Source organism: Nothobranchius furzeri, chromosome 11 (assembly GCF_043380555.1).
Source record: "Nothobranchius furzeri strain GRZ-AD chromosome 11, NfurGRZ-RIMD1, whole genome shotgun sequence".
Taxonomy (NCBI): domain Eukaryota; kingdom Metazoa; phylum Chordata; class Actinopteri; order Cyprinodontiformes; family Nothobranchiidae; genus Nothobranchius; species Nothobranchius furzeri.
This window is the reverse complement of record NC_091751.1, coordinates 58714567-58845865: the sequence shown is the minus strand read 5'-3', so window position 1 is coordinate 58845865 and position 131299 is coordinate 58714567. Positions and strand designations below refer to the sequence as shown.

Below are 131299 nucleotides of genomic sequence, written 5' to 3'. Positions count from 1 at the left end.
ACCAGGAGCTCAGGAGGAGGTCAGCCTCTCTGATGGGAGGTGTGAGAGTGTCGTAAAACCTTCCACAATGCCTTGGTGAAAATGTTAATGTGTGGTCAATAAACTACGGAAGGATCCCGTCATCTCAGAGCAGATGAGTTGAATAGTCTCATTTATATTGCCCATCGTTTTAAAAACACACAGTTTGGGTTTCAGTGTTTTTCCACTGAGCTTCAGGCTGATCTGCATTATTCTGCACAGCCAGTCTTAAATGTAAAATGACAAAATGTTGTATTTTTCTTTATTAGTGAAACTAAACAAGATCTAATGAAGACATGTGATGCAAATAAATATGACATTTTTTTAATTGCTTAAGTAATTAAAAATATATTGAGATTAACTTAACGCATACTGACCAAAGATGAGGCCAATTTAACACAAAAACAAGAGTCAAGTTTGTCTGAAAACACTCAGATGGATCAGAAATGATTATTTCTGTCTAACGAACCTGTGTCTCAACAGGTGAGTCAGGTAAATGAACAGTCACCAAGCTGCAGCATGGCTCCTGGCCGTTCCCTCAGCTGAAGGCCACCTGCAGAGCAGAACAGAAGCTGCACCTGGATTAAAGCTCCGTCCACCATCTGCACCAGCAGCAGTTGTGTGATAACCTCAGCCTGAATGCTGAAAGCCGATCATTCTTTATTATCCTCTAATAATGTGTATGTGTGTGTGTGTTTGTGTGTGTGTTTGGTCTGGTTCCGCTGACAAACAGAGGTTGTAAATGGCCTGTATTTGATATAGCGCCTTCTAGAGTCAAGGAACCCCCCAAGGCGCTTTACAACACAGTCATTCACCCATTCACACACACATTCACACACTGGTGGTGATGAGCTACGATGTAGCCACAGCTGCCCTGGGGCGCACTGACAGAGGCGAGGCTGCCGAGCACTGGCACCACCGGTCCCTCAGACCACCACCACCAGCAGGCAACGTGGGTTAAGTGTCTTGCCCAAGGACACAATGACAGCGGGGCTCGAACCTGCAACCTTCCGATCACGAGGTGAGTACTTAACTCCTGTGCCACCATCACCCACATTTAACTCTTATTCACAAGTTTTAGCTTCCTTTGAGACCGTTCAGCAGCTCATTGATATTTTGTTCTACTTTTATGTTCTGTACCCATATTTTCCCCTTTAGCCCCAGAATTTTACTTATAAACAGCTAGTTAACTGAACCTGGTTTACACTGATCTCTACTGGATACCCAGGGTACTGCATCAAATGCTTTTAGTGCGCGTGCTTTCTGAGGAGCCAAAGAAATTATGTCAAGGTTAAAAAAAACTCTTATATTAAAACTTTAAATCTAAAACTAGCAAACCATGTTTGATGATTTTGTTGAGAAAATCTGCTGTCTCATACCGATAATTAGGTCTGACTTTATTTCTCCGACAATTATATTTCTGCAAAAGGCTTTTTGTAACATGCACAAAGGTGGTATTTAAAATGGCATTGGTGAGTTTTAACAAGCTTTTGACAACATGAATGTGTCAGCTATGATGCAATGGCCATATTAAATAATTTATTTTTATCTTAAAGGTGTGGTTTACTCATTTATTATATTTGCAGTGTTCTACAGTGTAAATCAATGCCTTATGAGTAATTTTAAAAAGCCATGATGCTCCTGTTCTGAGATGCAGACGTTCGCTGGTGCAGAGATGGACTGAAAACAGCAGGATTTCTCATCATTAATGATATGCACACACCTGAACAATGTAGCAGTCACTTTCACCATCACACTCTTCGCTGCAATATAAAAAAAAGCCTTCCTCTGGACAGGTGCGAGCCAAGAATTAAAATTCAGGGACATTACAGTGTGAGGATTTTCAAATTGTAGCATTTTACCATCTATTTTCTATCCGAAGCTAATGCAGGATAGGTGTAGGAGACCATTTTCTTGTTCGGTCTGCATGAAAAACCCAGAGTGACTGATTATAATCAGAAATCATTAAATTAAATGTTTTTTTAGTCAACCACACCTTTAATGTGTCTGCAAAGATCAGGCCTTCATGGAGATCATGAATGTCAACAAGGTAAAAAAAAAACCCGCTGTCATTCAAGTGAGAACACACTTTGATGACTCAGAAAGAGAAGCAGAACAGTAGAAAAAGTGGAGAAAAAGAAGTGAAAGCAGAGCGACAGAAAGAAGTTTATTACAGGTAAGATACAAGAGACCAAACTATCCGTACACAAAACCACACTTTTACTTGAACTGGTTGGTAGAAAAAGACAAGTTTAATTTGTGCTAGTCTGAAATGTTTTCACAAAAGAAACAGAAACCAAGTTTTACAACAAACTTAACAGAAAATCAAAGAGCAAAGAAAAATGTTCCTACCTTAAAGAAAATAAAACCACTTTGAAGAGCTCGGATGAACGGTGACCCAGCTTTGCTGTGTGCATCTCTGCTTGAAGAACACGATCACACAGACAGAGGACTGGGAATAACGTCAGCTTAGACCACAAACCAATAAAATGATCCGTTTAGACAATCAGATCAGAGAATAAAGGCACATGTGGTCCCAACAGGCCAGACCAGAATCACATGTTTATTATTCGTTTAAAAGGACAGCGTTAGCACGCGTCCAGTGTTTTTGGCTGCTTTTCTAACAAAACTGGGATTTTAATGTAAAAACTGTCACCTTTAACGATGCATGTGGTGAACTCGGTGCATGATTCAGCATTGTTGACTCCAAATTTAAACAAAGAAAGGATGTGAAACAGAAATGGTCCTCCTGTGAAATAAGAACAAGCTTCAAACTGAATTTTTTTTCCACACACACCCAGCTCCTGGTCGTTCGGAGGATTTAAATACCCGAAAACATGATGAACTTGGCAGACTTTTTTACCTGTGGTTAAAAGTTACTGAAGTTAGTGAAGTGAGATACGCAATTCTAAGATGCGTAGATCTGATCTGTCAACATTTTAAACAACTTTGTTTGATCGTTACATAAAAAAAAAAGACGTGAAACGTTCAAACACACAAACAGATCCGAGTTCTGATTCAAGCCCCTGACTTTAGCTGGTAGTGTGTCACAACACGAGCCATCAGCTCACCACACCCGATGGTGGAGGAAACCGCAGTTTGCTTAGGAGCACAAGATGATGTCTCAGCAGTTTATGAAGAACGAACCTCAAACGTCCAATAAAAGTCTAAAAGCTGAAACTGCCCCGCTGAGGGGTCATCTCTGGATACCAAAGCTGAAATCTGACACAAATTATAATTCCATGTCTTAATCCCAGATGAGGCTTTTTCACCTGTAAACACTCTGATGTTGCGACGGACCTTCACTTCACTTGACTGAACGAAAACCACAGGGAGCTGGTGCTTAGCAGCTTTTAACGATAAGACGCTTTTAGAAACTTGCCGAGCTAAACGCTGCTGCTGCTTTAATGGAATTAGCTTTTCTTTAAAATACTTCAACGGAAAACTATTCACAGAAAAAGTTCAAAAGAGGACAAATGCCGTGACTTCTAGTCAGAGAACTCGTTGTTTCAGAGCTGGTGTGCAGGTTAGATGGTGGACTTGGAAAAGGAGACTTTAAGGTGGTGGTTTCCTCCCATGTCGTAGTTGTGGAGGTCAATCAGAGTCTGGATGGCTTCCTCCACCGACGACATCTGGATCAGAGCCATCTTACGGTCCCTGGATAACAGAAAGCAAACAAATAAAAGTGCCTCTTTGGAATAAAACAGCAAAACAAATGTGTTTCTTACTGGAAAAACTTGAAGGCCTTGACCGTTCCTCCACTGTTAGAAAACAGAAGACGGAGATCATCCTCTCCAACTCCATCCCTGGAAAAAATAAACATAAAAACAATCCATGAAGCAAAAGTCGCCTCATTTTACTGCCAAATACAACCGATGTGCTTCGGTGTGGACCCACCTGATGTTGGAGAGGTGAAGTGTTGCAGAGGGAGGAAAGATGTTCTGAAAGTTTTTGGATCCGGGTTTTTTGAAGCGGTGGAGTGGAGAACCAGAAAAATCTGACAAACGAAAGCAAAACTTTAGGAAAAAGCCGATAACTGCATAAAAACTAGAAAATAAAATATCATTGTTGTAAATAAAATGTAAAGATGCAGGCATCTCCCTACCTTTGGTTAGTAGCTGGTCATCCAGCCCTTCTCTGGGCAAAGCGACGGTTTGATGCTTGGACAGCGTCACTCTCATCACTTTACCAAACACCTTCTGACCATTCAGGTGACTCATGGCTGAAAGAAAGACACACGAGACGCGTAAACGCACACAAGGATAAACTAGAAGCGGCCGGCTGGATAACAACGTCACGAGCTGACTCACCCAGCTGAGCCTGGTTCCCGTCAGACAGCTGGATCAGAGCGCTGTCCTTTTTGTTGTAGAGGATCTTCACCCTCTGAACATCACCGTAGACCCCTGGACGGAGAAAGAGACAGACAGAAAAACAGACAGCGAGAGAGAGAGAGCGTGGAGGAATAGATGAGGACAGAAGAGAGAGCAGGAGAGATGGAGCCGACGAAGATAAAAAGAAGAGGTGTGAAGGATGAAAGGAATAAAGTTAGTGCTAGAAAGACAAATGAAAAGAAAAGATGGACTCTTCCCATTTGACTTCTATCTCAAACTCAACCAAACGCTTCCTTTAATGTGAAACCTCAGCTGAAACTGCTCAAACTGACTGGCAGGTTAATGCTGGACAGGAGTGCAGGATTCAGTCTGATTAGGTGGATAAAATGTCAAACAGTGCAGGAAAATTAAGTAAAGACACTTTTACTGAACCAGATGCACTAACCTGACAAAACATGCTGCTGCACATAGACACGAGTCACCGAGAAGACCTGAACGACTGCTGAGATCGTTCTTTTAGGATTATACTGGTTTAATTTAGACGACTGGGAGGCTGGTAATCCAAACCGCGATGTTTTATTAAAGAGTAACAAAGATGGACTACGACTAAAACAACTTGGTACAAAATCTAGAGAAAAAAGGCAAAAAGACAATAAGGAAGGACGAGCTAGAGCGAGTCTGAGGGAGCGAGAGAGTCTGCAGGATTGTTATGATCTACTTCATCATTAATGTGGTGAGAAGACCTGGCTATGTGTTTAAGCTTCTACAGCCAGCGTTCACACGATGCTGCTTCCATACAAAACCCTCTTCTCCATTCAGCCATAACATTACGAACACCCAAGTCAGGGACATGGAGTTTTAACAAGTTATTCTCTTGTTGGTCCTCCTGCTTACTCTAAAATCTCATCACTCCATGTCGTCAGATTAAAAATCTCTGGAACAGGAAGTCCAGACGGACTCATTGATGTCTCAGACTGTGAACACGACCCATCAGTGGTCATAATGTAATGGCTGATCTGTGTAGGTCGTGCAGACCTAAACAGGAAGCTTCAGTTAAAGAGGTGGAAAACAAATCTAACAATTTTTAACTAGATTAGAACTTTAATATGACAACATCGGAGGGATTACGGCGTCTTCGTTGTCTCCATTAAGTCACAAGTTAACCAAACAATCCTTCAGACTCGCAGCTCGTTCGATATAAAGACAAAAGTAAAATCTGATATCTGCAATCAACAGTACAATAGAGAAGAGCTTGGAAACAACAGGCAGATAGAGAAGAGCAGAGTGCCCACGACATCACTGAGGAACGTGAACAAAACTGGATTAACAGAGAGAGATAAACAGATAGAATAGTAGAGGTTGAACATACCGAAGAGGGTAAAGAGACTTTGAGGCGTGACCATCTTTAGAGAGAGAGACCGCAGAGCAGAGGACAGGAAGAGGAGGAGCAGAGGAGGAGGAAGAGGAGAGACGAAGGTAGAGATCAGACCGCCCCGCGTTGGACGAGGGGGGAGATGGTTGTTTCCATGATGATGAAGGAGTGGAGCAAAGATGGAGGGGGAGGTGTGGGAAGGCAGGGTTTAAATTAGCAAAGTCATAAACAGATTATTATCAGATTAAGGAAAAGAAGGCAGGAGAAATAAAAATAAATGATGGTATTATTAATTAATTAGTGGGGGGGGGGTACATGGGGAGGTTCAGGAGGAGTGCGTAGCGTCAGAAAGGTCAAATAGAAAAAAAATGTTTAATGGAAGGAGAATGGGAGGGGAGAAAGGAGGCGGGGGAGGGGAGAAAGGAGAAGAGGACAAAAATCAAAGCAGAGGTCAGTAAACAGAGCATCAGTGGAACATCAACGGAGTCTGAATGATTGCTGGTCGAGTCTAAAAAAAACACACACGCAAAATAAAAACCACCAGGTCACACACACTTATTCCACACACACACACACTCACCGCTGGATGCAATTAGTGAGGAAAAAGGAAGGATGGGGAGAAAATAATTCACAAAAAACAACAAAATCTTTGAAATAAACAAGGGAGTACCATGAAGCAGATGGCTGGAGGAATCAGGAATCAGACGAACTAAAGTCCAAGTTTAGACTGACGAGGGACCAGCTCACTCACACCTTCAACACCATTAATAAACACAAACAACTGAAGGAGATGTTCAACATGTTCTGTCTCAGTCTGGAGGAAGGGGAGGTGCCTGTGAGGTTTCTTGGGCTAGAACAGGAATGAGCTGATCACGAACATATCCCACACATCTTAGCTTCTTGACTCAATCAGCAGATAAAGCACCAGTTGATGTTCGTGAAATAAACTGGTGTTAATGTTCTGTCTACAGGGACGGCATCCAAACAGAAATTCAACAAACATTTAATGACTTTAGGTCACTGTTTATGCATTTGTCCTCCACCCAGACCAGCTGATGTTAGCCAAAAGAACCTCTGTTTTATTCTGGAAACAGGACGCGCGCGCGTGCGTGCGTGTGTGTGTGACATAAAAAGCATCATGACGGATGTAAACAAACTTGTCATGGAGGAATGAAAACAAGGGTTGTTTACATATTCATTATGGTAATGCATTAATTCACACCATTACAGTAAGTTCCTGCCATCATGTACAGGCAGACATTTTTATTATTTAGTAAAAGCGTGTGAGATTTCTGCTGGAATCTAAATAATTCATTTTAAATCTGCAGAAACTCTGGCGGCTAGAACAAGAACAACGTTCTTTAGTCTACATCGAAGTTCTTCTCCTCGGCGTGCTCATGCACGACACGGTTGGTGAGGATTTCTTGATCTCAATCTGACTGACAACAAAAACAAAAACAAAGTGAGGTGGTTGAAAGCAGCCAGAACGCAACCGTGACCTCATCTTCTCATCAGGGATGGACAGATAGAAAGAGAGAGAGAGAGAAGAGATGAAGACACAAGAAGAGGCAACAGATGCTGTAGACATATAAACCATAGAGTTGTCACACATTTAGAGTAAGAAAATAAAACACAAGTAAAGTCAAAAACAAACAAACATCTGCTGTCAGCACACAGAAAACACAGAGATTCACAGAACCACTTATAGAAGACAGCATGGGCCGTCATTTTAGCTTAAAAAGACACCAGACTGGACATGAGACAGTTTAGAGACAAAAACCAAACAGGGAAGTCCCTGTAACACACACTCATACTCTAGCTTTATGTGTGAGAACCCCAGCTAAAAGCTCTGAAACACTTGTTAGAAACTAGAAAAGTGTTTGTCGGGTTCTGCTTTAAACGAGACAACGAGGATGTGGAAGGCCTTCGACAAACCTAGTCCAGGGTTTCCCTTACATAGGCGTAGGCGTGGCGGCCCGCCACGGCTGAAATCCCACCGCCACGCCTACAAGATCCCAAGTTTTTTTGTTTTTGTTGGCGCTGTTTCCCGAAGAAGCAGCGGGAACTACTATGTTGTCACTTGTGATCACAGCCGGCGGGCAGCAAGAAGCAGGCAGGGCAAGGTGAAGTTACAGCATAAGTTACTGAGTTTAAAATTAGAAAGGTAGCAGTGGATATAATGCTTTTTGGTTTACATGTTTCAGCAGCATTAAGATAAACGAGTGTTGACGATCTTGACAGGGTTTCCTCCAGTGCTTACTAGGCCAGGTTTTCCTCCCCCCACCAGGCTAAGCATCACTTATTCATGTAAAATTTATTTATTTTTTCATGTCTGATTTTAACCGCATCTAATACTGTATTACGGTGTGAGCGCAACAGCGACAACTTAAGATCGACGCGTGAGCAGCGTGAGAGGTCGGGTGTTTTCATCTGAACCCTTAAAACCTCCAGCAGGCTACGCTGCACTATTGACGTGTTAGCGCGCGGCGCTAACAACTTAGCGACGTGACATGTCTCGGAGAAAGCGTAAAAACACGTTGGACGCTTCTTCTGAAGCGGGAAAATAACACCTCTTCTTAAGCAGAGCACGACGTCGCCTCGGCTCGTTCACGGCCGAGCCGGACTGAGCTCGATAACATTGACCCAGCACAGCCACTGGGTCGTTGGAGCTGCCCCGTGACTGCCTGATGGAAAACCAGCGGGTTTCATCAGACTCGTAAAGTTTCTTGTTTTTGCTGGGGACCCCCTGTATTTTACCGCTCCCTCCTGCAGTCTTCCCCTATTAACATTTAAAATGATTCTGTAAACTCTGTGTATCAATAGAAACAATCTCTGCCTCTGCCAGCTGCAGTAAATGTAGTCTCCAAATAATAAATAAGAGGTGCATTCATCTGTGTATCTCCTTTGACCCGCATTAGTGATATTCTCAGCACCAGAACAGTGAAGCAAAGAAACACATTCCTGAGTTTGTTAGTAATTTTATTTATTATGTGCATCTAACCTGTTCTATTTTTCTCTGAAATGAGATCAAATCAGTGCTTCTATGGGTTGTCTCCTCTCTGCACTGGAAAATTTTACTTTATTTAGAGACGTGTCATAATTTCGTCCCCCCCCGGCCGGCCCCACCGCCACAGCTGGAAAAATTCCTAGGGGAAACCCTGCTAGTTCGTATTTAAAAATGAGCTTTTGAACACAACAGGGCTGAAAAGGTGGCGCACACCGCCGAGAAACCCCATAAATAATCTGTTAGTCACCGACGTGTTACAGAAAACTAGATAAAAGGATTCTTATTAAATCTAGGTACAGAAATTTTAAAAAGGCTGTAAAATAAAACATTTTTCATGCACACACTCACACACCAACTCACACTGATGTTAATTCAAAGGATTTATTCAAAACAGACATTCAACATGAAAGATTTAAGGTGGAACTAAAGAAAGGAGCGTGTTTAGTGTTTGTTCTGTTTAGTTAGTGTACCTCTTCATTTAGGTTGGATGCCAACAGGACCCCCGACACTCCAGACCCGGACAGAGCAACACGGCCCGCAGCTGCCGCCGCCGCCGCTGCAGCGCTCAGAGGGCTGATGGCTCCTAACAAACAATAAAAATAATTTAAAACAGGTCAGGATCAAACCAGCAATAAATTATTTATTATTTCAACAGATCATTGAAGATATGAGAAGCCTGCTTTCCTTCCTCTGAGCTTTCACACGACCCAAGCTGGATATGATCCATAACAGGATAGAAAACAAACATAAACAGATGAAAAACAGGATTTAATTAGTAAAACGTGTAGATACCTCCACCCTGTGAGAGTGAGAGAGAAGAAGAGAATCCTCCGCCACTAGAGTAGGAGGCTAGAGCTCCAGATGGGGTACCTAGGAGACAAAAACAACTAGATTTATTCCGCAGGACACTCTAACCTCACACCAGGAGCACAGAAGTTATGTTTTAAACAATAAATGTGGTTTTCCATTAGCTAAATACCAAAAGTGATAAAACGGTGCTGATGTAAATATCCCGCTTTAACCCACGTGGCAAAAGACTGACCATGTGATGATGTGTGTCAGAAAAGGACTGGATTTTTCTAGAAGGAAGTATGACTGAATGCTGTCCAGACAGATGGAGAGACACGTGTACTTACCCAGTAAGGAGTGATCCTTGTTGGTTGACTCTCCGTCTCCAGTAGGGAGGTCTGGTCTGGTGTAATCACGACTCTTATCATTGTTGTATTTAACATTGAGGTTGACCAGTTTACTGAAGTCTATCCGTAGAGTGCAGCATGAATTATAGATGTTCTGTCCATCCAGCGACTGGAGGACACAGGAAAAACGTGTTAAAGGGACTTTACGGAGTTTTGAATTTTTATGCTCACGATTAACCCCTCAGGCCAAAAGCGTAATGGCAGCTTCAATAGTAGGCTCGTGCACGAGGCGCGCATGCTGTACGTGCACACTCCTTAACGAAAATAACAGCTGAGACAGTCAGACAGCTCCGTGTGTGTGTGTGTGGCCCGGAGGACAGAGGACAGGAGAACGCACAGCTAATTAATTAAATAATTTGGTTCTGTACCTTTTTCTTCAGCACAGCTGAGCCGACAAAGGGTTATGATTGGTCAGTCCTCCTGCATGCTCAGACCATTCCTTTCCCTTGCTTGAAAAATTGTTCCAAAATGAAAGTTGAACCCACTTTTTTTTTTTCATCTGTGAATTCAATGCCGTTAGGCGAGTCTCAAATAAAAATTTGGGCATCTTACTGTAAAAAAAAAAATCCCATTAATGTAAAAAAGAAACTCTAAATAAACTATGTTCACATCCAGAATCGAACCCGGGTCTTCTGCACGAGTCTGCCGTCTTACTAGGTGAGCTATAGCACCAGTGGCGTCTTTTCTATCTGTATCATTTATATCCCTGATGATAGCTGAAACAAAATTCAAAGAACGGTTCGGAGTGAAAAAGGCTATTTTGTAGCTAATTTGCAGGAAATATCTAGAAGAAAGTAGCTAAGGGTCCTCAGAAACGTAGCTAGGTTCATCACTAGGCGTTAGGAACAGCGACAAAGTGGCTGAGTTGGCACTACCTCACTCTCTGCTGCTAAAGCTACGGATAGCAAATGCTACGGGCGATGCCTGAGCGTGAACGCACATGAAGCAGTCTGCTCAACCCGAGCAGCTCTCTTTTTCTGTGATTTTACAGAAAAAGAGGCAATCACAGTAAAAATGCCAGGGCTCATTCTACAGGACCAGGGCATTGCAGGAGAATGTATGAAGAAGAAATTTATTATTTCTATACATGTTTTGGCTGTCAAACTTCCATAATGCCCCTTTAATTACATGTGATTTTTTTAAAATAAAACAACTGGAAAATGACTAAATCTTGATGGCAGAAGAGAAGAAGGCAGCAAGATTTTTTTTAAATTAAGTTCAACTTTCACCGCTAACAAAAAACCCGTTTAAAGGGACATCACTAGCTAGTTTTTATTTCTGATGCTAATAAAACAAGATCAATATCTTTTTTTACTCAGATTAAATCTAAAACAAAACTCTTACAAAGCATTAAACATCAACTTTACTCATATTTTGGTCTCAAGAAGGAATGAATGAGTATGTCATTCTCTGGGGAAAACGAGCTCTGGTGCGCCTGTTGATGACGAATAATTCAGCCGAAGGAGAAAGTAGCTTCAGACAACAGGATTTGGAGTTTTGTTTTGGATAACAGCAACGTGACTTCCACTGACTGTTCGCTTTGCAACGTTGATGTTTTATCTCCACAAATAACACAAGCCTGAAGGAGTTCTGCTGTGTGGTGGAGTTGCTAATGCCAACGATTAGCTTCTACTAGACGAGATGCTCTCTGCTGTTTCCTGGACACTAAACCAACAACAGCCTTCCCTATCATGAGTAAAGATGGACAGTGTGACATAGATATGTCGGGCTTTTCTGAACAGAGCATTTTTCTATTTTCTATCAAAAGCTAATGCAGGAGATAAGTGTAGGAGACTATTTTCATGTTAACCTGATTAGAATCAGAAAAAAGTAAAAGTTAATCTAGCCTTTAAAAGAATTGTAGGCGTGAAAAATAAAACTGAGTTGATTTTTTTTTAACTTCTAGTCTTTATTTTGCAGAGATGGTGTGTGATCTCACCAGTTTAGCTTGCTGTGCGTTGACTGGGTCACTGAACTGCAGAAGAGCTTGGAACTGGTTGTTCTTAGTAAAGGTTATGATCTTCATCACAGTTCCAAATTTACTGAAGATCTAAAAGCAAAAATAAACATGTGACATCACCAATGAGAGTTTTTAACATTTCTGGTTAAAGCAACACATCCACAGAGTTTTAATTTAACACCGTGAGCTCATGAAAGGCTGTAAGGAAAATCTTAAGACTCAATCTGCCAAAAATGCTGTAGAAAATAGTGTTACCTGTTGTAGAACATCCAGTGTTACAGGGTAAAACATGTTGTCAATAATGATTCGGAGTACAGGACTGGGAGGTGGAGCGAGCTCCAACACTCCTTGGTCAGAAGCAGGAGAGCTTCCATCCTGAACAGCTGACACTGCTTGCAGCACCGCCTGAGCTCTCTGAAGTGAGAATAGACAATTAACACAAGACTGAGTAATAATCAAGTCCAACAAAGGTCTACACGTGTCTAGGGCAGGGACAAGAACTGTTTACCTGATTCAGAGCAGAGTCTGTTTTCAGTTCTTTATGGTTGGAGTACTGGATGAAGACTGGAGAGTTTCTGACCTAACAGAGGACAAAACAGTCACTAGTGATGTCTGACAGGGAAAACAGAACCAGTAAGAGTTGAATTTCAGACCTGTGGTGTGACGGCTGAGTAGTAGTTCACCATAGTGATTGCTGCTTCCTCTGTACTCAACTCTAAAAATGCCTGGAAATGCAGTGATGCACATTTGAGATGAACAAATGATTTCCAGAGATGTTTTTCATAAATGATAGTTGGGGCTGCCACGCCATTCCTGTTCCATGATTAGCTCATCGTCATGCGTTTACCTGGTTTTTCCCCTTCAGCATCAATATATTAGTGACCTTTCCGAAGGGCAGCCCCAGAGCAATGACTTCAGTTTCTGTCACTTCGTTGGGAAGTTTTCTGATGTGCAGGACTCTGGAGGGGGGCGACTCGTCCAGGCGCTGTTTCTTACTGTCACTACCGTTAGCTGAACACGGAGACAAGTATAAATATTAAAGGTTAATGTAATATAATCAAAAATGGGTTCTATGGGTTTTCATCCAAGGTGATAATTATTGACACTGCAAAGTATTTTGTTACAAATAACAGGATCATCTGAAATGATCTGAGAGCAGATCAAGGACTAATGTTCCTGCAACAGGAGTCTCACTAAAAATACAGCTGAATGACTTTGAGCTGATACAATCTGGCCAGACAGCATGTAGGGAAAAACAATTCTGGACTGGCTGGGGTGGTGAGTAAATGTCATCAGATGTCACGCTCATAACTAACATACATAAACCAACAGTAAGTAAGATAAAATGGGTATGCAGGCTCACAGAATATTAAAGCATCATATGCTTTTGTTTTGAAGGACAAAGACAGAGAGATCATGAAAATAAATGCAAAAAAGCAACAAGATTCAAAACAACACAGCCACAGCCACTTGCAAATCTAAAGTTTAAATGATGCACTCTTCGTTTTTCTTTCCTTACCGGCCATGGAGCTGGGGCTGCTGCTGTACATGCTGAGCTCATCTGAGCCTCTCTGGAATCACATAAACAATTAAAACTGCTCAAACTTTTATTCCAAACTGGATAAAATGTGACACATAAGTCAGAAGTTAGCTGATAAAAGGACAAAAGGATAAAGTAGTTTACCTTCACACCAACTGCAACATCACTGCAGAGGAAACGTAATATGAAGATAATTAAAGATTTCTAACAGCAATCAGTGCAATTTACTTTATCACTACGATAATATATGAATAAAATCAACGTTGGTGGTTTTAGTGCCAACGATAACGATAAACAGAAACTATTTTAAAAATATAAATAAATAAATAGAGAGAGAACAGGAACTACAGCAACATTTTAGAGAAACATTAAAAGTAAATCAAAGGAACCTGATTAGAACATTAATTTTACTCAAAATTCATAAACTAAATTTACTTTTAAACGATTCAAAAGGCTTATTTTAATTAGGTACTTTTGAGGTGTGGTTTTGCTGTCATTGCCTTATCTTTCGGTATTTGAATCCTTCTTTTACATTCTTTAATGGCTCATCCTTTTTAAATACCACAATAATCCAACAGCATTACAGTACTGTAGTGAGACCTTAGAGAAAATGTTGTAAATCGTGGTTTTTAAATTACGTTTGTGCAGCAGATTTGCTTCAGACAAAGGACCATTATTTTAGGATTAAGCTAGCGGCGGCAGACAGGTGTATGAACGACGTCAACATCATATTTCATAAGCAATGACGTTTAACTCTATAATTCAATCTTTATTAAAGATATGAATAAATTATTAAACCATTTATTTCGTTATTCGCTCTATCGAGAACACGACATTGTTAGCTTAGTTACGCACGACATAACGAACATCGTGACCGCTCAGCTACAACGTTGGTTTAGCTTAGGAGTTTTGAATTAAATATGTTGTTAAACCTAAGTTTACCATAAATATCCGTCTATTTGGTTGCTAAATGACATTTACAAGGCAAACAGTTAGGACTGGGTATGGCATGCTAAAGTCACGCTTTTCTGACCAGAGGAACGTCAAAGTGTATAAAGGAGCTAACGTTTAGCAAGTCCGTAAGACAGGCGCGTTAAGGTAATGTAGCGTGGGTAGCTCTGCGAAACGAAACCGGTACCCTTAGCAGAAATTAAGAAACGTTTACCCGTCCATTGCGTTTCTTTGTCTTATTCTGTCTGTTGATCTGTCAGCACACCGACCGATGCAGGCGCTGCAAGCAAAATGGGCGTTCTACTTCTAAAACTCGGTTTGGACAAACAAGTAATAGGTGCGATACTGCCGCTACCTGGTACGGAGTTTAAACTACACCAAATTTTCCTGAAAAATTGTGTATTCAAACCAAACTCACACATTTTATTTATAGAGTTCATCTTAAAACAAGTCCTGTCGCCAAAAGTGCTAAACAGAAAACAGAACTCAAAGATAAAATTACTATCCAGGTATACAAAACAGTCACATAGCTTAAGGAGGCTGAGGAAATAACTATAAAACTATAAAAGCATGAATACATTAATAATCATTCAACATATAAAACAAATCAACCAAAACACTTTCTTGGGTCGAATTAAAAGCTAGTGGAAACAAATGACAAATATTAAAAAAGTCAAAAGACTGAGTGGATCTCACATTCACGGGCAGTTACGTGTAAATGAAGACACAAGGAAAGTATTAAACACATGATGATAAAGTGAAAAATGGCGTACAAAGTTAGGAAATCACCTGAAATCACCCCGCCCCTATGGTACTAATTGGTAGCAGTTGATTTGGTCCTAATTGAGGGGAGGGAGGAGACTTAGGCTCCTTATAAAGTCTTCTCATTACGCAGGAGGCACACAGGAAAGACTTCATGATGAATAAAAGCAAAGAACTCTCCCAAGATCTTCGTAATCTTATCATTGAAAAGCATTCTGATAGTTATATATGCATTTCTAGAATGCTTAATGTTCCTGTGAGCACTGTGGGGGCCATTATTCGGAAATGGACAGAGCCTCAGTTCACCATAAACGATCAGTTAGACAGGGTTAGACGTCTGTTTAATGCCTGATGAGAAATCGTTTGATCAAGTGGAAGGGGACTATCTCTTTGAGACTTCAACAAAGTTTAAACTTGGACCCAAATCTATATCCTGGATAAAATTGCTATATTCCTCTTCATTGGCAGCTGTCCTCAGCAATAATATTATTTTGAGATTACTTTGGTTTGAGCCATGGAACTAGGCAGGGATCCCCACTGTTGAAATTGCTATTGAGCCTTTGGCCACACGACAGAACCCAGGTATCAGTGGCTTCTCGTGTCTGTAGGGCCAGATTAACACTTTGTTGTACCCTGGTCAACAATATTAAAGGGCCCCATCATCACGACCCAAGGATCACCATAATATGGTCACATACATAATATTTTACTGTAATATGCAATAAATATACTCAATACTTGAATGCCTGACATCACGTAACCCGCTCAGAGAAACCTTTGACCCACCTCGTGTGGACTGACCAATGAGGAGAGGGTCTTAACTTGAGGCCCTCTCTTCATAGGTCAGTCTGCATGAGACTGACTCTCAACTGACGTTCAGTCGTAGGCAGCGAAGCGTCTCTGTGCAGCACAAAAGCCTGGGTGGACAGTTTGTTTAATATAGGGCGACCATATTTCCATTTCCAAAAAAGAGGACAGGGGATCTGTGCCTATGACGTCACACTATGGTAACGTCACACAAACCACGCTGGGACCCATTTCTTTGTAAGAACTACATTAATATAAGATTCTACAAATAAAAGGGCTCTAAAACAATTCATATGTAAATATTTTGCATATTTATTGCAAAATCTAATTTTTCTACTTTACTGCTGCAACAAGGTTGTATTAATAAGAAATAATTATACCTTTTGTTTTACTACAGCATCGGTAAGCTTCCTGTGCACAGATTATTAAGGATGCTTGTTTCAGCTGTGAGATTAGACGATAGGATCAATGAAAAAAGAAGTTGTCACATACTCCATGGAAACTTTCAGAGAATCCACAAATAGTGGCTTTCAAATGGTTTTGTTACTTTTTGCAAGTTTAGAAAAGAAGCAGATGAGACGACATGTCTGATAATGTCTGAGGGGTTTTTATAAACACAGCATAACTAATACTCCTGGACAGGGTATGAATTACACAGAGGCTTCTGGGGAGCCCAGTTATGGGGGGGGGGGGGGGTTCATTTTGCCTTGGCCCCCAAAATGCCTTGAAACGGCCCTGGGTGTGTGACTGAGTTTTGAAGGTGATCTGTACTGTATCAGATATATAAATATTACATGTGTGTAACTTATTGTTTTATACAGGTAAAAACGTGTAGTAGAGATAAGTCTACCTACATTTTACTTTTCAACACTTTGTTTTCCTGTCCTGTCTGTCTCTCATCTTCCTGCATCGCCTCTAAACTCTCCAGAAAAACTGCTGCCTGAATTCTTACTTTTTCACCTCATCAGTTACTTTTGAGCAGATCAAAGGGATCTCCTGACCGCAAAGCGGAGTGCGCATTTTGATGCTGCATCAGTGAGGTGAAATCACCGCAGCACAGGTGATGAGCTCCACAGTAGCAGAGCGCTTCAGGCACAAATAAGACAGAAAGTAGAGAACATGTGCAGACATGAACGATCATATGTTAATTATAGTTTTTTTGGTAGCACCACTTTGAGAATGGACCGTGCGCTGGACGCAGCAGTCTAGAGAGCTGCACACCAACGATCATCGCTCTGCCACTCTTTGTGCTCTCTGCTCAAAAGAGTCCATGAATGATGTAATATAGGTAGAAAACATTTTTTTCTGGCTCCCCTCGATGTGTAGGATATCCAGCTCCTCCATAATTCGATCCCTGCTCCTGGATGAAAGACCGGACATTTTCATCAATACAAGACACCCCCCCCGGACGTCTTGGTCAGATAGTGAAAAGCGGACATGTCTGGGGAAAAGAGGACGTATGGTCACCCTAGTTTAATATAAGGCGGGAGATTACAGATACAGTATTTTGCTCGAACCCTTGCTGCCCTGGGCCCTTTAGAGTTCGTGGGCCCTGGGCAATTGCCCAGTTACCCATATGGTTAATCCGGCCTTGCGTGTCTGGGATCTACAAATAAAGTCTTTCTTTATGCCGACGACATGCTTTTGTTTATTTCAGATCCTCTTGCTGGTATCATTTGGTTGGATCATTGGCTATATTCAGAAAAGTGAAATGATGCCTGTGATTCTTGGACTGTGGCTAGAGCTCACTTATACAGTTTATCATTAAAAAATATCTATTTGGGTGTGACGTGTTTATTAAAAATGCAGTTCCTTCCTTTCCTCCTTAGTAATAATTTTCTGATGAAGACAAAAACCAAAATTAGGATTTTTATTGGTAGAGGGGATTTTTTTTGGGGAGTGGAATCACTGGATTAAATAATTAGGATTTTTGGATTATTGAGATGAAAGGTCAACATTTCTGGTCAAGAAAAGAAAAACACTGGTGAGTGACCCTTCATTTGATGTAATAAAATGTTGTGCTGCACTTAATTTATCATGCCAGAGATGCCACTGGTAATGACAAGACAAATTCAAATCTAAATTAGCATGCATACAATTTAACAGTTACATTGTTTCAAGGGAACAAATCAACACAACTGTATTTTTCATTTATAATTTTATTTAGTCCAAAATATTTGGTGTAACCCAAGAAAAAAAAGATAGAAATATTGCATGTTTTAGTTTTAACATTTTTAAACTCTTAAATGTTGAGGTACAATTATGAATAGTAATTATTCGAAGCAGATCTTAATCTTTATTAAAGGGCAAGTCACCCCAAAATCATCTGTTTTGCTGATAAACTATATAAATGAGTGTAGTCAATAATTTAGCACATTAGTGCATCTTTGTTAAAATTTAAATATTCTGCCTGAAACTGTCACTGTTGCACCCTCTTTGGGTAAAAACTCTGCACTGCATTTTAATTTAAATCTGCCATCGCTATTGGCTAAGAGGTACCCTATGACATTAGCTGGTACCATATGATGTCACAATGCCATTGCGAGCCAGTGTGTGCGTGTATTTGTTAGCGGGTCCGCCCTCTCAGTCTGCCAGGCAACAGCATATGTTGCACTTTTCAAACAGAAAGTGGGAGTGGAGTAACATCCTGCAATGGGATGACTTGCTCTTTAAGCATTTGTTTGTTCCTTTAGCAGACAGGATTAACGGGTACCCCCCTTTTGGGGACATGAGGTGTTTTCCTGGTAACCATTTTAATGCAGTCAACAATTGGACAGACACTGAGACACAGAGTGCAGCCTGTACAGCTGTCAGTCACAAAGGGAAGGTGGGTCTCTGGGTCAAACTGTATGGCCTGAAAAGATAAAAAGAAATTCATGTTTCAGGATTGAATGCATAAACTGCTCAAAACATTTTTAAAGATACAGAAAAGGTAGGTGTTTAAGGTAAAAGCAGCTGAAAGACACACCTGGTATCCAGAGTCATTGCAGGTCATGTAACATTTACCACAGTTGATGCACATATCTTCGTCTATCAGAGCCTCAACCTAAAAAACAAACAAAGAAAGGTTTTAAATATTTAAAAGGATTGATCATTTTTGTCTACATAGAAATTTTCCAAATATTTAGTGAATTGTGTGGAAGACTTTTAATGTAGTTTTTCCAGTAGGTATCTTTTTATTAGTCTAAACTCAGATTTATGTGTTTAACAGTGAACATGCTGTTGTGCTGTGTACCTGCTCCATGTTGTCAAGGTCCTGGTACGCTCCAATGTAGCGCAGCGCTCTTGCTATCACATCCTAAGAAACAATATAAACTTTGCTTAACAAAAAAAGTGTATTCACTCCGGTTGAGTCATATTTGTAATTGTGTCCCACACCTTTACTGCAGGCACGGGTTTATTGGGCTTGTTGACCCGGTCTACGTTGGTTTTTGGCACATCGTTTTCACCTGCATCTCTGAGCTGTTTCTTGTACTTTATGATGGCTTCAGTCCTCCGATGGAGGTATGGACCAAAACTAGGAAGACTCTATACAAACCCAAATGAATGAGAACGTTAGTGGGAATAAATATTAAAACATCACAGCACTTGAATAAAATCAGGATGGATCATTAGCAAGGACTGCAACAATAATGTCCATATTTTATACATGTACCTTTCCAACCAGGTCTTCCAGTTTGGAAACTGGTTTTCCTCTCTGGTGTTTTTCCGTTGGAGGGGTCTGACCGTCCCAGTCTTTCAGCTCCAGGCTCTTCAGGTACAACAAGGCTTTTAGTCCTAAACACAAAGTTACATTAACCATCATTCAGTTAGGAAATCTTGTACTGATGCAAAAATAAAAAAGTTACCTACCAACACAGTAATCCTCAATCACAGTGAAGTCCTGGTTCTGAACTGCGCTGCACACCTGACAAAATCAGAAAATCTCAAGACTTATTTAACAACACAGAACACTTTTAATGGGAGGTGAATGACAGGCTCTGCAGCAGTACAGAATTTACTTTATCTTTTGTGGGTCAGTCCATAAAAATCTAGATAAATAAACATATAAATTAATAACTGTCTTTTGCGAGAATAAATCCAGCATAAGCACAAATGAATAATGTTGATTTTTGCTCTCACCTGCAGCACCGATGCCCCGGCATGGAGAAACTGCAGCCCCGTCTCTGCTGAGTCGATGCCGCCGGTGGCCAAGATAGGGAAACTTGGGATGGCCTTGGCAATGGCTGATACAGCTTTGAGGGCAATGGGTCTGATGGCATTACCTACAAATTGAGCATGCTTCACTCAATTTCAGCTTTTCATTGTAAAAATACATTTTTATAAGAACTGGAAAAAGTCTGCTTCAAATGCAAATGTATTTCTGATCCACCCTCTTGTAATTAAGCTTAAACTAAACTCATGAAACATGGATTCATAAGGAGACAATATTGACCCTGTTATGAAGCAGGCTATGCATTGTTAAACACCTGAGGACCAAACATACCAGACACTCCTCCATACGTAGTGCGCTGGCTCGCTCCAACCTTTGGCCAAGGCGAGCCGTCGGCCTTCAGACCCATCAGACCCGACACCGTGTTGGTGGCGGTGACTCCATCTGCTCCACCTGTAACACACAACAAACACCGGCTAGGTGTCAAACATGTTCTGCTCATCATTTGTACCTACAATGTAAAGCTGATTAAAAAAAAAAAAAAAACAACAAATAAAAAATGGAAAATGATGTAATGTCACCTTCATGTGCAGCTTTGGCAATGTCAACAATGTTGGTGACATTTGGTGTCAGTTTGGCAAAGAAAGGAATGGAAATGGCGGCACGCACCCATCGACAGATGTTACGCACCAACACTGGATCCTAAATGTACAACAAACACACTCAAAATTATAAATTTGAAGCTGTATTATTCAGACATAGTAACTCTATAGAAGACAGATACCTGTCCACAGGCTAGTCCCATCCCTCTTTCTCCCATCCCATGAGGACAAGACAGATTTAGCTCCAATGCATCTGCTCCAGACTCCTAAACACACACAGATAAAACTGGAGTTAGGCTACATTTCAGTTTAATTATACTTGTCATATTCAGTAAATAAATACATATTTGATCTGTGAGACGTGGCCTGTCTCACCTCAGCCATCTTGGCCAGAACTGTCCAGTCCTCCTTATTGTAACTGCACATGATGCTGGAGATCACCACCTGAGAAATATTCAGTTTTAAACAGCTTTAACACAAATAGATGTGATTAGAAGAAGGAGGAGATGTGATAGATCTTTTACGTTGTTGGGAAAGTCCCTCTTCAGCTCAGTGACTGACCGACACCAATAAGCTGCTGTCTTCTCACTGATGAGCTCGATGTTCAGGAAGGAGCCTTGACCAGGTCCAAACACATGACCTGAGGTGGTACCTCGCACAATACGAGGAGACACATTGGTCACCAGGTCCTGCAGAAACACGTTAATATCTCTGAGTTAGGGGGTTACTCAGTACTGATGTGCTGTTCGTCTTTTTCTAAAGATGTCCTGATTCTCTGTGCCTTCTTAACACAGACGCAGCTGTAAAACACACGCGTTAGGGAAGACATTGTGGAGTACGCTGTCTCATACCTTGTCCAGGCCAAAAGTTTTGGTCAGAGCAAAGCCCCATCCTTGTTCAAAAGCTCTCCTGATCATGGCGGTGCTGGTGGTAGGAGGTGCAGAGGCTAGGCCGAATGGGTTGGGAAACTTTATACCACACACCTCAACGCTGATATCCACCTGATCAATGGCACTGTAGAACAAAGGCAGCTTTGGGACTGTGTCCACTGTGTGCCCATGTAGAGACTAGAAAAATGAATCAAACACAAAAACATGACTGAACTTGCTTTACTTTTAACAACTAGAGAATCTGTTCAAGTGTACCTGTATGTATCTGTGAATGTGCCACGAAGCTTGTTTCCCATCATTCACTGACTCCACAGTGGTGTTTGCCAAACCAGCAACGTCTCCTCCTGCAAACACCCAGGGCTCACTGGTCTGCATGGTTTCTGTGTTGATCTCAGGAGTTCCCCAACGAGTCAGTTTGATAGGAACCATGGCTTCAGTCACTACCAAAACACACACACACGCACGCACGCACGCACGCACACACACACACACACAATCTGTTTGTGAACGTGACTAATGCTGAGTGATTCTTGATTTATATCCATGATTAAATCAAACAACAAAGCAGCTATTATGCTGTTTCCTTACACTGAGGTTCATTCAGCATGGATCCAAAAGCACTGATGATGTAATCCGCCTTCAACTTAACAATCTGATCCTCGTCTTCCAGCCAGTCACCTTCCTCAGTCTGCTCAGTGCGACAGAACTGTAGCCCGGCGATCCGCCCGTTCTTCATGATGACCTCACGAGGAGAGAGGAAGGGCAGAAACTCACACTGCTCCTCCCTAGCCAGCTCCATCTGACAGAAAACAGTCCAGACATGAATCCATCAATGTATCTGTTTACGAACTTCACCTTTTCATCTACCTCCCCATACCTCCTCAGGAACAGCTCTAATGTTGGTGAAACCTTTCCTGAAGCAGATGTAAACTCTCTTGGCTCCGCAGCGGAGAGCTGAGGTGGCACAGTCGAACGCGGTGTCCCCGGCCCCCAAAACTATCACCACTCCCCTCATCTCTGGGAGGGAGGACCGGCACTGGCACATGCCTACAGAACCAGATACAACAATAACAACAACAACAACAATAAAGATGTAAACGTTTCTCCTATATCTTGATCTTGTCAGCATTACCTTTCTTGCTGGCAGAGGCCACCATTGGCAGGAAGTCTTTAGAGGTGAAAAAGCCTTGATCTGCAGTCAAACCCTGGAAAATTGCTGCTCTGTTGGCCTGAGGGAGACCTAATACACCCATATACAAACATACACTTTATAAAGACTTCACACACACATAAAAGACACAGGCAGTGATTAAACCTACCAATCCCAATGAAGACAGCCTGAAACCCCTCCTTCTTCAGGGAGGACAGAGTCATTCCATTAACACCTAAACCTTTCTCACAAACCACCTGCACAAATGTTTAATCACAGCTTTAGGGACAAGATGGTTCTCGAAACATATATTTAAGTGTTTAACTTTACAAACATTACTAGTAACGTTTAAAAAGATGCAGCAGGGTTTTACCTTGACTCCCAGGTCCTTCATCAACTCAATTTCAAACTGGACGACCCCATATGGAAGTCTAAACTGAGGGATTTCTGAAGTGCTGCATGAAAGAAAAATATCTTCAGTTAGTTTTCATTAGTTTTAACTGGGAACCCCAAAATATTTCAGATTTAAACGGCATAAAATCTCACTTAAAAATATTCTGATATTCTATGGATGATTTTAAAATGATACCTCAGTCCTCCTGTGTACTTCTGCCTCTCGAATACGGTGATGTTATCATACCCAAGCCTGGCCAGAAAAGAAGCACAGCTGATGGATGCTGGGCCACAGCCAATCAGAGCAATGGGGGTGTGGTAAGATGCTGGCATCTCATTGGCTGGTGGGAGATCAGGATTCCTGGTTTGAGGGATGCCCATTTTGCTAAACACCTATAAAGAAATGGACATTGCACAAATGAACTTAATCAAGACTAAAAATAAAGTTGAGTTTACTTGAATAACCAACTCACATCATGTGCAGGCTTGTAAATAAAAAACAGACTCACAGCTGATGTATCTCAGAGGTTGAAGGTTGAATTGTTTTTAAAAATGATGATAAAATTGTACCTCGGTAGCAAACTGCTGCAGCCCTCCAATGTTGATGGGTCCTTCTTCAGAGGCGTACAGGTTACATCCCCCGACACACAGCTCTGATGTGGGGCAAACCATCCCACAGGTCAGGCCCAGAGGGTTGTCAGACAGGATGGCCCGAGCTGCTCCATAGTAGTTCTGTTACACAACCACAGGTGTGAGAAAAGACCTCTGATGTCCACTGATCGTTGCCGTCTCATTTTTCCCCTTTACCTTGTTGCAGATGCTTGTAATAAATGACTTGATGTCCAGATTTGTCGGGCAGCTCTTCTGACAAGGAGCATCTGCACATTTTAAGCACCTGGACACACATTTGTCGTATTTGCAGTCTGAAATCTGCTCTACTGTGTTATGTTTTTACAGATTATTTTTGCGACAGTAAACATTTAGTTACCTCAGTGCTTCTCGCAGAGCTCCTCGTTCACTCAGCGTTGTGTGTTTGATGTCGTCAAAGTTGTTCTCCAGCTTCACACACGACTAAATGAAAGAGTGAGGAAAGAAGGAAAAAAAATGAAAACACATTTATAAGTAACAAAATAAAAGTAGAGAAAAACGCCTATTTACGTCTTACATCACAGTTCCTCTCAGGGTTTCTCTTCCAGTGTTTCTTTTCTTTCTTCTTACTTGCTGTCGACATGATCTGAGCGTGAGTTTTCACCCTGGGATTGAGAGCCAGAATGCTCTATGAAAGAAAGAGGAAGTGCTTCAGTTCAATAAAGCATTAGACTGAGATCGTTTATTTTTTTTTATGAGCATGCATTTATTTCCTGGAGAAATAGGTTTAAGTTACTTCTGGACACTAGAATAATCGCAGTTGCATCTTCATAAAGTTTTACAAAGGTAGTACGAGAAAACAATGTGCTTCTCTTTGTGATTTTATTTTCCATAATATTATTATTTTTTTTATTATTATTATTATTATTATTTAATAATGGTACAATACAATTATTGAACTTGATAAAAGGATTTTATTGTGAAAAAATGAAAGAGAATAAAAACATCACATTTATTATCATTTTCTTATTAAATAATACACCTTTTCAGTAAAGACAAGCAAAATTTGTAATTCAGTTTTTTTCTTCCAGTTTTGACATGATGTAAACTCTTTTGAATAAGTAATATTTGCCATCAATTGTGAATTGATAAATGCATGAACGATAATTTAAAAAAAATACCAACTTTTCTTTTGCATTTATTAACTAAATGTTTAGAATTATGGATCACAAAGTACATGATGTTATCTGTCTAACAGCACACACACACACAGATCCACAGCTAAAACACAGGAACAGGAACATTCTAGGAAATCTGGACGTTAGCACAACATGATTAGATAATGATGAGCGGCCAGGTCGGTGTGCTGCAGGGAAGTGACCTGTTGCTGCATTCATAACAGAGGAAATTCAAAACTCAGATATTTCAGTCCAGTAAAAGAAAAAAAATGTGTAGCAGAAGACGATCTCCTTATGTTGTAGCAGTTTTAATTTGTCTTTTCAGCCTAAATCTTGTGGAAATGCATATTTTAGAGGAATTCCTTGAACCTGCTGCTTGACTTGAGCACGTGCACACTCAGATCTGAACTCCACCAGCCACGTGCAGCTGATCAACACTATGTACCTAAACACATGGATGTTTGCGTAATAGGGCAAACTCATTTTGGTGTGCTGATTGACCTTTTGTTCATTCAGCTACAGCCTGCAATGATGACAGAGCAGCACATACAGTATAAGACTGATGATTGACAAGCCTAACCACTGCTTTTGTGCACTGGTTAAAAAAATCACAGTGGAGGAGCCCTGCAGCAGCTAACCTGTTCAGTTATTGTGCCATCAGTATTGATTCCACTCTCAACACTCATTTAATTAAATGTCCAGTTTTTAGCTTAAAATTTATATTGGAACAATTTTACTCTTCAACTTTTTTATTCTCAGATTAGTTATTTGACATTTCTAAAATCAATTCAAGACTCACCTTTTCAGAAAATTTTTATTTGTATTTTTGGATCTATGATTAATATTCATCAAATTATTAATAACTTTTAGACATTAAATTAATAAAAAGAAAAATTTTACTGTTGAGTAATTCTTTAGTCAATAGTTTCATATGAATATATCACTATTATTCATTCTGTGCTTTAGAGGACACTTGTCTCATAATGTTTGGCTTTTGTTTGATAATTCAAGTTTATTTTCTGTATTTTCTGAGTTCTGCTCTACTTCCTGTGTCATCGCTGCTTTTCCACTGCCCTCCCTGTTGTTCAATCTTGACGGACCTGTTTTCTTCACATAATCAGCCCAGAAGCCCTCACTCAGTAATCACTTTCCCAACAGTTTAATAGTACTTTTTAAAGAGTTTTTATTATAAAAATTATCTCTAGTAAAACGATATTCTACAAGGGGTTTGGGAACATATTGCAAAGGTGTTTTAGTGCGTCAGAAGGGTTTAGAGTTTATAGATTAGTCCTTCTGATCTGCGCTCGAATCTCTGGTAGTGATGCGAATAAAAGCCGTTAGCCAAATGCCAAAAAATGAAGAGAAATATTTTGTGTTGTTGTCAGAACCACCAAGCCTAGAAACCTAGACAGACTCATCGGTCGGTCTAGCTGTGCTCCATAGGAGCCTCAGCAGGCCAATCACAGTGCTTTATCGCTTCGGTGGGCCAATCATGGTGCTCTATCGCTTTGGTGAGCCAATCATAGCGGTCTATCGCTTCGGAAATAGCAGCAGGGCTTTGACGAAGCGAAACAACAAAGGTGAAACGACTTTGGCGTCAACTTTGGACTATTTAGACTTGGGCGTTTCTTTGAGTCAAGAGCAGATAGAGGAACTTAATTCCTTTATTTCGAAAATATATGTTTGTGTCTTCTTTCACGGTTTATGGCAGACTGCCCTGTTGACTGACATCCGTAGTTGTGCTTATATCATGTTGTATTTTTGGAGAGAAAGCTTGAAAAACAACCGTAGATCCCACCCCATGACTGAGGCCTTTCTATGGGTAGTGGCCAGACTATATATTCACATATTTAGGATAACCTGCCAGGCTAAGAGCCACCCGTTTCTCATCATCAATGACCTCCACGGTTTCCATCTTTTGTATTGTATTTAGCTTTGTCATTAAATTCCTGCAACACATTTGTTGCTAACACCTCACATGGCGTCTGATTTCTTTATGCATTTCCATGAAATGAGACAAAAACTAAGCAAGCAAAAGTAAACGTTTAACAACTATTATTTAAGACTTTCTTTCATATGGTTTGTTCCTCAGAAAGCTCCAGCACAATATACAACCATCACTCAGGGTGATGAAAAACTGTTGAAAATAGAAATTCTCCACAAATCCAAACTTTTGTTTTTCAATCTTTGAACTTCTAATTCCAAATCTACAGCTGATTTAATACTGAATTTCAAACCAGATGGGACAATGGTCACTAACTGCTGTTTAAGCGACATAATTGGGAATCTGAGGTTGGAGGTCTGTAATAAATTGACCAATCCTCAAATCCTCATTTGCAGATTTACAAAGTTCTTTTAAAATGAGCATACAGCACAGATCTACCTTCAGATTTTGTTCCTAGCACAAAGTAAATATGATAAAATCCTACTCAGGGAATTAAAACAGTACCTATGAATTTAACAGTGTACTGTGAAATTCAAATGCATCTGCAAAAACACATTTTACCCAACCAACTGGGTTCTTACGGAGTCTCAGGTGAAATTCTATCGTCTAAAGTTTATTTACATGTTTTGTTTCATCATCATTTTAATCTTGAATGTCACTAAAATGCTACTGAGGTCAACAAGAATCAGACAAGCATGCAGTTTTTCTTTACCTCAATGTCAGGAAGATCTTTGCTCAGCATCATGTTTCTGCCTTAATTTAGAAATGAAGGTTTGCTTTCTGAAGATCTTGAGAAGATCCCTGCTGGCTTACTTCTGAAGCTCTGTCCAGGACCGCCCTGCTCTCAAGTGAAAATCTCTAAGGATCGTACTTTTCACCCCTCCTCTTCCAGATCAGAAAACAAACTGATGCCTCTCAGATCCCGAAGCCGCATCTCTTCCATAACAGCCTGTTGGTAAGGTGAATTAGTAGCTGGAGCTGTTATCTAAGGGTCAGAGTTCAGCACATATGAGCAGAAAAGATACTTTTGGGTGCATTGCACCTGAGTTTTATAAGTTAAACAGTAACAAACAGGATGCCAGGCTGAGACTCCACCTCTAAAGGGGAGCAAAGTTATTTTTCCTTCCTACTGTACTTAACCCCCTCCTCCGTTTTGAGCTACCTTCCCTTTATTCTTTTTTCCATCTTTGAGAAAAAGAACTGATTCCATCTAAAGAAAAAGTTGTAAAAAGAACAAATGGACAATTAACAGAACATGTGCTTAACCAGTTATTCCAGCTTTCAGCTCGAGCCTCATGAAGTTAATCATTGCCATTATTATCAAATACCATTAAAAAACACAAAATGAACATTTTTGGAGTCAATTTGGAATTTTATCTTTATATACAAAAACAAAATTTTGAACTTCACTTATAAAACCTCAATGTTTATTTAGATTACATCAGATCAGTCACACTACTGGTCCTTTTTTTCATTTTCTGCTAGAATAAGTAATGTGAAATCGACAGAAATCAAGGTTTAAAAACTTTTGTGTGAATTGCTTAAGCTTAATTTGGAACGTTTCAAGATTGCAAAACTCTTTGTGACTGGATAAACTGTGTAAATCCCATTAGAACTAACCAGTCTAACCTAAAGCTGTTCTGTTATCTACGACAGGTAAGATATTAACCGTTTTATGACTTTTGCACAGGACGTGTGCTGGAGGGCCTTTCTTACAACCCAACTAAAAAAAGATCTGAATTATGCCTTTTAAACATTAAGATGGTTTTTTAGAAAAGCCATTTAAAATCATTTGTTTATCCAATAAATGTTATGGCAACCAGGTTTTAAGAAACTTGGATTATACAATTTCACATAATCCTAACTACATAAACACAATAATGTAAGAAAACTTGGATTTCTGGGAAATGTTTAGTTTTGTAAAAAATAAACATGCAAATTTCACTGATGCAAAAACCTTAACCTACAGTGTAAAAATGTTGAAATGAACATGTTTTGATGCGTTTAGTTCCTCCTCCATTGGGACGTGATTTATTAAAGATTTATCGTTAGTCTCAGTCAGGGAGGTTAGTTTGTTTAAAAGCCTACGGACATTATTCAAAATGTCACAGATTATCATGAAGTTTTACCAAAAGTTTGGGCAAGTCTCAACCTTCTTATGTCATCTGTACACGCAATTTAATTTCTATTTCCTTTCTAGATTAGTTTTGGAGGCTCTGGCCGATCCTTTTCTGATTTAACCCTTCTACTGTCTTTATGGGTGACCCCGTGAGGAAAGTAGACCATTGAGCAGGATTGATGGTTTACCCCTCGAGGTCCACGTGGCAGGGGTGAGGTGGTGCTCACTCCTCATCCCTGCCACATTGACCCAAGGGATAAACCATCAATCCTGCTCAATGGTCAACTTTCCTCACAGGGTCACCCATAAAGACAGTAGGAGGGTCAACAAATAGACACTTTGCTGAAATGTTCAAAGCAAAATATTCTTTATTTTCTTTTCTGATTAATCATTTAAGCATCACTGAAATACAGCGCTGATGCAGCTGTGGCCAGCAGGGCAACAGCTATCCCCACGGCAACACCTAAATGAAAACACAAAGAAAGAACCAACATGTTAAATCCAAGTAAGGAGGCTGAGAAAAGTTAGGTCTCTAGATCAGACACATTTGCAGAATAAAAGACTCTGAAGGACTTGTGCTTGAGAATGGACATACATTTGATCAAGGAAAACCTAATGCTTAATTTGTCATCCAGCGTGTCTAACAAGCTACTAGTTCCAACACACGACCAACTAAAGTCAGATCAGGACCAAAGAACACCGAGTTGTTGTTTTTACCTGCTCAGATCACAGAGATGTTATGAGAAGGTCAACAAAACGGTTCTAAAACCCTCCAGAAACAATTTTCACCAGTCTGTGGCTTTTGATTTATGGATGTTTACATCTTTGGTAATTTTCTATAAATATTGACTGCTGAATCCATTTTTAAAACCATATACAAGAGGTGAGTTTTCCCCATTCTGTAGGTTTATTTAAAGTTTAAAGTTAAGAATAAATGTTTATCCATCCTTACCGATGTAGATGTCCCTTCTGGGCTCTGAGGCTTCTACAGTTTCTGCAGTTGCTTCTTTAAAACACACAAACACAACTTTATTCATAACCACTTTTATTAATGTAAGGGATAGAAATTCATGGCATTACCTGCAATAAAAAATAAAATAGTAAAAATTATTTTAGAGATTAAATAATCTCAATCAAAGATCGGTGGGACTGATTTATAACTCACGTTTGTTTCTCTGTCAACAGTTAAATTACTTTATTCCTCATCGATTAACTATCGGCTCTGAATAAACTCAAATTGCAGCTCGGTGATTGTCTACGTTTGGTGTTTAAGGTGGACTGTTACGCTGCAGAACTCTGGTTGTGTTCAAGTGATATCTATCCTTAAAGGACAGTGTGTATTTTTCCTGGTGACAGTGGGCAGTAGATACCTAAATCGTTGCAAGCAAGCAGTATTTTTGTGTTGGAGGAAGACCATTAGGGTCAAAAAGCCCAGGGAAGTGCAAACTTAAGCAAAATAACAAGCACATCAGACTCCCTTTCATCACTGGCAACAAGAAGAGGTAAATGTGTAAAACTATATTTAAAAATGACAAAAGTTTTGTAACCATTTGTTACAAATCGGTAAATGCATTTTGTCCTCATGGGTCCTGTAGAGGGAAACATGGCTTCTAATATGGCGTCGCCCAGAGACTCCCATGTATTTTAGACCAGATTTTATGCTTATATGTTACAAAGCGGCCAGTATTTTTCAACAATGCACCATTTTGATGGATATTTCCAGAACTTAATGGTAAAAACTACACATTGTCTCTTTAACGAGCTTCTTCTTCATTTCTTGTAATAACAGGTGCGTGTCATAAAATTAGAATATCATGACAAAGCTCATTTATCTCAATAATTCCATTCAAAAAGTGAAACTTGTATATTAGATTCATTCATTACACACAGACTGATATATTTCAAATGTTTCTTTTAATTTAATCAACTAAATATTGAGTGTACATGTTCATGCTTTTCGGTTGGGTAACATTTCTAAAAATCCTTGTTTTTTTTCATCGTCTTAATTGATATTCTGAGATACTGAATTTTGGATTGTCATTAATTGTCAGTTATAACCATTGGAAAAAAAATAAACATTTGAAATATATCAGTCTGTGTGTAATGGATGAATCTAATATACAAGTTTCCCCTTTTTGAATGGAATTACTGAAATAAATCAACTTTGACATGATATTCTAATTTTATGAGCAGCACCTGTAGATCAGCTAACTACCCTAACCAGCAATAAAACGCTACTCCTATACGGCTGAACTCTATCTAGGAACTTGGTTGAGGTAATAAAACACTTGTTGATACATTTAAAGCCTCCACTACAGCGCTGTACACTGCTAACCTTCAGTGGCTTCACTCTGAATGAGTTCAGCACTCATTTCCTGCGTGGTGTCTAAGTCATCCTCAGCTGCATCGGTGTCCAGCATCTCTTTGAGCCGGTCAGTTATCTCAGTCAGACCCTCGTCGCTAAACTGATAATCACACACACACAGCGGCCCGGTCACTTTTACTGGACAGAAGACACGACGAGGGAGGCACAACTGCTCTGAAACACAAAGACACAGACAAAAAGTCAAGAAATGCACTTTTATTTTTGATATTTTAAATAAAATATTTGGTTTGAGTCTAATATTGATTCAGGAAGTTATTAGCTTCCCCTCAAAGGAGAAATCCCCCACACCCACTGGTCACCTCCTCCCCTCCACTGTGACTGGGTGATCCTGCAATTGTTTACAACCAGAAGCATGAGATTGTGTTGCTACCTGTCTGTTTTACATCTCTGCTGCTTTCTTCAGACGTCAGCGTCTCCTCCAGCAGCATCTGGACCCGTGTGGCCACTGTAGAAACTACATCCATCTTCAACAGCTGAACATCACAACATAAGTTTAAATGACAGTAAGATGAAATAATGCTCATCAACTAGATCAAATCTTACCCTCTCAGCAAGCTTTGCTTTTGGTTTGTTGCTGTGTAAGAAGGCTCGACTGTGGATTACTCCTCTGACTGACAGGCTGCCTCCACACCGCTGGACCACATCTGAAGACTTCTGCATATCCTAACATACACACAGCACATCATGCACAACTTCATACAGCCTGCTCTAAAAGATTCACTTTAAAAACATTTTATCCTGACCAGAAACTTTAACAGAACACAGCCATGAAACAGATTTCTTACCGGTGAAACAAGCAGCTGAGCTGTGTACGTCTGCCTCGTGCTCTTTTTCTACAGAGAAACATATTGTATTAGAAATGGTAAATGGCCTGTATTTGTATAGCGCCTTCTTAGGGTTCTACAGCCCTCCAAGGCGCTTCACAGCACAATCATTCATTCATCCATTCACACACAAATTCACACTCTAGTGGGGATGAGCTACGATGTAGCCACCGCTGCCCTGGGGCGCACTGACAGAGGTGAGGCTGTCGAACACTGGCGCCACCGGCCCCTCCGACCACCAGCAGGCAAAGCAGGTCAAGTGTCTTGCCCAAGGACACAACAGCAGCATTCTCTGGTCGGCGCCGGGATTAAACCAGAAACCTTCCGGGTACTGGACAACCTGCTCTACCTCCTGAGCTATAATTACTAGAATACACTTCATGAAGACCAACTCTAGTGATAGAAGATTTAGTTTATTAAGTCTGCACATCTATTCAAAAAGTTCCTGACTAAAGCTCTAGAATGTAGTTTTTTTGTTGTTGTTTAGTCTAATTTACAAGTTTATTTCATGCTCTGATTTTAAAGCAATTAGTTTTATTCAACCTGTCCTCCTTTAAGCTCCGAATCCTCTGGCAGCTTCTTCCCATCAATCAGAAAAACTCCACTCTCAATCTGGTGCGTCCATGATTTCAGCCCCTCCTGAAACAAAGAATAATAACCAGAGAACATTTTCAATAAATGTTACAAAAGCACACGTAGAAAGGATTGATGCTTCGCTGTATGTGTGTGCTAACCATAAGACATTTTTCCACAGTTTTTGTACTGGTTATCTTCTCTGGTATTGGTACCAACAGGTCTACATCCAGCCAACACAAAACCGTGGCCCAGTTGGAACACACGCGTGACTGGTACTTCCAATCTGCAGGCTTGGCCACAGTCTGAAACAGCCAGAACACACACAAACACACTGATGGCATTAACAACAGCAGACAACATCTAAACATGACTTCAAGACACAAACTAACCTTTGGGTCTGTGACATCAAAGGTTCTGCAGACAGTTCTGATGTGTGGTTAGAGAACGTGTGTGCACAAGCACGAGGAAACAAATGGATGCAAAAACACGACGATGAGCAAAAGGATACTTTCTTGTTTTAGGGTTGACATGAAGAGTGACGCGGTCTGTGACATCATCATCTGCCGGGCTCCACAGCTGCTCGGAGGAGATTAAATTCTCCACAGCAAACACCAGCTGCACACAGACACACACAGTAACTACATAGATGCAATAAGCTGATGTGTTTATGTCTTTGGAGGGTTTGGATCAGTTAAATACAACATTGTGACGTGCTGAGTTTCCTTAACAACATGAGATTTGTCCCAATTAAGTGGATTTAGATTTACTTCACCACACAGAAGAAGCTCCTCCAGGCTTCTTTGAGGAGATAATACATCCACGGTGCAAGACAGTGGTAGAGTCGCATTGCTGTTATCAATCCGGGGCCAGATGTCCAAATATCAGGAAATAAGACTCCAAAACCTGCCGTCTGAAGCTCAGCTGTGATGTAGATCACTGCTAGTTCCTGGAAATGGTGCACGGGTATATTTTTCCCTCCTTGAATGACTTATAAGGCATTTATTCCTACTAGAGACCACTGCAAATGTATTGATTAAAGGAGTGAACCACACCTTTAAACATATTTTCCCTTATTTTTTCACCTGTCTTGTTTGGACTGATCAAGCAGACGATGCATCTGAATGCCTTGCTGAGGCACAGCAGAGTTACTCTGACATGAGGGGTTTCACCATCACAAACCCGACCATGCGAGTGCCAGGGCCACCAAACGTCTAGAGACCCGGCAGCTTCAAGCAGGCAGACAGACAGCAATCAGCAAGCCTACCCGGACCCCTCCCAACATCCAGATGGGGGCCAGAAAGGCCGAGTCAAACCTAGCGACAAGGATGAGCTCAAGCCTGATGCCAAAACTTATTTATGAGTTAACCTTTGTACTAACATGGCTCTTACCTGTCTGAGTGTGGTTAGTGAGTCCTTGGCATCACTATCGGATATTATGAAGACTCCCAGCACAGACAGGCCTCCGGGCAGCATTCTGGATACCTGGAAACCAGTGACCAATACTGTAAGGCTTAAAGCCCAAAAACTCTGGATTTACTTTTAGGCAGCAATATTAACACTCACTAAATGTAGTAGATATTTTGAAACTCTCAAACTGTAAATTTTAAAACATGTTCGAAGCTGAGGTAGTGCCTTGGCTATGTTGCCTACCTGTCGAGCATGCTCAGACAACCACTCTTTGTCCACCAGCTGTCCATCATCTGCAGACTCTTCCTTCTGGGGTGTCCTAGCTGCCATGACAATAAAGTCCCTTTGGATTGAACACTGAAAAATTCAGTAAGTACTGTGAGTTACTGTCACTTCACATACACCACACTCTCAAATTACTAAAGCATTTCAATTAAAACATATTGTTGTACCAATCAAGCCTTACCTGTCCAATAAACAGGCCCGTGACAGTACCTGATTGAGTTGAACATAGTTTACACAAATATTCCTCCACGTCATCTTCTACTATGTAGCTACGGCCCATACTGCCTAAGAAAGAGAAGCGGAGTTGTCCAACATTAGGTGCCTTAATCAGAGTGCATCACACAAGACTCACACCTTTAACTTGTTTCTCAGGCAGCACAAACAAATCTCACTCACACAACTGCTCCAATAATTTTAATGAACTCCGTTAAAAGTCTAGGACATAGACCTGGTCAGATAAGCAGCAGAAGTTGTTGTAATCATTAGTTTTGCTCTTGACTAGGGTCACTGTCACGACTAGTAAGTAGAGTGAGGTGACAGTTGGGCCCTACAGGGGTTGCACAGGCAGTCTACCTCTACCGGGAAGGCACACCAGTGCGTGCCATTTCCAGGTTGCCAGTGTCTCTCAGCAGTCTCGAGAATATGGAGGAGGTTTCAGGAGACCGGCAGTATACTGCACCTTGAGTAGACCACTGGCGTGAACCAGTATCTCCCCACTGTGCTCACTATTGGGCACCGTAGAGCTTGACTGGCATTTGCCAATAAACACCAAATTTGGTAGGCCTGGCACTAGTAACCTGTGCTTTTCACAGATGAGAGCAGGCTCACTCTGAGCATATATTATCTGGAGGAGCCTGGAACATTGTTCAGCATGACTGTCTGGTGGTGGGTCTGGGCAGGCATATCCATTGACGGATGCAGACCTGTATAGGACAGATGATGACTGCTATTAGGAATCAAGATGAAATCTTTAGACCCATTGTTACACCCTTTTCTGGTGCATTGGATCCTGGATTCCTCCTGTATCATGACAATGACAGGCTTCACGTGGCAAGAGTATAAAGAATTTTGACACCAAGAAATCAACCCCTAATTAAGCCCCACAACCAGATGACTCAAGTCTAGGGCTTAATTGTTATACAGAGGCAAGCCTTACTTAAAACACGTTGATTGTTTGGCTTGTCTGTAAATTTAGCGTTTCGAAATGTGCTTGCTTCAGTTGAATGAAATAGACGATAAAACATTTTTAGCTTTCGTTCCATACCTGAAAGAAGAAAAACAGTGGTAAAATGTAAACCACAAAGTTGGAAGACTGCTTTTAATCTAGGCAACTGCTTGTGGTTCGTCAGCAGAGAAGAAAAACAACAAAAACTACAATTGTTAAGTGACGAACTTCCGTCGAATGTCTTTTTCGTAATCAGTCACATTAAAGCCGTCAGACAAATGTTTCTGCTTTAACCTTCAAAATAAAGCTATCAGTCCCAATTAACAACAGTATTGTTTGGGGTTTTGTCAGAAAAAATATAAACTAACATTATTAATAAGATTTTAAAATGTTCAATCTAAACTATTTGTGGTAATTTGCGGCATACATTCTGGTTTTGTAAAAACTGCTTTAGTTTGACTGGAAATAAGTGACTTTATTTTGAAAGTCAAAATGCATTTCCTTCTTCTGCGTGAGCTAGACTTAACGTTTCCTACCCTCGTTCGTTTTCTTCAGGTCAGCGAATGGAGTGCATTTCACGATTGTAGAAGAGTTTTGCGTCAATTTAGAGTTTTTAATTACGGATGGTTAGGTGGAGATGGCGGTCGTTTTACTGCAAGCACTTGAGCGGACGGAGTTGAACAAATTACCGAAAGGCATTCAAAACAAGCTAGAGAAGTTTATAACAGATTTGCAGAATGCTAACGAGGCGCTCAAGACGCAGCATGAGCGGCTGAAAGCAGACAGTGGTGGGTAACTTCATCCAGATCAATACAAGTTTTCTGATACCCGTGTCAGTAACAACTGCAGTAGGCTAGAAAAACGTGTTCTGAGTCGACTAACAAGCTAACAGAAATTAAAACTCCCTTCGGCAGAAACTTATTGCTAACATTAGCTACGATGTTACGCTAAAGCTAGCTTTAATGGTCGAAAATGATGCCATTAAGTTTCAGTTACGGTTTTGTAGTAACATGGATACAATTTATTTTAATACAACTAGCCCGAAATGAAAAATAGTTGTCTAACATACCAAATACGTCTTGTAAACGTCAGAATTAAATTAATTTATATACACGACTCTACATTTCCTCGCTACTGATAGCTATAGTGAAATTTCTGCAACCTTTCCATAATATTTATTTACACTGACATATTTATGATTTAAATGCACAGTAGAGTTTATTTACCTTGTGCTTCTGTGTTATTTTGCCTCAAAACTAAATCGGACAGTTTCTGTGAAGCTGACGGCTACTTCATGGGTACTGAGCCATAAGAAGGGCTACCAGGTTGATACAGTAGTGACCTTTGAACTAGAATAAATCAGAGTTAAACTGAACGTCTTCGCGTATAATAAACTTATTTGAGTTTTTACAGCTATATTAATATTTTGATTTATATTGGCAGGAGAACATTTTTAATTTAATCTTAGACTTATGCTATTTGGAGAAAAGAATTGGGCAACTTATATGATTTCGGGGCACACCAAGTTGGTGACCCCTATTTTACAGAAAACTTACATAAAAATAAAGTCTCAACTTCACTTGCCCATAAATCTGCAGTTTGTCAGGTTTTCTCAGCTATTACTGAAAGAAACAAAAGCATATATATGAAGTTAATATCAATATTGGGAGTATTTATTTAGTTTCTTTATCCTTGATGTTTTATCTTTACAGAACAGCAGTATTTTGACATTGAGAAGAGACTGACAGAGAGTCAGGAACAAGTTCTTTCTGCCACAAAAGACCTCAAGGTCCTGAAAGAAGAAAATAAGAAACTTGGTGAGTTAATTTCATTTCCATTTGATATGAATGTCCTCAATCAATAGGATTCTGGGCTAGACCGAGGTGCTGAAACAGTGGATATGCGGCTACATGGTTGTGTCTGGGATCATTTTTAATATTTTTAAACTATTGATGATTTTTGGGATAAAACACAAGCACACGTAACACATGTGGTGCACACTGACTCAATGCTGACTATCTGCTGCAAGCTGCACACTCACCCCCCACATGCAAACATTGTTTACTCCCTCTTGGCCTCCACCTTTTATAAATTTGTCTAAATGCACAAAGACTTGAAAGTGGTAAATAAATATGTTTGCAATACCATAATTTGGGGGAACGTTTTTGCCAGAGGTGTGACCAAGTCACTGCTTTGCAAGTCACAAGTAAGTTGCAAGTCTTTCCAGTCAAGTGTCGAGTCAAGTCCCAAGTCAAAGACAACCAAGTCCAAGTCGAGTCAAAAGTCAATGATGTGGAAGTCCAAGTCAAGTCCAAGTTCTTAACTTTGAATTTTCAAGTCATATTCAAGTCATCTGTCCAGCTTCAATTTAATGATGATGATGATAATAATTAAATTCCAGAAATAAAGTTTCTTAAAGCTTCATTTATTTGCTCAAACAAGCAGAACGTGCAACTGAAACTGATTATAAACAAAGTGCTGCTGCATTTAGCAGAACAAGGTCAAACCCCGAACGAAGAATGATTTATGATTTTTGTCCATGTCGTGCCACTTTTGTGCACAAGTCATCATCAAGTCAACAGATGCAAGTCGATTGAAGTTGCAAGTCATTGGCGTTCAAGTCTGTGTCAAGTCTTAAGTCTTTAGATTTTATCAAGTCACATCAGAAGTCATTAAAATAATGACTCGAGTCCAAGTCATTTGACTCGAGTCCACACCGCTGGTTTTTGCATTTCCAATAAATTGTTTATGTAGAAGAAAAATCGCATCTTACATCAAAATTGCCTCGAAACTCCAAAAAAAAAAAAAAAAAAAACCTGGATCAGAACATTTCAGCTTAGGTTAGGCAGTATGTTTTTACTCTGAAGCTAAATATTAATGTTTTTCTTTTTGCAGAGCTGAACTCCCTGAAGGGGACAGACGGTGAAACCAACGGAGATAAGCTACCACAACAGGTAAATACGTACATCTTAAAACACTTAACTTTTATTATCTTATTTTTATTATTGTAATGCAATTTAAAAGTAGCTTTGTATGCCAGTTTCCAGCAAATCTGTGAAGAAATGTAAATGTTTTGAATAGGTGCTTAAAGAGTCAAATATAATTTGATCCTGAAGTATTTTTATACCTGATTTTTGTTATTTTTTGAGTCCAGTATCCTAATTTTCTGTTTTTGCAGCAATCCAAGGCAAAGTATGAGCTTGAAGCAGAGAGGAGAGAGTTGGCGAGGCTGCTGGAGAAGAAAACGCAGGAGGTGGAGAACCTGACAGGTAACATTTAACTTATTAAAATAGGGTAACAAATTTTTCATGAACATGTACATTTATCTTTTTGTTTATAGTTGCAAAAAGTTTGTCTTCTTGAGTTGTTTTTTTACATAATTTTTATCATCACAGAGGACGTGAAGCGTCTGAATGAGAAACTGACAGACACTAGCAAAATAAAGATGGAGCTCCAGTTGAAACTGGACGATATACAGTCGTCTGCGGCCGCTGCGCAGGTACTATTCAGATGTCATGGAGACCAAAACGGGTTGGGGTGGAAGCACCCAACGAAGCAGTTTCTCGCCTTAGAAAAGTTATTTATGAGAATGTCACTACTTTTGTGTGTTGCAGCATAAAGAGAAACGCATGGAGCAGGAGAAGGAGCTGTTGGAGAAGAAACTCAAGTGGTTGACTGCAGAGCTGCAAACTAAAACTGATGAACTACTAAACACCAACAGGGAGAAAGGCAAAGAAATACTGGATCTACAGGGCAATCTGAAAAGCAGCAGTGAGCAGGTAACACACAATAACGTGATTTTTTCACTGATATTGTTGTTGCTTTTGGGAGAAGTCTCTGTTTAGTCCAAAACCCTCGTGTCTTTTCCTAAAACAGGTGGCCAGGCTGGAAAGTCAGCTCAGTTCCCTGAGGGAAGTCAATGAAAGTCAAAACAAAAGAGCTGAAGACCTCAACAACAAACTGAAACTGGTAAAGTAGAGGAATTAATTTAGTCTTAGTTAGGGCTGGGCGATATGGCCTAAAACCAATATCACGATATATTGAGGATTTCACCTCGATAACAATAAATGGATGATAACTACAGGTATGCACAGAAACAAGAGTTGTCCACTAGATGGAGCTGTCACGTGTATTACATTGAGTCACATTTTTACGTGACTCAAGGTGGTGCAGCTTCTTAAAGGGACATGAACGTTGTCAACCTACACACATCTTTTCATTTCTTTATTATCAAATTTATTCACAATAAGAGTCAGAAATTTCGATAACGATACATTTTCTATTTATTGTCCGTCCTAGGCTTGGTTCTGTTCTTATATAAAGAAAAGTTTACATGTATGCTGATTAATAAAAGGCCTCAACTTATTAAAATAATTCCCAGAATATTATCAGGAATTTCAACACTATGAGGGGATTTTGTTTTTTCTCTTAAACTTGACATTCTTAAAACTGCTGCTTTATTTCTGTCCAAACTGTTCTCAACATTTAATGCTTTGAGTTTTCCACCTGGAATGGTTTTCAGTTAACAGAGAAGACTTGTTAAAAAAAATAAATTTATTTGGTTTGTTTTCAAATTAGAATGTTTATTTCGAACATATAAAAAGAAAATAATAGAATAAAAACCAACATGATAATCAAAATATGCAAATAGAAAAAAATACTTTGAATAAAATTTAAATATCCAACTGACTAAAATAAATACTGAAGATGATCAGTTAGCCAATTTGGAAATACTTTTTTAATTTTAAACACTGCTTTAAAACTTTTGAGGTTCGCATTTCAAAAGCATCATACACTGACATTGGTATAATTTCTGAAATAGAAATTCTGTAGAAGTTGTCTGATTTTGAGACAGTCTAATGTCACTGAAAGTAAATGTGTGAATAAAAAGTCTGATTCTCTTTGTCTCTATAGGCAAAAGAGGAGCAGATTGCGATGGAGGAGAAATTTCGCATTGAACTCAATGCTCACATCAAACTATCTTCACTCTATAAGGTTATGGTCTGCTTGACTTATATCTGTTTTTTTTCCGATTTTTTTCACAAGAACTATTTCGTTTGGATGCTTGTCTCCTGACTTTGATACCGCTTACCTTCCTATAGGGGGCAGCGACGGACACGGAGACCAAGAACCAAGAATTGAACAGAGCAGTGGAAGAGCTCAGTAAGCTGGTTAAAGAAACTGGAGAAGGTAGGACTTCAGTAACAAGTCGTCTTTTAGAAAAGCTGTAAATGTGCAGACCAGCATGTTGTTAATTAATGCTGCTGTTTTAACCTTCACCAGTGTTTGCCATTAAAATTAAATGTATTATTAATGAGTTACGTGTGCGTGACTGCAGCCTTCCGTGTGATGATTTGTGTTTTTGTTTTTGCAGCCAATAAGTCTTTAGAGAAGAAGGTTTCAGAGGCAGAGGAGCTAAAAACACGACTTGAAGCAGATCTAAGAGAGAAGATAAAGAAAATGGAGAAGGAGCTGGAAAATGCTACAACAAAGGCTGCAGGCAAAGGCTGCTGTAAGAAAAAACACTTTTTTTTAATGATTGTCTTGTTTAAATAAGTCTCATCTGTTGTTCTCTGCTGCAGGTGTTCCTTCTCTTTCTGAGGAGCAGTTGGACTCCATGTGTCCGTCAGCAGCAGCCATCGCTGCGATTGTTAAGCCTGGCATGAAGTTCTTTGATGTGAGTTCAGTTGGGATTACCATCGTTTCTGATTTTGTTCATAAACTTTAAAGGCCTACTTTGCAACTTTTTCATATTTTTTTAAATCATTTTCTTGAGCCATTATATGCTAAAAGGACTCTTTACAGACATGCCGGCCCTGGAGTCTGCTCCCAGCACGTGATTCCTGCATGTTTTAGATCATGAACACAGCTGATTTGTTTGATTTAGTGATGAAGGCTGGGGAGACATTTCAGCAGGTGGATTAGTTGATGGATGCTAAAGTGAAATCACAGCGAGGGGGTGCTAAAAGCTAGCCAAACTGCATAGTTTCCCTTTAATGCTAGTTTGACATTTGGACACTTACTGGGAATGGAAATTCATATTAGTTGTAAACAATTGGTCCATAAAATAAATTTTGGATTTCTGCAATGTTGTTGTTTTCAGTGTTTTTCCCTCTTTCTCTGTGTTTAGCTATATAATGCATATGCTGAGTGTCAGACGCAGCTGCACCTTGAGAAGCAGGAGACCAGGAGAGTGAGCAGGGTCCTGGATGAGATTGTCCAGGAGGTGGAGTCTAAAGCTCCTGTCCTCAGGCACCAGCGAGAGGAGTATGAGAGCATGCAGAGGTCGATGGCCTCTCTGTGCAACAAACTGGAACAAGCTCGAACTGTCAGTTAATAGTTTTATCCACATGTTGACCTTGGGTCATGATGAGTGACCTGTAAAGGTTTAATGCTGATTAAATTTTGGTCCTCAGGAGATCTACGGTTTGCAGAAAGAGAAGGAAGAGGCCAAGCAGAGCCGTGATGCCTTGGAGAGGGACAAACTGAGGACTGAGAGACTGCTAGAGGACACGTCGACTCAGGTTTATGAAATAATTCTAATAACGGAGAAAAATGCAGAGCTGTGGTTCAGAAGTTCTTACTCGTGCATTTTTGTTTGATTCAGCTGTGTACACTTCTGGTTGAGCTGGAGGAAGCCAGAGGTAACCAGGTGAGAAAAGATGATGGCAGCTCTGCCGACATCTCCAGCACTTCTGAGGTCATCAGTTCGAGCCAGCTGTCGTTCCGCAGTGTGGCGGAGCTCCAGAGCCAGAATCAAACTTTGTTAGGGAGACTAAGGGAGCTGGAGGAGGAGAAGGACCGAGAGCAGAGCAGAGTGACATCCGCACGGTAAAAAATGACTTCACTGAGTTTTATTTCTTACATTTAGAAATGTGTGAAATGACAGTTGATGTGTTCTAAGAGCAAAGAGGATCCAGAGAGTGGCCTGGCCTCAACGTGGTGTTTGAAAATCCTCACATGCAGCACTCACTGCTGCTGCTGTTTCAGTAAATGAGATGGGGGAAGGGGAAAGATTGGGCAGGAGCTTTGACACGCAGTACAACACAGCCATGTCACATACGTGTGAGACAAAAACAGCATTTCAGTCTCAGACATTTTTATTCAGAATGTTGGCACAGCTTATTTGGATTTTTTTCACAACATTGTCATAAAACTTTCCTTACAGTAAGCTTTAATATTAAAGAAGTTGTAAAGATAAAATTTCTGTTTGTGAATTTTTCCAGCATAACAGAGCTGGAGTCCCTTGTGGATAAGCTCCAGAAGGAGGCAGAGCATCTGAGAGAGCAGAGGAACCAGCAGAAACAGCTGGCTGACTCCAACGCCAGGCAAAGAGACATGTTTAAGACTCTGCTGACTCAGAGCACAGGCTTCAGCCTGCCACCTCAAGGTGATGCTTTTAAAAGCTCTACCTTAATGCTGACATTTGATAAACCAGATAGGATCACGTTTTTGTTTTTGTTTTTTAGGCCAAGACTCTTCCCATCCCACACCTGATCGTCCCTCAGCTCCAGCCACTCGCTCTACTCCTCAGAGAGCTGCTGCTGCAGAGTCGGCTCAAACTAAAGCTGCTCTAAAACAGGTAAAACAAGCATTCAGCTCTGCAAATGCCTGGTGAAAATATCGATTCTTTATTTGGAAATGAATTTGTGCTTTTTCAGCTGAACGACGCCTTCACCCTGTATAAGAAAGAGAAGGCAGAGAACGACCGAATGCTGAATGAAACGAACGACCGGCTGCAGAGGCAGCTGACTGAAATGCGCTCCAGCCACGCCAAGCTGACCTCTCAGCTGGAGTTCAGTAACAAGAGGTAAAGATTCACTTTAGTTACAGTTTCCACAACTAGTTAGTCTTCCTGTAAATGGTTCTGATTTCTTCTGCTCTTTGATTTCAGATATGAGATTCTGCAAGAGACCGTGTCAGCATACCGTAGAGAGATCTCCGCCCTGCAGGACAGGAACCAAAAAATGGCTGCAACAGCTCAACAACACGAGCACATCATCCACACCATGAGCCAGGACCTGAGGCAGGCAACCGAGAAACTGTCACTAGAAGAGGTGAGATGGAAGAATAATAGTGAAGAACTATTAACTCACTCACTGCCAGCCATTTCCTGATCACTAACGGCCTTCGCTGCCAGCGTTTCTCACTGTTTTTACTGTTTTTTTAAGAGTCACAAAACATTGAGCGCTAGCATGATGTCGATGCCAAAACAAAGAGGAGACTCACCTCTCACATCAGGAAGAAGCCGCGTGTTTCGAGCGTTATCCGTTCTTTCATAATCCGTTGTCGAATTGTGTTCGGCAGACGCTTTTCCGGTTCGCGCCTCACTTTTTTTATAGGAACTGCCCAAAACGATCTCCTAACACATGGATGTGTTGCTTCCTCATCATGTGATCTGTGACGTATGCGGATGAAGATCGGCTTCAGGGCTGAGATGTTTGTTCTCTCAGCGCGGGGGCTCGTTCCGATGCTCAAACAGTAAAAAAATGCAAATGACGACTTTAGTCGTCATTGGCAATGAATGAGTTAAAAAAAAAAACAAGAACATTACAGAACCTAACTTTCATCATGCAGTAACCTTCTTCACACAGGCTCTAATGTTTTGGAATAAAGATGTTCCTGCTATTTTGGTTCTACAAATAAATATAATGAGTAGTGGTTAACGGACTTAATTTACTTAAAACCAGCTCAGTCTGAACTAAAGCTTCACAAACTCAAATCGTTTTTGGACAACGCGATCACATGATCGTCATAGCTTAGTTTTTTTTTTGTAGCACTCCTGAAGGACCCAGGATCTGTTAACTATTTTAGACATCCATTTCCTGTGTTAAACCAGCTGCAGACGGCGCTGGAAGAGGGAGGAGGGACATCGGTACTGGAACTGAGTCCAGCTGACAGAGCAGCACATTATTTTCCCATTTTTTTCCCCTTACTACTCCTGCTACCACAGCTAAATCTTGTCTCTCAGCACCGTGGGTGAGTGACAGAGGGAGAGAGAGGCTGATTCTCCAGCAGCAGAACTGGGTTTATGATAATAACACTAAGTGGACTTAAAAGCACAACGTCTCTTGCAGGTCTGTTGGACATTACCAACGTGACGAAAAACACATGTCCTGTGTGTTTCTCACTGTGTTTGCCCCTCTCGTAGTTGAAATGCGTTTCCCAAACTGCTCCCATTCGCTCAAGCGGCATAAACGCGCACGCTCATTACAACCTCGCTCCCGTTCTGCTCACACAACAGAACTGCAGCCTCAGTGAGATAGAAAATCTTGTTTGTGCAAATCAGCACTTGATACTGGAGCAATCCAGCTGTTGGTTATGTGTACCAACCCTGCTTATGGATCAAGTCAGGTTGCTTGTTGATGTGATTATTTATTTATTTGAATCAAGAAGAAGAGATTAAATTATTACAAAAGGAAAGGAAAGACGTACCAGACGAGGCTGAAGTTAGTTCCTTTTTTGAGTTCCAGAGTCAGAAAGGGCAATTCCAACAAATATTTCCACTTCCCGAGCATCTTTACTCTGCTCTAATTATAAATTTACAAGACTGAGACTCTTCTAACCTGGACTAAGTTATTCTGCACTAATGGCACCATAATGACTTTAGTTCAAAAGAACATAGAAAACATTAAACAAGGGAGAGATTTTATTATTTTTAATGTTTTTATGGTGTGATTTAAATGACTATAGTGTGAATAATGTGTTGAACCCTGATTTGAAGAAAATCATGAATCAAACTGAAGTGCCAGTTTACCCTAGAAAAAAACATCACTATTGAATCTTTTCCTAAAATTGTTCAGCCCTATTTTGGACACTCCAAAGCTGATAAATCAGCATTGTGATAAGTCTGCAAAGGTGGTTTCCAATAGGAAATAATTTGTCACCCGGGTTTGGATTACGGGGGATTCTTCTGAGTGGAGAGGACACAGAGGGCTGATCGTTGATGCGCTCCAGCTGCACCCTGCGCACAGCCACACTAACATTCTCAAAGGGACGCCACCCAAAAAATATATAATTAACACGCAATCGTTTATGCCTGATTCAGCAGAGCGGAGCTCATCACCTCATTGGTGTGGCCGCTCGGCGCATACTCCACTATTTTTGCGTCATTAGTTCCCTTTGATCTGCTTAATTCAAAGGTAACTCATGGGGTGAAAATATAGGAAGCCTTTTCTGTAGAATTCAGAAGAGATGCAGGAAGATCAGAGACAGGACAGGAAAATAGTCAAATAAAAAAGAAAACTAAACAAATGGTTTGAAAATGAAAATGTAGGTAGATTTATCCCACTACACTTTATTAACTGTATACAACAATAATTTATAAGCATGTAATATTTATATATTTGATACAAATCAGATCACCTTAAAACTCAGACCCACACCCAGAGCTGTATCAAGGCACTTTGGGGGCCAAGGTGAGATACACCCCCACCCCACCCCTAAATCACGGGCTCCCCTGGAAGCCTCTGTGTGATTCGTACCCTGTTTGTCGTTATTCTCCCCCTCATTTGAATAAAAGATTTGACTTGCTTTGTATTCATTCTTGTTCATTTCATAATTTGATCTTTTTTTTCTGTAGGTGCGTGTAGAGAATCTGACTAAAGAGAGAGACATGCTAAAGCAGGCCGAGTCTCGACTCAGTCAGGAGAGAGAAGCCATGCTGGCTGAGCAACGGAACCAGAACCTGCTTCTTTCTAACCTGAAGACCATACAGGTACTTTATCTACTGTTTAATCTTAAACAGATTTCATATCTAGAATGTATTTTCTCATCTTTTCATTATTTTCCTTCTTAATTTTGTCATAAATGTCCAGTTGACTATGGAGCATACAGAAACCGAGTCTCGCCAGAGACTTGACAACAAAATAAAACAACTGGAGGCAGAACTGACTTCAATGAAAACCAAGCTGGAACAGGAAGTTACTCAGAGACATGCTCTTGGGCGCATAATGGATGTAAGTACAAAACCTTTTTATTTATATACTTCAATATTCGTTGGAACAGCGTGGATTCAGTCTACAGATACTGTCTTCTAGTCACACTATAATCTCTCTGTTGCTTCCTTCTTTTCTGTAGTCACAGTTGTTGGAAGCAAAGAAGAAGCTGGAGACCCAGAACACCTTGCTGCAGAAGACCAAAGAGCTGCTGCGTGGCTCTGAACAGCAGGTGGCGACACTGAAAACCCAGCTGACTTCTGCTTCCTCCTCTGATGCTGCCGTGTCCTCCAGCAACACGACCACCCCAGCCACCAGATCCGCTGCCCTCCGAGCACCACTGAGAGGTAAACAGCACAACAGTCTGTGTGTATTTGTAGAGGAACCCTTAGAAAATCTGTAAAAATGTGAACGTTTTTAAAGTTAATCACCATCTTTTCTCCAACAGTGCGCTCTCCAGTTCCAGCAGCTTCTCAGCAGCCCAGCCAGTCAGATCAGGAGCTCTCTGAGATCAAAGGTCTCCTGAAAAGTGCTGAGGAACAAAACACTGAGCTAGCAGAGCAGCTGAAGAATGCTAATGCCACAGTTGAACAGTACCGAGCTGTGGTACTGACTCTAGAAGACAGTCTGAAGAAAGAGAAGGAGGTATTACTCTGTAAATGAATGAAATGCTCATTTTGGTTTTTAGCCTTACATAACTGATCATAAACACTTTCACTCACTGTTTTCTGTCTTTTAGTCGCGTTCTCCTTTGGAGGTCCGACTGAAGGAGTCAGAGGAGGTGCAGAAACAGCTGGAGAAGAGAATTTTAGAGTTGGAAAAGAAGAAGCAGGAGGAGAAAGAGGAGAACAGGAAGGCTGTGGAGGCTGTGGAGAAACAAGTAAGACACAAACAAAGACTGTTTGATGTTTCAGTGGTTTGTTTATAATATATTAATATTTAAATCTGCAAAACAAGCCAGCTTTCAAACACGGTCACAGACATCTCAACCCTACCATTGGCTATCAACCCTAGGCCACGCCCCCTGATATTGGAATGCCTATTGTCACAGTTAACGAGAGAGCACCAACCATCCATATCCACAAACTTGTAGCTTTTCGGCGAAAATCGCCGTTTTTGAAGCCAAATGTGGCATTCATATGAATCGTGTAGATCCAGTGAGTTTTTTTTTTTTTTGGGGGGGGGGGGGGGGGGGTGTCTTCTATCCGATTTCAGCGATGAGCTTCAGTCACTCTCATGAGAATCAGTTAGAGTAAGGAGGGAGGACTCCTCTTGTTCAAAAACAATCTTTGTTCTAGTGTGTTAGTCACATATCATCTTTGACCAATCACAGAGACAGCACGCTGCAGACGACGAGGCAGCAGCGGCGTTCACAGTCAGTATGAGTGCTGTCGCTTTAACTCCTCGCAGTGGTTTTGAGCTTAGAGTTTGCCAAATCGAGCAAAATCACCACTAAATAACAGTTTTCTGTCAAGGACTTTAGCAGATTTACCTGTATATAATTTTCCAGAGGTTCGTCATGTTTTTTCTTTTTTGTTTTGGAATTGAGCTTGGAGTAAACATTGCCAGTATCTAATTCCAACAGATTATTGTAGCAACAAGAAGTATATAAATGTCAGAGCAGGTTACTACAATCCCCACAGGTGCAAATCTGCAGCATGACAGATTGGGGTGGTGTCACTTTTTTCACACCCTCCGAGTTTGCAGGTATGAAACACCAGTCGCCATTTTTTTAAAAGTCCAAACGTATTTTGTTGTCCGTGACGTCCAATGGTGTTTTTCTTTTTTGGGACTCTGGTGGTTTGTCCTAAAGATGAAGTGGTAGCAGCAGACTGTTTCTGCTTCTCTGATATTATTGAATGGTAAACCTCTCACACCAGTGGTGTTCTGTTGTGAAATGCGCAAGTACGTAATGAATGGAGACTCCAGGTACAAGGGGAAGTGCGGCAGTTTGGTGAGGCGGACAACCGGATGGTCTAATAGTTGCTTTCATTCCAAGTCGTGCTATTGGCTGAAGCTTTTAGACAAATGCGACAGAACCACTTCGTTTTTTTAAATCTCAACAATATATTTATAGCTTTACTATATTAGAACGTTAAGAGGCATGAAAAAAAGTTTTAAGCTAGCTTTTTTTGCAGATTTGTAGCTTTAACATATTTCTGTGATAGGATTATAAATCTTACCGTGATTAAATTGATCACCTAATACATGATATAGATGCTTGCATGATGTTTGATGCTGGTGCATTTGTCAAGGTCTGTGAGCTGCAGAGGAGTCTGAAGGCCAGCCAGGCAGATCAGCAGGAGGCGCTGGAGAGGGCTGCTGCTGCCGTCACTAAGGAGCAGAAAGCCACACAGGACAGCCTGTTGCAGGTTCTCACTCACTCCTCACGTTATCTCTTAAACCCTGTTTTCCACATCTTTGCCACAATGAGACCTCTTTGTTTTCCCGCCAGACTAAGCTAGCTGGAGAGGCACAGGGCAAGTATGAGCGAGAGTTGATGCTACATGCTGCTGACGTGGAAGCTTTGCAGCAGTTGAAGAAAACATCCCAGCAAGGAGCTGCGCACAAGAGGGAGTTGGAAGAAGAACTGAAGAAGACAACAGCTCTCCTGCAAGAGAAAACCGCAGCCTGGACCACAACAGAGAGACAACTGAAGGTAGCACTGCATTTTAAAAGCCACTACTGTGATAGTTAAACTGATTTCACATGAACTGATATAACAAACTTTGCTTTGATTGTTTCCAGGAGGAGGTTTCCAATCTGAGTCGCCGCTGTGATGAGCTGGGAAAGCAGAACGCTCTCCTGCACCAGCAGATGGATGAAATGGCTTTGAGGAGTCGCCAGCTGCAGCAGCAGCAACAACAACAGCTGCAGAATCTGGACCTGTCATTTAGTGAGGAGGGGAAAACCACTGAACAGATTATGGAGATACTCAGGTAGAACATATACCAATGCAAAAGCATATGTTCAAATGTTCATTCAGCTGTTTGGTTTTGACAATTTAACCACAGGTAAGACACAAAGCTTTTTTTTTTGTTTTGTTGTAGATTTGTTCGGCGGGAGAAGGAGATTGCTGTGGCTCAGTATGAGGCATCTGAAGGAGAAGCCCAACGTCACAAACAGCGAGTCGAACACCAAGACCGACAGCTGAAGGAGCTACAGGAAGCTCTGAATGCTGAGAGGGCGAAGATGCAAGTATGTGACAGAAGAATGAAGAACTAGAAATAATAATAATATTTACGTTCATATTTCTAAATTAATCACTGAAATTCACATTTTTAATTCCAGTAGACTTGAATCTTTATCTTTTAATTTAAAAATCATATTTCTGCTTATTTTAATCTGTATGGCCTCACTGTATTCCTCAGGAAACAACAAAGATGCTAGCCGAGCAACAGGAGCAGCTGAAGAAGCTGGAAACCATCGGTGCTATGCAAGAAACTAACCGTATGCTGAATGTGGAAAGAGATAAACTACAACAGGAGCTTCAGCAGGCTCAGGCAAAAGTATTGCTCATGTCTGCATGAAACCATAAAGAGCCTCACGTTAACTTTTGTTTCCAGTGTGTTAACCAAAGTTTGCTGCCCCTCTTTCTGCCTCTGTAAGGTGACAAAGCTCCAGACAGACATCGGACCGCTGCATAAGTCCATGTCTAAACTGTCAGAGATAAATGGCTCCCTGCAGGCTGATAAGAGGCTGCTAGAAGATGATGTCAAACGATGGAAAGCCAAAGTGCAAGTATGTAGAAGACAACAGTTTGAACTGGAGGATCTTAGAGATTTATGTTTTCTTTGGACATTTTGATGATTATTTTCTTACCTGAAAAGTCCCAAATGCCTGGAAAGTCTGCAGATTCACATCTGATTAATGTGTGAACAAAGAAATTGCGCTATAATACTTAAACTTTTTTTTTTTTTTTTTTCCTGTGTCCTGTCTGGCTGTGAAGCAAACAGAATTGATGTCTGAATGCTGGTGACAATCCTTACAGATTTACTCTCAGGTGGAGCATCAAAGCGTCTGCTTTTAATGTCACGCCTGATACTTAAAACTTTATTGTTATTGTTTTTGAATGCTTTGTAATTCCGACCAGACACGGAGACAGAGGTGAAAGAGAAAGGATGAGACAAAAGAAAGGGGGTGTTCCACAAAAATAAATAATCAATGATGAACAAGAGTCTACTTCTAGACCTGCAGACAGAGAAAACCAAACAAATGAAAAAAGGGACACACAGCAATACAACAAGAGCAAACTATCACTGTGTCAACCTGATGAGGAAATAAAAAATCAACATTGTTTTACTGAACAATCACGATAATAAATCACAGTGCATTAAGTACCGACCACAGCCTTAAGACGTGTTGAAAATGCCCTAGTCCATACTTATGAGAGCACCATGTGAGCACCTGTGTGTGTACACGCGATGTGTAGGAGAAGGAAGGAGCTCCAAGTCCCAGAGATCAGCCGGCAGAGTCCCGGGAGATAACAGCGGCAAGCCCACAGGCCCGCCTGCAGCCTCCCATCCCCAAGCCGGCTGGGCCCGGGACCCGGCGCCCCGGGACCCAGGGGCAACCAGCCCCGCCGGGGGCCCAACAGAGCCCAGGGACTCGGATCCCACCAGTCAGCCACCGGGATCAACCAGACAGATGCCAAAAATCTTAAACCCCCCGAACTGCAGAGCCGCGAACCCTCAGGCAAACCAAGGCACCACACTCGGCAGCAAATGTGGCAGGGGGAGGGGAGGCGAAGATGTGTAGCAGCACAGGAAGACCCGGGAGAGGGGAGGAGTCCAAGACCCCACCTGACATACACAGTCATACACAAACACAGTCACACACTCCTTCCCTCATGCTCACACATATACATACAACTGGAGACTTACAAAAGTTAATGCTAGACACCCACTCACGCTCCCCATACACACCCTATTCACTCTGGTCCTGGTACTGCTGCACAAAGGGTACAACCATCACCGGTTCCCAGAGTTGGCCCCTTTCTGCTGGGGTGATGATGGGCAGGCCAACGCTGAGCAAAGCAACCCACCCCTTCAGACTCCAACCAGGTGGCCATAATATTTTCATTTTGCATAAAAAATAAAAAAGACCTATTCTTTTAATTATATGACAGTACAGAGTAAGACCATCACTTTTACAGATTTCTAAAAAAAAGTCATACATTTTTCCTGATAGGAGGAAAACTCCAGATTGTAGGTTTAATATTAAAGATCAGGGAGTTTCACCCTTTAACCAGATTTTCTGATTGCTTTAACAGCAGCTGGTTAACCAGCAGAAAGATGGCGATGTTGAGGAAAAACAGAAACTTGCAGCTGAAAAAGAGGCTAATCTAAAACGCATCGCACAGCTAGCTGAAGAAACTGCCAAGCTGAAGACTGAGCTGGCCAGGTAAAATTTATGCTAACACACACACACACACTCAAAGTTTAATGAGGTCTTTTCTTGTTCCTTTTCTTAAGTTTGTACCTTAATGTTATGATTTAAGACCTAGAAATGCAAGTTCTAGATGTTTTAACAGCATCATATGTTCTCTGTGAATCAGGTCCAATGCCAGCAGCAATTCAGCTCAGTCCCAGCTACAAGGTCTAAGAGACTCTGTGACCTGCTTAACATCAGAAAGAGACACGCTAAAGAAAGACATAGAAGCTAAAAATAACGACATTCTGGAGAAGAACAGGACCATCACTCAGGTGAAGAAGATCGGACGTCGCTACAAGACTCAGTACGATGAGCTCAAAGTCCAGCATGACAAGGTGTGACTGCAGTTCTGCAAACAGTTTGGTGAGAAAAAATTAAGAACAAAAGAAGTAAAGTTTTGTTTGTGTGTGTGTTCCAGCTGGTCAGCGAAACGGCTGCTAAAACAGGAAGTGAGGCAGCACCGAGCCAGGAGTCACAGCAGGAGCTGAACAAAGTGCAGGAGGAGCTCAAAAAAACCCAAGAGGAGCTGAACACCTTGAAAGAGGAGGTGCAGAAAAAACAGGAGGAGGTGAGTTTGGAAACTGTTGTAGCTAAACTGTTTAGCTCAACAAACCTAAAAAATAAAGCTAAAATAGTGAATTGATTATAAATCCAATGAAAATCTGGTTAAAATGTTGCCTGTTAAGTGTTTAAGTCGTAGAACTTTCTTACACGAGCTACAAAAGATTTGAGAACACCAGTGGAAAACTATTGGTGTGCTGATTTGTTTCATCAGGCCCAGAAGTCCCTTCAGGAGCTAGAAGTGGCTCGGAAAGAAAACCAGCAGGCAAAGGAAAAGCTCCAAGACGTCCAGAACCAGCTGACACAGGTACGTCAGGCAGGATAAGTCGGGGGAGCTCCAGTTTTTAGTGCTGCAGTAGCTTGTCCTTTATCGGTAAGGTAATATATTACAACAGTGATGTTGAGAAAAAGCATATTAACATTATGCATTTTTACCTGTTTTCTCTCAGGTTCAGTCTCAGTTATCGCAGACCCAAACTCAACTGCAGCAAAGCCAGAACCAGCTGACCCAGAGTCAAAAAGAGCTTCAGCAGGCCAAGAACCACACGCTGCAGGTATAACTTACATTAACTGTACGTTTTATTTATGGGGATTATTTTCCTAATCCCTTTTTTTGCAATGGACTTGACCGACTGCAAACTGAAGCAACATGAACTTCTTTTCAATTTATAGTTGCAAAACCAGTTCAAATCGTCCCAGTCTCAGATCCTGGCTCGTCAGCGGGAGCTTCAGCAGGCTAAAGAAGCTCTCCAACAGAACCTTGCTAAACAGAAGGAGCTCCAGCAAACCAACCAGACCAGCCAACAGAGCCTGAACCAGGAAGTGAATGATCTGAAGGCTGCTCTGAGCCAAGCCGAAAACAAAGTGAGAAACATTTCTTTTTACATGTATTTTATCTGCAGATACTTTATTGATTATTTGTGTGACAAAAATATTTTAAAGCTTCAGGTAATGTTTGTCGTCTCTAACAGGTGACTGAGCTGCAAGGCCAGCTGGACAACGTGCAGAAGGTTAGGAGAAAAATCTGAACAGATCTGTGTAAAATCGTGCTTCTTTACTTCATAACGCGATTCTTTCTTTGCAATTATCTGTTAATGATTTCTCAGACTGTTGTTGAGCGCGAAGCAGACATCGATCGCCTCCAGGAGCAGCTAACTGAAGCTAAACAGGCTCTTGAGGCTAACCAAGCTGCACAGGCCAACCAGAACCAGAGTTCCCAGTCAGCCCAGGCCAGTGATGCTAATCAGGCACTACAAGATGAGCTGACAAAACTCAGACAGGAGGTACAGAGTCTAAATCCAGTGTGAATTTTATTCAGCTCTGTTTTCCTCCTGCAGTTGGTAAAAGTCACACAGAAACGTTTTCTTTCCCCCCAGCTGTCTGAAAGCAGAAGCAGAGAGGAGCAGCTCAGACAGCAGATGGCTGAAAAAGAGGAGAAGACCAAGAAAGCCATCATGGGAGCCAAAGTTAAAATCGGCCAAGTAAACAGTGAGTCAATACTCACAACAGAAGACATTCTGCCTCCAGCTGAGGGGCAGATGGATCAGTTACGGATTTGGTTTTGAACCTGTACCTGGGTTTTTACCTGTAGGTGCTAAGGAGAAGCTCAGTCAGGAGGTGGAAGAACTGAAACAGAGTAAGGAGGAGCTGGAGGTGAGAATGAATGCCCTCAAGTCTCAGTATGAAGGAAGACTTGTACGATTGGACCGAGAGCTGAGAGAGCTGAAGGAGACGCACGTCCACGCCGACCAGAGAGAAGAAGCTCAGGACCAGAGTGGAGCCAGGGTACGGGACTCACTAACATAGACCTAACCGGGTATAAAAACATGACGCCAAGGACTTAGGAGCATAAAAACTGCTGAGTTTAAAATCAAAACAATCTAAAGAGAAAATATTTCCTCTTTTTATATTTGAATTTAAATAAATCTTTTCTACAACAAATAGAATCAGGTTTTAAGTGTTTGAAAGAATCAGATAACCACCTTGTTTGTGGCTTTTGTTGAAGTAAATATTCTGTATTCTGTGTTTTTTAAAAAACACATTTTTGTTTACTTTCTGCTATTTCTTCCTGGTAGAATGATTTTATTCATAACAGTTTTAATACATTTTATTTTCCCGGACGACAACTTAATGTTGAAATTCCGTCACTTGAGTCTCCTGGATTATCTCCTGATATGATACCGTTTTCTCTGACGTTTCCTGTCATTCTCTCTTGTTAGACGGGCGACCAGGCCAGAGCTTCAGACCAGAGGCAGATTTCTTTGATCAGTCCTGCACAAGAAAGGGGAAGGTAACAACAGCACCACAGACCTTTATGAATGGTAGCAAGTTTTTTTTAGAGAAGCTGAGAATGTAAACAACAGTACTAAAATAGTATTTATGAGTTTTCACTCATTCTTCATCAGCTCCAGCATCTCTGAGCCTCCCACTGCAAACATTCGACCCACCCAAAGTACTCCATCACCTAGCAACAAGCCAAGCCCCTCTACTGGTAGCAAAGCGACTCCCCGCGCCAGCATTAGACCTATGGTTACCCCGGCAACCATCCCCATGCCAACACCTACAGCCACAGTTATGCCAACTACACAGACGGAGAGCCAGGAGGGTAAGAATGACAAGATGTCAGTGTCACGGTGTGTGATGTTATCAGAAGGAAACGTTTTTATCTTTGTAGCTCTGATGAGTACAGGAGCATCAGTACACTCCACCAGCTCGACTCTTGGAGGCGCTCCTGCCTCCATAGCTCAACCAACCAGCACTCAGACCACAGCTTTTGTTCAGCCCACTCAGCAACAGACAGCCAATCAGGACGTAGGCTCCAGCATGGAGGCGGAGCGTCCAACAACCTCCTGCTCTTTGATTGGTTCAGGTGAGGAGGACTTTACACTATTCCTATCAAATATGTCGCCACATTATTGTTTGTTCTAGATTCCTGTCTGTGTTAACCGTTGGGGGTGTGTTTGGTGTGACTGAGACAGGTTCAAAGAGGAATCGAGTTAATGAGGAGGAGGAGGAGGAAGGTAGACCGGAGAGTTCCAACACACCTCCAGCCACTAAAAAACTGCGACTAAGGCCCAAAATAACTATCCAGGTAAAAACAAACACAATCATGTACAGAAATACTAAATTCCTTATATTAGAAACAAGAATAATAGGACAGCATGTAGATCAGTGAACCTCAACAGGCAGCCTGTGGGCCACATCCGGCCCCCAACCCTTTGGGCCCTAATGTCCCCCAATTGGGGGACTTTGAAATTTAGCAGCAAAATGGTTGTCCCGAATATCAATAAGTATTGTCAAGCTGCACCTCACCTACAATCAAAAGACAGATCAGAAATCCTGCTTCATGTGATTGTTTTGGCCACATTTCGGTCTGTAACGCTGCTAAAAATCTGATTGTACACACACTATCCACCCATTATGATGCTAAAACCCTGCTGATTAAAAAAAAAAAACTCTACACTTTGTACAGCTAATGTCAAGATGAAAAATCAATCAAAATGATACGAAGGTAATCCAAAAAACACCTTGTGGGTACAGAAATAAGCTCATTTAAGTGTGTGAATGTCATTTTTGAGCTGTGGGCCAATCAGGAATAGAGAAAATGCATTTTCTACTTTGTTTCTAAGTCAAATGAAACAGAGAAGCTGCCTTTAATCAGAATGACTACAAAGTCATAGCTCTGATTTATCTTATTTTACCTGCAGCAGTTTATAAGATGTCTATTTTTGCGCTGTCCACTATATTACTGCGTAATTGCTATGTTTTGACAAAACGCTATTAGCATAGGAAGAAAGCAACACATGTACAAGTACAATATTTAACCGGTTGCAGATCTACCAACCTGTATGCATTTTGCGTAGCCAGTATGCAATTTGGCATCTATTTACGCTGGTACGACTCACCCCTACGCAAAAAGCTGCGGATACGTGAGTTGAGTTCTGTGGCAGATACAGTGGGGCAAAAAAGTATTTAGTCAGCCACCGATTGTGCAAGTTCTCCCACTTAAAATGATGACATAGGTAAGTAATTTACATCATAGGTACACTTCAACTGTGAGAAACAGAATGTGAAAAAAAAATCCATGAATTCACATGGCAAGATGTTTAAAGAATTTATTTGTAAATCAGGGTGGAAAATAAGTATTTGGTCACTTCAAACAAGGAAAATCTCTGGCTCTCACAGACCTGTAACGTCTTTAAGAAGCTTTTCTGTCCTCCACTCGTTACCTGTATTAATGGCACCTGTTTGAAGTCATTATCTGTATAAAAGACACCTGTCCACAGCCTCAAACAGTCAGACTCCAAACTCCACTATGGCCAAGACCAAAGAGCTTTCGAAGGACACCAGGAAAATAATTGTAGACCTGCACCAGACTGGGAAGAGTGAATCTACAATAGGCAAGCAGCTTGGTGTGAAAAAATCAACTGTGGGAGCAATTATCAGAAAATGGAAGACATACAAGACCACTGATAATCTCCCTCGATCTGGGGCTCCACGCAAGATCTCATCCTGTGGGATCAAAATGATCATGAGAACGGTGAGCAAGAATCCCAGAACCACATGGGGGGACCTGGTGAATGACCTGCAGAGAGCTGGGACCACAGTAACAAAGGTCACCATCAGTAACACACTACAACAGCAGGGAATCAAATCCTGCAGTGCCAGACGTGTTCCGCTGCTGAAGCCAGTGCATGTCCAGGCCCGTCTGAAGTTTGCCAGAGAGCACATGGATGATACAGCAGAGGATTGGGAGAATGTCATGAGGTCAGATGAAACCAAAGTAGAACTTTTTGGTATAAACTCAACTCGTCGTGTTTGGAGGAAGAAGAATACTGAGTTGCATCCCAAGAACACCATACCTACTGTGAAGCATGGGGGTGGGAACATCATGCTTTGGGGCTGTTTTTCTGCTAAGGGGACAGGATGACTGACCTGTGTTAAGGACAGAATGAATGGGGCCATGTATCGTGAGATTCTGAGCCAAAACCTCCTTCCATCAGTGAGAGCTTTGAAGATGAAACGTGGCTGGGTCTTCCAACACGACAATGATCCCAAACACACTGCCCGGGCAACAAAGGAGTGGCTCCGTAAGAAGCATTTGAAAGTCCTGGAGTGGCCTAGGCAGTCTCTAGACCTCAACCCCATAGAAAATCTGTGGAGGGAGTTGAAAGTCCGTGTTGCTCGGCGACAGCCCCAAAACATCACTGCTCTCAGAAGATCTGCATGGAGGAATGGGCCAAAATACCAGCTACTGTGTGTGCAAACCTGGTAAAGACCTATAGTAATCGTTTGACCTCTGTTATTGCCAACAAAGGTTATGTTACAAAGTATTGAGTTGAATTTTTGTTATTGACCAAATACTTATTTTTCACCCTGATTTACAAATAAATTCTTTAAAAATCCTGTCATGTGAATTCATGGATTTTTTTTTCACATTCTGTTTCTCACAGTTGAAGTGTACCTATAATGTAAATTACTGACCTCTGTCATCATTTTAAGTGGGAGAACTTGCACAATCGGTGGCTGACTAAATACTTTTTTGTCCCACTGTATATACTGTATATATATATATATATATATATATATATATATATATATATATATATATATATATATATATATATATATATATATATATATATATATATATATGCATATTTGACTTCTGATAGACTAATAATTTAACTTTATTTTAGAAGACCATCTGGCTGTCATGATGTCTGCTGGAAAACGCTGGCCCTTGAACAAATTTAGTTGAGGTCCCCTGATGTAAAGTGTAAAACACTTTAAATTAAAACTGACTGCTAAGTCAGGAATTCCAAACGATCAGAGGTTTTCAGTTTTTGCCAGTTTCTTCAAATTTGGGAGAGGTGGTTTGGAGGATTTGTCCTGATATAAAAACACAGAAGAAGACTGTAGCTTTTAAAAATGTATTTCTGACTCTAGAAGCTTGCTTTTGGTAAATCATCACTATTTAATAGAAATTCCATCTTTTGGTATCTCCTTTTGTTTTTACAGATGGCGGGTGATGAGGATTTAGAGGGAGAGCTGAGGGATGTTGAGGAACAACCAAATGTACCTGATGACAGTCGGGTCAGTTCCTAGTGAATGAGGAGTAAATGGTTGAAGGATCTGTTTGTGATTTTAGTGACATTACTGTTCAGGTGTTTGGGACAGGTCTCTAATGAGGCTCCACACTAGATGGTACTGTTTTTCTGATTGATTTGTGTTGTGTCATGTTTTTCTTTTGGCAGGAGCTTCCTGAAGAGGATTTTCCGGTCTTAGCAGCAGACCTAGATGAGGAGGAGGAGGAGGAGGGGGGTGTTTCTCAGTCCGTCCCTTCTGATCAAGGCTCTCAGGCCTCTGCTGTAACTCGGGATCTCATTGTGATTGACACGGACTGTGAGAGCCCTGACAGTAAAGAGGAGGTCCAAAAGCAGGAAGATGAAGAGGAGGAGGAAGAAGAGGAAGAGGAGGAAGAAGAAGAGCAGGTCTTTCTCCTTCATGAAGACATTTTCTTTTCTTTAAATTTTATTTTCAGCTGTTAAATAAGTGTTTTCTGCCTCCTTCAGTTGAGGGAGGAAGAGGATGACGATGATGATGATGCAGACAGTGGGATGAAAGGAGGAGATGAGAGTAATGAGAGTAGGGAAGCTGAAGAGGGACAAGAGGAACCTTCAGAAGGCACAAACACAGAGGAGAATGTAAGCGGAGCGTCCTCTGGGTCTCAGCGCCTCTCTGAGCCGACGCACAGCGGTGAGTCCCAACTCAACTGTGAGTTCACACTCTTAAAACAGCTAAATGACTCCATCAACTCTTTCAGGAGAAAGCAGCACTGGTGTTTTGGAGTGCGACCCCCCCAGAGACTCCATTCAACTCCCCCTTATGTCCTCCTCTGCACACTCTCCATCCTCTTCCTCCCTCGCACCGCGCCTGCCACACACACGCAGACCGCCTCATGCTCTCCCGCCTCGGCTCTACATCCAAGCTCCTGCTCCTGAACTGGGACCCCCCCACACACAGGTAAAACCAGTTCATTCTCAGAGTTACTCACAGCCAGAGTTCCACTCAGGTGTGTTAACTTTTCAACAGATACTTTTACTAAAACTATCTGAACACATTTAGATCAGTAACTAAAAGTATGTAAATGCATCTTTGGCTTCTGGATCAATGAAAAATGTTTATAATTAGAACATTCCTCCAATAATAATGATGTTTGTCAATCAGAGACAGTCGTCTCAGCTGCGTAGACCATCATCAGGACGTGGACCCCAACTTACTCCTGGATTAGCCCCCATGGTAAGAACTACTTTCATGTTTTAAACTTATATCTGCTGAAACTGATAACATGCTAGGGCTGGGCGATATGGCCTAAAGTCAATATCACCATATAATGAGGATTTCACCTGGATAACGATAAATGGACGATACGATAACAAGGTTATCTTTCATTCAGCCATAGCATTTTGACCTCATACCCAGCGTGTTGAGGAAATCTGTGAGTGTTCTGGTGTTTCTGGTTCCAGGATTATAAATATTTATAAATAAAATATCCTCTGTATCCTGTGGATGGTTGGGTTGAGAATCTGTGGATTGGAGTTAGTTCCTGTATCAGGTCCCATCACAGAAGGATCCGTGGATTCAAAAAACCAATATTGGTTTTTCTCAGTTAGCAGATTTTCCCAGTAGACAATGTTATCAACTCTTATTTACCTGTACTTAGTCATAATTTGTGTGTGTGTGTTGTTTGCAGCCTTTTTTTGATGATGATGACAGAATGGTTCCCAGTACTCCCACTCTGGTTGTTCCACACCGCACTGACGGCTTTGCTGAAGCAATAAAGTAAGACACACACACACACACACTACAGTTCATGCTGGCCGATTTTGAATTGGTGTGTTGTCATGCTGTTGCTAGACAAAATCATGTTATTATGGACTGTGAAGAACCTCCAAGACGGTGTCTGAGGGTTTCAGTCTACTTGTGACTCTTGACTTTGTGTGTTTGGTCTCATCAGCTCTCCCCAGGTAGCTGGTCTGTCCACCAGGTTCAGGTTTGGACCTCCAGAAGATTTACTGCAGCAAGCATCAGCTTCACACTCTGACCTGGGGCAACTGGCCTCTCAAGGAGGTGCAACCACTGGCACAAACACCCATAATGGCTTCTCTAACCGTTTTTCTAATCTGTAGTTTTAAGTCTTGATTTTTTTTATTCATTTGTGTGTAGGTCTGGGAATGTATGAGTCTCCTCTTTTCCTGGCTGCTCACGATGAGGATGGTGGAGGAAGGAGTGTTCCTACCACACCCTTGCAGGTGGCTGCACCAGGTAAGACACATTACCTTTCTGTAGAAACCCTGGAGGACAACGGGAGTGATGACAAAGAAAAATAACTACCAGCTCTGTCCTTTAGTGACGGTCTTCACAGAGTCTGTGCCTTCAGACAGCTGTGACAATATGGCTTCACAGTCAGTTCCCATGGTAACTGCTTCCACTGGAGTTCCTGCTTCAGGAGATGATGGAGATGAGGTCTTTATGGAGCCAGAAGGAGATGGGTGAGTATGTCCATCAGGGTTAGATATTCTGTTTATTTATTTTTTGTTTTATTTCTTTTTCTTTTCATTAAGACATTTTTATGTGATAAACACAGCTGTCTGACCATCCTGGAGCTACCTCCTATCTTTATGTGTGTGTGCGTCTGTATATGTCTGCAGCGCGGATGTAGAATCCTCTTTGGATGGTCAGGCGGAGTTGGAGTCAAGAGGACAGCAAAGTGATGATGCAGTACTTCCTTCCACCAGCCAAGATCCTGGTAATGAACTTTTACTGATAGGTTTTAGAACCTGGATTAGCATATTTTAAATTCCTCTAGACATCAGTTATTATGCCGTTTTGTGTCTTTCCCGAGAAAAGGCTCTTCTACATTCTGTCCCTTTTGCAGAAATAGAGCGATTTAAACTCATGTCTGTTTTGAAAAAGTTTGATCTGATCATGACAAGGGTTGGACATTGGAACCAGGACTAACTGTCAGTTTTTCCCCAGAATCGTAAAAAGTTTTTTATTTCAAATCCTAGTTTTGATTACAAGTCCGCCACCTGGAAGAAGGATCTGCGACCGATCGTGAAAAAAAAAAACACGTTATCTGCAAATTCAGATTAACGCCTTTCAGAGCTGATCATACCAGCTGTCTCCGTGAGAGAAATGAGGTGATGTAAACTTAACCATCCTGCAGCGCTGAGGAAGCTCATTAAAATGAGTTTGGCGCACTGCAGAAATAAAAACGCATACGGAGCTTCAACAGTTAAACAGCCGCTCACCAACACTCGTCTGTGTGAACGTGACCATCAGAAGGCTGAGCAGATAACCTGTAAACTAATGAAAGTCAGCATGTTAGATTAGCCTTTCTCTGTGGTGGACCAGACCGGGTGCTGCCCACCAGGAGCCGATATGGATAATAATATTAATAAAGTTAAGTTTTGCTTTTATGAACTATTTAGTCTGAGTTTTAACTATTTAAATCTGTTAGATTGTTACTGACAGCAGCTACATTTAGGTTTCAGTTTCCCTTCTGACTGAATCGCTGCTGCAGCATGTAGGTGTAGACTCTCAGTCATCCTGGACATGATCATCCAGAGAGTTTTAGAAGAAAGCAGCTGGACTTTTCTGGTTACCTTGAAGACATTTTGCACCTCATCCTAGAGGCCTCTTCAGTTCCCATTCTTTGGTTGTGAGTTGTGGTCAGAAACAAACACATTGATTGTGCTTTTTCTTCCTTTCTTAAAATGTTTTTGTCTAAATTAATGTGATGTTCATTGAATTAAAATTCATGCTGAAGTTCAGATTATTATATATATCAAGTAAGGCTAATTTAAAACATGTAATGTTTTTGGATTCTGCCTCTTGAAAGAATCGGAACTGGAATCAATCAAATTCAAGTGATGCCCAACCCTAAATTTGTGGCTAAACTTTGTAACTGAAATGAAAGTTACATCTGTACATTCTTCTTATGGTTATTATTTGTAGACACCAGCAGTGTTGTTCTGCGCCGCACAGTGACCAGTCAGCCTCTGATAAGTAGCCTGTCAGGCAGAGGAGCCAGAGGAGGGAGGTTATTCAGCCGCAGAGGTGAGGAACAAATCTGGACTTTTCCTCTCCTAGAGAACAGAATCCTGTCACTCGCAGGGGAATCATGAAGTAGTTTATTGTAGGACAGCAAGCAGCTTATAACATAAACAAAAAGTCCATTTAACATTAACAACCAGTCATCATCGGTGATCTCTTTCTCTTTGCATTTTAGGACCTTTTTCCAGAGGTGGAAGAGGAGGCGGCCTGGGTAGAGGAGGCAATGCTCAATGATGATGTCATCAATAAAGTATCGTTTAATCATTAAGACAACAACACACTGTCCAGAGTCCAGAGTTCATTTTGTATGGATTAGGTTTAAGGTTTTACATAATGCTCCTTAAAGTCTAGTTTTTGTATTCTAGTTTTGTTCTGTTTGTTCTGGTGTTTCTGTTGTTTTTAGGAATAAAGTGAAACAACAAAAAGCAGCGCTGTTGTGATATCATTAACAGTGTAAGGCTTCAAAAACATTTTTGTGATTTACGTTATAAAAAATAGATGAGTAATGATGAATTAAATGAAATACAGCTTTAGTTATTTTTTTTCAATAAAATCTCATAAAAAATAAAAGATGTGTGAATTACAACTTCAGCCAATTTGTGGACTTTAACAGACGTTTGGCAGATTAAAATCACGAGAGGTTTGATAACTTTACTGCTTCAATAAGCTTTGTTCTCCAGATCGATATGTTTATCCTCTAAGTTCAGGAATAATTAACTCATATTTAAGATTCAAGGACAAACGGGTTGCTGGTTTCCTATTCAGCAAAAGCATTTACAAAGTAGATAATTTTGCAGAAAACACCACAGCTGGTCTTTAATGTCTCCTGTTTAGGGACAGCGCAGCCACAGTCTGATGGAGTTTTGAGGGTGAGGCGGTCTAGGATTGAGTCCTGCCGCGTTTGAGTTGCTCATCAAAACAGCAGGACGCAGGACGGGTAGGGGTAGGAGGGCGTCTGGGGGCTCAGGCGTGACCAGCGCTGGCAGGTTGCCCAAAATCTGGACTCTGAAGAAAATGGCTACAGAGAGAATAAAGTTTATGAATAAAGTGTTACAAATGACAGAAATCTGCATGTAATTCCAAATTAGAGAGGACATCTTTTTGAGAATAATCTGAACTCACGTCCAGTGAAGACAAAGTGTTGGTGTCTGCTGACGTTCTGAGAGCCGGGCATGGACAGAGCAGAGGTGATGGGGGTTGGGAAGCCCATTAGAGAAACTTTGATGTTGATCTCTCCACTCAAAAGAAACTCTAACATAAGAAATGGAGACATCAGAATACATAATTTGACCACTGGGTTGCATAATGATCTTATGGATGAGGTTTTGTCCACTAACCAGTCTGAGGAGTAAACCGTCTGTCTGGGAAGCTCCTTGGATTCTCGATGCACGACTGAGTGCTTCCTGGTGGGAATATAAACCTCTGCAACAAGTCTCCTAAAGGTCATACAGGAGGAGCTCCGTTATTAGTGAACACTCGGCACCCCATCCATGCCTCAGGTGTATTTCATGTTCTAATCTGTAAAATTCAATCTTTGAAAATATTCAGTAAGCTTTAGGATACAAAGAGCCTCCTTTGCTCACCTTCTTTAAAGAAGAACACGGTCTCTGGCCCGGTGCTGGAGGCTGGCACTGCCAGCACAGCGCTGATGGTTCCAGTCAGACCTGGAAACTCGGAGGACAGAGGTTTGGGGTAGCCGGGCTCCATCACCATGTTCCCATCCAGACGCCAGTACTGGTCCCCCTAGAGAGGAGAAAAATTATATTTGTTGTTAAATGTGTGGATCTGTAATCCCAGAGTAAAGCTTCTGAAGTGATCATATTGTACTTCTCTTAGGCAAAAATTGAAAATGACTTCTAACGCAACACTTTGGACACTGCTGAGGACAAGTTTCATCAATCTTTTAAAGTTTCCATATTAAATCTGGCAAATTGACATGTTTTAAAACTACATCTTGTCTCATTCACACAAATAAATTCAGCAGTCGTTCAACATCAATCAAAGGAGGCAAAAAATCTGACACTTAAGGAAAACAGAATGTAGGATCTATGTTTATATTGACACTTTCAATAATAAAAATCAGAGATTAAATGAGCTGATTATTTGTTGGGGGAAATGTAAATTTGTTCATATTTACATTCTTATAAGCTCCATTTTCAGGTTTTAATAACGTAAGCTAGGGAAATAAGACAAGCTGAAAATGATGACATCATAGCAGCGAATGACTGAGTTTGGGCACCAGCAGACAAACGAAGATGAACAAAAGCTACTACGGGGCATGATCTCATAGTTATAGGTTTACCTTAATAATGTAGGTGTTCCCATTACAGTTGTGGCGAGTAAAGACGGTGCCAATGGGAGAGGAGATGCCCAGGGTCTCTGTGATGTTCTGTGGACGACCAACGGAGCGCCTGATGGGGTCGACTGACCAAAAAAACTCACCTGCAGAACCAGGATGTGTTAAAAACTGATCTAACAATAAACCATGGGAAAATCTGTGTGGTATTCAGAATCTCTGCAACAAAAAAATAAGTCATAAAGAAAGCTATAAAATCAACCTTTAAATATCAGGATGGTTCCATTACTGAGGGCTGTCAGTCCGTTGATGGGAGAATCACTGCACAGGTTCACGTCCTGCAGGACCCCTGCATTAAAACAAAAGAAACACCTAAATTAGTGGAAAATCATCAAACAGATCACTCTTCACACCAACCAGTACCTGATCCATCTAATCCTCCATCTCCAAGAGTGAGACCCAAAGGCTGGGGCAGGGTGCTGGATCCAGAAGCCGCTGGACCACCAAAACCTGTACATTAAAATTGATGTAGTCGTATTTACGCTCATGAGTTTAGTCTTAAGCTAAACCAGGAATCAGACTGAAAATCAAAAACACAAAAGCATCTCTGCAGATTTTACTTTCACTTGGTCCAAATGGGTTGATTCCCCCAGGGAACACCACCAGGTGGATGTCCTGTTTACCCCCGTCATCTCCAGGGGTGGACGGTCTCACAGAGCTGCCCAGAGCTGGAGCACTGTTACTGGGCAGATGCTGGTAATGATGAGTCCCATGAGGAGAGAAGGGCAGTGGCTGGAGGCCAGTAAGGACTTTACTCCCACCTACAAGAAAAAATAAATAAAGAGCTTTCAGGTCAGGAACTTAGTAGAGTTTATGATAAATGAAGAACTCCTGGCAGGAAGTGAACGTGAACCGTGTTGATGATTTGTTCCAGCTGGAGGAGCAGGACCAGAAGACGGGTGAGAGAGGACCAGTCTATTGTGACACCGAGCTCCTGGAAGCTGTGAGCAGCGGCTCCTTGCTACGTGTAAAAATACATCAGAATGACAAAAGGAAGGCACCGACAGACCGTTACCATGGTGTTTCATGTTTTACCTGGGTGCCATTCCTCACTTTCACTGTTGGATCTTCTACGGTTCCTGTCTGGTTTCCAGACTCCTGACAAAGATCAGCAAATATACTTTTAAAAAAAGATAAATACAAGCAACCATGGAATAAATTATTATTAGAGTGAGACCATGAACAAAAATGTATATCTGTGCAAACTATCACCAAAGCAGACATTTTCACCCATTTTATTCAGAATCATAACGCTAATGCATCTGCAGATATTATGATTTATAAAAAAAAAAAAAAAAAAAAGATTATTCTGTAAGACCCGGCATTACAAATATTTGTCTGATTGTTGTTCTACGCTCCTATATGTCATTTTTAAAGGAGCATTTGTATCAGTAGATTTGTCTGATGAACCTATAAATGCCTGCTATGAAAGAAAAAATTAACTAGCTTTTAGTTTTTAGTGAAAACTGCAGAAAAGCTACAATCAAAGAGAAGGTGTATGCTAACTTGAGACTGTTGTCCGTCGAGACTGGAGGCTCCCAGGTTGTGAGACGGGCACAGTGGCATCTGTGGAGAGAAACGATGATGATGTCAGAGTGGCACAGTCACAAAGAAAGGTAGACTGCAGTTAGGATTTCTGGGACATTGGACTAAAAGCTGTGGACGTTTACCACAGTGGAGCCTGTAGTCTTGACAGCAGGTGTTGAACTGGATGCAGAGTGGATCACACTCACACAGCAGACCCCTCCTGAAGGTCTCACCACAGCGACCGCGACAAGACTGAGCTGATATCAAACACAACATCCAAAATCACGAAGGCCATTCTCAGATCTCTACACTGAAGAAACAAGGTCGGTCATAAGTCCTCCAGGGCCACCTTTTTTTAACCAGTAGCATCAACGACACTGATGATGATAGCTGCAAAGTGTTAAAAAGACTTTGAAAAATGTCTTTAGGTACAGTTTAAGACTAAAGGTTGAAACATCTGTTACATATCATCAGATATTATTGCTTTTTAGCTGGAAAAGGGAACATAAAAAACTAGTCGCACATCTTAATAAAACAAATGTAACCTAGTCGTTTATTTGTGGAGTGAATTTTTCTAGAATTTTTTTTTTGTCTAAAAATAACAAAAAATGAAAATATGGGTTTGATCATACAAATGCCTTGTAGAAATCTATGGAAGAGGATTGGGGCCACTAGAAAAAATAAAATAAAAAGAAGAAAAGAAAGAGAATTCTAACTTTTTTCTCAGAATTCTGACTTTGATGATTCAGATCAAAGTTTCAGAGAAAAATTTAAAAATTCTGAGATTAAAGTCAAATTTCTCTTTCTTTTAATTTTTTTCAATTCATTGACCCCAATCCTCTTCCGTAAAAACTAAATGGTGTTAAACTACTGAATACATTTATAACTACAGTCCTCAAAAATTAAAAACAAGTTTAAAATAATTTCATTTTATTAAAACAATTAATAAGCATTTTTAGAGAACAAAAAGTAACATACAAACGCTAGTTTTTTTTGTGTTCTACAACTCGTGGTTGTATTTTTTTAAATTTAATAAAAATCTTGTTTTAATGAATAAGCTGCACTTTTAGGGCATAATAGATCTGTATCTTTGTGTAAAACTGACTGTATTTGATCTGATTTACCAGTGATACAAGTAGCCTGGTAGTCTGGGCAGCACTCATTGTGCCGTATGCAGTTAGAGTCACAGGTACACTGCTGACCTCTGGTAAACACCTCACCACAACGACCAACACAGCTGCCTGAGGACAGAAGTTAAATTTTAAAGTAATTTTTGCTCATTTAACCGCAAAAAGTAAAACCCTTCCTGTTGTTTATCAGTATAATGTACATCAACTATTTAAGCAACATAAATGTAACCTTTTAATACTAATTCTAATTCATTATGTAGTAAAATGCATCAGAAAGGGGACGGATTTGAATGAAATCCCGTGTGTTAGAACTTACCTGGCCCAGCAACAGCTGCAGCAAAAGCTGCAAACGTACCGATCAGGAGAAAACCCAGGTTCTTCATCCTTTTCTTCATCTGACACTATTAACAGCATGTCTGTTGGTCTTTTATAGCAAATGAAAACATGACGTTTGGTAAAAAAGAGGCACTCAGACAGGACACTTTAAATTAGCATCACAAGCACACACCCACTGACCAATTAAACATTGAACAGATGCTTTAAAACTTCAGTAAACAGCTTCCTACTCATGGTGACTTATTTATGAGGACTAACACCCAAGAAGATTCATTATTTTTACATCTGACAGAGGTCAATCTTTCCAGAAAATGTAATAAATCTGATTGATGTCTTTTGAAAATGAACACTCTGCTCGTGATTCGGTGACTCCACTCTGACCTGCTGCCCTTTGGTCACAATTTCATTTCCAGCAGCTCAAAGAATAGGGTGCTTGAGCCAAAACTGATGTCATGTGGTTTTGACCGTTTTTGTGGTTTTAATTGTTCAGTTAAGTCATAAAAAGTGTCTCCGTGTGGGTGATTTTCACAGGGAGGAGATAAACAACCCCAGAGAGAGGGGAAATAAATTCACGGGGTCAACATCAGGAGACTTTACCTTATTAAAGTGGACACACACAGCTAAGGGGTGACTTCAGGACTACTCTATGAATTTCCTTGAGTGGTACAGACATGAATCTGATTGATCATCTCAGGAGAGATTTAAAATGCCAGCATTAACGTTTCTGATGGAGATGCTACCAAGCTCGTGGTATCAGTGCTGACAAAGGTGCATCAACAAAGCATGTTACTCACGCACATGTGATTCCTCAGTTTTTTATTTTTAATAAGTTTGATAAAATCTCAGACTTTCCCCGTGTTGTGGTTATGGGATGTTGTGTGTGGATTTTTGAAAAAGCCATGAGAAAATGTGGGGAAAATGTTCTCTATAAACACTTTCTGGATGCACCGTATTGATCCAACGACCAAAACTTAGAAAATAGAAGTTTTTAATTAAAAGAAGAAGACGCCGGGGCGTGGTTTCATTTTTAAAGATTTTAGATTGACTCTCAGTAATAAGTACCTCAGAATACCCACTAAGGTAAATCACCAACATTTATATTTTGAGTATCCTGTGTATTTTGTAATTTATTTGTTTATTTCCTTTTTTGATCTAATGACTTCTACGGATGGAAGAAAATTTTACTTGAAAAATATTTAACCTTTGACAGCTGCGGCCAGCAGATCTGCTACTGGTGTGTACACTTTGAGTAAAATCCATACTGTGGTACTCAGCAGGTCACTGAGCTGTTTGAGTGGTAAACAAATGTCGTAATGTAACCACAACCCAACAGACAGCATCCCAGTTACATAAACCCGTCGTCTAACAGCCTGAAAATGGTTTGCTGAAAGTCTTACAGACCATCTGGTAGAACAACTGAACAAACACACACCAACACACCCAGTTATGTCCCCATTCACCTGCTGGAACTCTGTGTTGTTTATATTTGCCTATTTTCTAACAGTCAATTATGTTTGTTCAGCAGCCCTCTAATGAGAGGGGAGTAGTCCCAGCAGGGTGTTGTACTGGTCAGATGGTTAGATTAAAGAAACTCATAAAGCTTTATTAGAACCCCACACAGTGACCAGACAGTGGGCCGAAACACTGGCGGGCCATTCAGAACGCCACACACACACACACACACACACACACACACACACACACACACACACACACACACACACACACACACACACACACACACACACACACACACACACACACACACACACACACACACACACACCAGACAGACATGATGTGTTTAAAGAGAGTCTGGAAACTACAAACATGACAGAAAGACGAACAGAGATTCTTTCAACTGTTGCTTTAATTGTTGCTCTTTTAATGCAGCCGACAAAGTCAGACTGTTCATGAGAGAAAACAAGATCATCATTTACTTTATTCAGCTTTACTGTGTGTGGTCAGTGTGGACTACAGACTCACATTACCTCACGTCTTTGGTATTTTACTCTATTTCCTCTCTTGTTTTCTTTATTTCATTATTATAACTTTATAGAGACTTTCATGGTTTTATATTTCTAATGTGGTGAGAATGACTTCTTTTTGTTTATATTGAATATTTTTGGTTAAATGTAACCTTCAGCATAATTGAATAAGCATATTGTGGCATCTGTAACTTGTTCCTGTTTTTAAGATTTTACGTTTTAGCATGATGGAATCTTCCAATCAGGTTTCAATCACTTATTTTATTAACATGTTTAAAACAACTTTCATTGATCAAAGCCCTGTACAATTTTTAAAATGTGAACAATACCTCATAAAGCAATCAAATGCCACGTGAAAGGATACAAACAGATAGAAATAAAATCAAAAGCATCGTGAAATCAAGCAGTCTTAAAAATTTGTTAGTTTAATATGTTGCTGTGTGAAATTAATTTTTTTTCTGATTTCCTGATTGGCAGATATATAAAATCCTATTTACTCGTTTTTTTAGTCATTTCATCTTCTCAACTAGTAATCATCATAAGGCATCATATTTCTTATAAATATTTAATACTGAGATAAAGAAAAAATGTTATGCAACTAGCTGGGTTCAAGAATCTAAACGAGTTCAATTATTTATGGATTGAAATCTTTAAATATTTTCAGAAATGAAAAGTTTTTAAACGTAACTAAAGGAGATTTTTTGTTATGTTTTTCAAGGCTGGAACAGAAGAATCTAACCATGTTTCCGTACGACACCATTTTAAAGACGAACCAAAAACCACAGGACCGCAGTTGTACGTCGATCTTGTATTTTTTTTAGTATTTTACTGCGCTGAACAGTAATTGTTGATGCTTTTTTTTATTATTAAGAACTGTAAACAGCTGAAGCTGGAAGAACGAGGTTAGCTAACTGGCCGCGTGACTGCGTGACTTCGTGGGTTCTTGACACATTGTGAAAACTGGGTGAGTTCAGTCAGTTTTTTCTTTTTTTTTTTGAATTATTAAAGATTAATTAAGTTTTTAAAACAATCTAGCAAACCCTAATAATAAATTAAAGGTACACTTGTAATTATAAGTGTTTCAGCAATATTTCAAATGAAGGTCGACATTTTGGCAAGTTGTCATGACTGAATGAATGTTAGTTAGATTAATAAGGTTATGATGAAGCACCCAGCCTGCAAATTTTATTTTTTTGCCCTGAAATAATTTGAGTGGTTTTAGGAAGTGAAATGTATACTTTTGTGTTTTTCAATAATGTTTTTCTTGAATAAATGTTTATGTGTGCTCATAGCGTATCTACACAAATGTTAAAACCCTTAACAAACGCTCTTATTTTTTTGGCCAACAGTAGTGAAAAATAACTGATACTGTGCTATATGTAACCAAGGTTTAGGAGAATTCTGTTTTTATATAAAATATCATTCCATTAAAATGTGCTTAAATAATTATATCTGACATAAATTAATTGAGGAAAAACCATCAAGTACGTCATTTATTGATAAACTGTCAAATAAATAAGACTTCATTGATTAAAAACTGCTATTTAATAGAATTTCTGTCGAAATATGGTGTTACTACGTTTCCCATGATCCCTCGAGAGAACCCGACCAATTGGAAAAATACCTTGCTTAATTCAAATGTGGTGATTAAACTTCCTGAGTTGAAAATTGGCAAATTTAAATTAGGTGAACAAAAATGTAATAACAAAGTACTTGGAAGTGCCGTAAATCCTCTAATACAGGCCTGTATTCAATGAACGGCCGGGTCTCATATTTTGGCCGGTGTCGAAGTCGGCGGAGGTGAATAATGGCCGGTCTCTTATTGTGGCCGGGTGGAATGTGGTAACAAGCAAGTACGGGGGGCGGTTGTGTCATCGTCTCACTTTTGATTTGCCAGTGATAGACCGCGAGGGTAACTTTAACCGTGCAGAGATGACGAGGAGGCGAAAATTTGATATTGTAGCGACCCCGAGCGTCTCAGCGGCAGGTTTATAGTCCCCAGATCAACCAGCAGGAGGAAGCAGAGGTTCACACAGACCTTTATTGGGATTTTTCTTCAACAGTTTGTAACGCTACAGACACCAATCCTCTTATCACGCTCCTACCACACAAGAGTCACGGTGTCAGTTAACCATGCTAATTCAACCCGCTCCACAGAACACACATCACCTTCCCTGTGGCTTACATTAGCATAACACTCACACAACACGCAAATCAACACATAGGAACTAGCAGAATGATAGGAAACACATATAACACAATACCCAGAATGCACCTGGCTTACAACCCCAGCCAGGTCATTACAATATCAAGTTCAAAGAGAACGTGCGCTGCAGAACACTGGGGAGCAATAGTCAACTTCACTATAGTGACTTTTTATGCCTGTCATCGACTAGTCGCTGTCACGTGATAATGACCGGCAAGATGCAGCCCTTGGAAAAGACAGCAGCCTGCTGTCAGCAGGTGACAAGCTCCTGCGCTCAGGGGGGGGGGGGGGGGGGGCAACGCGCTGTGCCAGAGCGTCGGTACTGACACGCGACACTGACATGTCTTTTATTTGCGCCTGATACGCTTCGCTGTGGAGCGGGGCGCATCACCTTGTCATCCGGTGACGCACCGATCACTGATGCGGCCACCAAGCAGCGAGCACTCCGCTGTTTTTGCGGTTGGTAGATCTGCGTCCTGAGCACGGCCACAGTAACATTATCAAATCAGGTGTCGCCACCTCAAAAACTAATTTGACACGCGATCGTTCATGTTGGTTCATTTCCTTTAATGTTTTCTGTCTTTTATTTGTGTCTGATGTGTTTCACTGTGGAGCGGGGCGCATTACCTTGTCATCCGGTGATGCACCGATCACTGATGCGGCCACCAAGCAGCGAGCACTCCGCTGTTTTTGCGGTCGGTAGATCTTTTAGACTTGCAGTTCAAAGGTAACTCATAGGGTGAATATATATGAACCCAGGTAGCAGTTTTTCTTTAGGATTGAGAGGAGATGCAGGAAGATAATAAACAGACAGGACAGAAAAGTGGTCAAATAAAAACAAGTTAATTTTTGTACCTGGTGGTTGCAACAAACAGACACCATTGAAGGTAATCAGAAGTGAGGAACAGAAAATGAAATAATTATTTTAATGTTTAGAGCAGCAGGAACTCCAAGAGGCTGCAGGCGCATCAGTGAGTTTGCGGCCGCTGCGCAAGGGGAGGGGGGGGATGGCTGAAGCAGAAACTACCGTTGTTAAAAGAAATGTGTTTAACTTTGAAAATGTGGGCGCAATTTTAACTGTCAAAAACTCCAGCGAACCATTAGTTCATTTTGCTCAAGTAGAAATAGAGGCCTGCCTCTAATTCTGGCCCTCCTTCCAATAAAGGCCTGGAGCTTGATGAGCTTGAGTCAAATACAGGCCCGGGCCTGTATTAGAGGATTTACGGTATGTTAAAAATAGTTATTCTATGATATTGACAAATCAAAGAAAATAAAAATCACAGGAAAGGAAACTACATTAATAAAGCCATATTGCAGCTATCTTGAATGGCCAATTGCACCCAAGTTGAAAGAAATTCAGTTCAAAATAATACATAATATCAATCCTGCTGCCGAAACATTAAGAAAAAGATTTAATTTTGAAGTGAACCAGTGTGTCTTTTGTACGACAGAATGTGAAACTATTGAGCACCTTTTCTTCTCGTGTTCAGTAACAACTGATTTTTGGGAGGATGTTTATCGATTATTAAATATTGAGAGAAATGATGTATGGCTTAACAAATCTAAAGTGTTGATCTACATGGATGCTCTGCCAAAAAAGATGTCCAAAATGGTGAACATTATTTTCATCATGGGAAAATACCATACACATAAAACTAAATGGAAAAACAGCAAGCCTAACATTAACCATTTTGAAAATGAAATAAAACAATTTATAACATCTCTAAAAGTATTATCAGAAAATAACCAATCTATAACTGAGTTGTACGAAACAATGTCTGAGTTTCTTGTTCTTTAAATTACAGTCCAATGAATCAAACATGTTTGAAATATAATGCTGAAATATCAACCTCTGAACATTTTTTGTTTGTTGATGATATTTTATTTTTATTTTATTATTATTTTGCATCACAATTTATTTTATGGTGTAGTGTCATATGGTAATTGTTGCAAGTTCTAAATGTAATTTTTATTTTCCTCAACTGAGGTCATTTGTGTTCGCTTATTCTTCAGTACGTTGAATATAGGTTACATTGTAAACTGAATGTATGTGAAAACCAGATTGAAATAAAGTTTAAAATGTACTGCAATGCCCATTTTAAGCCGGCAGATGGCGTTATCTGCCCCGATTGCAATGACAATATAGAGAAATCTAACAGTTTATCTCTTTTTATTCTACAATCCACATTGGTAGCAGTTGTCATAAATTATTTCAGAGATTCAGAACTGCTCTGGCGCTCCCCATCTGCCTCTGGTGCTCCCCTGCTTCCTGACTCCGTACCGGAGGCCGGTGACAGGTCTTCAACCCGGAAGTGTCCGTGGATCTTCCACTAAAGCTGTCACGGATTCGTCTGGGGGAGCAATAAAAATTATGGAAAAAATAAATAACGCTTCTGATTGCATTACATTACGTTTCAAATATTTTCGGTGACAGCCTTGTGTTTTTTTTTTAATAAAGTAAAAAAAAAAACGTTGGCATAATGAGGCCTGTGATGCAATAAGTGCTGCAATTACTGTCACTACAGCCAGTGGCAGCCGCAGGTACCGTGGCAGCCTTTGCCAACTTTGGCAGGTACCGTGGCAGCAGTGGCAGGTACCACTGAAAGCCGTGGCACCACCCGGAAGTGTCAGAGCTGCCACTGCTACAAATCGCCCCTGCTGTCTTTCACTTGACGGTGAGTGAGATGTAATAAATTTAGGTTATGGGACGTTAATATATATATATATGTATATAACGACCTTAGAGTGAAAGAAATAAGGTGTAAAAGCTGACGTGATGGGGAAAATTGGTGAAAAGAGTGGTTAGCACCTGGCTAGGGTGCTAAGTTAGCCTAGTTTTTCCATTAGCTGGAAAATGGAACTTAAGTGTGTTGTAAAACTTTTTTTAAGGTGTATTCAGTTCAGCTGAAGAGAGAAACAGACTATTTTGATTGTGACTGTCAGAATGTGACTGATGTAAAATGTTAGTATAATGGAGATGTGTTAGGATGTTTTTCCTTGTCATGGATGAGTTGAAATCAATTTTTGGTGCGCTCCTGTTTTGATACCGGTACAGACAGGCAGCCGATAGCACATGAATGACTGTAATATCTGTAAATTGGTTGAATGTGTGATTACTGTGAGGTATCTCTGATCTTTGATGTGTGTTATATTAATTTATATAGAAACCATCACTGGTTCTATGATGATCCCTAGTGCTAAATTAGCATCAAGCTGATGTAATAAGATTTGGTGAATGTTGCACTTTAGTGTGTAATTGTAATTCTACATTATACATATCAGAATTCACTTGTAGTGAAATTGAATTGGGAGGGTATAAATTGGAATATTTAATATCAGATGGATAAGATAATTATTGGATGGAATATATGAGAAAAATGATGTGATCGTAATAAACTGTAATGTAAGCTTCAGTAGGCGCATGGGCAGAATATCTTGCCCTCCAGTCAGAACCCGAAAACACCACCAGTAGGCAACGACTTATAAAACGATACACTTTATTACACACTCAACAATAAGACACAATAATAAAACACTATGGCCCTCATCATAAAACCAGCTGTCCAGCATGAGTAACACAAGCAGCGGTACTTAGCTGTCTCAGATGCTGTGACCCCCCTCCCCGGGGTCTGAGCTTCCAACGCCCTGGGGTGCAGCTTGCGAGGACAGCGGGTAAGTCCACAGCATAAGTCCAACTACCAGAGTCCGTGGCGGCAGATATCGGCGTGGTCTTGGCATCCACTATGCCCAGCCCTCGCTGCCTAAAGAAGGCGACAAGCCTTCCCTCCTAACATTGGAATGCTGTACACCTGCTTAACTGTCTTCATCGCCGGCAGCCCTAACCGGCTGCGAACGACCCCACCCCCCAAAGTCAGATGCCACAATGACAGGTCGACCACGCACACATCTCGGTAGACCTGTCACCCTTTTATCCTCCCTGGCCTCGTTATCCGTAACGAGGACCAGCCGGTGTCCAATCACCACACCCTCAGAGCCCGGCAGCTTCCGTCTTCTGTCTATCACACTCTCCCCCTCTTTGTCCTGAAGGACTCACCCTCGAGTCCTAGACCTCCACATGATAATCCTTATAGCAAGCAGGGGGCCTCCTCTGACGAACCACGAGTTGCTCCACAGCTCCAGGTTCCTCGACCGTCCCAGGGATACGTCCTCCTGATCCTCTTCCAACCGCACCCCCTCGAGCAGCCACTCCATATAATGGGGCAGGGTTGCTTGAATCACTGGAGCCCCTCATCTCTGACAACCGTTGAGCACTCCAGCTGGTGTCCTCCCAGGTGGCATCCGGTTGCCGGTTGGTGGCATCCGGCTGATGAACCACCCGCTGTTCCGCAGCTCCACGTCCGTCAACCTCCCCAGGAAGACGTCCTTCCGGTCCTCCCACAGCAGCACCCCCTCGAGCAGCCTCTCCACGTGATGGGGCCGGGTCACTTGCGTCGCCAGAACTGCTTGTCTCTGCAGACCGTCGATGAACCCTGCTGGTATCTTCCCAGGCGGCATCCCGTTGACGCAGCCTCTGTCCTGCTCTCTCTCGAGACCCCACAGCCAGCGGTGCTGCAACTGTTGAAAGAGAAGTGCATGGCTTAAGTCGGTTGAAGTGAATCACACTCTCAGGACCCCCCTCAATGGGTACCAGCCTCTATAGCACATCTGTCACCCGCTCGAGAACCCTAAATGGTCCTCTATGCCGTCTCTGAAGCCTGGGACCCCCCCCCCCCCCCGCCTCCTCAGCTTATTTCGGACCCACACCAATTCACCTTCCGCGTAGAACCGGTGGGAGGCCCTAAAGTCATATGCCCTCTTTTGTTGCGCCGAGACTCTGCCCTGATGGCGTTTCACCGCATCCACCATCGTAGTGAATGTTTCCTTCAGCCTCGTCACATACTTGTCTACCGAGGCAAAGGCTTCACCTATCCTGGCCTTCCAAGTACCCAGCATTTCCTCCTACAGGGGTCTCAACAACAGAGAGGGGGGCGGGCATTTGACCCACTGTACGTGCCCCCTCTAGTTTCCCTGAACATAAGGACAGTCCCGACGTATATGCCGGTTACAACCACACTCCCAGCAGCCTCCCAACCTCCCATTTCCTTTTTTCCGGGAATATTCTTGACTAGGCTGCAAGTTTGTGTTCTGAGCGTCATGGTGGGGACTAGATGCAGCAGGTACAGACAGTGTGTGCACCACATTCTGGAGGGATTTCATCTCCTGTCTCAAGCTCTCAACCACCCCCATTAGCGAAGTAATGCTTTCATCATCAGCATCTTTCTCAGCTATTCCTCTCACTCTTGCGTCAGATACTGAGCTGGTCTCCAAACCCTTAATGAGCTCAAGCTCCGCCGCCGTGTTGATGGCTGCTTCAAGTGACGCAGGCTTGGCACTGCGTAAACTCACTCTCATGTCCCCATTCCCCACATGAGCTATAAACTGATCTTTAGCCAACATGTATTGTGTGTTGGGATACGCTGTTGGACAAGCTTTAACAGCAGATCGTCGTAATGCCATCCCAAATTCACGGATACTCTCATTATGCCATCTACGTCGAGCGGAGAAAACAGCTTTATTCCAATCAACGCTGTCACACGGATTCAAACACCTCCCCATTTGCTCTTTCAACATGGCATAATTAGCTTTAACACTTCCCGACAATCCATTATAAACCTCTCGAGCCTTGTCAGACAACAGAAGACACATAAACTTCAACTTTAGGGGCTCATCCCAATTATTTACATCGGCTGCCATTTCAAATTATTCAGCCCAGTCTGCCCATTCACGGCCAACACCAGAAAAGCTCTCCGGCATAAAAATCGGCCGAGCCGCTGCGCTCGGGCTGATTTTCAGCTGATCTCAACGGAGAAGGTGTGTTATTTTCAGGTTCTGACATTCTGGATTGCTAGATCCCACTCCTGACACCAGTGTAATGTAAGCTTCAGTGGGCGCACGGGCAGAATATCTTTCCCTCCAGTCAGAACCCGAAAACACCACCAGTAGGCAACGACTTATAAAACGATACACTTTATTACACACTCAACAATAAGACACAATAATAAAACACTATGGCCCAAGCCCTCATCATAAAACCAGCTGTCCAGCATGAGTGACACAAGCAACGGTACTTAGCTATCTCAGATGCTGTGACCCCCCTCCCCGGGGTCTGAGCTTCCAACGCCGTCCAACGCCCCGGGGTGCAGCTTGCGAGGACGGCGGGTAAGTCCACAGCATAAGTCCAACTACCAGAGTCCGTGGCGGCAGATATCGGCGTGGTCTTGGCATCCACTATGCCCAGCCCTCGCTGCCTAAAGAAGGCGACAAGCCTTCCCTTCTAACACTGGAACGCTGTACACCTGCTTAACTGTCTTCGTCGCCGGCAGCCCTAACCGACTGCGAACGACCCCACCCCCCAAAGTCAGATGCCACAATGGCAGGTCGACCACGCACACATCTCGGTAGACCTGTCACCCTTTTATCCTCCCTGGCCTCGTTATCCGTAACGAGGACCAGCCGGTGTCCAATCACCACACCCTCAGAGCCTGGCAGCTTCCGTCTTCTGTCCATCATAAAACCTTTGGGTTTTTCTGGCCGATCTGCAGGTCAGGTTTTTTTAGTATTGGACAGATCCGGATAAAGAGCCTTGAACTTGCTCGGTTGAAGCATCCCTGTGAAGTCGCATCAGATCCTGGAACCTGAATCCTTAGAAGACTCTCAGCGGACGCTGGGTGGCGAGCCAGTGGAACCTCAGGACGGAAGAGGGTGTGGCACCCTTTCTTTTCCTCTGCCTGTGTGGTAGGACAATTGAACTGTTGCATTGGACACAAACCAGTGACAAGGGAAAAGAGAGAGAAAAAAAAGGGCCCCAATGATTGAAGGGTATTAAATTGGGTTTAATACTTTATTTTTACTTGTTAATGTACGTTTTGCCGGCCAATTGTAATTTATTTTTGTTCATTGTTCGGATGATCGGGTTGCACTACTGTGTTCAGATTGTCAACTGTGTTTTGTTATAATTGTTGACGACACATAAAGAAAAGAACTTACCTTGTGGCATTCATTCATATTTAAGTTCACCTTGGCTCTCCTTACGAATTTATATCTTCTGAGACTGGTCCAGAATCGTCTTTTATTATTAAATATATGTTACTCGGTTATTACATAGTTAGTAAAGGGTTACATATACTTTGGACATTTCCCTCTTATTCATTTTCATTTATTTTCCAGTTTACAAAGCACTGTAAATATCATCACTTAATTTAAAGAAAATAGGAAATTGATACAGAATTTTTCTCCTAAAAATAAATCTTTGACATATTTTATAAATAATTGATGTGTTTTATGTCTGTATGTGTCTACAGTCATGCTGCAGGTGGACTCAGGTGTGTACATCGGCTCGGTAGACGACCTGAATGACAGACAGATGTTGGCAGATGCGTCTGTGTCTCATATCCTGTCTCTGGACTCAGTGGACCCTGGTCCAATGCTTCCTGCTGATGGAAGCTTTGTTACAAAGTGGATAGATGTTTTAGATGACCCAACATCTGACCTCTTAAGTCACATGGACGCTTGCTTTATGTTCATTGATGAGGCTGTGAAAGGAGGTGGGGCTGCACTTGTTCATTGGTAAGGGTCAGAGGTGAACAATTATTTTTTTTCCATCACATTTCAACAACTTATTTTACATGATATTTATTTAAAAAAAAACTTAAAGTCATACCAAAAGTTCCATTATTCATCTTAATCTAACTTTATAGTCTATTTGTGTGTGATTTGTTGTTTTTCTGTACAGCCAGGTGGGGCGGAGTCGCAGTGCCACCATCGTGACCGCATATCTAATGAAGAGACACCAGCTGGGCTTCACTGAGGCTTACGATAGACTAAAAAGTGTCAAACGAGACGTTCAGTGAGTGTGTGTCTCTTTCTGGTCTGTCTGCTCTGCAAGTAAAATGAATTTTCCTTCGAAGGAGGGAGGGAGGGAGGGAGGGAGGGAGGGAGGGAGGGAGGGGGGGGGGAGGGAGGGAGGGAGGGAGGGGGAGAGAGAGAGAGAGAGAGAGAGGAGAGAGAGAGAGAGAGTCAGTCAAACAGACTGACATACCGGTGAGTATGATGTTTTTCAGGGTTAATAGTGGCTTTGAAGACCAGTTACGTCTATATGAAGCTATGAAGTGTGAAGTGGACACATCCAATCCTTCATACAAACAATACAGACTTCTCAAGATCAAGATCAAGAAATTCTCAGGTACACACACATACCAACACATGTGCACCCACTCAAATAAAAAGAAAATAACTGCCCAGGTCATATTTTAAATAGACTGTGTGACATTTACGTAAGTACTCACATTTCCTGTGTGTGTATGTGTGTGTTTGTGTGGGCATGCATTTGCGCATGTGTGTGTAGAGTTGAAGCGGGGTGCAGCAGAGTTGCCTAAGGAGATTTTTGCACTTGACCCTGACCTCTCCAGCTCTTCTGAAGTCTCCTATAGATGCAGGAAGTGCAGGTAAGTTGTGAAAAATTCCCACAACTGTTTAAAGTTTAGTTTATTTACTGTGTTGTTTAAAAGTTGCACATTTGAATGTGAAGCACAAGGTGTCGCTTGTATCAGAGGTCTCAGTTGCAGCTGCAGCTTTTAGAGATGAGATTAAACTTGATAATATATATAACAGGGTTCACAGATGAACATTCTCCCTCTTCTCTTCAGACGAACTCTGTTTCGTGGCTCTAGTATTCTCAGTCATCCTGTAGGGGAAGGAGCATCAGCCTTCAGTCACAAAAAGTTCAGTAACCTCACTGGTAAGAACACGTGAAAAGTAGAGTTTTAGTCATAATTTGGATTCTTTAATCAAATAATTCTAAAAAATGTTCTGGTTTTGATGGCTAATCTATTTATTTGTGAATAAATCCTGCATCATTAATCACACAGATTGACCTTGAAGCTTTGTAGATTGATCAGTTATAAAAGCCGTTGTTCTTTAGGAAACGCTCAGTGTACGTCATACTTTATTGAGCCGGTGCAGTGGATGAAACCATCCCTTCTTCGAGTCATGCATGGACAGGTAATACACACCTATAGTTACACACACACACACTGCGCTGTGCTTTTGGAAATGTTTACGATGAAACAAACTTTATTTGAAATCTTTCATACTAATATGCATGCATCGGTTATTTTATCCCCTTTTGACTCATGTCTGGCTATGTGTGTGTGTGTGTGTGTGTGTGCGCGCGTGTGTGTGTATGTGTATAGCTGCTCTGCCCAAAGTGCAGCTCCAAGCTGGGCTCATTCAGCTGGTGCGGATATCAGTGTTCATGCGGCCGCTGGGTCACACCTGCCTTCCAGCTTCATCATAACAGAGTTGATGAGATCCGACAAATCAAGATGCAGAAATAACACACACACACACACACACACACACACACACACACACACACACACACACACACACACACACACACACACACACACACACACACACACACACAGTCTCGGTTTATGGTGCAAAATGATTTCATTACAATAATGCATTTTGTACATTTTTATTATGTAAGGTGCCTGAATGTTACCTATGTCTGTAAATAAAAATATATCAGTAAAAACTGTAGTTAAATGTATTATTTTATCAGGGCACACGAGTCTGCTTCTCACCAAAATACCTAGTTAACAGATTTTTATTCGTTTGTTCATTGAAGTCTGGCAGTTTAATCAGACATTTGTCCAAATAGAAAGAAAATATTATTGGTACATTTTAAATAACAAATGTGGATGAATTCAGAGGTAGGAGTTCCACACCAGCCTCGGAGGGAATTTTGAAGGATTTATATTTAATTTTTTTTATTAGCGTTTGAATCTGAAAGACAGAAAACACACATCATTTCTTTGTGTGTGTGTGTGTTCCTATTCAGGGTAAAAGGAAGCTGGACTCTGGATGCACCTCTAGTCCATCACAGGGACACTTGGAGTCAAGCAACTATCCACAACAACACCTAATAATTTAAAGTTACTGAATAATCCAAAGCGAATGTTTGTGTTTTTAACCAATGACCAGCTGTTATTTGTTGCAATGATCATTTTTGTGCTACTTGCAGTAGCAGATAATGGCCACTAGACATCAGAGAAGCTCCATGCTCAGCTGCTGCTTCCTATTTCTGAAGCAAAAGTGAATTATTTTATCTGCAGCATCTCATGTTTTCACATATATATATATATATATATATATATATATATATATATATATATATATATATATATTACTTTAATTCAGTTTATGATGCAAAAGAAATGTCCACTTGTTGCTTAAAGAAAATGTTTGGGTCTTTCTTCTGAAGTCAAAGTTTGACTTGGTGTGTGACCTCATACGAAAGACTCGCTGGCCTTCTCATTGTAGTCCAGCTAGTCCACTCCTGAAAGACTCAAAATGAGGGTTTGCATAAAGAAAGAAGCAATATGGCTGCCCTTCTCCGATGACAGGAGGAGAGGAGTCACTAAATAATGAGGCATTTAAATGGAGATCCACGTGTATCTCGATGAGAAGAGGACAGATGGAACACAGAGGGTTAAACTATGTTGCTGATGAAAGTGTAGGATTTAATTGGGTCACTGCTGCAGGATCTACTGGTTTACAGAGGGAGAAATAATAACACTGAGAGAATACAAAAGGACAGGTTTACATGGAAGGTGCAGAAAACATTGAGCTAAATAAAGGATTTTCTGCACAATGATTCGGCTTCATTTATTTTTCTATTTCTCTATAATGATCTCCTAATGACCTATAAATGTAGTTAGTAACAGTTTTATACATGTAATCATCCTATTTGGTTTTATTGTTGGATTTCTCTAGCAGGTCGGTACCAAATGCTGTAAATGTGCATTTTGTATTTATCCAAGAACATTTGTGATTTTACAAACTTTCCACTTACATGTAAAAGTTACAGAAACATTTTCTCTATATGTTATTAGAAAACAAGACCTAAACACATGTTTCTACAAAGACAATCATCTATAATATTGTTTATTTTTAAAAGTTGTTCGTATTCTTACACATTTAAAAAGTACACCAGTCTTTAGCTAGTAGAGCAAATACATTCAGAAGATCTGGTTATTCAGAGTTGTTTGTGCATCCTGCATTTTATAAACAGTTTTAAAAGTTATTGTGGATAAAAAGTTTAAGATTAATGGAGCAGATACACCTGTGCAGCTTACAATCAGAATGACCAAAATGAGTAAGCAGCAGCTTCCTGAAACTCGACCCAATAAACGGAGCTCGTCAGGCAGCAGGAGGAAGGCGACATGATGGAGGATGTGGGTAACGTTCAGACCCCGACCTCCGTGGTCCCTGCAGGACCTGGCCCCATGAGAGCCACTTTCAGCAGAAATGTGTTGCTCTTATTGGGGCAAACAGGAAAATGTGATTATCACAAGCTGTGGTTTTTGGCATTATGCAGAAGAATGTGTTTGGCTGTAAGAAGTGGGAGTTTGTTAAAATGCAGACTCGTCTAGGAGCTCTTTTCCAGGTTTTCCTGCTTCCTTTTGCACATTCTAACTTCAAACTAAGGACACAAACTGAAACAGGTTCTTTCCCCTGGATGTGACTGAAGGTGATTTCATTAGAATGCTCATATTTAATAATTTCACAGGTGCATTGTAGAAACTGAGCCAGCAGCATGATTTCTGTCAGCGCCCCGGCCGGATTTTCTCTGTCTGACATGCTCGGAGTAAGAAAACAGATGTTGAAGTCTAATGTCTGGTTTACACATTAACTCCATCTCCATTCATCTCTCGTCCGCTGGTTCCTCTTTCCTCCATTAGTTTTCATTCCGGTCCTCAGTGTCTGCTCTTTTCTCATCGTTTGCTTCTTTTCTACAGTATTTCCTCTCAAAAAGCTCCAAAAGATTCCCTTTGGAAAAAAAGAACATGTGATGCAGCTGCAGGGTGATTCTGTTATATAACAAGGTGAGCTCACTGGATTGAATTAGCCCTAAACCCGTCACACACCCGATTTACAAACCATATCAGAATTCTGTCTTTAGATGGAGAAAAAAACGCTAATGTTTTGTTTTACAGTCCCCTAATTACTAAGTACTTGCATGGTAATTACTTAGTAAGTTAAAGTGTATCATTGTAATGAAGTGTAATTATTGTGTAAAGCAGAATTTACTGGGAATGATTAATAAAATAAAACTAGAACTGAACCTGAGTTACATGTTAATAAGTGTTTAAAATCTCAAACAATAATACACTTTCATTTACTATGTACTTACCATGTAAGTATTTCATAATTAGGAGACTGTAAACGAAAGCGTTAAAAAAAAAGTTTCAGCTGCATGAATGGCCAGTTTGAGGTCAAAGGTCAGACATTCTCCTTTAGAATTTTCTGGTACCGATCAGAATTACAGAGCCTAATGGAATTCATTAACACTGCCTTGCTTAACCCTCCCACTGTCCTAATGGGCGACCCTGTGAGGAAAGTTGACCATTGAGCAGGATTGATGGTTTATCCTTTGAGGTCCATGTGGCAGGGGTGAGGAGTGAGCACCACCTCACCTCTGCCACATGGACCTCAAAGGATAAACCATCAATCCTGCTCAATGGTCAACTTCCCTCACAGGGTCGCCCATTAGGACAGTGGGAGGGTTAAGATGTTTGGCTTCTTCCATCCATCCATTTTCCTCCGCTTATCGGGAGTCGGGTTGCGGGGGCAGTAGCCTAAGTCGAGAGGCCCAGGAGGAATCCTGACCAGATGCCCAAGCCACCTAAGCTGGCTTCTCTCGATGTGGAGGGGCAGCGAATCTACTCTGAGCCCCTCCCAGATGACCGAGCTCCTCACACTATCTCTAAGGGAGATTTGAGTTTTTGTGTCTGAATTTGCATGATGTGTTGCTTTTTGAGATCTTTTATCAGCCAAGTTCTCCCAATCCTACAAGTATGGCAGTAATCAGTTCTAGTTAGGATAGTTCAACTGAGTTCAGTGTTTCTATTTAAATGTCCAGGCTGATTTTTTTTGTTTATGTTTAATTTCATGCCATCATTTTAATATGCTCCAGAATCTGAACTACTAAAAATAAACATAAAAAGCACTGTTAATGACAAAACCAAATGATGCTAGAAAACAAAAGAAATCAGCCACTCTCTAAAGCGATTAAAGCGTCATTCTATTCAGATTATAAAAGACAGCATTACACATTATTGTGTGGCAAGCAGCATCTCCAAGTCCACATGTGGGAAAAGGCAGCCAAGGGCCTGCAGGCAGAGGCCCACACCTGGTTCTGGTAATGTCTGTGGAACAAATCTGTAAGAGCGTTTAGTGATCATGGTCCAAGTCCTCTGTGAAGTTTGGTCTGCTGATATTTATCTGTAACATTCAAACCACAGAACTAAATAAATAAATAATTAAAACAAATGAACTTTTCAGAGTTCCTGTTGTTATTAAAGGTGATGTTTGGAGGAAAAACTAAACATGAATGAACAAGACTTATAGTTATTATACCATCCTGAATTATCAAGGAAGTTTGGCCAGCTATTGCAAATGTGGTTAATAATGTAATTAACTCTAGTTTGCATTCTGGTGAAGTTCCAAAGAACTTGAAACGAGCTGTAATCAAACCACCTTTTAAGACACATGTTCTTGATGTTTCTGTGTTATAGAATTTTTGACCTATTCCCACACTTCCATTTCTTTTTAAGGTCCTTGAGATAGTTGTTTTTAAACAATTGTTAGACTATCTAGATGCTAACCAAATTTAGAAGTCTTTCAATCTGGTTTTTGATCAAAGCGTAGTACTGAGACTGCGCTTGTGAGAGTGTTTAATGATATTTACACTTACACTGCAGGCGACTCAGTCTTTTTATTGCTCCTTGATTTGACTGCGGCCTTTGATACTCTTGATCATGCTAATCTTCTTGATCGTCTTGAGAAGTGTGTTGGTATCACTGGCTCAGCTTTTCATTGGATGAGTTCCTATCTGTCAGATAGGTGTGTGACAGTTAGGATTGGAAGTTTTAGCTTGAGTGATGCCCTTCTTAAATATGGGGTCCCACAGGGCTCTGTGCTTGGCTTTGCTTTTTAATCTATACATGCTCCCACTTGGTGCTATTTTTAAGAAATATGGCCTTGACTTTAATTTTAATTCAGATGACTGTCAGGTCTATGCCCTCACTGAAGTTAAGGTAATAGTTCTATTGTGCCTTCGTGAGGTTAAGGACTGGATGAGCTGTAATTTCTTGCAGATTAATGAATCTAAGACTGAGCTAATTATACTGGCACAGACTGGCTCTGAGTGTATTTCCTCAGACTTTGGTGAATGGCCTTTCATATCGTTCAAAGGTTCTCGGCTTAATTTTGATTTAAAAGTCAATAATGTTGTTCGATTATACTTTTTTCAGCAGAGAAACCTTGACAAGGTGAAGTATTTTTTGCTTAAGAATGCTTTGGAGAAGCTTGTACATGCATTTATAACTTCTCGTTAAGACTTTTGCAAGAGTCTTTACCACGGCATTAATCAAAGGTGCATGTTTAGGTTGCAGCTCCCCGCTCCCCATGGGGATGGGTCAAATGCAGAGATGAATTTTAGTGTGTGATGATGACTATAGTACTTTAAAGTGCTATACAAATAAACTTTTGATTGATTTATTGATTGATTGATTGATTTTGCACACACACACACACACACACACACACACACACACACACACACACACACACACACACACACACACACACACACACACACACACACACACACACACACACACACACACACACACACACACACACACACACACACAGAAAAGAGATGAATAGGTTAACTTTATGTTTTATTTTCCATGCAGCTGTTTACCTTTAGGACACATTTTTATGCAGAAATGAAGAAGTTATTTAGCCAAAAGATTTAAAATTTTTATCATCTCTGCAGAAAACAACCTTTTGGCTGGTTTTTCATATATATATAAGTATGTTTTTCATTATCTTCATAAGTAGTTTGATTTCTTTCTCACTTCACTCACCCTTTATTTCTGTGCAGTTAAATATAAATGTCTGAGTGCGGCAGATATTATGATCCCTGTGATCTCTTTCCATTTGTCTCTAACTTCCTTTCTGCTTTGTTCAGATTTAGCTCAGTGGCAGTCAGGAATGTGTGTTTACAAACGATGCCTATCTTTAAACCACACTGTGTGTGTGTGTGTGTTTGAAACAGATGTCCAGCTTCTGTGAAGATGGACAAATGGCAAAGTTAGCATGGATTTTGTTCCCTAATGTGTGTGTGTGCGTGTATGTGTGTGTGTGGTCCTAAGACTTTCAAATTTTTAAGTTAGTCATTTATAAACTGACACAGGGCACACACACAACCTCTCTACTGTTTGCTGTGAATCTGAACGGGTGTCCTTCTTCTGCATCCTGCTAGGTGGTCGCCCCTCACCACACACACACACACACACACACACACACACACACACACACACACACACACACACACACACACACACACACACACACACACACACACACACACACACACACACACACACACACACACACACACACAAGCATGAGGGTTATATAAGTTTTTTATGTCATCTTCAGAGGTTCAAAGAGCTTCAGTGGAACATTTTTCCAGGACCTCATGTGTTTGTAGTTTGTACGTCGTTAGGTCATTTTTAAGCTCTATTATTTGAAACCTTCTCTTTGCTAAATTTAAATTTCAGCAGAGACGTTTTCCTGTGACTAACATCCAAATGTGCTGATCCTGTTATGAGAAATCTACTGCAGAAGGAAATGTGAATGTGGAAGTTCATCATGGGAATAAAGAGGTAATCGTTATTCCCCACATTTTCCTGGAAAGTTGATGTGTGTGTGGGATTTCTCCAGAGTCCATTAAACCATGAGTGAAAAGCTGCAGCATGGGTGCAAAGGGTCCATCAGGCAGACTACTAAGCAGATATGAACTCCCAGAATGCTCTTGTGCTTTGAACATCTATTACTGTAGTAAATCATTTGCACCGTTTTTGGTCGTCAGAAGAGATTTAACGCGGTGACTATTTGACTTACAAACAGCAATCCGTCACCCTGTTTAAATCTACATGAGGCTTTCTAACATGAGTGAGTCCTGAGCTCTCCCAGTTCAGCAGCATCTGGCTCTGGTCTTAGTTTCCACTCTGGGATCCTTCCAGTGGCTCTGCTGTTTCCAGGAAAACTAAATCAGACCCCAGGAATGATGTCCACGACCGTCTGGACAGTCACAAAGAGAAGGGCAAAGCGTGACAGAGAAAAGGGGTAAAACTTGATAAAAAAAAAAGAACATTACAATCTTTTCAAACATTTTTATTATAAATTAAAACAAAAACTTTCATCAATGCAGTCATTATCAACCTTGTCTTGGGATTTGGCAAGTAAACAGTATGTGAAGTGTGCTGGGTGGAAAAATGTTTTGCACGAATGAACCTTCCTTCTGCATGGAGTTTGTGACAGAAACAGTAAGAAAGCGTACAGTAAATGACAAATACAGTACGAACTTTGACCTTATCATAAAACGTGTCCCGAGCTTCCTTATGTCATCAAATAAAAGCTTAATGCTCTTGTTGGATAAAAACACAAAGATCAGTCTGGAATCAGCCGACTGACCTCCAGGCTTTAAAAGACAAAGTACGAATTACACAGAAATGGTTTAAAACTGAGACATCTTAACTTTCACAAGAGCCTCGATCCTTTATGGGCTATTACTTAAAAGTGCCCTTTAAACTCTTAAACAGAGATTATTCTGTTTTTATTAGAACGCTAAAAGCTGTTTCAGAACAGAAAGTCTTTAAAAATAAAGCTTCACCAGGTGACCTGTCACCAGCACCAGTAAACAACACAAAACAACCTTAAACAGCCATGAAATCAGATCTTTTCATTTGATCAGTCTCATTTCATGATGTGACTTTTGAGGTGCCAGACGGTGCAGCTGTGTGAGATCACTCCACGTTTTGTTTTAGAAAAAGAGAACATTTTATCCATGCTAATGATTTTTTTAAACTTTGTGCATCATTGTCTATTAAAACGGCATTAAAACATAAAATCTAGAAGTGTACTGTGCGCTAATCCATTCCACAGGATGGAGATCACCAGGCAATCACTAAGTGACCAAAACTTGTCCCAAATTCAGATTTCTTGAGGGTCTTTCAGTAAATGTTAGTTACATGTTCTGCAAGCTTTGAAGCAGGTAAAAACAGCATGAACTGTCCCCTTTAGGTACTGGAGGGTGACAGGCAGCATGAGTCAGACTGCCTCTTCAGTTGGCTTTAGTGATTCCAGAGCCAACTCTTTAGAAAACCCTCACTGAGCTGAAGCAAACGAAGAAGCCCATTATTCTACTGGTCTCTGCAGGAAGACACGGTTGTTGGAGGTCTGTTAACGAATGCTCAAGAATCTTTGAGTCATTTCCACATAAACAGTTTTTTGGCAAGGTTCGGAGATCTGGTCAACTGTAGATCATTCAGTGGTTGCCCAGTGTGTGTGTGTGTGTCTGTGTCATGGAACTCAACTGACTGATCCACAGTCGTATACAAACCAATGATCTGTTGCAGCCAGGGTCTGACCTTCTGTTAGATACACATTACTAATGAACATCCATCTGACGATAATTCCTCTCATCACTTTAATAAGCAAAGATGACATCATACATCATCTGGTGTCCATTGTCCCATGCATACAGCTTCTTGTCCAGTGGGCAGTAAGCCACCTGGGAGGTGTGCATGTGTGTGTTTGTGAACGCCAGACTCGGCATAGTATGTGTAAGTGTGTGTGTGTCAAAGGCGTACGTAACGTTTGCAAAGCGCTGTTCCATACTATCCACGGCGTACAGCACGCCGCACACGAGGAAGGTGTTGCCGTAGCGACCGTGCCGGAGACCGGTGCGGAAGGTTCTAATTGGCTGAAGGTCTCTTGGATGGAGGTGGATGAGCAGGATCACTTCCTGGTGGAAGCCCTCGGTGTCCAGAGCTGGGTAGAGCAGCCAGAGGCCAGACTCATCCACAGCCAGCTCCACCTGGAAATAATAATAGAAATAAAGTTTAAGTCATTTCTTTTAGACCTCTTAGATATTCACACCCACCGTGTAAGGTCCTTTTGCACCCCCCCCCCCCCCCCCCCAAAAAAAAAGCATCCAACACCAATACAGATGTCTTACTTCAGTTTGTGTCCTGTGAGTTTGCTCCTCCAGGACTGCATCATGTAGCGTTGTCCAGGCAGACACATATCTGTGTCTCAGGTCGTATCGGATCACATCCCTGCTGAATGCTCGGTTGTAGTAGAACGCTCCATTAAAGACAACATGACCCGTTCCAGTGTATCTGTAGGGCAGCTTGTAGGAATTGCTTACCTGACCTGGGCAGCAAAAACACACAGACAAATCTTCAGGATATTCACAGAAAAATAAAAGCGTCCCATTAAAGTAACTAAACATCTCACTCTTCATGTTGGTGCAGTAGACTGCTCTAGACATACCTGAAGAAAAAGTATTTTACCTGATTTAAAAGTTTCCATGTCTCGGAACTCCAGGAGGCTGTCGCCATAGTGACCACTGGTGAGGTAGATGACATTACCATGGCCACGAGCATCTCTCATCCAGGCTCCATCACTGAGACCGTAGGAGTTCTGCTGGACCGGTTCGGAGATGCTGGCCACCGTGTCCTTACATAAACCTGAAGGACAAATAAAAGCGTTCTTTAAAAAATAAAGTCTGGATAGAAAAAATATCACAATCCTGTTTTTCTTGTATCCAATACCAAAACCATCGGATACGTGCTACATCCAAATATCAGCGCCAATTCCATTCTCTTTAAAGTTTAAGTTCCTCATTGAAAATCTACCTGGTTTTCTGGTGGCCTTTGGTTGGTCAGCAGGGCTCTCCGTCCAGCTGATTCGGCTTTTGGACTTTGGATGAGACTCTGCTGGCGTGGGTGGACCACTGGGTGGACTGGTATTGGGATCTGAGTACAAGGTAGTGGCGGGAGTGGTGTACTGAATGGTTGCTGTGCGTGTTTGTTGGGCTGTAGTTGTAAGTTTGGTTGTAGTTTGTGGAGTTGTAGGATGGGTTTGGCCAGGTAGTTTGATGGGAGTTGGTTTGGGTGTTGCTGTAGTTGTTGTGGAGGTTTGTTTGCTGCTCGTTGGAGAGGTTATAGGGAAGTCGTTGCTCTGACTATTTTGCTTAATGTTTGGTTCTTTGGAAAATGTCACTGCAGGTCCACGACTTTTGGGTGCAGATGGCACCTTGTCAAAGATCTTTGGGTCTCCTTCAGCTTTTGTGGGCTTTGAAGCTAAAAGATGAGAAAAATTACAGAAGAGATTGAACCGTTTTGTTATTGTTACCTAAGTGTCTGTTAAAGAAGTGCACTTACGAGTTTTCCCTTTCTCTTTCTTTAGCTCCTCCTCTCCCGCGTAGCGCTCTTCATCCGCCTTGTAAAAGGTTACTCCTCTAATAAACACATTGTTCTTGTCTTTGACTGAACTTTTAATGTCTGTCTCATTCCTGGTTGGCTGCTGCTGCTCCACACCATCTTGTTGCTGGTTTTTCTTTGCTTGACTTTCATTATTCTTCTACAACAGAGTTTGATATTAGTAAAGAGGTTAAAGGATAAACCCATGACAACATCTGTCTAGTGTCTCAGTTGGGTCGGGTACCTGCTTGTTGGTGTGGCCAGCTGCTCCGCTTTTAACTCCCAAACGCTCCAAATCGCTCATTTTCTTTTTCTTTTGCTGAGCCTTCTTGTCTTTTTCCTTTTCTTTTGCTTTTTCCTTCACACGCTCTTTCTCTCTCATGATTTCAGTCATGTTTCGGGTAAAATCCTGAAGTTCACACCCAGGTTAGCTAACATTACAGAGCTTATTCTGAAGCAAGAACTCATGTAGTGTTGCCAAAGTAAAAAGGAAAGCGAAGTAACCAGTTGTACAAATAATAATTAGCTTCAACTCGCCAAGACGTGCTCTGCTCTCTCCTGGATGCTAAATAAACAACAGCCTTCCTTGTCACGAGCCAAGATGGGTGAGTCCACGAATGCTAATTTTCAGTGTGACGTAGATCTGACTGGATTTTCTGATCGGAGCGTTTCATCGTCGATTTTCTATCTGCAGTTTATTCAGGAAATCGATGTAGAAGACTATTTTCACATTAAACCTGCATGTTAAACTCATTGATCACCGATTAGGCATCCATCAATTTTCCCGCTTTTCTGTGCAGGGTCACGGAGATCACGATCATGTTTAAAAACTAAAAAGTGAAAACTGTTTGCCAGTGAACTTAGTCTTTAAGGGTTAAACTTGTCACAGAAAGACCCAAACTGGTATTTTGTTATGAAGGATCAAAATCTTCCATCAAGAAAATGTTTTACTGTCGTGAATTAAGTTTTTTAAGTCTTTTTGGACTTCAAAATTCATATTTGAATTTATTTTTTTAATACATTTAAGATACAATATATTTTATTAAGAAGAGATAAACAACATCCAGCTTTAATTTTGCTTTTAAAAGATTAGTTGTTTTGGTGTTTTTCACCCTGATGATCAAGTAATCACATCCACCTACTTTTTCACGGTAAATCTGCGGTTTCTCAGCTAAAGAAACTTTGGAACATTGTTAGTTGAAACACAATTTTAGAGTTGCTTTTTTTAGTGCATGACAGTGTATAGTTTGTGTCCGGTCACCTTCTCCATGCGTTCGACCCGAGTCAGCAGTTTGGTGGTGACAGACTGGAGCTTTAACAGGTCCAATCCAAACAAAGAGCCTTCCAGCAAGTCCATGATAGTAGCCAGCTGGACAGAAAAACAAAAGATAAATGACAGTGGTGCAAAAGAAGAAAACATTCATTATGGAGGACATCCACAATCCAAATAACTTCGATACGTGGTGTATTTACAAAACCCAGAGGAGGACGGGTGTTTTTCTACCTTGATGTCATCTTTGCTGGCCTCCTGTAGTTTTTTAAACCTGTACTCTCCCTCACAGGGGTTGACAGCTGAAGGTGGAGCCATGCACACACACTTCTTACAGTCTGTTCCCTTTGTGGTTGTTTCAACAGTGTAGAAAGCCTGAGGCTGGGATGCTGAGTCGCCATCGTGGACACGGCTGCAGTCAGAGCGTCTTAGTGGTCGAACAACACAGCGGCACACACAGTCTGACCCCGATGACACCGTTTTTATTTTGTCATAATCCCCCAACAGCTGAAAGAAAAAGGAAAGTTTTCTGTTTTATAATAATTTTCTAGCTTCAGGCAGCTTGGAATAAAACATATTCAGCAAAGGCACAATAAAAAAAACGAGCTGCAGCAGTGGTGGTGAGTCTTTCTGGAAAAGATGGCTACAGGCGTTAACAAAAAGTAAGATTTTGGGTTTGGAGTGCTTACAGTTTGAAGAATGTTACATAATCAACCAGCAGAGGGATGCACACTCACCATATTGTGGTTGTGCATCCCAGTCAACATTTAGCTGACAATAAGAGAGTGCATTTAAATGTGAAATCAAGCTTCTGGCTTATTTTGCAAGAAATAAGTGGTGCAACTAAAGATTTCCTCAATCTATTTCATATGAAAAAGAACAGAGGCTTCTGAGGCAACACATGCCCTAAGTGCTTTTGTTTTTTGTGTGATGAAGATGAAGTTAAGTTTTTGAAGAAGCGACAAAAAGCAACTGAGATCGATGAACTTGACGAGACGGAATAAAGTCTCCTGAAGACAGAAAGGTTAAATAGTCCATTTGTTTTGATTCTGGCATTTAAAAACTTACATTTAAAACATTATTTCCCATTTTATTAGTTTCAAACAATTAGTCAACTGATTAGTGATGTAAAAGGTTCTTGGAGGACAATCTTAAAACTGACTTTTTTACTCTAGAGGTGCCTTTAAAAAGTCAGAAGGTAATCAGAATTGATTAATAAGTGATCATTCAATCTGAAATGGCATATTTCCTTTTTGAGTCCATAAAGCACCATTCTGTAAACCCAAGTACTAAATCGTCCTGGTGATAATATATCCTCAACACGGAGGCTTCATGAGCTCAGCCCAGAGCTGATAGAGCCTGTTGAATGAGACGAAACAGTTTCAACAGAAGAGAATATCATCCATCCATCCATTACTCCATTTTCGTCTGCTTATCCAGAGTCGAGTCGCAGGGTCCGCAGCCTAAGCAGAAAGGCCCAGAATTCCCTCTCCCCAACCACTTGGGCCAGTTCCTCTAAGGGAATCCTAATTTGTTCCCTGGCCAGGTGAGAGACAGTCCCTCTAGCGTGTTCTGGGTCTTCCTTTAGGTCTCCTCCCAGTTGGACATGCCTGGAAAACCTCACCAGGGAGGTGTCCAGGAGACATCCTGACCAGATGCTGGAGCCACCTCAACTGGCTCCTCTCGATGTGGAGGAGCAGCGGGTCTACTCCCAGCCCCTAAAGAATGACCGAGCTTCTCTAAGGAAGATAGAGGGTCCCGAATTTAGAACACTTATGACTATCATGCCCTGAATGAATGAGAGATTACACCAACGTAAGACCATAAAGAGTTCATTTCCTTCTGGATCATTCCATAGCAGTGACTGAAGACATATGAAACCCATTGATGCTTAAAAAAATTCATATTTTCTGATGGTGCGTTTGCACCTCCAACAATAAGTTTATTTGGTTGTTATAGAACCAAGATATTTCTGTGTCTACAGATCCTGAGCCCAGAGTACTCAGAGGAGTATGTTGAGATCAGAAAATGTAATTTTCTTGGTTATTTGAGATAAATTAGAACTGACAAAAAAAAGTTTCTGCAACTCAATTATATACAGAAGTCAGAAATTGGTATTTGCTCTCAAAACCATAATCGGTGCATCTCTAATTCATTCTGCTAAATAAGTTGAACCATAAAGTATTTCACCTTTTGTACTGAATAAAAATACGTTTTTCATCTGCTGTTGTGCAGTTCCAGATAATACCCAAATGAAAGTAAATTAACTCATTTTGTCATTTGAAGTAAAATGGTCTCCACAACTAACCTGACTGATGATATTCTCCTGGTTGTCAAGCTCATCCTCCAGAGGCTCGGCGGTGGGCTGCATCTGCAGACCCCTGCCGTCCACAACCGGGGACTCTTCTCTGGTGACCTGGGGCTCACGTGCCCGCTGACTCTCTTCTGCTTTAGCCGTAGAAGAGATACCTTTGTCTGGCTGACTAAGCTCCACCGATCCGGTCACCTGCAGATTCTCGCGGGGTGGGTCCGGGCTTGCATCCGCCGTGAAAGCACCGAGTCCCCGTAAAGAAGAGCAGATGATCAGCAGAGGCAGTATGAACGTCATCCTTCACCGGAGGAGACAAAACAAAAGTGGTGCGTGGAAATATTTAGTCTCGAGCGAATGACGCAACAAACCAATAAACTTCACAGGAACCTGATCAGAATATTCTGCGGTGCCGTTCCATAAAGTCGATAGATTAATAATCCATTAAAAATATATGAACTGATGAATTATTTCCGACAATCTGCGCCGGTTGACTAGACGGGACTGAGGAGCTTCAGACTGTATTCAGGTTGGATTTTGAAAACGTAGAACTGTGTGTGAGGATGCCAGCCAATCACAACAGCCGTCTCGTATTCATTAATAAGACTGGACCAACGGTTGATTGGATTGAACGGCAGATTCTGATTGGATATCGTTAGCCCCATTCAAAAGCCTTGAGGATGCAACTTGACAAATGTAACTAGAAAAATGTGCATTTATTGCACAAATGCTGTTTGAATGCTGTATAGCTGAAACTGTAAGCTGAAGCTGCTGAACAGCTGAACTGAAGCTGAAACTAAGCAAAACTGTCAAAATGAGCTGAATTTCTTGAAAGATGTAGAAGCAAAAAGCACCAACATGCAAATAAAGCACAAAAAGTAAGCGAATAAAGAAAAATAATGCTAAATAGCAAAAAACTGAAATCTGTGAACATTGTATAAAAATCTGAACAGCTAAAATGTCTAAACACCTGTTATTTCAGTTGGACAAGTTTAACAGTTTAATCTTTACATTTAGCTGAACTGTGAAATTAGCATTGTATGCTGAATTCAGAAACTAATTGCTGAAGCTGCTGAATAGCTGAAGTGAAGCTGAAACTAAGCTAAACTGTCAAAATGAGCTGAATGTATTTAAAGATTTAGAAGCAAAAGTCACCAACAAGTGTAATAAAGCTCAGAATATAGGTGAAGAATGGATAAAAATGCTAATCAGCAGAAAACTTTAATCTTTGAACATTGATTAAAACTCGAAATGTGAAATGCTAAACAGCTGGAATTTGAATGAGAATAGTTTAACGGGTTAGGGTTACCTACCTGCACATGCCTTAATGAAGCTGTAAAAAAATCTTAATCTTCTTTTTGTCCACTTTGAGGTATTCATATTAAGGATGTGAGGGGGGGGGGGGGGGGATAGAAGCAGAAGAAGAACTTGGATTTATAAAGTTAAAATAGTTACTTAGTAGAAAAACTTCCTCTAAATTCTTTCAAAGACTTTGTTTTGTTGCCATGACAAAATGGTAAATTTGCACCCTCCACTGACAAAATTCAGAACAACACTTTGGTTTCCAACAACATTTAGAAACGAAGGAAACAATTTAGACAGTGTCTGCCTTTTAGTGGTTGACAGCTGTTACTGCACTTTTAGTTTTACCCATTTAGAAGAAAATATTTTGGCCTCCTGAAGAATGTTTCTGTCCGTCCTATTGGGAGTATTAATATTAAGGATGAGAAAGAGAAGTAAAAGCAGAGGAAGGACCTGGATTTTTAAAGTTAAAAAAGTTACTTTGTACAAAGGCTACCTCTAAATTCTTCCAAACACAATGTTTAGTTGCCTTGACAGAACGGGGGAATTTACGCCCTCTGCTGGCAAGAAACAGAACAACACCTTGGTTTCCAATAGCATTTAAAAAAGGGAAGCTGAGGAGTTGCTGCCTCCAGTGTCAAAATGCTGGTACTACACTTTTGTCATTTTTAGCCATTTAGAAGAAAAATTTTTAGCCTCTTTATTTTAAACTCACTGTTTTTCATCTTTTTGAAAAGGAAATGGGAAAGAAGTGGTTCAGTTTGAAAGCAACACAAACAAGAAAAATGAATTAAAAAAATAGTTTACCAGTTTTTTATGTTTAGCTCCAGATCAACGTCTCTGTTTCTGTTCAGTCCCACCACCAGAGGTCTCTACCAGGACAGTTGTGACCTGTGAGTTTGTGTTGGTTGACACCTTTCATCTTACCTGCCCCGCCCAATTTACCACACACACATACACACGCACACGCACATAGAGCTACAGAGGATGGAGGAAATGAGCTGAGCTCAAACTTCAGAGAAAATCCCTCAGCTCATGTGCTCCTGAGTTAAGTGGATGCAGCTTTGTTAGACAAAAAGGAAACAAACAACATGGGAGCATCTTCTTCTGGCTTGTTGGATGAGGCCAAAATCAGCCAAATCAAAGGTAATGTAACATTAACTGTTTTTATTTTATTTAATTTTAAGTTTGCAGGAATGTTTTTGTTTTTATGTATCTTGTCTGGAAAAGTAACTGCTGGTAAAGCAGTGGATTAAAAAAAAGGACAGTTTTCAAAAATGTAAGCTGACCATTTGATTTTTAGTTCTTCAGCTGTGGAGATGTGGGAGGCAGATTAAAAACTTTATTGGTGAGACAGTTTGAATGTTTGTGACCAGAAGTTTCAGCAAAGAGGCAGACAGGAAACGTGGGGAGGGGTGTGACATATCAGCTCAAGTCCTGAGAGTTACACCGAGGACACAGCAGCTGCATGGTAGTTAACCACCAAACCACAGGGATGATTTCAGGGTGAAAGGACAAAACTTCAGCTGAAATGTTTAGTTGTGAAAGGAAGAAATGTCACTCAACAGTCCAAACTTAATGTTGTTTGAATGTGAATGAGCATTTGTTGGTTTGTTTATTCTCCATGTGTACATTCCTATATGTGTTATCAGCTCAAACACATCCTGTCACTAATCTTCAGTCCAACATAATTACAGCTATTTCCAACTATTATATTATTATGGGTTGTCTTAATTGTGTGTGTGTGTGTGTGTGTTTTCAGTTTGTGAGATGAAAGGCAGAAAGAACATGGGATATTGCTGCAAACAATTAAAGCTTCTAAATGACGATGGATCCATTTTTGTAATCATGTAAAGTTCACTTTCCCAAGATTTCTAACAACATTTCAAACTTCCAACTTAGGCTTAGACTGAATCTAGTTGGAGCCACAGTTGTTTATTCAGACATGTGTCTGTTCTTCCAAAAATCTGTTTTTAAATGTTTCTTAAAACCAAACTCCCAGAGAGAACACATCACCTCCTGACATATTTAATGTACTAACACTAATCTCTTACCTTCTCTTTGAACTTCTGCTCCATACCGTCATTTAAACAGAGGTTGTTCTAACTGCATTCCCAGGCCTTTTACTATTCGTTAGCTTGAACGTAGCTGCCTACACATCCACAGAAAAGGTTAAAAACAGCTTTTACCTTGAAGGACTTGATCTGTCATTTATTGCAGCATGCCGAGGTTTTACTTCGGAATAAATATAATACAGATAGTGTAGTGAACAGTTTTTTTGTTGCTTCTTAAATCATAAAATAATCCATTATCAGCTGTGAGGATGAAGTTAAATCATAAAGATTTAACCTGCAAAACCAGTTAATCTGGTTTAGCTTAATAAAAGCAGAATATTTACAGAGTAAACCGTTTAAATTTCTTTTTACCAGAAAGAAATAACATTTCTAAAGTTGAAATACAATTACAGAGTTCATAGATGTACTTTCCTTTATTTAAAAACCGATTTTAATTGTATAATTAACTGAATCAGCTTAGTTTGTATGACGGAATAAAATTCGACATTGTTTTGGTTTAAGTTGGAACTGGGATGAACATAATTTGAACTGGACCAGCTTGTTTTGTGTGTACAGAGAGATTATTTTGTGTCTTGGGTCTATGTGGATTACAAATTAAAGCTAAACTAAACTGAAATCAGTTACGATTTGGTCAAAGAAATTAATCTCTTCTTGATCAAGTGCAACCAGAAGGGAAAGAAAAAAGAAAGAAAAACCATAAAAACAAGATGAAATATTTTGAAATACACTCTAAGAAAAAAAATGTTGAATTAACTTATCTTAATTAACTTGGTTTCACCAAACCTAGTTGCTTAAAAGTACAGAGTAATTTACTTTTTCATAACATTTTTTATTACTCTTTACACTAAAGCAACTAGGTTTAGTGAAACCAATTGGCATAACCTGGTTAAGTTAATTCAACATTTCATTTTGTAGAGTGTAGTTCTTGCTTTCAACCATTTGGTTAGATTTATGTAATTCTAAAAATAAATTACAGTCTTTTCTTAGTAAACCATTTATTTTAAAGGAATTACACTTCAACATTTGCTTGTTAGTTCCTTGTTTGAGGAGAAAGTTTAACATAAACAAGAACATTGCACCATTCATTTGCTTTAAGCACTGAAAACACAACTCCGTTTTACGATTTTGTTCATTTTGTGACTGAATAAACAGAATTATGACTGTTGTGTTTTTCAGGACTTGTTGAGAAAACGTTCTCGAGCTTCAGCGTGTTTTACCGTCAGCAGTATTCTGTCACCTATCTCGGACACATCCGGCAGGAGGTGGAGCCTAAGAAAGAAGGGAGGGGCCTATTGCTCAGACATAGGGTATCTATCATGTTTGTACTAAGACCTGGATAACTAAAATCAAGATTAACAATGTAAGTTATTAATGTTGTTGAAAGTATATTCTCTCTCTCTCTCTCTCTCTCTCTCTCTCTGTCTCTCTGTCTCTCTGTCTCTCTGTCTCTCTCTCTCTCTCTCTCTCTCTCTCTCTGTCTCTGTGTGTGTGAAGCCTAAATATGATGCAGACCAGGTACTGTACCAAGGGACTGTTAAGGTCTCCTGCTGGGACGAGCAGGGGAAAAAATGCAGGGAGAGATATGTTGTCCTGAGAAAAGACTACAGAGTGGAAATCCATGACAACATGGAGGTAGAACGCACACACTGAAAACACCTCACACAAAACGCACCCCCTGCTGAATGACTGATTTACATCTATCTAGACTTTTAGTCATGGAGCTGCAGCTAAGCTGGTCCTCCAGCCAGCCAGAGGGATTGTGTTCACCAGTGAAGAAGAGTCCAGAGCTCAGCTGGAGACGAACTGCGCTGGGATTCTCAGTGGTAATGAGCAGAATTACACGTGTTTCTGGGACACATTTGATAATGGAGGAACCATTTATGCAACTGATCTCTCTTTGATCTTTGACTTTGACTTGTACTTCATTTCGAACTCACGTAAAAAACATTTTTTATACACCACAACTCGACACAAAAGCAATCAAATAATAAAGTCCGAAAAAGAGTAGCTAGAACTTCCTTCTCACTTATTCTTATGAACTTATCTCAAAAACAAAATTAAAAATTAAGAAACATATCTATATGAAAATAACAATAATACAGAGTAACAAATAGATTAAACATACTCAACAATCAACTTCTTGTATTATTCCATTTAACCCAGCTCATCAACACAATTATCCAATAGATGTTTTTTGTATTACAGAATCATCTCATTAACAGGACAGATTAGTGGTTTGGTACACCTCATGGGTTTGGGCTGGCAGTTCTTAAGTTTTGCATTTCCCTCATGACCACTGTTTTCTGCTGTGAAACAGGAAGTTGTGAACATTCACCACACGACAAACCCCCCCCCCCCCCCCCCCCCCCCCCACATGCTTATTTTGTAATCCAAAAAAAACCCCTCACTGTTGGGAAGTATGCCCTTTAGTCACAAGCTTTATTATTAATAATTTTCACGAGGAGAAGCACATAGTTTATAAAATACCACACAAAACATAAAAAGTAAAAATTACCTTAAAATGACTGAAACGAGGACCATCGTACAACCATCATGGGCTGGCTGGTCATCGTATAATCCAGGGCTTTTATGAGAAACTGCTTCAGTCTTAATCTGAAAATGTCCCAGTCTGGAATCGGTTTCAGGTCCTCGGGTTAACGCCGAAAAAGCTGTCTGACTGAAAGAGGTTTTACAAAAACATGACTTTGAACTCCTACTGGACGTGCTATGAGTTACTAAAGATCCAGATCTGAGAGGAACCACAAGGTCACTGAGCACCACAGCAGCTTGACCTTTCAAGCAAAAGAAAATTCATAATGCATAAAAAAATAAACTTGGTTGTCAAAGTGCATCATCTTTAGTTTCTGAGGAAAATGACAGTGATGAAATCTAACAGGTTTTCCATCGTGATGACACGTCGCCTTTAGAGGCCTGGACGTCGTAGACCATGAGGTCACCCTGGAGAGAAAGTCATGGAGATGTGAAACTATTTGCAGCAAGAAATGGAAGAAAATGTCTAATTAGTCTAATGTATAACATAACTGAAACTTTTGTTTTTACATTTTGAACAAGAATCCAGAACAAAACTGACTTCTGAAACCTGCTCATTCATTTTTTTTTTTTAATTACAATCTGATTCTATCCCAGATACGGGCCCTGGAAGAAAGCGCACTGAAACAGTTTTTGTAACATTTAAGATAAGACATGACTTTAAAACCATGTTGCAATGGAACATGGCCAAAGGATGGTTGTGCAGACACGTATGTGATGTCCTTTCCAGCCACATACACAACTGCATCATCAGCATACATTTAAAAACCTGCACAGAGAGAAGCTTCAGGCAAATCTTTAATCTACAGTTTGAACAGGAGAGGACCAAAAATTTAGCCTAAAGAGCAGAATTCCTCTAGCCTGGCAAGCCAGACTAAATAAATGTATTATTTAGTCTGGCCACGCTCCATTGACGGCTCTCGGTTGTGGGGCGGGTTCTACTGTTGTCTTTCAAACGATCTCCGCATTCCACTGGACAATGAATGTGACATACTCTTGTTTCACTCTGTTGCATCATCCCACCCACCAGGCATATAGAGTGCCCTGATTGGCTCACAAAGCGGATAAAGCTGTGTGATTTGTTCACTAAGCAGATAGAGCACTATGATTGGCCCACCATTATGGACCAATCACAGCTCTTTATGTGTTTGAAACCCCTCTAGAGAGCTGTGATTGGCTAGCCAGAGTCCTGGTAGGAGCTGCGGAAGTTCCAGTGGAGCATGCGTAGACCAAACTTTGCAAAGCAAGAATTTGGTCTAGTTCACTAGGCTAGAATTCCTCTAGAAACGTATATTAAATTCAGATAAACTTTATTTAGACCCATGGACGTAATTTTCACTTTAGAAGTGGGGGGGGGGGGGGCATGGGGGGGGGGGGGGTCTTTACAGTATGCTCTAATGGGAAACGGGCTTCAACACAAATGGTTGTTTTCTGCTTGGTCCTAGAGCTCAACCAGTGTCAATTAAATATAGTGTAATATTATTTTTGGATGGTAAAAAGTGCAGGGGCCAAAACTTGACTTTGGAAAAAGTGGGGGGGACATGTCCCCCCCCCCCCAAAATTACGTCCATGTAGACCTACTTCACATCATTTTCTGGCCCTTTCCCCTCAACACACTGAGGTCATTGCTTTATTGGCCACATTCAGCCATTCCAGGGAGGGGTTCAAAAGCTGTTGTTTGAAATATTTGCAGACTTTGAACAACTGTAATCAATTTTCTTTAAATTATTTCATTTCTCCTGCATTTTCCTCACGGCCCATAACATGTCCTGTTTTTTCTATAGAACTGTCACTCATTTGTTTTGTTGTGTGTATTTGGGTCCAGGAGTGAAGGAGGACTCTTTTTCGGTGGCTTCGTCTCCAGACGGCTTTGCCGTTTATCTTCACCTGTCTTATTCAGGCTACACCTGCTTCATGTTTCAAAAGGAAGAGGAACGAGATCACTTCCTGTCTGGCCTCGAGACCTGCATTAGACATTGCAACCTTGGTAAAACATAAATATGTAATGCATTTTCATCATATATGTTGTCGGGGGGTTTAAAATCTGGAAACAGGATGCAACATAGTTTTTTTTAAATCCACACTAAGAATCAAATCGGTTAATCAAACTGGAAACCTTCCAGCTGTGGGTAACAAACTTTACCACGACACAGCCATACCAGCCTCAGAATAAACACCTGCTGCACTCGAGGGATAGTACCCAGATCATGTTTGTATTTATGTGCTTCTTGGTTCAGACCTGATTTTAACTTCATAATAGATGCTTGAAAAACCTCTGTTAAAAATCTTAAATTGATTCAAATGGATTGTTCTGTTATATTCCGGCTGAGGGTGGAGTCATGTTTCACGTGTGGCTGAACAGTAAATGACTGAAAACACTACGTGTGATGAGACGCGAGGATGTAAAAGCATCTCGGCGTGCAGCAGCAGAGTGCTGCTGCTGGCTGGTGTGTTTTCAGTTGCCTGGGTGACGGATAAAAACATTAATGCAGCTAACTTCCTGTGTGGTTTGGTAGAATAAAAAAAAACCTGGACCCCTCTACAGTCATAGGGTTGCTACATACAGTCATCTGCTCAATGATCTCCTGAACGGTTAAGGGGAATCGCACAATTGACTACAAGGAAGTATTAAAGCATTGCAACATTAGATGTGTGTGTAATCATCCCAAACAGATTATTAATCCTAAACTCTTATTTTCATAACTTTTTCGACTGTAGCATGTTGTACAGCTTCCTCACAGGAAGCATGGACGTTTCTAAAACTTCTTTTATTTTCTGGATAAGAGGCATCAAAATCACCATGAAGTTAAGAGTTGATCACCATGACAATTCTACTCTGTAGTACTCAAACTTTAGATTTTATGACTTCCAATTAAAATAAGTCATTATAAATCCAGTTATTCCCATGACCAGTAAAACAAAGCATATAGCTTCTGGGGCTGCATGAAGCATATAGTGACCTCCCCAGTGGCCTAGTGGGGGGAGTGTCCGCCCTGGGACTGGAAGTCAGGGTTCAAAACTGGTCGGGTCATACCAAAGACTTTAAAAATGGGTTGCCTCCGTGCTTGATGCTCGGCTTTAAGGGGTTGGATTGCAGGGATTAAACCACCAAATGGTTCCTGAGCGCAGCCATTGCTGCAGCTCACCACTCGTCACAGGGATGGGCCTAATGCAGAGATGTAATTTCACCAGTGTGTGATGACTAACGGGACTGTAAAGAATTTGGATGGACGTGATCAGTTCGTGCATGTGAGGACTTCATCAGATAAACACCAAGTTTTCACTTTGTCATCAGTCAGTTTTTGGGTGTAGTATTACTCATACTGATGCTGACAGATGTACTTCCTGAAGGGTTTCCGACGAGCTTTCTGTTCCTCAAAATTTCACAGTTTGGCAAGAACCATGTGCCCAGCTGCTGCAGGAGAAATGGCTCGATGAAAGACGTCATCATGATGATGATGATGTTTAAAAAAAAAAAGGGATGTGAACGCACACAGAACCTATTTACAGAAAAGAGATTGTTAAACTGAAACTGGACAGAAGAAAATGTTATAAACAGATTTATAGCTTGTAAAAGTAAAATAGGAAAAAACAATATAATAAAACAAATGAATAATGGTGTTTGAAGTAAGACACTGATATCCGAAATGGGACATTCAGATAGGATTGTTACCCAATTCTGCCCTCCACAGACCCCTGGAAGGATCCGTCCCACGAGAGCCAGGCATACGCCCAAGCCCTCCATTTCTACCGTCAGGACAAAGGATGCTATGAATCCTGGGAAATGCTGCTGGGCACTGAGGAACAAGTCAGCAACCCAACACACATCACATTGTCTCTCTCTTTCCAGTCCCTCAGCCATTTATCTAATAAACTCATGTCTGTGTGCAGGCGCTGGCCTCCCAAGTGATGGAGGAAGTGTTGCCATGGTTACAGAATCAGCTTCAGTCCAAACTGAAGGGCAAAAAGAATGAAAGGATACGACAATGGCTGGCAGTGAGTGAACTAACCAATCTAGTTTATAAAAGCAACTACATCATCTCACTTCAAGTTTATTTAGTGGTTTCTAAATTCTGATAGTACCTGAAGGCACCATTGTAATCTAGAGACATGTCTGAAGATGGTGTTGTGTTTATGGTTAACCCAGGTCATACGATAAAACAGCCTCTGCATAAACCATAAAGGTTGATGTTTTAGGGTGGTGGTAACAAAGCTGTTTCCCGTTATTTATTTAGGCATCATCTAAGCGCTGCTTCTTTTAAAATTCAAAATCATAGTGTTTATTTTCAGAACTTGTATTTTTATTTTTTGAAAACCAACATGGATTTGTTGTCCGATGGGGAAAAGCTCTAGACCTGTGCAGAAAATTAAAATACAATTAAAATAAATTATAATAAATATGAATCTGACTAGCTCTAACCCTAACTTCTAATTTGATGAACAGCAAATAGCTAAGTTTTATTTATTTTTTTAATCAACACAAAGAGGTAAAGTAAAATTTAATCATAAACTAATAGGTCAGTAAAAGTGTTTTGTGGTGAAAGTTTCTACATTTTCTCCTTCAGTTAACTCGCTGACCTTGCCTTAAAGATAATTGTTAAAATCTAAAAGATACCAGGTTTATCTTATTTATGCCTGTTTTCCTCTCTGGCGCCACCCTCTGGCCAATTACGGTCACACAAAACCATGGTGACAGCGATCCAAGTATTATTATTATACAGTACCAATGTATTTTTCTCTATATTTCGGCTCCATTTCTTATAATAAATCACAATTTGAGAAAATTGCTCAAATGGTACAAAACATCTCAATCTGATCAAGATTTAAAGTTGGACCAATTAAGACCCATAGAATAACATCAATTTCTACATTCAATTTCTACATTCAACTATGTAAAGCCACACTTTAGTGCTATCTAATACATTTACTGATGATGAATTGTATGCAACAGCATTTTATAAAGGTGCTGTGGTAAACTACTAGTGTGTGTGTGTGTGTGTGTGTGTGTGTGTGTGTGTGTGTGTGTGTGTGTGTGTGTGTGTGTGTGTGTGTGTGTGTGTGTGTGTGTGTGTGTGTGTGTGTGTGTGTGTGTGTGTGTGTGTGTGTGTGTGTGTGTGTGTGTGTGTGTGTGTGTGTGTGTACACAGACGGTGCAGGCAACCCACATGTTGGTGCTGGAACAGCTGACTGCAGGTTTGGAGGCTCTGAAGGAGGAGTGTCGTCAGGCAGCATCAGCGAGCCAGACACTGATCAGGTCAAATCTGGACCAGATAATATCTTCTCATGACTTCCTGGAGAACAAAGTCAGAGGTAACATTTCTAGATGCATACTTACAGAAAATCAAAATGTTCAAGGATGAAATACCACACCCAAGGCTACAGTCGGAGTTTCTAGTCTGATGAGTTTGTTTCACCTCCAGCCTGCATTTGTGAAGAAGCAGAGGAAGTGTGCGGTGAGTCGATCGTACCCTACATGTCCTCCATCCTTGAAGCTCTTACAGAGCACATTGGAGATGGAATCCTTGGGATGCAACACACACTGCAAACACAAATGAGCTCTGCATTTTCACTCACAAATGGAAAGGCAGAAGGGACGACAAAGGTGAGGAGTGTCTGAATACCTTCCTAAAAAGTGCTTGCTGTTCCATTTACTTGAAAGTTGACAGTTTACTGTTTTCTGAAGGTGTGCGTTCTCCAAGTCTTGTCCAGTCTGCACTCCATCAGTCTGGACCGGAACTATAAGCGGGTGGAGAGCCTGGCTAAGAAACTGGAAGATTTAAAACAGAGATTTGGAATGGGCAGCGTTCAGAGACTTGTTCACGCTGCACATCTGGAGATGGAGCAGGTTTGATGTGCAACCTTCAACTTCAACAACTTTGACTCAAAAATGACTTTGAAAACTAAGGTGTGTGTGTGTGTGTGCGTGCGTGCGTGCTGCAGTTGCTGGATAGTGCTGTCTACACACTAGAGCAGTTCCTCCAATCATCATCCAAGCTGCAACCCTCTCAGGTTCCTGTCAAGATGGAGAGAGCTAAAGAAAGAGTTCTCAAGGTTAAAAAAAACATCAATTCAAAGATACTTTCAGATATTTACAAGCTAAAACAAAACTTTAAATCCTTCAAACATTTAAAAACTCTGAGCAGCAGCTGGACTATGACAGCAGGGTGGTGAAGAGGAGACTCTATCAGGAGGCTCTGCTGGAGATCACTCTGCCATCTCTCGTCAGGAGGATGGACAGCAAGTGGAAAACTGTAAGTCGGACACCGTTTTGCAGATCGACTGACTCCATTGAGCTTTACATGTCATGGCGTGTGCTGTCTGTGCAGGAGCTGCAGCAGTTTGAGCAGTACATCTTCTCTGACTACAGCAGTTTCATTCTGGTTCACAACGTCTATGACGACGTCCTGAGGAGCATCCTCAGGAAGGAGATACAGACAGGTAAATACCTTGTCTTGTTAGTTTTGATCCTGTTTAGAAGATGAAAATATGTAGAATTTCTAGACAGTCTGGAAAAGATTATTTGAAAAATTACAAATTTTCTTTTGCTTTTTGTCACTAAAATGTTTCATATCAACAAATTTCAGTGTCAGACAAATGTAACCCGAAAATGAAACTAGGCATATTCTCCTAGCTGACTTCCTCTTCCTCCCGCAGTGGTCCAGGATGCTGCCAGTAAGAACAGCAACAACCATCTGCTGGACATGGCCGATTTAACCATCAGCCAGTACAGTCTGCTGGGACAGACGCCTCCTCGCTCTGCACCAGACAGTCCAGCAGTTCATTCTCAACGCTCCTCCTCCGTGCCCGGTGAGGACCAAGAGACCACTACAGGGGTGGAGGAGGGGAGGAAAACACCTGAAGTTTCCCCTCAAACTGATGCAGAAGTCAAGGATGAAACTAGATTTGATGTTGGGTCTTCTCCATGCTCTGACCAGAGCTCGTTGATTCAGTCACCTACCATTATTGTGACCCAACAGTTTGATGAAAATGCAGAAACTAGTGAAGAGGCCAAAAATGGAGGCGATGCACAAACATCATCAGACATGACAGCGGATAGATCTTCCAAATCAGATGGAGCTTTGACTCAGGAAGTCGATACCACTAAATCCCAGGCTGAACCTGAATTTCAAATCCCCAAGACTCCTGATCTGGCTCCTGTGGTTTCGCTCCAATCATCAGCAAATATTCAAGCTGAGTGTACTCGGAGTGGTGATTCCACATCATCTGAGAATCCAGCCACACCTGACCTCTCAACCACCAACCAAACATCAGAGGAGCCTTCCTCACCTGGGACAGAAGGTCCAAAGAAAATCACTCTCTGTTGTTTAAGTGATGCGATTGCTCCGTCCTCCGCAGAGCCTGCTGTGATGCAGACACCGATCCAGCAGCCCACCGACAGGGCCGTCTATTTGACGGGACAAATAAAGGACAACTGGGAGATGGAAAAAGCAAGGGAGGAGAAACGGAATGAGGCAGCAGAAAAAGAGATGACTGAGGAGGAGAGGGATGGAGAAGCCCAAACAGATGAGTCCATCAACGAGACGGGAGGTGGGATGAATGGTGAGGTGCAAAAAGAAGGTCAGGTCGAAGCAGCAACAGAGGAAGATAAATCAGAGGAAAAGGAAAATAAATACCCAGAGAAGAGAGAGGATCTCCAAGGTCCTAAACCAGATGCATCAGAGCCAGAGAGCAACCCTGAGGCACCGGTGGACAGCGTGGGGATCATCAGAGACCTTGTGACTGAGGTCACTGAAGTGGAGGAAATAATCACTCCTAAACCACCAGCAACTCCATCAGCGTGACATCAGAGCTTCCGACGAATTCTTCCACACTGATCAACATTACTGGTTATTAAACGGTACCTGGGACCACAGTTGTAGCCACCTTTACGTTGTTTGTATTTTGGAGAAAAACAACTATTTTAATTTAGCTGTGATCCTTTTTTCAGACTGTAAACTTCTAGTTTTCTGTTTTTCTTGAATCTGTAACTGAATAAATGACCTAATAAAATGTAAAGCTAACTGAATGAAAACAAAACTCCATTAAGTGTAAAAGCCAGAAAATAAATGACAGGAGACAATTATAACATGAGATTAATATATTTAAATAAACCTGAGGATACATGACATGAGATAGAACATGCACTAACTGCTTTTATTTACAGTGTTTTGACATCAAGGCTACTATAAAAAAACAAAACAATTAACATGCATTGTATTTAAAACTATGTGCAAAAATGCCTAAAAGTAGCATGTGTCCTGCAAACAGAGCATCTGAGACCCCTAGAAGTGGCTGGTTTAACAGAGGACTATTTTTAGTGATCCCCATATGTCCTTAATGGTCATTGCATAATTTACAGAGATAGACACAGAGTCTCTGGGTTGCTTTTTCCACCAAATTCAAACTCAGTCGCTACTTAGACAGGTGAAACTGAAAGAGGTGCAGGTGACCTCCTGCAGGGGTCAGCAAGGCTCCTTTCTCATCAGTGAAACTTTACAGTCTTAAATTTCTTCCTGCACACCCGATAAAGCCAAATTTAACTTAAAAGGAACTTTGATGAGACTACTGAACCTCTACTTGCAGCTGTGTCTGAGTGAGTCGTTGCAGAAGAGTTCAACTTTGAAAGAAAAGCATGAAATAGGATAATTTGTTCATGCAAACAAAACCTGACCAGCAGTGTGCTTTAAGACCTCAAACAACCCCGATGGCTGAAACTTGTCAGCTACATTTCTGACTCACGCTGGCCAAGATTTGTGTGGTTAAGACAACTGTAAGACGTCATTTCCAGCTCCAAGTCAACTAAACCGAGACATTTGCCCCTCCCACCATCACCAAATAAACACTAAATAGCCAATTAAACTAAAACAGCTCTATTATAATGTTATCTATGTCAACACTTGTTTTAGTTTTCTTATAATTATAGGAGTTCCCCTTAAGACCACTAATTTAGTGTTTCTTTTTATTTTCTCGTTCTGAATGATCTGAAGTATCAATAAATATTAAAAGAGAACAAATGTGCAAAATAGGACGACAAAAACAATCAAAACTTTCTGTTCATATTCAGAATATTACTGGCCACAACAGTCAGGTAAAGTCAGACTCAAATACTCATCTGTTGCAGATAATGAGGAATGAATGAATGAAAAAGCTGAGTGAATATGAAAGTGGATGTAGCCTGCAGCTTTCCTTTTACTGCAATCCAAAACATGTATTTTAGGGTGTCTGCTCACAGTCCGAGTAAAGGCAAGGAGAACTGGAGCTGTGATGGAACTGGACATGCAGGAAGCTGGAAAGACGGGATGCGGTACATCAGCAGGACCAAAAGTGTGTGTGTGCTCTTATGAGTACTGAGAGAACAGCTGCTCATCAGGTCTGAAGCCGTAAGCAGTAACTGGTCGTCCAGGTGATGAGCTGGTCTGGTCGAAGACGTCGCCCACATCTCTGATCCACAAAGACATTGATATTAATATTACTACACATAAGAAAACTTCCACTTCAGCTAGAAGGTTAGTGATCTTGTTCATTTTCTGATCTGGCTCTGTCTGAGGTCGACTCACCCTGTGAGATGTGAGTCTCCATTCTGAGACTGCAGATCACCGAAGAAATCTGGGCTGACTGAACCATCTCCTGGGGTTATTCCATCTAGAAAAGCATTTAGAAATTTGAATGAGCTGTACAACCACTGCAGCGTGATAGCAGCTGCTAAATCAGCACAGACACCAAAAGCTTGGCAATTGTTTTAAAAGTAGCGAGACGTTTTCTGTGAGAATTTAGTAGCGTTTGTCTAATTATGTGACATTCTCATAACCGGTTATTCTGTATACCTTGTGAGATCAGATAAGAAGCCTGATTGTGTGGGCAGGTGACCCAGAAACATGAAGAAACCACAAACTTAAAGTTTGACCTGATTACATCACTGGATGCAAAAGGTGGACATGAATGTTGGAGCCACAGGAGGCCACAAGGCTAACATCTGGTCTGAGTGGCAGAAATAGACAAGGTCTAAAAAAATGCTTTTAGTGTGAAATTTGCACAAATAGAAGAATCTGCTGCAGCGCTCATCTGGTTTCTACCTGCGCTGTAGAACAGATCAGTCCTCTCGTCGTTATCGTACAGATACGGCTCAGACTCGTCCACTTGGCGACTCTCGACCATGTCCAACCACTGGTTGTTGTGGAAACGAAATTTCTCCGACTGGATTTTCCTCCCCCACTCCTCGTCGTACTCCTGTATATATACATATATATATATAAAACATCTGCGAGTAAAGGTGGAACAGGGTGAGGATACGATGTGCAGGTTCACTTACAGCGATTATGTCGAGCGTGTTGTCGCACACTTTTCTGATCTCGGTGTTCTTGTCGTGCATCAGGTCTATCAGGTAAGCGGGAGCCTCTGAGGAAACACTTAAAGAAAACTAGCAACCTAAAACTTTAGCTCGCATTAAAACCCAGTGAGAGGCGACTGCTGCAGAGAGCGCCCCTGGGAAGGATACGCGTGTCTTTGATGATGACGTCCCGTGTGGCTTGGTGAAACACCATCTGATAAAAGACGTAGACGATCTGACACACAAACTCGTCATCTTCTTGGCGCGCTGCATAAAGGACAGGACATGTGGAGTGAGAGTTGATAATAATCCAGGGAAAATGTCCTAATCTGGTTTTCTTTTTTATTTTTACCATTCAGTAGTTCAATAAGGGCAGGAATGATGCCAGATTTAGCCAACATGACAGCGCAGGCGTCATCCATGGAAACTGTTCCAATCATTATGACCACCTCCAGTATGAGGTCATCCTCTGCCGAGTCTGAAATATGAACAGAGAGGCTTTCTGGCAAACTGAGACAACGGGTAATTTCTTCTAATTCTGTCTTCTGAATGATTTAACTGATACCTGGTTTGAGATTGTCTTTGAGGAAAGGCACCAGGTTATATTCTTTCAGCAGCAGCTCCCAGTCCAGGTCAGGAATGGTGAGGTTGGCCAACGTTCCCAGACACTCCAGGATCCACACCTCCCCTTCTACAGCACGGATCTCTGCAGCCAGATCTCCCACATAGTCCTAGTGAAGATTACTCAGATCATCAGACAAAACAATCCTTCTGTGAAGCACGAGTGATGCTTTAGTTTGTCAAAATGACAAATTACTGTGTGTCTCACAACGTACTATAAACAGCGGCTTGGTTGGACCATCATGCTGTGAGATGTTTCTGATCATCTTCATCAGAAGGCAGTCTTTAGTCTTCAGAGCTCGCTTCATGAGCATCTTCAGTCCATTTCCTAAAACCGGAAAGGCACCAAGCAAAAGCTGTTCAGTTCAAATACAGATTTAGCCCTGAAACATCAAAAAACCAAATACCTTCACACATGAGCTGTGCGTTCTTCTTGTTAGCAGACAGGTTGATGCAGATGGAGATGAGTTCCACATCAATTTCCTCCTCGCCGTGGTCGTAGAGCATTTGCATGAGCTGGTTCCAGACACAAACACAGATTTGGCTCATCCTCTGGAACGCTCAGTCACTATGAATGGAAGTGGATCGTGGCGTACCTGAGGGATGCAGTCGGTGTAAACGAACATGCCTCTGAAGCGGTCGTCCATGCTGATGTGGTACAGGAGGCGCATGGCTACCTGTCGGTTATTCTCATCACCTGCATCGTAACAAACGTGTTCGAATATTCATACACTTACTACAATAATAATAATGATAATAATAATAATAATAATAATACATTTTATTTAAAAGCGCCTTTCAGGACACCCAAGGTCACTTTACAGAAAACACATGATAAAATACAATAAAACAATAATAAAACCCAAACAAGAAAAAACAAAGAGAGAAACAGTTCAAGGTTGTAGGCAGATTTAAACATGTGTGTTTTGAGTTTTGATTGGAAAAGGGTAAAACTGTCGATGTTCCTGATGTCTGGGGGAAGTGAGTTCCAGAGACGGGGAGCAGAGCGGCTGAAAGCTCTGCTCCCCGTCTCTGGAACTCATGGTAGCGAGACGGGCAGAAGGAACCGCAAGATGGATGGAAGAAGAAGATCTGAGTGAACGGGATGGGGTGTGAATACTTATAAGGTCTACAACGTAGTTCCTGTCAGACAGTGGGTTTGACTTCTGTCTCATTTCCGTCATTTACTCAGGAAGCTGTGAAGAATCTGTGTTTAACGTTACCCAACAACGCTGTCAGTTTGGGCACCAGCCCGACTTCCACCATCTTGGCTCGAAGTCCGGAGTCAAACGAGAGGTTGAGCAGCAGACGTAGAGTCAGATTCAACAAATCATCGTGTTCACAGGGAATCAGACGAGCCAGTCGCTCCACGGTGTCCAGCTCAGCCTGCGTGCCACACACACGGTCACATCAGAGCTGGACTAATGACAAAGCTTGCTGACTTCTTGTTAAAACAGGCAAAAGTAGTTAGTGTAGAACAACTAAGCCCTCCTGCTCACCATGTCGTTCTTATTCTCCAGGAAGATCGACAGCTTTTTGAGGAAGGAAACCACCAGAACCAGCAGCTCCTCATCATCACGGTCAAGAACTTTGACCAGCAGTCCAACAATGTTTTTGTTCCTCATCTTCAGCTCTGTCCTGGTGTCCTCAGCGAGGTTCAACAGCAGGTAGAGAGAAACTAAAAGGAAAAAAAAATGAACATAACCAAATAAATTCTATTTATAAGAGGTTTTAATCCCATGAAAATTTAAAAGGAAAAATCCTGTTTCACCTCTGAGCAGCTGCTCCTGCTTAGCCAGAAGGGCTTGGTATTTTCTCAGCGTTTTGTCCTGGTCTCGTCTTAAGGAGCCATTTTCTGGCGCAGACTCACGTGCACAAAAGATAGTCAAGGGCAACAGAAACAATACAGAAGACCTCAAAAAAATCGATCATCTTAAATTAAATGGACAAAATGATAGCAGAAAATGGATATAAGCTTTGTTTTTCTTGCGTAGCTCCTCACGCCACATGTCATGCCTCTTCAGTTCATGTTCCACCACACTCATACAAAGCGCTCCGATTTTATAGTGACTCACTGCAGCGTGAAACTGGGAGAAACTGGAGGAAGGGATGTGAAAGGATGAATCATTTAGAAGTACTGAAGGACCATCACGCCAGCTGTGCATCAGGGTTACCTTGAAAAGCAGAAGAAGATGTAAATGATAATAGTAGCAAGCTCTACGCTCTGTTTCCAGTCCTCTCTCAGAACCCGGGCCAGCGCACCTAAAGCTGCTTCTGTAGACACAAACAGGGAGAAATTCACGCTAAACAACTAGAGGATGGCTGCGTAAGCATGTTGGAAGGAACATGTACCGTTGTAAAGCAGCTCCTCCAGGTTATCTGGGTTACGGGCGAGCTGCAAAATGAGACCAGAGCCTCGGATCTTCTCTGGGAGGCCTTCATAAAGCAGCTCAACATACTCATCCATCTTTGTTATGCTAGCTTCCTCGTTCAACTACACACGAAAAATAAATAAAACAACAAAGAAAGAAACACACACTGTTACACCTAACACAACGAATGAGGAATGAAACGAGTACTTAACATCATTACCTCCGTTCCCTCAAATGGTGTCAGATCTTTAGGCTTCACTGTTTTCTTCTCTTTCTTTTCCACTAAAGGCAAACAAGAAAAGCAGTGAATGTTTTACATCCTGCTTCTTAATGTCACTGTGCAGTTAGTCCCTCTCATACTTTATTGGTGTGTTTGAACAATAAATCAGAGCTAACAGGTAAAAGCTTCTAAACGTACCCCCTTTGGCCTCCACTGGGGAGGATTTCCTGTTCTGTAGGTAATAAAGCAGCTGCTCCACCTGTGGCAAGCGGGAGGCGGGGATGAGTTTACACTCCTCTACCACTTTCCTGGCCAAAGCGGCCACATCTGTAGTAGGAGAGAGGCTTTTCACGCGGATTCTGAAGGGGAAAGGAGAAGGATGACACATAACATGTTACATAAACCAGCAAAAACTGCCATTAACTGGTTATTTCTAATAAGATAAAGAACAGGGGCAGATGCTGTCAACGATAAATTAGGAGCTTACTCACATTTTTTGTCCCTCCTTGCGTTCACCCAGCATCGGACCTCCATTCTCCCCCAGGATGGATGCCTCCACCTCATACTGGACCACAAGGGCTTTCTCAGTGGGATGGACATCCAAACTGCCTGCAGTCACTTTTCTATGAATGATAATAAACAGTTTACGCCTGTGGTTTTAGTTTCCAAAGTAAATCTGAGTTAAATACAATTATTTCCATAATGCAATTTAAAGAGCAAGTCACCCCCTACAAGAAACTTACTTCACTCCCTCTTCATGTTTGAAAAATGCAACAAATGCTGTTGCCTAGCAGACCGAGAGGGCGGAGCCACTAACAAATACACACACACAGGCTCACAATGGCATTGTGACATCATAATAGACCAGTTTACATCATAGCATACCTCTTAGCCAATAGCGGTGGCAGATTTAAATTCAAATGCAGTGCAGAGTTTTTACCTGACAACAGCGCAACACTGACAGTTTTAGGCAGAATATTTAAATTTTAACTAAGATGCACTGAAGTATCAAATTATTGACGACACGTGTCTGCAGCACAGTTAGTTACACATTTATATAGTTTATCAGCAAGAAAAAGTTGATTTGGGGGTGACTTGCTCTTTAATGTTGAATGCAGTAATAAGCTCTTGGCAGTGACAGCTATTTTTATTATATGTGTTCCTGGATCAAAAGCAGTAGGACACGCCCATGCACAAACATAACAAAGACTGCTTTTATTTAAAAAAAAAGCTAAACCTCGTCAGCTACAACACTGAATCAAATGTCCCGTGATAAACCTAGTTAGTATGATTTATTATCCGGCTACATTGTTTTTATGTTTAACAGAATCTTCAGGGTTAGCAGGAGCCCAGATTTCCCAGCATTCCTTCCTCTCTGGAGCAGTTCCACTGATTATTACAGTTAACAGGAGGATTGCGACTGAAACGTTTCTTCCAGAAACAGATGCAAGAAAAAGCACATGATACTAAAATCCTGTTGTTGGTCTCTCGTTCTGATGAGCTAAACGCTAACGAAGCAGGGGGCGGTGATTGTAGAAATGCTTTTCAGGAATAGTGTATCTTATAGGTGACAGCTGTGTGAAATTCGTTTATGCCGAATGATTTCGTGGCTCGGGATAGTTAATAATTGCCTATATTCGAAATAAACAGGAATGGTCCAATCTTCAGTCCAGCGTCGGAACCTTAAATTCCCCTAAATTTTAAACAAGACATCGGGTTCAACCTCCAAGCATACAGCTGCACACTAAAACTAGGACGAATTCAAATTAAAACAATAATTAAAACACTCTTACGTCTCACCCAGAGATTATTACTTGTCATCCCTAAAATTATATCAACATGGCTAATTTCAACGGCCAGTACGGTTCTAGCCGCACCTTTCAACTCACCGTTTGAGGTACCGCGCGTCATCCTGCATTTTCTTCCGATTTATGGCTTCAAATTTTTAATTTAACAATTTAAGATCACCTGAAGGATCTCCTGGACAAATAACAACCATTCGAGTCTTTTATTTATCCTCTAAAGACCGCTGAACCTCAAGGTATTCTTTTTCTACTTAACAGGCAGCCTTTAGAGAACACTACTGCCCCCTAGTGGACTGGTTATAGAAATATATGATTCCAACTCTAATGATGTAATTAAGTATTTATTAATTTAAAAAAAAATAAGAAAAATTTGGCTAGAAATATATAATAACTTTACTTTTTACACTTTCATATTTTGTGTGTGTCTTTTTGGGGATAAAAGGTTTAATCTAATATTTACTCCTTATCCTATGTTGCTATTTTGTGCATATTGTTTTGGGGTCAGATTTTTTATTCCTTTAATGCCTCTATGAACTGGGATGCACATTAAGCTTCCAGCTGTCACTCTGAGAGGAGCTTAAAATTTGTTTTGTCTAAAACCTGGACTATATTTGACTTGTTTTGAGATGGCAAAACACGGATGCTGATAAAAATGCTAAATAAACCAGAACATTTAGAACGCTTTGTTCTCACTTCAGAGCCACTCGGATTTAATGTATAAATATTATCAGTGCTTCCTAAATTACTATTACTTTTTTCATTTAACCACCTCTATACTGAGAGGATGTAATACTTGGTAGTGCACAGCAGAATTTATTATTTTTCCACATAAATAATTTCCACGTTCCCAAAAGACATCAGTTATCTTTTCCCTCTCGACAGTAAAGTCCTCCTGGTTCCTCTGTGCCTTTATAATCACTCTGAGAGCAGAAAGGTCAATTTCCACATGAGTCTCATGACTTTAATTTAGCTTAAACCACATATTCACATCACGTAATGCAAACCATTACACAAGCCTTTTAGTTAGAGGAATTATATTTTCATGGTAGCAGCAGCATAATGTTCCATATGTTGCATCTTCCTAATCTGGAATTAATGCACATGGAAATAACTTCCTGTTTTCCATTTCAACAGACAGAAAGAGTTCGAATAAATATCTTTTATTGGAGTGCAATGATACAAGTTTCTGCAAAGCAGGGTTTCTGTACGGACTTCCTCACGCCTACATTCTAAGGCATCAGCATGAGTATTGTTGACTGTTGGGTGCTCGTTCTTTAATTTGCGTGCATGTGACCTGATTGAAACACGTTTTATGACATTCTCTGTCTTTCTTCATCTTCTACTCCACGTCTGCTCCATCGTCTTCATCATCCGCACACGCAGTGAACTCCTTCTCTGGTAAGAGGCCGTATTCATTGAGAAACGCCTCCACATCTGTGGCAAAGAACTCTTCATTGAGGTGTTTGGTGACAGCCAGGAAGTTACCCAGTAACTCCCCGGCCTTGTAGACCAGCAGGGTCGGGAGAACCTGAGATGATTGAAACAATAATCAGATTGTTTCAGAAGACAATTATTTATCAGTGACAGTACCAATACATTCTAATGTCTCGGTTTTTAAATGTATTTTTAATGAATATTGATAATTAATATGTAGTTTTAGGCTGCAGAAACACCAAACTAACCAATCTAAATAAAAATTCTAAGTTTTATTAGAATTTCAGGTATTTTTAAAGCCTGCTGCTGTTGTATTTTCAGGTTTTGTGCAGGACACAGCTTCTCTGTTATTACAAGTTTTTAATTTTATTTAATGGACAGAAAGCACGTGAATTGGTCATGATCTAATTTTAAATTCAGAGTTGATTTCTCTTTAGAAAAGGCCAATCTTGGTCTGTTTGTTTATTGTGTTTGCAGTCCTACAGGAAGGGATATTGAAACGTTCATGGCAAGTTCTCTCCAACAGCAAAACCATAAAACTCAGATCTCTTTCTTCTGGGATTTAAAAAGCAAACTCATTTTAGATCAAGTCCACTGCAAAGCTCTTGGGCTTCGAAAATGTTTATTCTTACTAAAACGATACAGCTAAAACCTAGAACACTTTAGTAATGTCAATCTATTCTCAAAATTACGGTCAACTAAAGTATTCATTTTTATTCTTTGTTTTTATTTTGTAATGCACAAACCTCAGAGGAGAAGCGCTCTGCAGCACCTGACGCCACAGCATCAATACGACAAAACTTAACAGTGGGGTACTCCGCTGCCAGGCACTCCAGACTCGAGTTCATCTGCTCACAGCCTGATAGAGGACGGACAAGTAAATGAGGTTAGGAGGCAGGGACATGTAGCACTGTCACAGGAAAGAGGAGCCCGACCGTTGACCCCATGCTGATAAATGTGGACCACCACCAGGGTCATCCGATGCTCCCTCTCTATCACTTCCAGGAAGGCCTCTCCACTCTCCAGCTCGTGGACACATTCAAACCTGGGACCGAAGCTCAGACGCTCATGCATTTCCTGCATGCACTGCTTTCTGTAGCGTTTCAGGCAGCGCTCATCCTCGTCTTTGATCAGTTCGTACTCCTGAGCGCCCATCTGAATACAGGAAGTACAGCTCTTCTCAGGAATCTGAGCAGATTATTAAATCTGGTTTCCTGCGCGTCCTTTCTCACCTTTCTGTTAGCTCTCTCCTTGTCGTCCTCCCGAGGATTGGACATCTGTCTGAGCAGCTCTTTCTTTTTTTGAGGGACTGTCTGGTCCACACTGTCCAGTTTGAACCTTCTCCAGTCATTAATAACACCCTTTGGACCTGGACACAGCAGAGATATCTGTTAGAGGTATTTGACCATTAAAAATATATTCATGCTTTCATTTACTGAAATGTATTTTTAAATGAGTGGGCAAGATAAATTAATATTTCTACATTGAGCTGTGATACATAACAATAGCAAGCTAAATAGTTATTTTAGTATCTCCAACCTGTGTGATTTAACGGCAGCTCCTCCTCTTCCTGTGTAGCAGCAGACATCCTAGCAGGTGAAATGACATTATTTAAATGTGAAATCTAGTCAAGATCAACTATTCTTTACAGAATTTGACAATTCAATAGTCATTCTTCATCACATGTAAACCTCTTAAAAGTACAAATCATTCAATAATCTATCAATTATATCACAAGGGTTCTGAAACGCAGAACTGGCCCATATTTGAGTAAAGAATTGGCCTCACTCAAACTTAAATTTTAATGCTGGATGCTGAGCTTGTTAAGATGATGACTCTAATTGTGTTTTATTGTGTACTTTGTATGGTTACACGTCTAAATCTAAAGTGTTCCTTATGTTTGCATAATTACTCAGTTGTCAGAAACACTTACAGCCAATCAGGCTAAAGTTTACTTATCAGATTAGTCTGAGATTATGGTTAGTCTGACATGCACACACGCTGAGCACATCTTATATGTGTACATGTGTGTGTTGTGACACACATGTATGAAAAAGCTAATGTATCATTTTGTTATCAATCACATTTTACTTTTGTGTTTGGATGTTGTTTTTTCTTGACATGGAGAATATCAGCCTTCAATATTTTGACTAACATTTAAATTTGCCCTTATATTGCTACAACATTTTTAAACAATAAATTTTATATTTGAGGTTTGAAAAAATGAGAATTAAAATGAAATATGAATTAAATGTGAAATGGTACACTGTTCTCTGGACTCATAGTCTTCATCGAAAGATGCTGAGGTGATGATGACAGTGGGGTCCTGATTAAAGTCACATCACTCAAACAACCGATCAAGCTTATGAGTCAGAAGAAGCTAATTCTTTCTTGTTACCAAACCAATGCATAGCTGCATTTTCTTTATTCTAACATACCACCTTTCTATAAATAAACATGCACCCTGGCAGGCGATGTTTTTTAACACTAAATCTTCTGACTAGAAGGAGCATAGCACCGTTTTTCTAATAAGATAACAACAATTGAAATAAATCTCTAAATAAGTTTTCTTTATTTTACTTTAGCATGAAAAAATAACCCTATTACTCTTTTTCTGAAACAGGAACAAGCACGGTTAGGCTAAAATACTTACATTTGATATAAGATGTACAATTGCTGTCTAAATAAAAGAGTTTTTACCTTTGTGGCTGAGATGAGAAGTGTTGTCAGGTTTTAGTAACGTGTAAAAACGTATCTCCTGCCTGTCTGGGCATCCACTGACTGGAAAACCTGCAGCAAAGAGGCGTACATACGTTTGGAAAGGGGTGGGGGTGGCAATGAGATGAGGGTGTAAGCTTTATCTCAGGCGTCATCTTCACTGCCACTGGAATGTGATGTTGTTTCATACAAGCTGTTGACCAACTGTGTGTGTTAAAAGCAAAGGTTTTTAAAATTGTTCTTTAAATTCCAAGAGAAAATAAATATTAAAACAACACAAAGTCGTAATCCCCAAAAAGTATCATCAACTAAGTTTTGAAGAATCAAGAAAAAAAAAAAACTCGCTGTTTTGGCATTTTTTATGTTCTGTTTTTTCAGTCGTCCTTTTCAAATTCACATGCATGTTAAATATACGATCATGGACCCTTTCACGAGAGTATTAGAGGCTGTCAGCGAAACTATTAGTTGGATTTAGTCAAGATATTCAGTATGGTGATGGAGAAGTGGTTATAGTTTTAATGTAATAATGAAAAGATGACATAAAAATAACCGTTTCTCACAAGGAGAAAACTACTCGTCCCTGGGTGGGCTCGAACCACCAACCTTTCGGTTAACAGCCGAACGCGCTAACCGATTGCGCCACAGAGACAACTGCGCACAACCCTCACAAATACTTATAATAAGAAAGTACTAAAGAAAGCTTTGCTTTCAGTTCTGTGAGGAAAACATTTATTGAAAGCTCACTACATAGAAACCTTTCCACTGATACAATCTTTATAAACACATTTTTCTCTTATAAGTAAATTTTAAACACAAACTTTTGAAGCCGTTTATCAGCGTGTTCAGAGACTGACTTTCTGGAAGTTAAATTAAAAAAAAATTTTTAATCTTTTTTTTTTACTTTCTGGAAGTAAGCATTTACTTCCTGACGGCCTGGCAGTCGTTTCCAAAATGGAGGCTGGCTTGACTGCTGTCCGTTACGATTGTATACACTATTTAAATTACACGGCCTACTTCAAAGCTACACAGAAACATGTCACTCGTTACAAAATGAAACGAACTATAATTAACACTCACTGTACAAAACCGCTATTATAATTATTTAAGTACCAAATGCAGTTATCAACATCGCATAGCAGAATGGCGCAGCGGAAGCGTGCTGGGCCCATAACCCAGAGGTCGATGGATCGAAACCATCCTCTGCTAATTATTATTTTTCATCATTTATTTGTTTTTTCTTTCCTTTATTTGCATCAAGCTAAACATATGATCTTAACACGGAAAGTGAAGAAACGAGCAAACCTTAGAGTTCAGTTAACTGAAATAATCTGCTTAGATGTTCTTTCTTTAAAAGAAATTAATGGTTCAATTGTTTTTAATCAAAATAGTTTAATTGTAATTAACGAGTGAAGAACAGTGAAAATGCTGTATGAAAATGGTGTATGAAAATGGTGTAGGAAGGAATGTCAGTGACTGTTTTGGCAGATGATGAAACATGTGATATTTAAAGTTACTAACAAACCTCAATGTCTTCTTCTAAAGGCAAAACAGAACAAAACATCCAAAAGTCCTTTATTGAGCTTTACGCATCCTTTTAGCTACAGAGGACCTGTGGTGATTCAAATTATTAAGGACACAACTGTTGGTGAGCATTGATATTTTGGAGTTCAGATTGTCTTTACTTTTTCCCCAGTAACAATCTCCTCCTTGATCTGTATTTTCCTCTCCTCCTTTTTCCTCCTCTTCCTCTTCAACTCCACTTTCTTCATCACTGCGCTCATCTTTTTCCAGCTGCAGGCACAAGCAATTACAAAGGCTAATTATCAACTTCTGCTTAAATAATGCTAAATTTACTGTCTTACAATCTGTTCTAGTCTTGTGGCAGCTTCTCACCTTGCCTTTCAAGAACTTACAGACCATACGCAAGATCAAGCATGCCCAGAAGATGTGTAGAACCTGCAGCACCATCAGCAGGATGTTAAAAAAGTAGTAGCCAGGGAAAGGCTCAAACGCCTCCATGGACAGTAGCAAGGTGTTCCGAATGATTCTGTAAGAAATCAAAGAACTGAAGTCCTTTTCACCCACACTAAATAAATATATAGAATAAAAAAGGAGGGTAAAAAGTGATCTCACTTGCTGGGGAAAATCACCAGTCGGGTCACAAGGAAGACCACAGCAAAGACAACAAACAGAGAATCGCACATCTTCCTCCAGCCGGTGCCGTAGTTGAACATTTTAGCTGACTGTAGAATGAAAAATTGGTAATAAATAAAAAATCCATCATAAAACTGCAGCATCATGTAATGCAAATAACCTAGAGGATAAAAAGCATAGCATAGCATAGCATAGCATAGTTTATTTATATAGCACATTTAAAATGCAGCATGGGAGCTGCCCAAAGTGCTGCACAGCACAGGCTAAAACAAAACACAACCATTACAAAAAAAAGAGTTGGATCTGTTTTAGATTTGGAGGGTAAATTCAGTTCAGTTCAGTTCATTTTTATTTCAGACATTTCACACATGTATCATTACAAAAGCTGATAAACTGGTCAAGAGAGAGAGGACATTTCTTAAAAACATATGTAGGACCTCTAACAATATGTCCGACGAGTCATGGAGCAGCATCACCAAGGTGCCGATGCGGATGTAGTTGGCACAGTAGGAGAAACTGAGCAGGTAGATGGTAGCCAAGTGATGGATCACTTGTTCCTTAAAGTCCTGGCAATGAAAATTTACACAGAAACATGAATAACCTTCAAGTGTCAACAGACCTTCCCATCCTCCAGTCACTAATTAACATGTGCGGCTGCGCTTTCTCACTACAGCAGGAATAAAGTGAGTGAAGCATGAAATATAGGTGAGCTGGAGGTAACAGTCCTTTAAAGGGCAAATGCAACATTAATCTGAGAAGGAATGGTGACATCTTCACCTTCCGTTTGATGTCCACAGAGATGCGAAGCAACAGAGAGCCATAAAAACCCAACTCCAGCATGTAGTACCAGAAGTGAGCTCTCTCCATGGGCTGATGGGGAGGAAGTAACAGAAGGTTTATTAAACACTGCCATATTTTATTGTGAAGATTTAACCTCCAAATCCTGAGTTATAATGTCTTGAATTAGCAATTTTTACAATTTGCTTTAAAGTGACAGTGTGTAGTTTTTACCATTAATCTCTGGAAATATCCATCAAAACGTTGTTGTAAATGAAATAAAAGATGCCCAGTTGTTGAAAAATATTGGCGGTTTCATAACACATAACCATAAAAATCTGTTCTAAAATACATGGAGCAGGTCTAAGTATCTGGGCGGCCATGTTTCCTTCTACGGAAGTCTGTGAGGGCAAAATGCATTTACTGATTTGTAACAAATGGTTACAAAACTTTCACCATTAATAAACATTGTTGCTTTACACATTTACCTCTTCACTCGTTCAATTCAATTCAATTCAATTTTATTTATATAGCGCCAAATCACGACAAGTCGTCTCAAGGCACTTCACATAATAAACATTTCAATTCAGGTCAGTTCATTAAGCCAATCAGAAAAAATGTTTCCTATATAAGGAACCCAGCTAATTGCATCAAGTCACTGACTAGTGTCAGTGACTGTACAGCAATCGTCATACTAAGCAAGCATATAGTGACAGCGGAGAGGAAAACTCCCTTTTAACAGGAAGAAACCTCCAGAGAATCCCGGCTCAGTATAAGCAGCCATCCTCCACGACTCACTGGGGATCGTTGCCAGTGATGAGAGGGAATCTGATGTTCTTCTTATTTTGTTGGAGGTTGCACTCCCAGGGATTTAGGTATCTACTGCCAAACCTATCGCCTGGGAAACCACACACTGTCACGTTAAGACTTTAAATAAACTAAAGCGTACATTTGTTCTGGTGAGTAATTTGCTGATTTGAATAGTTTTTTCTGTTGATTAGACATCGTATTATGTCAGATTTTTGCATTGCTTTGTTGGTTTATCATCTACATGTGCAGCCTAGAGTGGAGCTACATTACCCCTCAGACTATAAACTCTACTTTGTGCACTCAGGCTCCTCCTCTGTAGCTGCAGTGAGATAACAGATAAGTTTCCAGTCAAGTGCTGGAGTTGCTCCAGGTGTATTAAATAAAATTACTTAATGAAGGCTGCAGGAATCAGCGCACAGCAGCTTCTGGACTCTAACTACACCTCCGTTAAATCAGAACATGCACTATAAATCTAGGGTCTAACATCTAAACCAAAAGGATCATTTGTTTATTTCACAGAAAACATCAGAAATAAAAGAGTACACTAGAGAGATGCTGCATGTTCACCTGAACTGGATATCGCCTCCAACATTCCCTGTGATCCCAGAACCAGGGCCTCTGAGCAGGGAGGGTGAAGAAATGAACCCAGAACAGGTAGAAACGCATGGAAGAACATAGTAGCAGTCATTTTTTAAATAAAATTCATTAGCTTTAACATACAAATTTCAAATTTGAGTCAAAAATGTGTTTGTTGTTACTCACGTCGACTAAGCAGGCCAGTCCAGCCATAAATGCTGCGAGGTAGAAAAAGAACCTCCAGCTGTGGACAGATCAGAGATTTTAACCAAATAAAATGCAATTTAATGACAGGGGCATGTCAAGAAATTCACCTTGATGACTATACTTACGCAGCTTCTGCAAACTTCTTGGTACGACTGGGCCTGTCTTGGTTCCTGCGGCGCCTGAACCAGGTTTCAATCTGTCTCTGGGTTTTACCGCATGCCAGCATCAGATGGATGATTTCCCTCTGGAGCAGCAGAAAATACAGAAGAGAATGATAGAAAAGAGAAGCTGACAGATAAAGGCTGAGTAACAGGTGGGGTGATCTCTGTGTATTCTCCAGTCTCAACATGAAAGAATTAAGCATATTTTTAATCCTATGCTATAAAAACCTAAATGAACTTACCAAATGAGAGATTTTATTGGAGAATTTCAAGTTGAACTACATGCCACAGGAGAGTGTGTTTGTTTCCCCTCGGGCTAAGTTTGTTAGCATCATGCTGCTCACATGTCAGGAAATCATCTAATCAACAACTAACTGAATATTCTTGCATTTGAAAGGCTTGAAACCAAGAAACTGGAGAAAAAGGACAAGATAAAACTGCATGTTACTGTGGAGATCATTCATTATATAAAGCAGCTTTTCTCTCTGCGCTCTCAAAAACTCAGATTCCCACATCTATGGCCTTATGGCCGACCTGATCAGCCAAATCAGAGCCATCTGAGCCCTTACACCTGCGTTAGGGACCCTAGAGGCTCCAGAGACTTTGCCGGTAGAGTCAGAGTGCTGGCTGGCACAGATGCAGGCTAAGTAGTGTTAGATTCTGCCTCTCACATGCTGAACATCTGGGCCAGACTCACCCTGAGCTATAGCTGAGTATGCTTGCTACTCATCCTGGTACTTCACTAACAGTGGTGGAGTTTGCTTCTGGGCACGAAGCTGAAACTAAACGTTATGTTTATTTTTTTAATTCAGAAGTATCAGCTGATCCACACACTAGGCGGAGAGAAAATCTATTAAATCAAAAAATCCTACAACTTAAATTTTCTATGAAGACATATCTTGTTTCACAGAGTCAAGGACAGAGTTTTATGTCCTGAGTGGAGTCAACTGGCCTCTGAAGAACTCACAATTTAGATTCTTGGAAATAACTGCTGCCAGTATAATGCTGCCCCAAGATCTTGATAACAAAAAGTTAGAAGTTTAAAGGTGCAATGTGTAACAATGAAGTTAGAACCACATCCTGTGGTCAAATTTGGGTACTGCAGCTCAATTTTCTAAACAAAAAGTCTCTCTCTCACTCCTGTTCCATGAGTTTCAAGGCAGTCACAGATCAGCACCAGAAGATTCTGACAAGCGAAGAAGAGTCATACACAGTAAGTTGATAAGTAGAAAATACATAATAATTTCTGGTGTTAGCTTTCTTGGGTGGTTTACAAGTGTTGAGTGTTTTCACACACACACTGCTACAGCTGTTGCTGTTTGTCCCAGAAACCTGAAGCTGCAGATGACAATCGGTGGCCTTCCACCTCCTCCTACCTGCACAGCTGCACTCATTTGGACTGATCACCTCCTGAGCTACATAAAAGAGGGAGCTGCCAGGGGGAAGGGAGAGACTAGATCTGTGCCAGTTCTCTCATGTACTCCATTAGTTTAGTGTTTTAATGGCTTCTAAATGGGTTTTAGTTACGCTTTTAAACTTGGTGAAGCTTAAGAGCTTTAAGAGGTTTTTAACAGACGAGTGACCAGAGAGCTGGCTTTCTCTTTGCTTCCAAACTTGTGTATAGTCAGTGGACTTTGTTTAGTGAATGTTTAGGAGCATTTCTATGTCTGTTTTAAACATAAACCTGTGGCCATTTTAACAATGTGATTTAAGTACTTTTAGATTTGGAGCTTTGTGCCTTTTTTAAATCATAAAATAAAAACCTTTATTCAGAGGACGTAACACACACATTTCATTCTAATATCGAGTCGTTGGATAATAGCTTGAGATATTTTTAGAGCCAACTATTTGTTTCTAATTCATCGTTAGCATTGTAAGCTCAACTTTAGCATCTAGTCTGGTTCCTCCAATGTTAGAGTAAAGCAAAAACATGCCGTAACCATCGACATTAATATACTGTAAATCTCCTTTCCATAGGCTCCAATAACACGTTTTTGAGGCCAAATGGGAGGTGGCCACCACCGCCATTTTGACCGTGTCACAGGTTCCGTCAAGCCCAGACAATTCCATAAAAGGGAAGAGAGGAGGAGCTGAGGGTGGGGCTGTAAGGCTGGGATCAACTGACGACACCCGGTCGAACTAGCTGCAAGCTAACCTGAAGCTAACCCTGGCTAACCCAAAGCTAACGCGGAGGTGGAAGCTAAGCTAACGGAGGTAGCAACCTAGCTACAACCGGAGTCAACTGTGCACAACACCAGAGATTCTGAGTCAGAGATACGCTGGGCTGACCGCTGGGTAAAACCAGGTGGAACACAGAGGTCTCCGAGACCTCCACAAGCCGACAGCCGCACAGTAGACAAGCGCTGCTGCGATCTGAGATGCGCAGAGCTGCTGCTGGGGAGAACCGGGTGGAAAGGTTTCCATCCCAGAGCTCCACAAGCCGGCAGCCCGCTCAGCACACAGAAGCCGCAATCAGACAGAGATGCGGTGAGGGGAGAACCGGGTGGAAAACATCGGTCCCCCGAGAGCTCCACAAGCCGTTAGTCGGAACCCAGCTCCACCAACATGTTATATTTCAACCCATTTTCTAAAGTGCAGCATTATGTTAAATGCACTGGGTTTTACCCTATTACATTTAAATTTCATGGTTAAACAGTACATGTTAAAATCTAAGCTCAGCTCGGCAGTGACCTAAAATACATAAATATAATTTTACTTACCTTAAAAAATGAAGTGGAGACTCCTTGGACGCTCTATTAGTGCAATTAATGCCACAGCAAGTCATTTTGTCCAACAATTGCACTAAAAATATCCAAAAAGGAATACACAAACACAGAGACTCAAAATGCCGGAGCAGTTTCCAAGCCAGACTGAGGCTCTACTGAGGCCTTTCCACAGAGCTAGCTCTGCGGTCACGTGGGTCTGATGCTCATTAATTATACAGACTTTTAGGCTTTTAATACACTTAAACAGAAGAGTGAGAAAAAAATTCTCCCCCCTCAGAGTTGTCATGAGTGTAAACTAGATAATTTAAACAAAAAACATGTTTTGGTACCATGTTGTAAACATTTTTATTTCTGCTGTGAAATTGGTATTTTTAACATAGGAGTCAATGAGGATTTGCTCACTTCTGACACCAGCCCCCAGTGGATGAGAGTGGAACTGCAATTTTTGGTACTTTCGGGTTTGATTCAATTTAGGAGCTGCATTGTGGGGGCTTGGCCTTAACTTCTTAGGGGTACAAGAAATAACTTCTGGGTCACTCCGGTTTGCTGGCTTTGGTTCTTTACACAACTCTGGAGCTTTTTGTCCGCTGGTGTCGAATTACAAATGCTGGCAATGCAGCGTTAGCTCAATGCAAACACTGCAACCTCACAAATTCACAGATGGTAAATGAAGACTACGTTCCTCTTTGACCATTGTGAAAAGAGAAAAACTGACAACCCCCCAGCCGGCTGAGAAGAAAATCTGTTTCAGAAAACCAACCTTCCTTCCTTCCTTCCTTCCTCCCTCCCTCCCTCCCTCCCTCCCTCCCTCCCTCCCTCCCTCCCTCCCTCCCTCCCTTCCTTCCTTCCTTCCTTCCTTCCTTCCTTCCTTCCTCTGTGATTGAGACGTTAGACTGTTTTGTAAATATTTCCCTGTAGAATTCTTACATATTGCTCCTTTAACATTTAGTGAGGTTGAAACTAGTCAGATTATCCCTTTTTGTTCAAAATATAGAATGACCTTGTTCTTTTTACTGATTAGGTTCAACTCAGCATGATGCACGATGAAGGAGGTGAAGAAAATGCTTTGAGCTTGATTTTTGGCACTAAAAGAAATACGATCAATTCTAGAATATTTTCATTAATATAAAGGAAGGATTTCACAGTAAAATAGACTCAAAAACTCCCCCCAGTATTTATGATTATGTGATTTTTTTCCATCTACTTACATAATAAACAACATTTAATCTACATTTTTCATGATTAAATTTTTTTCCATTCAAACATCTTTCGAATAACTTACTTAGTCCAGCTGATCAGTGACAGTCTTCAAGGTAAACATGTTTACACCTGTAAAAAGACTTTTCAGACTCACTTGTGTTGGCTGTTTGCTCCTCTGGGTGTAAAAGGACTCCAGCTGCAGGGATGGGGCAGCAGTCACATGCACTGTATTCTTTACCCCCAGACATCTGCCCATGGGTGGGGCCAAGAACCTGGGGACAAAAAGCAGGTTACACAAATTTATGTGTGGGTTAATCAGGACAAACGGATGCCAGGTTCAGCCGAGCTTTACAGACCAGGCAACGCCTGTTTGAGCTGCAAACAGGTCTGATTTTATTGGTTTATTAATTAGCATTTTATGACATTTGAATAATGTTTAACAACACTGGGCTCACATGCTTTTTCCTACTGGGAGAGGAAGAAAAACTACTACAGATTTGGTTCAACCCCAGAAACATACAAGGACGCCTTCTATCTATCAGCGATCTTTAATATAATTTACAAAGTAAAAGTCTGAGGGAAAATACTGCTTGTTTGTTCAGCAAATAACCACATTTATAATTATTTTCCCCTCTGTTCTGCCATACTCTCTAATTCCCCTAAGTCTTTTTTTTATGAAAACAAAGCCTGCCCTGCCCTCCCAATACACCTGCTCATATCCTATTACAAATACAGTCACCAGCATGATACTAAACACTTGGTCGTGTTCAGGAGGAACTGCTGCACTCACTTAATGCTCTTGTTTTTAAACAAAATCTCATTCATGGATGTGTTACAGGTTACAGGCTCAGGTGTGCTGTACCTCTCAAACGCATAGCGAAGAGCAACAAAGCCCAGAGCGAGGGGCAGAGCCATGAGAAGGTCATGGGGTTGAGGTCGCTCAGTGTCCACCAGCTGCTCCATGTCTCCCCAGGTCACACCGGGAGGGAGCCAGTAGTCTTCCCTCCAAAGGTCTGGCAGCAGGTCCATGTTTCTGAGGGTGATCAGAAAAGCCGCAGATCAGCAGAATATGGAGACCCGTTTCCACACTGATGAACCAAATCTGGTGAGAAACAGGAACAGATTTGTTTTTGTAGGAGGCCTCAGATGACACCTTGCTGCACAGGTATTTGTAACAGGGCATCCTACTGGAATCTGACTCCATCTCAACACAAAATATCACTTTAAAGCATTAATTGTTACTTTAGACATTTATATTACTGACAGAAAATCCTCCAGGATGTTATAAACATGAAGAGTGAACAGGACTCATATAAATAAATCCTTATAAATATTGCTTCTATGTTCCAGACTAAAGCACAGTTGGTGTCATGTTTTCCTGTGACTGGAATCAGAGCTGCAGCTGAAGTACAGAGAGTTCAATTCAGTCAGGCACAACCAGAGACATACCAGTCAGCAGCTCTGTGGGAGCGAAGGTTGGTTCAGTCCTGGAGACGGAGGTGAAAAAAGAAAACATCTGTCTGGGCTGTGGTTGAGTCGGAGCTGCTGACAGATGCGCCTCCGAGCCGCTGGAGCCTCACGACGACACCAGCATAGCTGCGCGAACCGCTCGGACACATCCGTCAAGATGAAAATATGAGAGAAAGAAGCGCATTTGCCACTTCCGCTTTCAAAATAAAAGTCTTACCGTCTCTTTTTCAAAATCTCAAATAAATTGAAAAAATACTTATTTTAGCCATGTAGCCTACAAAAATATATTTATACCAACCCATATAACCGATACGTTTGCAAAAACTTCCCTTGAATGCATCCACTGGTTTCTACTTAAATATTTGTTTACAAGTAAAACAAAGTCTCTAATTTAGGGAGGATCCTCCTCAAGCAAAACACGAGAGATCAATCAGAATCAGCACATTTGCATTAAAACTGTTTATAAGGTCTCTACGATTTGTAAATTGACACATTTAATTAAATTAAAGAGCACTCGAATCTTCAAATTTGCATTTAGTTTTATTGCTAATTTCCCTTTTATAGCTATTTTTGAATGTTTTAAAATGTGTTAGTGCATCTG

General features: G+C 40.9%; 11 protein-coding genes and 1 non-coding gene across 18 annotated transcripts; 3 read left to right on the top strand and 9 right to left on the bottom strand.

Moving 5' to 3' along the window:
* Nucleotides 1-2903: 2903 nt before the first annotated feature.
* ptbp2b (polypyrimidine tract binding protein 2b) lies at nucleotides 2904-14704 on the bottom strand. Its single transcript, XM_015957266.3, has 17 exons — nucleotides 14590-14704; nucleotides 13569-13590; nucleotides 13404-13455; nucleotides 12732-12895; nucleotides 12538-12609; nucleotides 12393-12464; nucleotides 12140-12298; nucleotides 11864-11974; nucleotides 9865-10033; nucleotides 9521-9598; nucleotides 9199-9311; nucleotides 5719-5752; nucleotides 4329-4421; nucleotides 4124-4240; nucleotides 3916-4015; nucleotides 3747-3824; nucleotides 2904-3675 (listed from the first exon to the last, which is right to left on the bottom strand). Exons 1-17 carry the CDS (start codon nucleotides 14595-14597, stop codon nucleotides 3546-3548), a joined length of 1572 nt encoding a protein of 523 aa, XP_015812752.1. The 5' UTR covers nucleotides 14598-14704; the 3' UTR covers nucleotides 2904-3545.
* A 3381-nt stretch (nucleotides 14705-18085) lies between these two features.
* Nucleotides 18086-27738, bottom strand: dpydb (dihydropyrimidine dehydrogenase b). Its single transcript, XM_015957265.3, has 25 exons — nucleotides 27556-27738; nucleotides 24298-24408; nucleotides 24121-24203; nucleotides 23940-24027; nucleotides 23703-23864; nucleotides 23329-23525; nucleotides 23113-23194; nucleotides 22909-22996; nucleotides 22722-22829; nucleotides 22467-22636; nucleotides 22178-22388; nucleotides 21845-22029; nucleotides 21551-21766; nucleotides 21224-21388; nucleotides 21075-21143; nucleotides 20882-20965; nucleotides 20679-20799; nucleotides 20431-20550; nucleotides 20067-20209; nucleotides 19797-19851; nucleotides 19600-19721; nucleotides 19323-19472; nucleotides 19180-19242; nucleotides 18913-18990; nucleotides 18086-18798 (listed from the first exon to the last, which is right to left on the bottom strand). Exons 1-25 carry the CDS (start codon nucleotides 27586-27588, stop codon nucleotides 18634-18636), a joined length of 3069 nt encoding a protein of 1022 aa, XP_015812751.1. The 5' UTR covers nucleotides 27589-27738; the 3' UTR covers nucleotides 18086-18633.
* A 1574-nt stretch (nucleotides 27739-29312) lies between these two features.
* On the bottom strand, nucleotides 29313-35853 carry odr4 (odr-4 GPCR localization factor homolog). 2 transcript variants are annotated; one of them, XM_015957263.3, is made up of 14 exons: nucleotides 35705-35853; nucleotides 34622-34725; nucleotides 34399-34512; nucleotides 34138-34230; nucleotides 33257-33363; nucleotides 33138-33174; nucleotides 32907-33050; nucleotides 32716-32811; nucleotides 32134-32181; nucleotides 31892-32011; nucleotides 31719-31821; nucleotides 31298-31501; nucleotides 29915-29968; nucleotides 29313-29425 (listed from the first exon to the last, which is right to left on the bottom strand). In XM_015957263.3, exons 2-14 carry the CDS (start codon nucleotides 34718-34720, stop codon nucleotides 29355-29357), a joined length of 1290 nt encoding a protein of 429 aa, XP_015812749.1. In that variant the 5' UTR covers nucleotides 34721-34725; nucleotides 35705-35853; the 3' UTR covers nucleotides 29313-29354. The 2 variants fall into 2 exon arrangements, with proteins under 2 accessions (XP_015812749.1, XP_054594721.1); XM_054738746.2 differs by having other exon boundaries at nucleotides 33138-33162; nucleotides 35705-35835.
* Nucleotides 35854-36131: 278 nt separating this feature from the next.
* Nucleotides 36132-63086, top strand: tpra (translocated promoter region a, nuclear basket protein). 2 transcript variants are annotated; one of them, XM_054738442.2, is made up of 55 exons: nucleotides 36132-36393; nucleotides 37318-37422; nucleotides 38501-38559; nucleotides 38784-38874; nucleotides 39001-39104; nucleotides 39220-39384; nucleotides 39482-39574; nucleotides 40520-40600; nucleotides 40708-40795; nucleotides 40980-41117; nucleotides 41188-41282; nucleotides 41736-41933; nucleotides 42022-42129; nucleotides 42213-42436; nucleotides 42832-42995; nucleotides 43075-43187; nucleotides 43267-43415; nucleotides 43500-43662; nucleotides 46188-46322; nucleotides 46423-46563; nucleotides 46685-46889; nucleotides 46991-47187; nucleotides 47282-47422; nucleotides 48798-48914; nucleotides 48998-49201; nucleotides 49291-49481; nucleotides 49593-49740; nucleotides 49914-50051; nucleotides 50152-50283; nucleotides 51818-51945; nucleotides 52100-52310; nucleotides 52394-52543; nucleotides 52751-52843; nucleotides 52986-53090; nucleotides 53209-53400; nucleotides 53508-53546; nucleotides 53643-53819; nucleotides 53913-54024; nucleotides 54128-54321; nucleotides 54756-54826; nucleotides 54942-55141; nucleotides 55211-55405; nucleotides 55515-55627; nucleotides 58558-58632; nucleotides 58794-59030; nucleotides 59112-59295; nucleotides 59363-59562; nucleotides 59767-59838; nucleotides 60293-60381; nucleotides 60557-60669; nucleotides 60766-60864; nucleotides 60950-61091; nucleotides 61251-61348; nucleotides 62560-62661; nucleotides 62834-63086. In XM_054738442.2, the coding sequence occupies exons 1-55, from the start codon at nucleotides 36243-36245 to the stop codon at nucleotides 62890-62892; spliced, it is 7488 nt and encodes a 2495-aa protein (XP_054594417.1). In that variant the 5' UTR covers nucleotides 36132-36242; the 3' UTR covers nucleotides 62893-63086. The 2 variants fall into 2 exon arrangements, with proteins under 2 accessions (XP_054594417.1, XP_015812744.1); XM_015957258.3 differs by having other exon boundaries at nucleotides 36133-36393; nucleotides 51815-51945.
* A 265-nt stretch (nucleotides 63087-63351) lies between these two features.
* On the bottom strand, nucleotides 63352-68087 carry prg4a (proteoglycan 4a). Its single transcript, XM_015957261.3, has 14 exons — nucleotides 67988-68087; nucleotides 67666-67782; nucleotides 66685-66798; nucleotides 66521-66580; nucleotides 66050-66112; nucleotides 65868-65975; nucleotides 65575-65775; nucleotides 65378-65464; nucleotides 65217-65303; nucleotides 64961-65100; nucleotides 64242-64401; nucleotides 63996-64094; nucleotides 63781-63909; nucleotides 63352-63676 (listed from the first exon to the last, which is right to left on the bottom strand). Exons 1-14 carry the CDS (start codon nucleotides 68064-68066, stop codon nucleotides 63489-63491), a joined length of 1632 nt encoding a protein of 543 aa, XP_015812747.1. The 5' UTR covers nucleotides 68067-68087; the 3' UTR covers nucleotides 63352-63488.
* Nucleotides 68088-70726: 2639 nt separating this feature from the next.
* dusp12 (dual specificity phosphatase 12) lies at nucleotides 70727-81807 on the top strand. Of its 3 annotated transcripts, XM_054738840.1 has the most exons (9): nucleotides 70727-70790; nucleotides 70867-70959; nucleotides 79563-79827; nucleotides 79994-80107; nucleotides 80322-80443; nucleotides 80606-80705; nucleotides 80907-80998; nucleotides 81182-81261; nucleotides 81453-81807. In XM_054738840.1, exons 3-9 carry the CDS (start codon nucleotides 79565-79567, stop codon nucleotides 81594-81596), a joined length of 915 nt encoding a protein of 304 aa, XP_054594815.1. In that variant the 5' UTR covers nucleotides 70727-70790; nucleotides 70867-70959; nucleotides 79563-79564; the 3' UTR covers nucleotides 81597-81807. The 3 variants fall into 3 exon arrangements, with proteins under 3 accessions (XP_054594815.1, XP_054594783.1, XP_054594793.1); XM_054738808.2 differs by having other exon boundaries at nucleotides 70790-70959; XM_054738818.2 differs by lacking the exons at nucleotides 70727-70790; nucleotides 70867-70959 and adding an exon at nucleotides 74707-74876.
* A 7819-nt stretch (nucleotides 81808-89626) lies between these two features.
* Nucleotides 89627-95684, bottom strand: olfml2bb (olfactomedin-like 2Bb). Of its 2 annotated transcripts, XM_015957256.3 has the most exons (9): nucleotides 95195-95684; nucleotides 93121-93393; nucleotides 92878-92985; nucleotides 91861-92025; nucleotides 91578-91776; nucleotides 91050-91496; nucleotides 90705-90881; nucleotides 90368-90564; nucleotides 89627-90226 (listed from the first exon to the last, which is right to left on the bottom strand). In XM_015957256.3, the coding sequence occupies exons 1-9, from the start codon at nucleotides 95492-95494 to the stop codon at nucleotides 89837-89839; spliced, it is 2256 nt and encodes a 751-aa protein (XP_015812742.1). In that variant the 5' UTR covers nucleotides 95495-95684; the 3' UTR covers nucleotides 89627-89836. The 2 variants fall into 2 exon arrangements, with proteins under 2 accessions (XP_015812742.1, XP_054594840.1); XM_054738865.2 differs by lacking the exon at nucleotides 91861-92025.
* A 1779-nt stretch (nucleotides 95685-97463) lies between these two features.
* On the top strand, nucleotides 97464-109142 carry niban1 (niban apoptosis regulator 1). The gene is made up of 14 exons (XM_015957254.3): nucleotides 97464-97642; nucleotides 99748-99878; nucleotides 100066-100203; nucleotides 100277-100394; nucleotides 102947-103108; nucleotides 104814-104929; nucleotides 105013-105117; nucleotides 106268-106430; nucleotides 106541-106722; nucleotides 106804-106965; nucleotides 107061-107171; nucleotides 107264-107371; nucleotides 107447-107558; nucleotides 107775-109142. Exons 1-14 carry the CDS (start codon nucleotides 97588-97590, stop codon nucleotides 108920-108922), a joined length of 2811 nt encoding a protein of 936 aa, XP_015812740.1. The 5' UTR covers nucleotides 97464-97587; the 3' UTR covers nucleotides 108923-109142.
* Nucleotides 109143-110238: 1096 nt separating this feature from the next.
* LOC107384169 (kinesin-associated protein 3) lies at nucleotides 110239-116711 on the bottom strand. Its single transcript, XM_015957255.3, has 20 exons — nucleotides 116550-116711; nucleotides 115152-115283; nucleotides 114859-115019; nucleotides 114661-114722; nucleotides 114421-114562; nucleotides 114243-114342; nucleotides 114041-114165; nucleotides 113840-113938; nucleotides 113568-113746; nucleotides 113292-113454; nucleotides 112665-112765; nucleotides 112476-112584; nucleotides 112284-112396; nucleotides 112013-112178; nucleotides 111800-111925; nucleotides 111616-111714; nucleotides 111430-111515; nucleotides 111194-111347; nucleotides 110678-110762; nucleotides 110239-110561 (listed from the first exon to the last, which is right to left on the bottom strand). The coding sequence occupies exons 1-20, from the start codon at nucleotides 116576-116578 to the stop codon at nucleotides 110459-110461; spliced, it is 2334 nt and encodes a 777-aa protein (XP_015812741.1). The 5' UTR covers nucleotides 116579-116711; the 3' UTR covers nucleotides 110239-110458.
* An 898-nt stretch (nucleotides 116712-117609) lies between these two features.
* Nucleotides 117610-120705, bottom strand: pdca (phosducin a). Its single transcript, XM_015957253.3, has 6 exons — nucleotides 120600-120705; nucleotides 119439-119488; nucleotides 119132-119268; nucleotides 118835-119054; nucleotides 118646-118758; nucleotides 117610-117993 (listed from the first exon to the last, which is right to left on the bottom strand). Exons 2-6 carry the CDS (start codon nucleotides 119485-119487, stop codon nucleotides 117805-117807), a joined length of 708 nt encoding a protein of 235 aa, XP_015812739.1. The 5' UTR covers nucleotide 119488; nucleotides 120600-120705; the 3' UTR covers nucleotides 117610-117804.
* Nucleotides 120706-121192: 487 nt separating this feature from the next.
* trnan-guu (transfer RNA asparagine (anticodon GUU)) lies at nucleotides 121193-121266 on the bottom strand. Its single transcript has one exon. It is a non-coding gene; the product is annotated as a tRNA-Asn (tRNA).
* A 906-nt stretch (nucleotides 121267-122172) lies between these two features.
* Nucleotides 122173-130824, bottom strand: LOC107384166 (ceramide synthase 2). Of its 2 annotated transcripts, none has more exons than XM_015957252.3 (11): nucleotides 130678-130824; nucleotides 130091-130261; nucleotides 129383-129500; nucleotides 125267-125385; nucleotides 125121-125178; nucleotides 124926-124976; nucleotides 123549-123641; nucleotides 123209-123337; nucleotides 122751-122860; nucleotides 122511-122664; nucleotides 122173-122408 (listed from the first exon to the last, which is right to left on the bottom strand). In XM_015957252.3, the coding sequence occupies exons 2-11, from the start codon at nucleotides 130255-130257 to the stop codon at nucleotides 122190-122192; spliced, it is 1218 nt and encodes a 405-aa protein (XP_015812738.1). In that variant the 5' UTR covers nucleotides 130258-130261; nucleotides 130678-130824; the 3' UTR covers nucleotides 122173-122189. The 2 variants fall into 2 exon arrangements, with proteins under 2 accessions (XP_015812738.1, XP_015812736.1); XM_015957250.3 differs by having other exon boundaries at nucleotides 130091-130330; nucleotides 130678-130817.
* Nucleotides 130825-131299: the final 475 nt, after the last annotated feature.

Coding starts and splice junctions, on each gene's coding strand:
- ptbp2b (XM_015957266.3), bottom strand. Junction 12,299..12,392: donor CAGACTCTGCTCTGAATCAG/GTAAACAGTTCT, acceptor TTCTCACTTCAG/AGAGCTCAGGCGGTGCTGCA. Junction 11,975..12,139: donor CACTGGATGTTCTACAACAG/GTAACACTATTT, acceptor TTTTGCTTTTAG/ATCTTCAGTAAATTTGGAAC.
- olfml2bb (XM_015957256.3), bottom strand. CDS start 95,494: ATGACGTTCATACTGCCTCTGCTGATCATCTGCTCTTCTTTACGGGGA. Junction 92,026..92,877: donor GGGTCGAACGCATGGAGAAG/GTGACCGGACAC, acceptor TGTGAACTTCAG/GATTTTACCCGAAACATGAC. Junction 91,777..91,860: donor CTGGCCACACCAACAAGCAG/GTACCCGACCCA, acceptor ACTCTGTTGTAG/AAGAATAATGAAAGTCAAGC.
- niban1 (XM_015957254.3), top strand. CDS start 97,588: ATGGGAGCATCTTCTTCTGGCTTGTTGGATGAGGCCAAAATCAGCCAA. Junction 100,204..100,276: donor AAATCCATGACAACATGGAG/GTAGAACGCACA, acceptor ACATCTATCTAG/ACTTTTAGTCATGGAGCTGC. Junction 107,372..107,446: donor TGGACAGCAAGTGGAAAACT/GTAAGTCGGACA, acceptor CTGTCTGTGCAG/GAGCTGCAGCAGTTTGAGCA.
- odr4 (XM_015957263.3), bottom strand. CDS start 34,720: ATGGGCCGTAGCTACATAGTAGAAGATGACGTGGAGGAATATTTGTGT. Junction 32,182..32,715: donor CGGAGCTTAAAGGAGGACAG/GTTGAATAAAAC, acceptor GTTTCTCTGTAG/AAAAAGAGCACGAGGCAGAC. Junction 32,012..32,133: donor CTCAGCTGCTTGTTTCACCG/GTAAGAAATCTG, acceptor TGTGTATGTTAG/GATATGCAGAAGTCTTCAGA.
- dpydb (XM_015957265.3), bottom strand. CDS start 27,588: ATGATGCTGAGCAAAGATCTTCCTGACATTGAG. Junction 22,637..22,721: donor GGCCTCTGCCAGCAAGAAAG/GTAATGCTGACA, acceptor CTGGTTCTGTAG/GCATGTGCCAGTGCCGGTCC. Junction 18,991..19,179: donor ACCTTGACAACATGGAGCAG/GTACACAGCACA, acceptor TTTGTTTTTTAG/GTTGAGGCTCTGATAGACGA.
- pdca (XM_015957253.3), bottom strand. CDS start 119,487: ATGTCTGCTGCTACACAGGAAGAGGAGGAGCTGCCGTTAAATCACACA. Junction 119,055..119,131: donor AGGAGAGAGCTAACAGAAAG/GTGAGAAAGGAC, acceptor TCCTGTATTCAG/ATGGGCGCTCAGGAGTACGA. Junction 118,759..118,834: donor TTATCAGCATGGGGTCAACG/GTCGGGCTCCTC, acceptor GTCCTCTATCAG/GCTGTGAGCAGATGAACTCG.
- prg4a (XM_015957261.3), bottom strand. CDS start 68,066: ATGAAGAAAAGGATGAAGAACCTGGGTTTTCTCCTGATCGGTACGTTT. Junction 65,976..66,049: donor AAGTGAGGAATGGCACCCAG/GTAAAACATGAA, acceptor TTTTACACGTAG/CAAGGAGCCGCTGCTCACAG. Junction 64,095..64,241: donor CGTGTTCTTCTTTAAAGAAG/GTGAGCAAAGGA, acceptor TATGACCTTTAG/GAGACTTGTTGCAGAGGTTT.
- tpra (XM_015957258.3), top strand. CDS start 36,243: ATGGCGGTCGTTTTACTGCAAGCACTTGAGCGGACGGAGTTGAACAAA. Junction 39,575..40,519: donor TCAACAACAAACTGAAACTG/GTAAAGTAGAGG, acceptor TTGTCTCTATAG/GCAAAAGAGGAGCAGATTGC. Junction 54,322..54,755: donor AGGACCAGAGTGGAGCCAGG/GTACGGGACTCA, acceptor CTCTCTTGTTAG/ACGGGCGACCAGGCCAGAGC.
- LOC107384166 (XM_015957252.3), bottom strand. CDS start 130,257: ATGGACCTGCTGCCAGACCTTTGGAGGGAAGACTACTGGCTCCCTCCC. Junction 124,977..125,120: donor GACTGGCCTGCTTAGTCGAC/GTGAGTAACAAC, acceptor CTCCCTGCTCAG/AGGCCCTGGTTCTGGGATCA. Junction 123,338..123,548: donor CTGTGGACATCAAACGGAAG/GTGAAGATGTCA, acceptor TTTCATTGCCAG/GACTTTAAGGAACAAGTGAT.
- LOC107384169 (XM_015957255.3), bottom strand. CDS start 116,578: ATGCAGGATGACGCGCGGTACCTCAAACG. Junction 115,284..116,549: donor GACGCGCGGTACCTCAAACG/GTGAGTTGAAAG, acceptor TATCATTCATAG/AAAAGTGACTGCAGGCAGTT. Junction 114,343..114,420: donor GGAGGAGCTGCTTTACAACG/GTACATGTTCCT, acceptor TTGTGTCTACAG/AAGCAGCTTTAGGTGCGCTG.
- dusp12 (XM_054738840.1), top strand. CDS start 79,565: ATGCTGCAGGTGGACTCAGGTGTGTACATCGGCTCGGTAGACGACCTG. Junction 80,108..80,321: donor AGTGTCAAACGAGACGTTCA/GTGAGTGTGTGT, acceptor GATGTTTTTCAG/GGTTAATAGTGGCTTTGAAG. Junction 80,444..80,605: donor CAAGATCAAGAAATTCTCAG/GTACACACACAT, acceptor ATGTGTGTGTAG/AGTTGAAGCGGGGTGCAGCA.